We start from the raw sequence: 134908 nt of genomic DNA, 5'->3' as shown, positions 1-134908 counted from the left end.
AGTTGAAAATAGAACTACTGTACAACCCAGCAATTGCACTACTGGGTATTTACCCCAAAGATACAAATGTAGGGATCCGAAGGGGTACGTGCACCCCAATGTTTATAGCAGCAATGTCCACAATAGCCAAACTATGGACAGAGCCAAGATGTCCATCGACAGATGACTGGATAAAGAAGATGTGGTATATATATACAATGGAATATTATGCAGCAATCAAAAGGAATGAGATCTTGCCATTTGCAACAACGTGGATGGAACTGGAGGGTATTATGCTAAGCGATATAAGTCAATCAGAGAAAGACATGCATCATATGATCTCACTAATATTAGGAATTCTTAATCTCAGGAAACTGAGGGTTGCTGGAGTGGTGGGGTGTGAGAGGGATGGGGTGGCTGGGTGACGGACATTGGGGAGGGTATGTGCTATGGCGAGCGCTGTGAATTGTGTAAGACTGTTGAATCACAGACCTGTACCTCTGAAACAAATCATACATTATATGTTAAAAAAAAAAAAAAAGAGGATAGTAGGATGGGAAAAATGAAGGGGAAATCGGAGGGGGAGACAAACCATGAGAGACTATGAACTCTGAGAAACAAACTGAGGGTTCTAGAGGGGAGGGGGGTGGGGGGATGGGTTAGCCTGGTGATGGGTATTAAGGAGGGCATGTATTGGGTGGAGCACTGGGTGTTATACGCGAACAATGAATCATGGAACACTACATTAAAACTAATGATGTAATGTATGGTGATTAACATAAGATAATTAAATTAAATTAAAAAACATAGGAAGAAAATTGCATTTCTACTCCCCAAAGAAAGTTGTAGAAATTAATCTCTATTAAATGGAGAGCTACTAAATAAGCCAATAGATTAAATGCACACTATTTGTTAGTAAAGAAACAAATACCTTCTGGAACTGTTAGTATTTTCATTTTCACAGGTAAATTCACTACCAGTTTATAAAAAATAAATGAATGAATAAATAAAGCAAAATCTTTTCAAGTTTAATGAAGGTACTAAATAAAATTGGTAACATTTGGGATGCCAATCACATATTCAGAAGCAAATGTTATACTTTAATAATAATTTTTTAAAACACAGAAATGAACTGTGCTTTTCTCCAACTGTGTTAGATAATACACAAAGGGTGATTTAAAAATGTATTTTACTTCAAACTCAGTAATTATGATCATTCTATTGTTTCATTTTCCTACAACAGATATTACGTATGTATATTTTGTGCTCTACCTTATTCCAGAAACAGTGTAAGGAATCTTTTAGGAATATATTCAATTTAGAAAAAGAAAATAATTTTAGGGCGCCTGGGTGGCTCAGTTGGTCAAGCAACTACCTTTGGCTCAGGTCGTGATCATGGAGTCCCGGGATCGAGTCCCGCATCGGGCTCCCTGCTCGGCGGGGGGTCTGCTTCTCCCTCTGACCCTCCCCCCCTCATGTGCTCTCTCTCATTCTCTCTCTCTCAAATAAATAAATAAAATCTAAAAAAAAAAAAGAAAGAAAGAAAAAAAGAAAAGAATTTTAAAGGATGTAAATATAACTGAGGCACTATGAAATGGGTTAACTATTTCAAAAACACATCCCCTAGTCCTCTTGCTGAAGCCGGCACAAGACAACCTATAGTGAAAAGATAACTCTCCTCAAATTACACGCTTTCTTGGAGGGAGTGTCTTACCAGACACTACACTCGATCTTAGCTAAAAGGCTGAGAAGTGATGGGGAGCGATGGGGCGTGTCTTGTCATTTTTTCCCCTATGACACAGAGTGAAATGCAGGAACTAGGAATACCCTGGTTGGAGCCAAACTGGCAAATCAAAAGCAGGTGATAAAGACACTGTATGTGTGTCCACAGCCAGAAAGAGAACCGCTGGACTCTCTCTGTCACACCTCGTGGTGGCCCAGCAGTAGACGATGCACAGAACAGTCTAGGTGCAAACCAACACTGCTCTTCGCACCCACTTTTTACACACTGCTCTACAGGACTGGCACTGAGAAACGAAAACAACGGCGTAACGTCCACCCAGATTCTTCAGAGATGATGCTCAATTGAATCATTTTCCAAATACCCCGGGCGCTTCCTCTGTGTGAAACCATCAAGCAAAGTGACAACACAGTGGGAAAACAGTCCGCCTCTTGCTCGCCTGTTGATGGGAAAACCTACAAACACCTGACAAATGCTGAATGAATCAACAAAGGGAAATCTCTACCGGGGATATACGTGGCATGGGGCGGAATTTTGGGTGCCTCGTCGCTGCTCCAGCCTAAGGACAGACTAACAGTGCCCCCAATTCAAAGGCTAGTTCTTACCTCAACAGTGCGTGGAGAACCTGGTTTTCTCTGGAGCTGCGCTGTGCCTGCTTACAGATTTGTCAGACACACAGCTGGTACTCTCTCTGTGTAAACCAAATGTATTCATAAACCAGGTTTTCATTCCAGGTCTAGAATTCACCCCATTTATTTGTTCATCTGCTTAATAAACATTTATTAAATGACTCCTTTGTGCCAAGCACTGGTGATACAAAGTTTAAAACCATAGTTTCCTCTCTCCAGGGAAAAAGAGAGCATGACACAACAATGAGGTAAGTGCAGTGATTGGAAGTAGTACAGGGAGCACCCAAAAGAGACCACCTGTCCCAGCCCAGGATCTAGGTGTCATGAGGGGTGGAGGGCACAAAGGTGAGCGAATCAACTGTTCGATCTCAGAATAATCACAGTATTTTCTCCCAGAAGCAACAAGTAATCCCTTAGTAGGTCAACTGGATGCAGGAATCACCGGTGATTCAAATGATGCCCACAAAGTCACCACTACCCAGACGATGAGTAAATGAATTATTCTCAGAGCCTTGAGGAGTCTTCCACACAATCAGTTAGCAAGAAAGGGCCAGAGGTGAGTCAGGCAAACCTCATCCTTTACTAAACACTTATGGAAGCAATAACGACCTCCAGAAAGATGGTGGGAGTCAGCAGTTCTGGGGATTGCAAGTAGAGGGGGCGGTGGCCTGACTTCAGTCCAAAGAAGAAGGTTCAACTGTGCACAGAGTCAATGCATGAGATCTTGGGACATCTCAGAAGGAAACAGATAGCACTAGACAGGGTGTCTGTATAGGATACCATCAGGGTCCTCCACATTCACCCTAATCTATACATACACCAGTGATCAGAAAAATGCTGGGACAGTGAATGTGGGAGAAGTGATAGGAAGGGGTAACAAGTCACCAAGTAGAGAAGGCATCAATGTGTACATTTTCACTCAATAAAAATTTGGCACATGTCAGGCATTGTATGTGGTCCTCATAGAGTTTATATTCCATTGAGAGAAACAAAGTAAATAATTTCAAATTCTGATAAATACAGTGAAAAAAAAAAAAAAAACCCCCAGTAATGTGAATTATATTATGTGTTCAGAGAAGGCCTCTCCAAGGGGCTGATATACAAAGGTTGAGAAGAAGCCAGTCATGCTGGGCAACTCAGTTGGTTAAGCGACTGCCTTCGGCTCAGGTCATGATCCTGGAGTCCTGGGATCGAGTCCCGCATCGGGCTCCCTGCTCAGCAGGGGGTCTGCTTCTCCCTCTGACCCTCCCCCCTCTCATGCTCTCTCTCTCTCATTCTCTCTCTCAAATAAATAAATAAAATCTTAAAAAAAAAAAAACAAACTGGTCATGCAATGAGCTGGGAGGAGAATGTCAGGCAGAGAGAGCATCCGGCTCTGAGGTGGGAATGAGTTTGCCTGCATGTTCCCGTCACAGAAAGAAGGCCACCCAGAATGAGGTGAGGCTGGAGAGGTTGATCAGGCAAGGCAGGGCCGTGTGTGCCATGGCAAGGAGTTTGGATTTTATTCCACAGACACTTGTCCTTTTCTTTAAGGGGCTCCAATTTCTAGTCTTTGGAGTTGACCCTGCACTTTTTCTCTGTCTTATCCAGTAATGACAGGGGGAGCAAGGATGAAAAGCCACGGGGACACCCAGGTACCTTTGGAGAAAATATAAACTGGCAGCATCACTTTGGCCCGCAATCTACACTAATAAAGCTGAGGATGTGTATACCCAACACAAGGAGACAAAAACAAGCTTGTGCACTGCAGCAGTTTATAATAGCAAAACAAATTGTCCATCGACAGAAGAACAGGTAAATTGTGGTGTGTTATGGACTGAATGTTTGTGTTCCTCCAAAACTCATATGTTAAAATCTAATCCCCAATGTGGTGGTCTTTGGAAGTGGGGGCCTTTGGGAGATTATTAGGTCATAAAGACCAGGCCCTTTAGAATGAGGATAGTGCCTTTATAAGAAGAACCCAGAGAGTTAGCTCATGCTCTTTCCTCCACGTAAGAATAAGAGGAGAAATCAGTTTGCAACCCAGAGGAGGACTTTCACCAGAACCCAACCATCCTGACACCCTGATCTCAGACTTCTGGCTTCCAGAACTGTGAGAAATAAATTCATGTTGTTTATAAGCTATCAAGTCCGTGGTGCTTTGTTACAGCAGCCCAAACTAAGACATGGTGTCTCCATACAGTGGAATTTCATACAACAGTGAAAATGAATAAACTAGAACTATCTGAGTCAAAATAAACAACCCTCAAAAACATTCTCATTTTGAAGGAAAATATCAAAAGGGAAGAGGAATACTTTCAGTATTATTCTATTTATATAAAGTCTTAAAACATGCAAAGCAATCCCACATACCACTTAGGTAGACACACCTATGTAGAAAAAGTATGAAGAAAGGCATGGGAGTGATAAACGTCAGGGTTTGGGCTAGTGCTTCCCGCTGGAGGCTTACACGATGGGGAGAGGGATGCAGGGCTTTGGCTATCTCTCAAGCAAGGTGGTAAGTTCGTGGGCCTTCATTAATTATTCTTTATATGTATTTTTAATATCCAAAATTGGTCTTTTTTTCTCTTTTAAAAGGCTAGCCAGAAGCAGGCGAGCAAACAATAGAAGGCACTTGAAGAATTTTTTAGGAGAAGCAACAATCTTTGACTCAGCAGAAGCTTTAACTGGATTCTTGAAATCAGAGTAGGGAATCAGACCATGTAAGCCAGAACTTAGAAATTTCTTCTCTCCTCAGCCAAAGAATAAGTGATGTTCCTTTAATACATGACAGTCTTGTTTTTTAACTCTACCCTTACATAATTCACCAGAGACAGAGACCAGATTCAGAGCTTAACATGAACCATTTAGACATTCTTTACTCAGGTTCACTCAATTCACGGATTATCTGGAATGCTCACAGGTGATATTTTTCTATCTAAAAAGATGTGCTACATTTTCCTGTGTCCACACTACCTGACCCCTTTCCCCAGTGCCAGAATTATGCTCTTGACAATCCATTCACTGCAGCATTCAACAGAGATGGGGAAAAAAATCTCATTCCTAATTCCATAAAATCAAATGATGTTTTATGAACTCCTCTGTGGTCAAAAGGTAGATATGATGGTTTTTGACTAATTCTACAACAAAATAAGAGTGGGAGACAGGGTAAACTAATCCTCTGTCACACACCTCCATTGATTATAGTTTAAATCTCACATAATCCTGCAAATTTCCAACAACACCACAGACTGAAAGATGCTAAGTGACTTACTTAGGTCTCACAGCTGACCAGACAGTGCAACTAGAAAGTGAGCCCTGGTCTTCAGATCTGATCCAATGTTCTTCCTTCTGTTCCTCGCCTGGATGCTCTTTGCCCGGAGCCAGAGCCCCGAGAGCCATGGGCTGAAGTGGAAATCATCCGTTAGACCATCCAGGGGCGAGTCCCACTTCTCCACCAACTAGCTTTGTGCCCTTGGGCTGGTTACTTAACCTCTGTGAGCCTCAGTTCTCTCAGCTGTAAAACGAAAAAGATAAAATCAAAGTCCCACAGCTATAGTGACCATGAGAGAGAATAGAGGTAGGGTGCCCAGCCCGCGGCCAGCTGTGCTCAGCCATTAGGGCACTGTGATTGCTACGGAGACCCGGCAAAGCCGTGCCAGGATCTCAGCAGCCCATTCACACAGTCCTTCCCAAACCAGGAAAGGACCTCACCTCTCTTCTGAGGACCAACAGAATTAGAAATCGATCACAGAATAGCTTAAAAGTACTAATAGGAATGGAAAGCTGATTTCAGAAGAGAATGATTTCATTATTACTATTAAGTTATATTAATAAGTATTAAAAATAGTGGAAGTAACTTTGTATCATACAAACACATTGGCTTCTCTGTTACCCACAGATTAGATAGAAAGTACTAGATCAAACATACGCACACAATTCTGTAAGGGCACATTTAAGTTTCTGCCACGTTTATTGTTTATCAGTCCTAAAACAGATGAAATTTTAGGGTATGGATCCATTTCTGCTTCATTGAACTACAAAGACAAGGTTTAAAATAAATTATATCCTAGTGAATGGCCATAGGCCCTCCAGAAGGAAAAAAGCAATCCATCCAGACCAGTGATGTCAAACTTTTCCCTTCTCATGCCCTTAAAAAAATGTTTTTAATGCATGTTTTCCCTTGCATATCTTTCATTTGATGTCCATAAGGAAGGATTCATAATAAGTTTAAGAGGTTGTGAGGAACGTAATTTCTAATGTACTGTGCATCTTGACATTTTGAAATAAAACATTACTTTCTAAGATGAATTCAGTGGAATCTAAATGCCACCAACCTTAATGTAATATGGCACCCATGCTTATCCATTTAAAAAATATATGAACTAGCTCTTCTTCAACATACCACCAGTTTGAAGATCACTATTCTTTCCACTTTGGTATATATTTTAAAAGTTCCACATAATAAGTAAACAAATGAACAAACACCACACACAACATACAAATATATATACATACATTTTATATTATATATATGTATGTTTTTATACTTATACACACATACATATATATATGCACAAAATCAGATGGCCTGGATTCTAAATTTAAATTGGTCTGGTATATCATATGACCTCACTAATATGAAGAATTCTTAATCTCATTATTTTTTTTTAAAGCTTCCCAGCTGATTCTCCAGAGCAGCCAAGGTTGATAATGACTGGATTAGGGCTAACATCAGGGAGAAAATCCATTTTCCTAAAAGCATCCTAATCAGCACAGACTCCTGCCGACACTGGGACCAGCACAGTAGGTAGGGGCAGCAGGGCCTACTCCTTGTGTTCTTTCCCTTTGTGCTGGAAAGAAAAATCACCACCTCTACTCTGAAGAACTCTGGGACACAGTGGTTGTCCAGGAATTCAGGGACAGCGAAGGGTTCTGTCTCGTAAAGCATACGGCCTCATGCAGAGATCAAGCTGACAACCTCAGACTCAAAGGAAATGTGCTTTTTTTTGTTTAATCTGCTTCTCTGAAGAATCACTGCATCAGTTTCAAGTGTAGGGCTATTCCATCATCTGCTGTGTTGCAGGGCTTCGTCTACCTCTATAAGCAATGTGTCTGGTGTTCTACTGGCTACTTTAAAGATTTTTCTCTTTATTATTGGTTTCCAGAAGGTAGAAAAGCAATAGGAAAAAAAAAATCAATGAAACCAAAATTTGGTTCTTTGAAAAGATCAACAGAATTGACAAACCTTTAGCTAGACCAGCCAAAGGAAGAGAGAAGACTCAAATTACTTCAAACAGGAATGAAAGAGGGGACATTTACCAAACTTACAGAAATAAAAAGGATTATAAGGGAAAACTAGGAGCAGCTGTATGCTAACACATCAGATAATTTAAATGAAATGGAAAAATTGCCAGGATACACAAAATACTGAAACTGACATAAAATGAAATGGAAAATGTGACTTGGTCTATAATAAGTAAAGAGATTAAATTAGTAATTTTTAAGTTTCTACAAAGAAAAGCTCAGGCCCAAAGAAAAGATAGTGTCACTGGTGAATTTCACCAAATAGTCAGAGAAGAATTAAGATGAGTTCTTCACAAGTTCCAGAAAACAGAAGAGGAATAGACACTTCCTAACCCATTCATTGTATGAGGGCAGTATTACCCTGATAGCAAATCAGACAAAAATTGCCCAAGAAAAGAAACTACAGATCTACATTGCTTGTGAAAAGAGATGTAAAAATTCTCAACAAACGCTAGTAAACCAAATCCAGCAACATATAAAAAAGATTATACACTGTGACCAAGTGAAATTTATCCCAGAAATATAAGGCTGGTTTAACACCTGAAAATTAATGAATGTAACAGACAATAATACAGCATAAAAGGGAAAAAATATGATCATTTCAATAAATGCAGAAAAAGCAGGGGACTTCCTCACCCTGACAGAGGACATCTCTGGAAACTTCACAGTTAGCATCAGGCTTAAAGGTGAAAGACTGGGTGCTTTCCACCAAGATCAGAAAAGGCAAGGATGTCTGCTCTAGTTACTTCTAATTATCATTGTACTGGAGGTTCTGGTCAGGGCAAGAAAAAGAAATAAAAAGCATCCAGATCAAAAAAGAAAAAAAGTAAAATTATCTCTATTTGCAGATGGAATCATCTTATATATAAAAAACCCTAAGTAATCCACACATACACACAAATATTAGAACAAATACACAACTTCAGCCAAGTGACAAAACACAGGATTACTATACAAAAATAAATTGTATTTCTACACACTAGCAATGAACATTCTGAAATGAAATTAAGAAAACAGTTCCATTTATGATACCATCAAAAAATAAAATACCTAATTATAATTTTAACAAAAGAAGCCAAGACTTATACACTGAAATTTACAAAATATTGTGTAAAGAAATTAAAACCTAAGTAAATGGAATAACGCCCATGGTCATGGATCAGAAGACTTAATATTGTTAGGATGGCAATACTCTCCGAACTGAACTACAAATTAACATAATTTCTATCCAAATCCTGGCTTTCGTGCAGAAATTGTCAAGCTAATCCTAAAATTCACGTGGAAATGCAAGGGACCCAGAATACCCCAAACAATTTTGAAAAGGCAGAAGAAAGTTGAAGGACTCATACACCCCTAATTTAAAACTCACTACAGGGGTGCTTGGGTAGCTCAGTTGGTTAAGCCTCCAATTCTTGATTTCAGCTCAGGTCATGATCTCAGTGTTGTGAGATCAAGCCCTGCACTGAGCCCTGCATTGGGCTCCATGCTCAGTGCGGAGTCTGCTAAGATTCTCTCTCTCTCTCTCTCTCCCTCTGCCCCTCCCCTTGCTCTTTCTCTCTCAAAATAAAAAAATAAATCTTAAAAAAAAACCTACTACAAAACTACAGTGATCAAGATAGTGTCATCCTGGCATAAGGCTAGACATACAGATCAATGGAACAGAATTGAGAATCCATATATAAATTCTCGCATTTATAATCAATTGGGGGATTTTTGACAAGGTGATGGCACAATTCAACAAGAAAACAATAGTCTTTTCAACAAATGGTCTGGGATAACTGGATATTCACATGCAAAAACCAAAATTGGGCCCCCTCTTCATACAATATACAAAAATTAATGCAAAATGGATCAGAGACCTGACTTTAAGAACTAAAACTATAAAACATTAAAAGAAAACATAAGCATAAATCTCAATGACCTTGAATTAGGCAATGGTTTTCAGACATGACACCAAAAGAAAATACATCAGTTCATCAATATTAAAATTTTTTGTGCTTCAAAAGACACAATTAAGAAAGCAAAAAGACAGGGCGCCTGGGTGGCTCAGTTGGTAAAGCAACTGCCTTCGGCTCAGGTCATGATCCTGGAGTCCCGGGATCGAGTTCCGCATCCGGCTCCCTGCTCGTCAGGGAGTCTGCTTCTCCCTCTGACCCTCCCCCCTCTCATGTGCTCTCTCTCTCTCTCTCAAATAAATAAATAAAATCTTTAAAAAAAGAAAAAAAGAAAGAAAAAAGACAACTGCAGAATGGGAGAAAATATTTGCAAATCATATATCTAATAAAAATCTAGTATGCAGAATATATAAAGAACTCTTACAACTCATAAATAAGACAAATAACCCAATTAAAAATGGGCAAAAGATCTGAATAGAGATTTCTCCAAGGAAGATATACAAATGGCCAATAACACATGAGAAGGTCAACATCATCTGCTATCAAGAAAAAAATGCAAATAAAACCTCAATGAAATACTACATCATAACCACAAGGATGGCTGTAATCAAATAGTGAGATAAGATTTCAAGTGTTGGCCAAGGATGTAGAGAAATTATAATACTCATACAATGCTGGTGGGAATGTAAAACAGTACAGTCACTTTGGAAAGACCTTCTGTTCATTCCTCAAAATACTAAACATAAAGTTACCAAATGACCTGGTAACTCCACTCCTAGGTATATACCCAAGAGAACTGAAAACATATTTCCATACAAAAACTTTCACACAAATGTTTATAGCAGCATTATTCTTACCAGGCAAAAGAAACAACCCGAATGTCCATCAACTGATGCAATAGAATATGGTATATCCATACAAGGGAATATTATTCAGCAATAAAAAATACTGACCACATGCCACAACATAGATGAAACTTGAAAATATTATGCTAGGGGGGCCTGGGTGGCTCAGTCGTTAGGCGTCTGCCTTCGGCTCAGGTCATGATCTCAGGGTTGTGGGATCGAGCCCCGCATCGGGCTCCCTGCTCCGCGGGAAGCCTGCTTCTCCCTCTCCCACTCCCCCTGCTTGTGTTCCCTCTCTAGCTGTCTCTCTCTCTCTGTCAAATAAATAAATAAAATCTTAAAAAAAAAATTTTTTTTAAAAGAAAATATTATGCTAAGTGAAAGAAACTAGTCATGCAAGACCACAAATTATATGATGACTTCATTCATATGGATTGTCCAGAATTAGCGTATCTGTAGAGACAGAACATAGATTAGGGTTGCCTAGGGGTGGAGGGTTCCAGAATAGGGGGAGGATGGCTAACGGGCATAGGCTTTCTCTTTGAGGTGATTAAAATACTCTAAAACTGACTGTGATTGCAGGGGTTTGTTTTAGGGAGGACAAAAATGATCTAAAATTAGGTTGTAGTGATAGTTGCACAAGCCTATAAATATCCTAAACCTCAAATTGTATAGTTTAAATGAGTGAATTGTATGGCATGTGAATCATATTTCAATAAAACTTTAAAAATTTTTGGAACATTTTTCACCATTATTTTTCAAATACTTTCCTCTCCCTGCCCCTTTGAGATTCTAATTACACAAAAACTATATCTCATCATATTGTCCCACAGGTCACTGATGCTCTGTTAATTTTTCCAGTCTTTGGTCTCTTCATTCAGTTTAGTTTCTTTTGCCATGTCTTCAAGTTCACCAATCTTTTCATCAGTGTTTAATCTTCTTTTAAGCTCCTCCAGTGAATTATTCATACAAGATATTGCATTGTTTCACTACTAGAAATTCCATTTGGTTTTTTTATACATCCAATTTCTCTCATCATTGTATTCATGTTTTTAAATACTTGAACATATGTATAAAAAATTATATTAAAATCTTTGTCTGCTAATTCCATCATTTTAGTCATTTCTGGGTGGTTTCTACTTATTGGTTTTTCAACTGGCTACGACTCACATTTTCCTGCTTCTTCCCATGTGCGGTAATTTCTTATTAAATCAACATTGCAAACTCTATACTGGGGAGTGTTAAATTTTGTTGTTTCTTTTATAGGGTGTAAGAATGTCCTGTGAGGCAGTTAGTTTAATTTTGAATCATGTTGAGCCTTTCAAGGCTTGTTATTAAGCTCAAGGCTTGTTATTAAGCTCAGAGGTGTGAGTTGAGGGCAGTCTTTACTCTGGGCTAGTTTAGCCCTATTGCCAAGGTGTGACCCTTCCAGAATCTCATTTGAATGCTCTATATGTATAACTCCATCCTGGCAGCTCAGAACATGAATGTTTCCCAGTGCTTTTGAGCTCTGGGAATTGTTCGGCCTACAACTCCCTGTTTTTTGCAGCCTCCTGGAGTTTCAGCAATACTAAGGAAACTCCTACAGAGACTTCTGGGGGTCTTTCTTCACATAGCTTCCACCTCTGTGGTTTCTGCCCTAAAATTCTAGCTACCACCTTGAACTCCAATCTGCATCCTTAGCTTGGTAAAATAACTGTGTTCTGCTTGGGATCTCTGTACCTTGGACTGGGAAGTGCCCCTGTTATGGACTGAATTGTGTTCCCTTCAATATGTTGAAGCCCTAACCCTCAATGTGACTGCATTCAGAGATAGGGCCTTTAGTAAGGTAATTAAAGTAAATAAGCTCATAAGAATGGGGCCCTAATCCTATAGGACTGGTGTCCTTATAAGAAGAGACACCAGGGTTCTCTTTCTCTCTCTCTCTCCATGTAGGCACAGAAGAATAGTGAGGACACAGTGAGAAGACAGTCATCCATAAGCTAGAAGGCAGGTCTTACCAGGAACCAACCCTGATCTCACCTTGACTTTGGCCTTCTAGTTTTCAGAACATAAATTTCTTTTGTTTAAGCCACCCACTCTATGATATTTTGTTACAGCACTCTGAGCCAATACAGCCTCCAAGAGAAAGCCTGGACTATATGTGGTTCCTTGCTATTTTCCTCTTACGGATCAAGGTCCTGCACTTCCTGCTGTCCAATTTCTGAAAATAGTCATTTTACATATTTCATCTACTTGAAGGCTAGTTTAGTCCCAGTTAATCCATCATGGCCAGAAGCATGAGTCTCTCTGCAACATGTTTTGTATCTTTTAACTAAATGATTTTCAGAAATTACTGAGAAGAGGAAAAGATGGAGAGTCACAACCCCACATTGAGGGACACTTGAGAAATCTTCAGTCACCACCCACTATTCGCCAGGAAAAAAACAAGTACGTTACGCCACCTTGATTGGGGTGGGAGTGAGGATCCTGTATATATATATCAGGCAGCCCAGCATAGTCCTAGCAAGATTTCAGATTTCAGCACGGTAACCCTTCCAGTCCTATTCATACTTGTACTGCCATGGAGTTCTCATTCAGTCCAAGAGGGTAATCAATTTACTTTCCATCATACAATTTTCCTTGGGATGAATAAGAAAAATTAATCCCTCAAGTGAATGTCTAGGCTCAGTGTCCTTCCTGAAATCAGTACTCACAGGACATGGATTGTCCCTAGAGATTAAAACCAAGATTATATCCTGTGCTGGGCCACAAAGGGCAAGAATGACTTCTCAGAAAAACATGAAAGAACAATCACACTAAACCACAGGCACTTTAATTACAGTGAATTTCATGCTCTCAGGGCAAGAAGGGAAGCTCCTTAGCCATGGAGCAGAAAATAGATACCAAGAGGAATGTAAATGATACCCAAGGGTTAAAAGCTAGATTGTAAACACGAAACTTTAGATTTAAGGAGGAGAATTCTGAGGGAGTCTAGTTTCAGCATGACACTGAACCCTAAAGTAAAAGAAAACTCTGGAATACAAAGGGACTGTGACCACAAGAGTTGACAGTGATTTTTTAATTGAATAAATTATTGTATATATTTCCAAGGTCAAAGATGTCTAAAGGGATACTAAGAGAATGCCAGAATAATGTTTTTGTTAGAGCCTCTGGTTACTTCTTTTCCCTCTGCTGCCTCCCCTCTATTCCCACCCCCATATAGGCAGAATCACTTAAAACCCAGATATGATCGTAATGCTCATCTGCACAAAAACCTTCTGTGGCTATCATCCATAGAATGCAGCCCAGTTCCTCAGCTCTTAATGCCCTCAATCATCTTTCCCCAACCTCCCTTTCCAGCGTACTTCCCACCGTATCACCCATCCCTCCTCCCTTGCCCCTCCCCAATATGCTATGCTCCAGCCACCTTCCCCTACAGGAATTAACCACAAAGACCCTGTGCCTCTGTGCTTTCTTACCTCTAAAATGCTGTTCCTTCTGTGCCTTCCCCCCTCACACCCATTTATTGAAAATTCTATCTTCAAGGGTTTAAATCCAATGCCGCATCCCTCTCTGTTCTCGTAGCCCTCTTGTGAGGATTTAACATGTTTTGCTGTGTTTGGTATTTTTGTGTGGTTGGCTCTTCTGCTAGAAGCTCCTTGAATGCAGAAATTGTGTTACACATTTTCACAACTTTTATCTTCCACGTTACCAAACACATAGGAACCCCTCCAAAAAAAGCTTTTAAGAAACCAAATGGAAATGTTATTCTGAAGGTGGAAAATTCTAAAAATAGGGTTCACTTACAAGTGTGGATTTGCTTGGCTCTCAGTGCAGATGCCAAAGCTAGTTTCCCCCCCTCAGTCAGCCTAAGGAAAGGTAGAAGCCCAGAGGATTAAAATACAGGTTATTTTATTTGTTGGAAAACATGTCTGGACTCCAGTGGTCCAGAATGTTATCACTTCTTATCATCCAACTCATTCATACAAAAGCTGAGGGGGTGGGGGAGTGGAGAAGGGCTCTACACCAAAGTCAGTCTTTTTTTTCCCCCTTAAGTTATAGATTTCAAAGCTGCTTCTGATCACAGGTTCACTTTCGCACACGTTCCAAGGAAAGAAGCACTTCCTTAGAAAGCACTGTGAACCCTCTTCTTTCTGTACCCCCTTCTGTCCTCTAGGTGGCCCACTACCACCTTTAAGGCCTCGAAGTTCTCTGGCATGTTCCCCCATTCAAAAAGAAAAAGGATTTAATCAGAGCCATTTCTCTTTGTTGGCTTGTTACACTTGACAGTCTTCCCCACGAACATGTTTGTCCCCTTCAATTTAGCCTTTATTTCATTATTGGAATGAAAGACGTCCTCTGTTAAAGTGATTTTAAACATGAACACAGAAAACCTTCTCCAAGAGGTGAAGGAGCAGCTTTGGAACCACACTAGGCCTCTCTGGTGGCAAATCCCTTTCGGGCTTGGCCGAAACAGAAGGGCTGCCCTCTCCTACCCCCCTGGGCAGATCCGGCTGAGGCGTCTCCCCGCCTAGGTTCCAACTGGAGGCTGTGGTTGTGAGGCTCCATTCCAGGACCCCAAGAGGCCACTCTGCACAAGCACGGCTCCGAGCATGTGTCCCCTGACCCGTGTCTCTTTGTCTTCTCCTTTCCCAGCCCCTTCCTCCAACTCTCCTAACCTTAACCCAGAGTTCTCAACACCAGCCCTATTGACATTTTGGACCAGATTATTCGTTGTGGTGAGTTGTCTTGGGCATTGCAGGTTATTTTGCAGCATCTCTGGCTCTACTCACAGCTGCCAGGAACAACGCAGCCCTGCCTGCCAGCCATGACAGTCAGAAGTATCCCATCACCAATGTCCCCTAGAGAGTAAAACTCCCAGTTGAGAGCCAATGCCTTAACAAAACCCATTCCTTCATCTACCCTTTCACTCACAGGTGGCATTTATCGGACTACCATTTTTGCCCTCCTTAAGACTTTCAGAGGCTTATGTTCTCAGCATGTTTGTCACTACTTTACTCTGTACAGTATTTCATTAGCTTTTCGGTATTGTAACTCCCTTTATGTAACATTTTGTAACTCACAGTTGTGCTTCTCATATGATCTTTCCACATGCATCTTCTGGAAACAAATTTCCTGGAACATCTTCCTTCAGCTACTATAGTAATTCTTAAGCATAGTCCTTTACTGCAGATTATACAGAAAGTTCATGTACGTTTAAAAGAAGTGAGTCTATAATGTAGATCACTTGGTTTCCTAGGATGATGTGTACACACAAGCACACTCCCCCAATACCCCAAGAGAAATAAGATGCAATGGAACAGAAGTTACACACAGCCTCAGGAGAAACACGATTTTTTAAGAGTATGAATTTTGCTTGAAGCTTTAGAAAGTTATTAAGAATAAAACAAAATTTTTATGTTAAAACCAGTATAAACAATCTGGAGTGAAATGAATTTTTTTTTTTTTTTTTGGCATGGATTTTAAACTAAAGGAGGTCAACGAAGTTTTTTTGCAATGGGTCACATCGAGCCACAGTTTTAGGCAGACCTGTGCTTCAGGAGGAACATTGAGAAACCCTAGTTTGGTGGCATGAAGAATCTTCATTGCATTAAAAATCCAAGAACCTAAAGAGAACATATGATCCAAACTCCAGCTGAGAGGCAGGTGTGGTGTTTTTAAACTCATCTTATGGATGAGGTAACTTCCCTTCCTAGGACAAGAAAATGGAAATCTCTCCACAGGCTTTGCAATTGTCACACAAGCAGTGAAGAGGATAAGTGGTCAGGAAAACCGCAATTCGTAAATCCGATTTTAGGGCTTTCTAGGTGGGGAAACAGGCTGAGTCCATATGTAGCTTGCATTTGCTTGTGTTAGGATAAGAATTTGTCCTGTCAACTTGCCTTCTCTCCAGGTGTCTCCTGCACTCCCTCGCCTTTTTTAGTTTGGTTGATTTGGAAAATTCCAGTCCACCTTAGCTAAAGTAAAAGTAAAATAAACAGTTGTAAAGTGAAGCTGAGATTAAAATTTTACGTCTGCTTTGTTACTGTCTCTTCTCTTCCTACCGGGAGTAATTTCTAACAAAGCCCTCTTTACTGTTACTCCTTCTTCCCCAAGCCGCACCAAGGATGGAGTTGTTTTTCTTTTTGTTGTAGCACTGCACAAACTATAGAATCATGGCAAGATACTTAACCTCTCCTGCCCTTTCCTTCAAGTATTGAAGTAGATCTCAAAATCTTTTACAACACCAAATTTCTGTATATTATAGAATTTTACGGGGAGAATCACATTTATAGGTAACCTATTGTTTAAACATGTATTTTAATGCTTTAAAAAAAGGTGTCTCATCTCTAGATTCCATCTCTAGAAAATGTCATCAGCACACTTACCTGCAAACATATGTGCTCCTAGCAACTCAACAGGAACAATAAACAAAGGAGCAGTAATTGTTTTTTTCTTTAGTAAGAGTTGCTAGTACACAAAGTAAAGGAGCATAGCCAGTGGCCCGAGGGAACCTGGGAACCCGCTGCCCAGATTCTAATGCCTGTATTAACCAGGCCAAGTGACCCAATGCTGGCTCTATCCATTCCAGATTAATTCCCAAATAGCTAAGCACTTAATCTGAGCAGCTTATAACCACAAAGCCATAAACTTGTCTTAAAGAATTATAATCCTCAATAGGAAGGAGGTTGGGTGAGGGAGTGAAGTCACTAATTAGAGGAAAGGAAGGGTTAACAGAGCACAGTATTTGCAGAGTGGCTATCAAGTGAAAAATAGGACTCAAAGATAGGAACGTGACCCAAGTTGCACCAGAATAGTTTTCTGAGACTTTATCCATGCTCCTTCCTCCCCCATCCTCCCCAGCCCCATGCAGTCTTCTCCCACTTTGGTGAAGGCTCATGGAGAAGTGAGACCAACTTAAATGGAGAGTTCGGACGATCACATTTGAATCCCTGAGGACAACTCTACAATGGATTTTTCAGTTACACGAACTAGTAAGTCCTTTGCTTTGGTGGGGCGACTGAATTAAGTTCAGAATTAGTTTCCCTACTAATTTTATGGGTTCTTTTATGGTTACTACAATGAAAGTAAAAGTATGCATTTTCCCGACTCAGAATTATAAGCACTTAAAAAGATTTGTTTTGGGGTGCCTGGGTGGCTCAGTCAGTTAAGCGTCTGCCTTTGGCTCAGGTCATGATCCCAGGGCCCAGAGATCGAGCCCCACGAGCCCCACAACAGGCTCTCTGCTCAGCAGACAGCCTACTTCTCCCTTTCCCTCTGCCTGTCGCTGCCCCTGCTTGTGCTCTTTCTCTTTGTCAAATAAACAAAATCTTAAAAAAAAATAAAAATAGATTTGTTTTACGTAAAAATCAACATTGGTTGTGACTATTAAATATAAGCATAATGTAGCCTCTGGAAAAATCTACAATTAAAATCAATTTGATATCCAAAGATTTAACATTTCCTTTTAAAACATCCATCTAAAAAGTTTCAAAATATAAACTCAACAAAGTTTAATAGGCCATACTGATAAAACAGATTACTTGGGACAAGTCCTCAATGTTTTCTAGAAACACAATCTCCCTCTCATTGTTTCTCTCGAGTTCCCACTTTACTGAATTCTTACTAAGTCATTTTTCTTTTTAAAGATTTTATTTATTTGAGAGAGAGAGCACACGCACAAGCAGGGGGAGAGGCAGAGGGAGAGGGAGAGGGAGAAGCAGGCTCCCCACTGCGCAGGGAGCCCGATGCGGGGCTTGATCCCAGGACGCTAGGATCATGACTTGAGCCGGAGGCAGATGCTTAACCGACTGAGCCACCCAGGCGCCTCTCTTATTAAGTCATTCTATAAATGTGAAGCAAATAGACAAAATTTTCTTCTGTTCCATGAATTACATTTTCTTCCAGGATGAGTCGTTGAGTCTTTTGCATTGTGCTGTAGGTACGGGGCTCCTCAGAACCACAGACTGACAGCGTCAGCGTTGCCTGGAAGCTTGTTTGAAATGCAAATTATTTGGTCCCATCTCAGACCAACTGAATCAGAATCTCTACGGAGGGAATCCTGGATTTTGTCCCAATGATTCTTAGGCACATGGAAGTTTTAAAACTAATGCTGCTGTATGTTTACATAGTTACGTTTCTTTTTATTTTGCTCGAGCTTAACATAGGCAACAGAAGACATTCCATAAGCTCTGATAGTGTAGGTGACTTAACACTTCCCACTCTGAGACCAGTTTATTTTCTTCTTCAAGATACAGTTCGGAGCTGAGTCTGTATCTATTTGCTTTTCTGAAGCCTAGTGAAAAAGAGCCAAGGACTGTGAAGGGAAAGGCTCACCTGGATTATCAAAAGATATTTGAACTTTGTTTTCTCTTCTGAGATTAAGTTGTCCCTATTAGTCAAGAGGGAAGGTCCTCATACTATTTTATTTGGGAGTGTCAGTATTACTTCCTCAGGAATTCTGGAGGTTGGGGGTAATGATGGACAATGACGTAAACTGCTGCTTTCTGCTCCAACCCAGCACAGAGTTACACCACAGAGCTGTTGTTAGCTCGGCAACACTGAAACACAAGTGGACCGTAAGGCTTGAGAGGTGGGTTGAAGGTCCAAGAGCAGTAGGACTTCAGGGCCGGGCTGAGAGGGAGGCGTGCAGTGTTAGCACTGGTTGGGTTAAGAAGTCATTAGAAAGTGAACATACTTTTTGATGCCGACAGTTTTTACAAAACAAAATTTCCTAAATACAGTTACCATGTGAAATGTTCTAGCACAGATTTAATTCCACAAAAGAGGGGTTCCTTTTACATCAGCTTAATAGAAGTTTATTTTCACACTGCTATGGTAGTAAGCCCCTAAACTTTACAAACCCTCATGTTTCTCTCAAGAGATATTTTTTAAAGCCTTAGTGTTGAATATCATCAAATCATGCTTAAAAATTCTGCAGGCTGGTTTTAAAATCTGAATTAACTAAAATGATGACAATGATAAAATGCCAACCGATCAAGGTCCCAAACTAACAATATTCAAAATAAGAAAGAATTATTATTGGAATCCTGTTGTATTTTGACAATGGTAAAGGCTGACCAACTGCTGTCATTAATGTTAATGCCATTAAAAAATGTATTTATATTCTGAAAGCGTATCTGTCTTGCACATCTTGACACTGAGGTATAAAGCCATGTTTTGTCAACATTTTTTATTAATCTAACAAGTATTTTCTTCCATAACAGCAACTGTGGTAAAAACCCCAATAACATTAGCCAACCTGCCATAATGTTCTATGGTCTTCTACTTAATATAGTACATAAACATTTATAAACTACACAGCCACACCAATTTGTAAGCAATAAATTCTGAAATGTTAGAAATATAATAAAACTAATTCTAAATAGTTTCTAACTTTCCCCTTTTCCTTGTTTATATTCATGCTTCCCACTAATTTTTTCACTAGACTCTATTAAATCCTAGATTTAAATAGGGTCAAAGGTAAAACAGTATTGAGATGCGTGTCAAAAGAACACACTGAGTTTTATCAGTGTCTAAGCCACTTAAAGCTATTCTCCAAAAGACAAGTTATTCACCCAAGACAAACATGAAAAAGGAATTTAATCTTAAGTTTTTCAGGGTTGACCTGTCACATACATGGGAACATCCAAAGGCTCGAGTTTGGAAGGTCTAAATGCCAAAAGGTTAATTTGTCACTAGTGGAATGGCCATCCACTGAAGAAGGGCCCTACACACACTGAGCACTGTGTTCAACGTGCAGAAGACAGACATTTGGGCTGCTACAAATGAAGGTAACGAGGCTTTAAGCCTTTATCATAAGTAAGATAAAACATTACACCTGAATGATAACCTCTAAGAAACTTCCAGCTTAATCTCTTTTGACTCTTGCCACTGTATCGACTTAGGTTAACAGTTCTGCAGTCTTAATTAAAAGGAGAAGTCATTAAATCAATTTTCTGCAGTGAATTATCAGACTACCTTCCTGTTAGCTAGAAATTACAGTATGTTCCAGCTTGAGGCTGTAAAATCATGATGATTACCAGACATTAATTCAACAAATATTCACTGATAAATGAAGTATATGGTTGTGCTAAGTGTTTGGTAGACCAAATGTTGAATTATCTCATAATTTTTCCTCAAATCCCTTTATTTCTAGCAACAAATCTAGACCTACCCCTTCTATTCCCATATGGAAGCTAAAATATGTTAAGACTGCTGATATATGACTATTTTTCTACATTATGATCCTATTTCTGCTAAATTACCTTTATAGTCCAGCAGTTTTAAGTTTTTTGCTTAAAAAAACTATCTTTTTAGAACTCTGAAAAGATATTAAATTCACTGAATAAAAAACTTTTTGATTTTGTTCCTTAAATATAATAAAATTCTGATATATGATGTTAAACAAGTTAAATTATTAGACAAGTAAGCTCTATTCACCTAAAATTAATGGTGTAAAGAGGTTTACCTGAACTTTCAAGGGAACTAAGTTTCAGTTACCCTAAAAATGGTAAATGACTTATTATTTGTGTGTGAAACTAAAGTATGTTCCTTATGAAATTACCTGTAAGTCAAAAACAAAAATTGAGGAAGACAACTTTTAAAGATAATGTTAATAGGTACGCTGGGCAATAAATTCAAACTTTTTATTTAACTTACATCTGCTTAGTTTTTTATTAAGTATAAAGGCCCAGTTAATCAACTCATTTAGATTGGTCAAGGCAAGACACTTGAACTACATAACAATATTTAAAAAGCAGTTGGTCTTTTAGTAATTCTCTGGTAATCACACACACACACACACGCACATACACACAAATTGGTAGAGTACTCTGGATATAGGATTTCCCCCCATAATCTCGTATAATGCACTGTTCACAATCTGCAGTATTTTGAAAACTATGTAAATTGGACATGACCAAATTAAAGATGCCTGATAACCTCTTATAAAGTATTGGGGAATTTCAGCTGTATTCCCAAAAGATCAATTTTAAACTATAAAAAAGGAAAATTCATATAAAATCACAACAGATTTAACAGACATCTTTGAAAAGAAAGTCAAATCGTAACTCAATTTTCTACTTTTCCAAATATGACTAAGGAAAAAAGGTACAAGTGGTAATGTCTACATTTTTTAAAAACTGTTAACTGAGTAGATTTGGGGAAGAAAAAAAAGCTATACAGTATTATTGCACTCCACGAATGTGCAGAATTCCAAAATGTGCCAGCACTGAAAAACTGTCTTGCATTGAGGTTTTTCAAGAGGTACAACGAGCCTGCCAAGAAAGCATCTGGTCTGTACTAACAGCTTGCTGTCTTCAGTACAGGCCTTCATAATGTCAGTCACGCTGCTCTTGCAAAAAATCCCTTAATGTCTGAAAGAGAAAAAAGAATATTTTATTTCAAAATTCACTCTTATAAAATCAACCCATTGATAAGAAAAGAACTGAGAACATCTCTGCTATGCAAAAGTTAACTAACATTCACCTCTCTGTGTTCACACACATTTGCTTACAAATTTTCTATCTCGAGCATGTTAAAAGAATCTGCATACTCTTAGGAACTAGTTATTTGCAGGTAGAGAGAAGATATGTATATAAATATTCTAGCATAATATACCAACTCTGACTATTAGGAGTTCCAGCCAAAAAAGTGATGTTATATAAAGGCCCAGTTATTAAGCCTTGAAGATAAAATTAGTAGCACAACCCTACCTTGTTTTGGCAGGTCCAAACGCTCTTGATCACTTACTAAATTTTAATAAAGAAAACACCCATCTATTAAATCTTAAACTGGGAACTCAAGTGGTATGGAATATCTAGTATCTTTTGTGATGAGAATGGTATCTGTAAATGGTTACTGTATTCTTAAACTACTTACAAAAGAGTTTTCAGTGCTGATAGGTGGGGCTATGATCGATGATGTGGGATTGAATCCATATGCACATTGAGCTTCATTTCATTGTCAAGAATTTGAACAAGCTGTTGCATGGATGGGAGGTGACCAGATTCCAGCTTAGACCACACAGGCACATCTATAATAAAAATAAACAGTACCACCCCTTAAAATTAAAGATGAGTCTATAATAAATGCTCGTTCCACAAATATTTATTGCCTATATATACAGCTGGGGATACAGGAGTGAACCAGAGAATGACCCTTCTTGCTGCTATGGAGTTTACATTCCAGTAGGGGAGATACTAAAAGCACTACACAAATAGCTACAAATCACAATTGTGTGCTAAGAATTAAAACTAGAAGATGCTGAGGGACGTAGGAGGCTAGAAAGGAGCCTTTGTACTTATTAAGTGAGAGGTATCACTAAAATGGAAAAATACTGTCATTAAAAGCGAGAGCTGAAATACAAGAGATGAGGGGCACAAGGGAAGCTGGAGAGGCAAGGAGGGACTAGATCAGGATCAGCAAACTATAAAGCGCCAGACAGTAAGCATTTTCAGCTTGGGAAGACATACAGTCCATCACAGCTGCTCAACTCTAATTGTAGTCTGAAAGAAACAAAAGGCAATACATAAATGAGTAGGCACGGTTGTGTTCCAATAAAATTTTATTTAAAAAAAAAGGCAGCTGGACATAGGGTCCACGTGGCCATGGTTTGCCAATTCTGAGGCTACATCAAGCAAGGCCTTTTGGGTGTTATTAAATGTTCTGGTCTTTATCTTGAAGACAAAATAAAGCCACTTAATGAACTTAAGGCAGTGAAGCAACGAGATGAAAATGATGTGCATTAAAAAAAAAGAAAAAGAAAAATCACTCTACTGTTTAGAGCTGGTATCAGCAGATTTTTCTGTAAGAAGCCAGGTAATAAATATTTTAGGCTTTATGGCTCAAGAGAAAATAAAAAATATCTCATAGGTACTTACATAACCAGAGAAATAAATTTCCACAAATTTTTCATTGACGAAACTCAAAACTTTAGGTATAAACACTAAAATTTGAATTTTATATAACTTCCATGTGCCATAAAATAGTCTTGATTTTTTTGTAACCACTAAAAAAATTTTAAAAATACTGTTAACTCATAGGCTATATCTGACAACCTCTAGTTTAGAGAATGTATTAGAGGGTAAGAAAATAATCGTGATAAAGATAATCAGAAGTAGGGCGCCTGGGTGGCTCAGTTGGTTAAGCGGCTGCCTTCGGCTCAGGTCATGATCCTGGAGTCCCAGGATCGAGTCCCACATCGGGCTCCCTGCTCGGCGGGGAGCCTGCTTCTCCCTCTGACCCTCCCCCCTCTCATGTGCTCTCTCTCTCTCATTCTCTCTGTCTCAAATAAATAAATAAAAATCTTTAAAAAAAAAAAAAAGATAATCAGAAGTAGAACTCTGAGAAATGCAGAAGGTAGAATTAAGAATCAGACTTGGTAATCCATTAGATATGGAGACTAAGGGAGAAACTGAGGTTATCCTAGCTTTCTGACATGGGAAACTCTAGGTAGAATGATAACAGTGCCATTATAAATAAATGAGCAATGCCAGGGAAGGTGCAAACTGGAGTACCCAAGAATTGCAGGAAGCAGAGGTAATCAACAGTTTGGGAGGAGTTTAAGATTCCCGGGTATACCAATGTTTATAGCAGCAATGTCCACAATAGCCAAACTATGGACAGAGCCTAGAGGTCCATCAGCAGATGAATGGATAAAGAAGATGTGGTGTGTGTGTGTGTGTGTGTGTGTGTGTATATATATATACACATACACAATGGAATATTATGCAGTCATCAAAAAAATGAAATCTTGCCATTTGCAATGACATGGATGGAACTAGAGGGTATGATGCTAAGCAAAATAAGTCAATCAGAGAAACACAATTATCATATGATCTCACTGATATGAGGAATTTGAGAAACAAGACAGGGGACCATAGGGGAAGGGAGGGAAAAATGAAACAAGATGAAACCAGAGAGGGAGACAAACTATAAGAGACTCTTAATCTTAGGAAACAAACTGAGGGTTGCTGGAGGGGAGGCGGTGGGAGGGATGGGGTGGCTGGGTGATGGACATTGGGAAGGGTATGTCCTATGGTAAGCACTGTGAATTGTGTAAGACTGATGAATCACAGATCTGTACCCCTGAAACAAATAATACATTATGTGTTTAAAAAAAAAAAAAAAAAGATTCCCGGGTATAGCATCTAGAAGAGAGATCTAGAGCTCTCTAGAGTTATACATTCAGGGGTCATCATATGGACATAATTCTCAAGCTAGGGGAGTTGAGGACCATATAAAGTGATAGTTTTGCATATTATGAAAAACAGAAAAGCCCAATGGTCATTATAAATCATTTAAAATGTGTTACAGAATGCAAACTATTCAGAACCCACCATTCAAAGTTATCTCAAATGCACCTGTTGACATACACTGGTTCTCAATCATGTTGCTCAAGAAGAAAACCATCATACATGCATAGACCTAAAAGAAAATATAATTAAGTACAGCAGGCAAAGTTATTTTAAAGGCAAAACATTACAACTGAAGACAGTAATCTTTTAAATACAGAGTCTCATTTTTATTTGGTAACAGCTGTTTTTAAATCTACTTTAAAAGTTTCTATACAGGGGCAGGGAAGCCTGGGTGGCTCAGTCAGTCAACCGTGCGACTCTTGGTTTCGGCTCAGGTCATGATCTCAGGGTTCTGGGTTGTGGTATCAAGCGTCATGTCGGGCTCTGCGCTCAGCACAGAACCTGTCTGAGATTCTTTCCCCTCCCTCTTCCTCCCGCTCTGCTCCTCCCCCTGCTCTTTCACTCTCTCTCTCTCTCTCTCTCTCTCTAAAATAAATAAATAAATAAATTCTTTAAAAAAGTTTCTATACAGACTATTATTGCTATTCTGTATATTCAGATAACATACATGGAATAAGGAAAATGAAACATTAATTCACAGCTTTACACACACTGAATATATATTCATAATGTAGAGACAGAAATTCTAGAGATTTCATAATAGCCTTAATAAGTTAAACAAACGAATACCAGCATAAGAAGGGTTTATTTCACCATTTTTATAATATAAGGTATGAATTCACAAGAGACTAGTGATGCAATAATCAGCAACTCCATGTATTCAATACAACCTGTCCATGTTCCAAACAAATCATTTTAAGTCAAATAAGAAAAAAGTAGATTAGAAAGCACTAGCATATTAAATTATATTCGCTTCCCTTTTGAAGGCAAATCTATACCCTTTCAAAAGAGGCTAGAAGTTCCTTGGTAGACAGAAAGGTTTTAATTTAACAAAATCACCTGACTAAAAACAGGATGTAATGAGGATGTCAATTCACAGCAAGTTATTTCAAAAAAGTAAATAAAAATGCCCATAGTGAGAAAAAGCTCTCCTCCCATCCCACTTGAACTAGGTGGGCTTTGATTTCATAGGGGTTACCCTCGCATTTGGAAACAGTATGTCTGTTTTCATGGGAACAATACACAAGGAAGTGTCAGGAAAGCTAGAGCTTTCAAGTACATTCCTCTTCCCCAGCAGATTAACAATGTTATATGTCTTCAGAAGTAAAATGCACTGAAGTTGGAATCAATAGAATTAATAAATATAACACAAAACATCATCAGTACTTAACTTTCAATTCTTAATCTTATGCATATCAATCTTACTAATAACAGGGAGAGACACAGTTCAATAAGAGGAAGCACCTAAGGATGTTTATAAGAAGCCTTGCCTGTTACTGGAAATCAATGGTTCCCTAAGAAAAAGAAGCATAGATATGTAGGAGTCCACTAAAGGTAGTTTCAGCCTAGAACTAAAGAACAAGACCAGAGAGAGGACTCCAAAACAGAATACTCCTTAGAAGGAAACCTAAGTAAGCAATCCCACCCAAGAGAGAAATATAATTAGTCCCATTCCTCAGAGCAAAAAGATAAACCCTCTAGAAAAGATGATTTTAAGTAAAACAAATGAAAGAAATCTAAAAAGAATATATGCCACAGCAAGACCCTACAAAGGAAAAAAGAAATAGCACCAAAGATTCATATAAATATATATATATATATATATATATATATATATAAGGACAAATAAAAACAGACAAAATTTTAGTAAGAACAGGGCACCTGGGTGGCTCAGTTGGTTAAGCGACTGCCTTCGGCTCAGGTCATGATCCTGGAGTCCCGGGATCGAGTCCCGCATTGGGCTCCCTGCTCGGCGGGGAGTCTGCTTCTCCCTCTGACCCTCCTCCCTCTCATGCTCTCTCTCATTCTCTCTCTCTCAAATAAATAAATAAAATCTTAAAAAAAAAAAAAATTTTTAGTAAGAACAAATCCATAATGGATTTATTCTTGGAAATGTCATTTTCAATGTAAATAAACCCATTAATACCTATAAAGTTAGTATAAAAGGCCTACATTATGTGTATATTATGTTTCGTTGGATATGATTTGACCTAATCTATATAATCAATATCAGGTATTAAATTATTTTGTGCCCAGTTTCTACTAAAGTCACACCTCCCTATCCTTCAAATAGTAAAAAGATAAAACCCACTCATTCTTTTTTTTTTAAAGATTTTATTTATTTATTTAATTGACAGAGAGAGCGAGAGAGGGAACACAAGCAGGGGGAGGGGGAGAGGGAGAAGCAGGCTTCTCACCAAGCAGGGAGCCTGATGTGGGGGCTTGATCCCAGGACCCTGGAACCATGACCTGAGCCAAAGGCAGTCGCTTAACTAACTGAGCCACCCAGGTGCCCCAAAACCCAATCATTCTTAATACATAGTTAAGACTAAGGCCGAGAAAAAACAATCACAAACAAAAAACTAAGGCCATGAAAGGTTAAGTGCCATGCCCAAAGATTAAAAAGTGATCGAAGCTGAAATAATACAAGTGAACAGGTGAATCAGCAACAAGTACTTAAAAAAACAAACAATCCATTATAATATTTTCATTTACAACCTAAAAATCTACAACTATCAAAACTATTAGGTTACATACCTTATTTTCTTGGCCCCACTGCCAGATGCTAGGAGCTTGCATGCCAAAGAAAGCAAAAGGATCCTTGCCAACAATTATTAAGCCTATTAATACTAGTTTGAAGACTGACAGGAAAGATGCTATGTGTCTATCAAAAGAAAAAAAAAATTCATGAGAAGCCACAATTTCTCACCTAATTCAAAACTTCATAACTCAAGTATATGTGTATAGACAATTTCTAGACACCAAATCTAAAAGTTACTAATTACAAGTAGTGAAAACGATACTAACTAAAGCTTACTGTGGAGTTTTAAAACAAAAATGTTTAATATCTTTTAAATCAATCAAAAATCAACTTGTAAAAATATATAGTATTAGCCTTTAAAAATATTATTTTAACAGTACAGACTTCATATAAAAATTTGGGAGTTCTTGATCTATTTCCACAGTAAAAATTATATAAGAAAACACATCCTTAGAAGGTTACCATCTCTGAAATAATCCTCTTTTCCTTCTTACAGAAAAATTCTTCCATATTTGGATCAAATAAACTTGCTATTTATAAAACAGTGTTCTCTGTTTATTGTAACCAATTAAAAAATTGTAATAACCAAGAAAAGTTAATTGAACTAGTTCACAAAAGTTTACTCACAAAAGTGAAAAAAATTCACTTTAAAAATTCCTTTTAAGTTACTGAAATTTACTTACCTATATATGGGTTGAGGGAGGTAATTTTCTCCTTCAATGCGGATGTCTGGGTACCGCTGGCTTATAACCCGCATGTACTCCTCAAACACCCGCCTATAACCTCAGGAAACACTGCAGAAAAATAAAAGTGCTTCTGTTAAGCGATTTGGAATATGCCTACACTTACTTTGCATTTAGACAAAGCCTAAAAATTGCCAAGATTAAAAAAGCATTTCTCACAAACAGTGACAAAGTAGTAACAACTGATGCTCTCCACCATGTATATCCATCTGTTAGAACATTAAACTTTATAGATTTGGGTTATTGTTGGGCAGCAGCAAATACCTATTCATACATGTCGGCATATTTTGAGCTCTCAAATCAAGTTGCTTTTTGTGGGGGTATCAATGAGGATAAATACTGAAACGACAACAATTCTTATACATCTGAAATAGGGACTTTCAAAACTGGGGCACAGAAAGCTTAAAAAATACCAAGGCATGAGACATGAAAACTTTGGTTCTTATTCCACTCTGCCCCTAACTGGGCAAACATGCCTGCTCAATCACAATAAAAGGAACTTAAAGAACTCTTAAATCCCTTCTGACTCTAAAATTTGCTTCTACTTTGCAAAGGAAAACAAAGATTGGGAAGGTAATTTTCAGCAGTATGACAGCAATCCATAACATTACTCCAGAAATTAAGTCAACAGCATCAAATATCTCCATTAAAATTTCTGAACAACTATACTGTGGATATAATATTTCCCCAACAAGAAAAGGGGAAAAGGCCACCAGAGTGCATCTATAAGGGGAGGATACACTGAAAACTTTAAGACACTGATGAAAAAAATTGAAGACACAAATAAATGAAAAGATATCTTGTGCTCATGGATCAGAATTTATATTGTAAAAATGTCCACACTACCAAAAGCAATTTACAGATTCAATGCAATCCCTATCAAAATTCCAATGGCATTTTTCACAGAAATGGAACAAAGAATCCTACAATTTGTATGGAACCACAAAAAAACCAGAATAGCCAAAGCAATCTTGAGAAGGAAGAACAAAGCTGGAGGCACCATGCTTCCTTACGTCAAAGCTATATTACCAAGCTACAGCAATCAAAATTGTATAGTAGGAGCACAAAACAGACACATAGATCAATGGGACAGAATCAAGAGCCCAGTAATAAACCCACAGAAATATGGCCAATTAATTTACAACAAAGGAGCCAAGACTGCAGAAAGGATAGTCTCTTTAACAAATGGTGTTGGGAAACTGTCAGCAACGTGAAAAGAATGAAAATGGACCAACTATCTCCCATCACACACAAAAATCAACTCAAAATGGATTAAAGACTTAAACATAAGACCTGAAACCATAAGCATCCTAGAAGAAAACACAGTGGGTAAACACCTTGACATTAGTCTTGGCAACGATTTTGTGGATTTGACCATAAAAGCAAAGGTATCAAAAGCAAAATAAACAAGTGGGACTACATCAAACTAAAAAGCCTCTGCAGGGCAAAGGAAGCCATCAACAAAACGAAGAGGCAACCTACAGAACGGGAGAAAAGTATCTTCAAATCAGATATCTGATAAAGGGGGTTAATATCCAAAATGTATAAGGAACTCATACAACTCAATAGCCAAAAGTCAATAATCTAACTAAAAATGGGCAAAAAGACCTGAACACTTTTCCAAAGATGACATAAAGATGGCCAACAGATACATGAAAAGGTGCTCCATATCACTAATCAACAGGGAAATGCAAATCAAAATCACAGAGAGATATATCCCCATACCCGTTAGGATGCCTATCATCCAAAAGACAAGAGATAGTAAGTGTTGGCAGTGATGTAGACAAGAGAGAATACTTGTGCACTGTTGGTGGGAATGTAAATGGTACAGCCACTATGAAAACATTTTGGAAGTTCCACAAAAAATTAAACATAGAACTACCATATGATCTAGCAATCCCATTTCTAGATATACCCGAAGGAAATGAAATCACTCTAAGAGGTATCTGCACCCCCATGTTCATTTTAGCATTACTTAAAATAGTTAAGACATGGAAACAACTTAAATGTCCATCGATAGATGAATGGATAAAGAAAATGTGGTATAAATACACGCAGGAATATTATTCAGCAAAAAAAAATCCTACCATTTGCAACAATATGGATGAAACTGAAAGGCATTATGCTAAGTGAAATAAGTCAGACAGAGAAACACAAATTGTATAATATCATTTTACATGGAATCTAAGAAAGCCAAGCTCAGAGACATGGAGAGTAGACTGGTGGTTGCCAGGGGCTGTGGAATAGGCAAAATGGGGAGATGGTGGAAGGATACAAACCTCCAGATGCAAAACAAATTTTAGGGATCTAATTTACAGCAAGGTGACTGTAGCTAACTATACTGTATTACTTGAAAGTTGTCAAGAGAATAAACATTAAATGTTCTCACCCGATAAAAAAAGGTAATTATATGAGGTGATGGATGTGTTAACTAACCTTACTGTGGTAATCATTTCACAATATACATGTAAATGAAATCATCACCTTAACTATACATAATTTCTATTTGTCAATCATAATTCAATAATGTTGAGAGAAAAAAAGGAGGTGGTACCACCAAATCAACAAAAGAGCTTACAAATTCAGGTAAGATTGTTAAACACATAACCACATTAAGTTCTAAGTTAATGAATATAAAAAGCAAGGAAAGTACAGAGGAAGCAGAATCAATAACTAAGGTGCCAACTTCGTTGATCACACTGTCATCAAGGAAAAAGAAACCAACCACCAGCATCAGGTTTGTATCTGGCAGGGTATAACAGTCCAAATATTAGTAGATCTCAATTTAAGAAAACGCACTTGGGGGGGAGGGGGAAGTAAGAGAGAGAGAGAAAGAGAGAGTCACCAGTTTTCTTTACAATTAATACTTCCTCTACATTTAGAATAAAAATTTCACAAGAGACTAAGTCCCTAAAAAGTATGAAATTTTTGCAAAAGGAGACAAATTTCTACAGCTAAATACTTAACTTACGAATCTCCACATACTTTGTTTAGTAAACATTCACCTTAGCTAATGTTATTACTGTGTTAGAGTCACCAAATTGTAGTATTTTATCAATTGCTTTCTCTATAAGAAAATTTTTAATGTTGCTTTTGTTTTGAGGATATTACAAAAAATAATACCTATATGCCTACCTACCTTGAAACCAAGAAATGGCAACTGATTTCAATGTCCTCAAGTTTGCATCAGTGTTTACAACGGAGTTAATTATCTAAAATGATATTCACTAACTTTTAATGAAACACTGTGAGAGCTAGAGACCAAGTTAATTGAGTTGAAACTTTTTTTTTTTTATAGATGGAGAAAATATGAAGCCCAAAGAGATGAAGTGACTTTCCACGGTTATACATCCATATATACTATTTATTTATTCACTCACTCAAATACTTATTGAATGTCTACTACATGTCAAGCACTATATTAGACACTGGGCATGTAGTAATGAGTGACACAGATGTGGTCCCTGCCTTAGTCAGGGGCTGAGAGACCAGAACATGGACTTTGTGATTTGACATCCTAGCCCTTTCCACTAGACCCCAATAAAACAGTTAGATGGTACAAGAGCTATTCTTCCCTTTGTCCAGGAAATAAGTTCCCTTTGGCCAAAATGCCACAAGCAAGTACCTATATAGTTGACTTCTTGATGGCAGAGATCTTTGAAGTTTTTCCATGATGAAGACCTAGAGATTCTCCCTCTGTAAAAACCTGTGGGCCCCCATAAGTCCCTCATATTTGTTCTGGGAGTTCCAATCCTTTGCCAAGGGGAGCCCTAAGAGGCCCAGCTAGAGAGGTGTATTTATGTGCAGGCAACACCTGTGGTCAGATTCCTCCTAGTCACCTACTTTTCTGGCTACTGTGCTCAGAAGCCTAGCTCTATCCTCCGTTCTCCCAGTCCCAAGTCTTCAGTATGGTCTCAGACCTTTGCATCAAACTCCAAATGGCATTAGTCCATAATCTTGAAATCCAAAAAGGACTTTAAAACTGTACCTTTTTTCAAATTTTCAGTTATAAAACGTGTTAAGTCATGAGGATAGAATGTACAGCATAGTAACTATAGTTAGTAATAGTGTATGGGATATTTGAAAGTAGCTAGGAGAATGGATCTTAAAAGTTCTCATCACAAGAAAAAAAATTTGTGACTGTATGGTGATTGCTGTTAACTGGACTTACGGTAGTAATCATTTTGCACAACATACAAATATTGAAATCTTCATGTTGTACAACTGAAACTAATATGTCACTTATACCTCAACAAAAAAACAAAAACAAAACAAAAAAACTGCACCTATTTTATTTCTGAAAGATGAAGCAGTTTACAAAACTGACACAACATATTTTTAGACAAGTTTACTTACATATAAGTAAACTTTCCTCCCTATCATTGCCTCCAGAATTGTGAAGAAAACCTAAGGAACTTTTTTCCTAAATAACTGTTTTCCCAAAATCAATTTTCCTGTTTTGAAGTAGCAATCTCTACTGCTTACAGATGTTTTCCAAAACAAAACATACCTGGGGTTTACTGAGGTGGACAAAATGTGAAATTCAAGGCATACATAGTGAGGAGCCAGTCATTTCCACTTCTACTACCACACCCAGCTCTTCCAACTTACTTCATTCTTTCTGGGTCCATGAGTAAAACTATGACTTCCAGTATACCCCCAACACATAAATATGGGAACATGCTAAAAATATGCTGCAGCAGCTGCCTCTTCTTCCTACAGTGGGACCAAAGGTCCTTAAGAAGTAGATTTAAACTCTGAAATCTTAACGTTAAGTCCTAATCACTTTGCAAATCCCTAGTAATATAGAAATATCTTACTATATGGAGTCAACTTTTGCAATTGCTCACTTTAAAATATTTTTCACAGTACTTTTCTCAAAGAAAAAACCTGGATACAAATGAGATGATCTATGTGAAAGGAAATTTAAGAAATAAAGAAAATGCCTTGTCTGTGCTATTTCAAATAGATTCTGTGCTTTTTTGAGTCCATCATGTATTCAGTGTCCTGATTCACGATGCCAACCACTCTCCCTTTTCCCCTTTCTATATTATGTCTGCCCCAATTGTAGTCAAATACTTATATCAAACTTGAGCCCATCACAAACTCCAATCTCTCAGATCTTTTTATATCAAACTTGAGCCCATCACAAACCCCAATCTCTCAGATCTTCTTACTAAAACAAAACAGGGTATGAAACAAACTGAGAAAGACACAAAGAAATGGAAAAACGTTCCATGTTCATGGATTGGAAGAATAAATATTGTGAAAATGTCTATGCTACCTAGAGCAATCTACACATTTAATGCAATCCCTATCAAAATACTATCAACTGTTTTCAAAGAAATGGAACAAATAATCCTAAAATTGATATGGAACCAGAAAAGACCCCGAATCGCCAGGGGAATGTTGAAAAAGAAAACCAAAGCTGGTGGCATCACAATTCCAGACTTCAAGCTCTATTACAAAGCTGTAATCATCAAGACAGTATGGTACTGGCACAAAAAACAGGCACATAGATCAATGGAACAGAATAGAGAGCCCAGAAATGGACCCTCAACTCAATGGTCAACTAATCTTCAACAAAGCAGGAAAGAATATCCAATGGAAAAAAGACAGTCTCTTCAACAAATGGTGTTGAGAAAACTGGACGGCTACAGGCAGAAGAATGAAACTAGACCATTTCCTTACATCACACACAAAAACAGACTCAAAATGGATGAAAGACCTCAATGTGAGACAGGAATCCATCAAAATCCTTGAGAACACTGGCAGCAACCTCTTTGACCTCAGCTGCAGCAACTAAGAAGTTGCTAGACACATCTCCAAAGGCAAGGGAAGCAAGGGCAAAAATGAACTATTGGGACTTCATCGAGATAAAAAACTTCTGCACAGCAAAGAAAACAGTCAACAAAGACAAAAGACAACCGACAGAATGGGAGAAGATATTTGCAAATGACGTATCACATAAAGGGCTAGTATCCAAAATCTATAAAGAACTTATCAAACTCAACACCCAAAGAACAAATAATCCAATCAAGAAATGGGCAGAAGACATGAACAGACATTTCAGCAAAGAAGACATCCAAATGGCCAACAGACACATGAAAAAGTGCTCAACATTACTTGGCATCAGGGAAATACAAATCAAAACCACAATGAGATACCACCTCACACCAATCAGAATGGCTAAAACTAACAAGTCAGGAAAGGACAGATGTTGGCGAGGATGCAGAGAAAGGGGAACCCTCCTACACTGTTGGTGGGAGTGCAAGCTGGTGCAGCCACTCTAGAAAACAGTATGGAGGTTCCTCAGAAAGTTGAAAATAGAGTTACCCTATGATCCAGCAATTGCACTACTGGTTATTTACCCCAAAGATAAAAATGTAGTGATCCAAAGGGGCACCTGAACCCCAATATTTATAGCAGCAATGTCCACAATAGCCAAACTATGGAAAGAGCCCAGATGTCCACTGACAGATGAATAAAGAAGAAGTGGTATTATATACACAATGGAATATTACACAGCCATCAAAAAATTGAAATCTTGACATTTGCAACCATGTGTACAGAACTAGAAGGTATTATGCTAAGTGAAATAAGTCAATCAGAGAAAGACAATTAATTATCATATGACCTCACTGATACGTGGAATTTAAGAAACAAGGCAGAGGATCACAGGGGAAGAGAGGCAAAAATGAAACAAGATGAAACCTGAGAGGGAGACAAACCATAAGAGAGTCTTAATCTTAGGAAACAAACTGAAGGTTGCTGGAGTGGAGGGGGGTCGGGGGATGGGGTGGCTGGGTGATGGGCATTGAGGAGGGTACGTGCTATGGTGAGCGCCGTGTGTTGTGTAAGACTGATGAATCACAGACCTGTACCCCTGAAACAAGTAACACATTATATGTTAATAATAATTAAAAAAAAAAAGAAAAGAAAACAGGACAAAATCTCAGGTATTTATGAAGGCCTGAACTCCCTCTCTAAAAGGGAAGAAATGGGATTTTAAAACGTGGCTATCTCCACAAAGGTGAACGTTTAACATGTTTAATTTTTCAAAGGACTGAGAAGATAAGTGAATCTTCAGAGAAACAGAAAGATAAAGTACCTTTTACTGAGAAAAAAAGTACAGACGTGAACCAGGGAAAAGTGAATGACGTCTTCTCCGACTTCCCAGTTTTCTATTTTAGCTCATCTCCGACTTCCCCAGTTTTCTATTTTAGCTCGTCTTAAAGCCCGGCTGCATCCCTGCCTTTGGGTTCTAAGACTATTCTCTCAACAATTTTAAAATGCATTTCCAAATGTACTGTTCAAAGCAGTTCAAAAAGGTTTCTGCTACTTGCATCCCAAGAATTTCAACTAGTATTTCTCCCACACTGTACCAAGAAAATCAGGAAGGTATTTGGTAAATACTGTGCTTTCTAATTGTCTACAGCATTGCTCAGTCCAACAGCTCACTGATCACTGAAAGCTGTGTTTTTAGATATAATCTTTACTTTTCCTTGTTCTATTTAGTAGATGAAATACAATAATAAACATTTGTCTGGTGCATCACCTGCTCTAAGTGCTTTAAGGAATGAAATCTGCAAGATGTTCTCTAAGTCACACAAGAAACAAGGTATTCAGGGAGTGAAAAATAGACTAAACTGATAAATGTTCTTAAAATTGCAAACAGGAGTGCTCACACACTTTGAAGATTAAAATGTGGCCCAGAATTTGCTCAGTTTTTTAAGAAGCTGCAAGAGCAGCACTAAAAAGGTATCAGCTTGTCAGATTAAGCAACAGTATTATACGAAATCAAGTGACTTCCCTTCTAGCTACCTCAAATCTTGAAACACTACAGTGGCCACCGCAGTAAAAACACATACACGAAATATGCCTAAAGTGGCTTCTAAGATTCCTGGCTTCTTTACTAAGTGTATTCCAAAGACGTAACAAACCTAAAATTTGATTAGTAATCTGTTTTTATTCTCTTCATACTTTTGTCTTCTTCTGGAGGCCACTAGCTTCTAGTTTCTCTATACCTTTGGCATAACATTTCAGGAATTCTTTTGCTAAAGACTATTCCACCACGAATTTATAAATTACTTAGTTCCTTCAGCTCTTCCTGGGGAAGGAATTTTATCTGTTTACTCTGGAAAACACTTATTAACAGATTTATAAGGTATGCAGTCACTCAATAAATGGTGACAACTGCATTTTGTAGAATTCTTTGTTTCATCTTAAAATACTTCATATACGATGCCAAGCTTTTATTCTTTTCAATACATTTTTTAATTACATGCCACAGAACTCACCCTCAGTGCATTTTTATAAGTTGTTAAAGAGTCTGATAAAAAAATATATTGTGTTCTTTGCTAAGTCAATGGCCAAACTGAAGAAGTCTCTGGGTTGCTTTATTGCTTTCCTATTTGACCTGTATATTTATTTACCTGTTGGCTGTAGACTGATTTCACATGACATTAGAATAAACTCAATAAAGAAGCCAGGAATCGTAGAAAGAAAACCACCAACAGGATAATGCAGTTATAATAATAAGTAAGGGTGTGTCTGATATCACAGCAGCAGAAAGAAGACTGGCAGTAGCACAATGAATTCTGGAAGCTTAGCCCCACCAGTAGAGGCATGGAGGCCAGGCCAAGAGTGTTACTGATAAGAGTTATGTTCAAAACGGAAGTTTTGCATGTATTACATTCTATGCCTAACAGCTACCAAACTAGAACAGAAGCCAACCAGGTAAAAACCTACCAGAAATGAACAGTATTAAGTGATATCTATCTATACTCCAGTTAGGAATATAAGGGGGGGGGCGGGCAGGAGGGCAGTTAGGTTATTTCAGGACAAACCACAGTGGACTACAACAGGTTGTACTCACTTATTCAATAAATATTGACTGATGACAGTCAAAAGAGATAGAACCTAGAACAAGAGGAAGCCAAACAGACAAAAATCTATGCCTTTTTGGTGCTGGCAATATTCTAATGAAGAAGAGAGAGTAGTAAACTGGTAATAATCTACTGAAGAGGATACAGTTCATCAACTGATAATATCTGAAGCAGTTTCTCTTGTTTTGAGAAAAAGGGAGGAGAAACAGAAAAAAAAAAAAAACCACCTGAGGGACTATGGAAAAAATGTCGTAAAACGAAAATGCAGAAACAGCAAATAGAAAGAAGTCAAAATAGAGCCTACATCCAAAAATATTCTACAAGCAGCAGAAGGATAATAAGAGGTAAGGCAGCACTACAAGAATCTTAAAACCAAAAAGCAGAATCAAAAAATATTTTGAGGCAAAAAAATATATATGTATGTATTTTGAGGCCCTAAAAAAATTGATGGTTAGAAAACAGAGTAAGTGATAGAAGATGAACAATAAAAACTGCAGAAGATCTGAATACTATCATTAGCAGATTTCATAGATCCATCAGGTTTTATTTTAGTAAGAGAAACCCCCGATAGCCCAAAGAACATTTGCAACAATTGACCATGTTACATCACAAAGAAAGCCCAGTAAGTAAAAATAGCCAATGTCGTATTCTGATTACAGTGCAATAAACTAGTAATCTTTAAAAACCCAACTACTTCTCTAAGATCTTCCAGTAGGAGTATTAACTAGTTGAACAATATCAAAATTTTAAATGTAATACCCTTTGACATAATCATAATATTGTGCTTCTGTGGATTTAGTTTACAAAAATTGTAAGTATACAGCATATTTGAGGATATTCACCTTAAAAATAATTTTGTGAAAAATCAGGATCAACCTAAGAGTTAACCAATAAGGCACTGGTTAGATAAATTAAGGAACACTCATCTTATGTAATATTATGCCTGCTGATGCGTATCTGTAATTACTGACACTGAACAGTAAGTGATGGAGGGGAAGGAGAATTTCAAAAAAAAAAAAAAAGCATACAACTATGAACATGATCACTTCTGTAAAATTACATAATACAGTATGTGTGTAGAGTTGTCTTGAAGGATGTTCTTCAAAATGTTAATAGAGGGCTACAAGGATTTTCTACTTTTTTGTGTACTTCTGAGGGGAGAGCAAAATATGTGACCCCAAAATATGCCACTTTGGCAGGTGGCTTATTTTGAGCTGAAGGCAATTTAGACCAAACAGACTCCAAACAAAAACAAAAACAAAAAAACTCACTGCTCCCTTAACTACTTAAAAGAATTTAGATAGGCCCAAATAGAAAGCTATTATCAGGGGTAACTTTTTATCTGAAAGACTTCTGTGGCAGAGCAAACATCTATTTAACCAAACATCTGCTCTTCTTATTGTCCTGTGAATTACCCTCCTCCCCTTTGAAGCCCCAGGCCCCTATCCTATTCTTTAGCTCAGGATATTATATAAGCCTCAATTGCCCAACTTGTTCTTGCCTCTCATATTTTTTATAGGGCTCTCATAAGTATGTAATTAAATGTTTTTCTCCTGTTCATCTATCTTATGTCATTTTGATTAACAGACCAGGCTAAAGAACCTAGAAGGGTAGGAAAAAAATGTCTCCTCCCCTACACTTTTTTATTATTTTTACAAGAAACCTGTATTATTTTTATAGCCAGAAAACTAATTTAATTTTTTTAAAAGATGAAAGTCTCAGACTAAAGTTTTCAAAAGTTTATTTACCAAAGTTCTCATCACAACATTAAAGACAATAAAAATAACACATTACAATAAAACTTGATAAATGAAAGCATTTATGCTGTGCTAGTTTTTAATCGATTATCTACCTCCAGCTTTATTTCCTGTCCCCTCTCCCTTCTCTGTGCTGAGTCAGGTTTCATTTACATATGATCTTCCCTTTTTATAAAGCTCTTTCTCTACATCTCCTGGTGCTTTCCCCATACCCTTCAAGATTTAATTTCCTCCTCTCAAAGCCTTCCAACCCTCCCTGAATAACCTTTCTTTCCACTAGGTTTTTAAAGCCCTCCATTACGATCTTTTAGAACACTCTGAACAGAATGCTTTACTACAATATTGTTTAACATGTTTCTGTTTCTCCCACCAGACAATCGGTTTTCAAACATTACTATAAAAAACTAATATTTATCTTCCTAATATCGGACAAAAGGGGAAAACAAATAGCATGTAAAAAAGCATAAAAAACAAGGACTTGATTTCATCAGCAGTTCTTGCTAAAACCCACATGGCAAGATTTCTTCCTCACCAATTCTAGGCTGCACCCCAATCAAGGTAGATATGTGAAAACATGACTTGATTTCCCCTTTTGGAAAGCAGAAAAGGTGACAGAAATGAAACACGTATGTATGCTTTCATTTTTTGCCTTGAAGCTTCCTAACAGTATAAAACAGTAAGAGAATATTAGAGGTAATTGGAATGCAACCAACATCATCATGTTACAGATGAACAAGTTGAGAGCTAAAGAGATTCGATAATTTCCGGAAAGTCATTCAGAAGATAAGAGGCAGATCAAATAAGAACCTGGGCCTCTGAACTGTTAGTCCAGCAAATGCAGTTTTCCAGTAACTATACTATTCAAAATTTATGAGGTTATCTTGGTATTTCCAAATGATTCATTCAATTTGATTTCCACCACTTACCTTAATGGCAAATGGTAAAGAAAGAATGTTTCAATTTTTCTGTAAGAGGAGATAAAACCTTTAAAACCATTCATATTTTACCTACCTCTAAAAGCTTTGGACTAAAGTACTTTGTTCATTATTAAGTACAAACCACTATTATGTGTACATTACTCAGTTAAGATACTGCAGTTTTTTGTTTAAATAGTAAAAAACAAAACAAAATGGTGACTAAGTTCTACATAATTACAGAAAACTTTAAAAATCTAACATAGGGCACCTGGGTGGCTCAGATGGTTAAGCGTCTGCCTTCAGCTCAGGTCATGATCCCAGAATCCTGGGATCGAGTCCCGCATCAGGCTCCCTGCTCCTTGGGAGCCTGCTTCTCCCTCTGCCTCTCTCTCTCTCTCTGCCTGTCATGAATAAATAAATAAAATCTTAAAAATAAATAAATACATAAATAATAAAAATCTAACATAGTGGTAGGTGTAGCAGCCAGCATTTTATTTGTTCTCTAGTTAACACTCCATTAGTACTCTTCTACCTGGATCAACTTACTAGTCCTTTATTTCAATGATTCTAAGAAGTACATTTTTTCTATGTAGCATCTTTTTGAAAAATCAGTATTTATCTTATAATCATTTCTGTGTCACAGTTTAAACGGCAGTATTTCTCTCCCTCTGAGTGGTATATAAAATAATGGTGTATCTTATAATCCATCATATCTTAGGTTTGGTGAAATACAGTAACTGGTATTTAAGTTTTTAGTTTTAGGGACGCCTGGGTGGCTTAGTGGGTCAGGTGTCTGCCTTTGGCTCAGGTCATGATCCCAGGGTCCTGGGACAGAGTCAGGATCGGACTCCTTGCTCAGCAGGGAGCCTGCTTCTCCCTCTGCCTAACACTCCCCCTGCTTTGCTCTCTTTCTTTCCCCGACAAATAAACAAATAAATAAAATAAGTTTTTAGTTTTAGTTATTATGGCTATTTTGGGGAGATGAAAATTTCTTTGTAGGATATTCCCCTGTTATCATTTTAAAAACTCAGGATTCCTCCCACTCCTTCCCACCAAAAAGAAAAAAAAAATCCACAGGGGCGCCTGAGTGGCCCAGTTGGTTAAGCGTTTGCCTTTGGGTCAGGTCATAATCCCAGGGTCCTGGGATAGAGCCCCACATCGGGCTCTCTGCTCAGAGAGGAGCCTGCTTCTCCCTCTCCCTGCCGCTCTGCCTACTTGTGCTCTCCCTCTCTATCAAATAAATAAATAAAATCTTTAAAAAAAAATCCAACCCTCTACTTTAAAAAAAAAAAAGAAAGAAAGAAAGAAAGATCCATAAAATTTGTCTCCTTTATCATTCTAGTGAATGGCATAGCACCACTCCAGAACTCAGGAGCCATCTTTGACACCTCTCACTCCACACCTCCTCTCCTTCCCCACAAAGATGTAACCCATCACCAAAACCACAAAATTTATCTCCTAAAGATCTGTTAAATCTGTCCCTTTACATTCTACTTCTACCACCACCACTGTATTCCAAGCTCCATCATCTCTCACCTGGGCAGCTCCCAATGGTCCCCCTAAATGGTTTCCCCATATCTATTCTTTGTCCCCTCTAATGTCTTTTCCACAGTGAGGCTAACTGATCTTTCCTTATAGTCTGCCAGACCTTCCAGGATCTGTGCCACCTTCTCTTTGGTCTTTGAGGTCAGTAGCCCTGGCCTTCTTAAGCAATTATGTTCTCTTTACTACAAGGCCACTGACCGTGTTATTCCCATAGCTTGAAAGCTCTCTAGCAATTAAATCTCATCCTTTAGATCTCAGTTCAAAGTTGATTTCCTCATGGAAACCCTCCCTAATCCCCTTTATTTTCTTGCCTCCATATCATGAAAGCAAAGGCTGAGTTTGTATAAATAAAAATCTGTTCTTGGAGTAGTTGTTTCATTTACCTCTTAAAAATACTTTTAGAAGTTGGTTGCCCTAAAATTACAGCAGTGGATTCTTAAATTAACAAAAATTGGAAAATTCTGTATTCTGACTATGTTTTGAAATCTTAACATTAATCTACTATTCTTAGTGAATCAATTGTTAAATATCCAAATAAGGATTAACTGTAAAGAGCTGTAGCCAGTAAGCTCTTTATTTTTGTTTTTAATTATTTTTTTTATTTTTTATTTTTGCCAGTAAGCTCTTTAAACTACAACAACTGATTAAATGCTGTAGGTCTGACTACATGTTAAATCTCATATATGGGGAAAATAAAACATGAATACAAACATCATGCCAAACAGAATCTGTCAGTATACATTTACACATAAAATGCATTTATTCATAAAAATCACAAGGAAGGAAAATGTTATAAGGAAACTATTTTAAGCTCCGATTAGCAAACTTCCTTTTTTTTTTATGTTCAATGTTTAAACATCCAAATAAGCAGGGTAAGTTTTTCCCCCAAATATGAAATCAGTGTCATCAAATTCATCTAATTATATTGCTCCATCAATTGACATAAACCAAAGACTTAGGGGGGCGCCTGGGTGGCTCAGTCAGTTAACTGTCTGCCTTCGGCTCAGGTCATGATCCCAGGGTCCTGGGATCGAGCCCCACATCGGGCTCCCTGCTCAGCCAGGAGCCTGCTTCTCCTTCTCCCTCTGCCTCTGCCACTCCCCCTGCTTGTGATCTCTCTCTCTGTGCCAAATAAATAAATAAAATCTTAAAAAAAAAAAAAAAACAACCCAAAGACTTAGGTGTATAATGTAGTATTGTGCACCTCTGGAAGCTTCATGGGGAACCATATCTATATTGTTCACCATGGTATCTTTAGTCCCTGGCACAAGCAGGTACTGAATGAATTTTTATTGAAAAGATACATCAATATAGAAAAGGAAGTTTGTTTTAAGTTGTTTTGCACACTCTCTCCCTTTAATTCCATCTGTGTGTTGTGCTGCTGTCTTGTTCTATTAGCAATTATAAAAGTGGTACAACTAATAGATGATATATTGAGCTACAGTTAAAGAAAGAGCACTCATAAAATAATAAAGGACAAAAGTGATTGAAAAGGTAAAAATAGTTCTCTCCGTTGTTCACAGTGGTAATTAATGAAAACCTGCATTTTATAGCACTCAGATTTCAAATAGAATTAAAAGCATTTTCACGTATTTATCCTCAATTGTTTTAGCTTCCTCTTCTTTCCCAAACTCGCAAATGAATGTCCAAGAGATTCTACCAAAACCAGAAACCCAATATTCAATTCACTATATACAGATTAATCTCTGGGGGAAGAAGTAACAAACAACAAGCTCAATTTACCTGTATATGGAGGGCATACTAATAAAATTATTTCCCATCTACGATTAAAAAACAAAACAAAACTGAATAACTTTTGTATGTACTATGCTCCAGGTGCTATAAAAGAAAACTCTCATTAGATTTTTGGGACAAGTTTGTACTTAAAGGGGAAAAAAAAAAGAAGGAAAGGAAAAATGAAAGAGAAACTATGTATCAGAAACTCAACTGAAGTTCTTAAGACTTTTTAAAAAGTTTAATTGAAGAACTAAATGCCCTTCCCTGTATTTATGAACAACCTCAGTGGAAGGTACACTTTTTAAATTATTGTGACAAGTATTCCAATAGAAGAATTGTAAAAGAAGAGTATTTTGGAAAAGTACAAGTGAACCCAAGAGGTGCAAAAGTAGGAAACAAAAATTGTGTAACTTGGAAAATGCAGTCTTTTTTTTCTAACTACTTACATCCAAAGTATCACAATCCTTACCAATAGCTATAGGCTGAAAAAAAATGACAGCCACTTTCTAATTAAAAAAAAAAAAATTATGGAAAAAAAAGGAATGGTCAAGTCATAACCCCCATTTACAGTATTATATGAAAATGATATATGCTGGCCACATAGTAAACAGTACAGGGAGTTGTTCTGTTTTTTTTTTTTTTTAATCAGGAGGAAAGTGCAAAGTTTTTATAGTTTTCACTCCAAAAATAAAGCCTCACCATCTCACTTCCTGACTCTAAGGGTAACTTAAATTGATTTTTTAAATTTTAAATATTTGCTTACTCTTTAAAAGATAAGCAAAAAAACAGCTGGGCACACAGGAAATCTAACCTTTAGAACACTTAAATTAACACTTAAAATTTTAAAAAGCCGATTTTAACTGCATTACGGCCAACACTAATACTCCAAAGTATCAGGACTCTGAAAAATTACTAACCTGACCATCCGATCTTGAAAAAAGTCATCTCTTGCAATACAGTATTCTAACTTCTACAATTTTACAATTTTAGTTTGCCTTTCAAATCTTCCCCCAACCCCACCTACCTTATTACATGCATCACTGCTCAGGTTCTAATACTTAACCAGGTAACGACAAAATCACTTACAGAATAACGTCGAAAACTGCTGGGGTTTTTTTTCTGGTTTAGGGTTTTTTCTTTTTTTCTGTTTCTCTGAATGCACAAGAGATTCGAAAGGTAGAAAGACAGACATGCCAGTACAGGCAACTTCTGGGAGGCGGGTGTAAGGGGGGTTGGGGGAAAAGATAAGAGAGTCGTCTGGGAGTGAACCACTGTCAGAAGAGCAACGTGCTCCTTCGTAAAGACATTTTGGAAACTGCAAACTGAGAATCAGCCTCCCTGGACCTCTCCTCGCCCTCCAGCTGTCGGAATCCCCGCTCCCTCACTCAACAGTCACCCCGGCAGGTCCTGGAGAAAAGGCGTCTGTCACTCGCGGGTCTCCTCCAACGACCCGAATTAACCTTCGCCCAGGAGGGCGGCGGGGGTGCCCGGCACAACCCTGGGAAAGGGGCAGGAAAGGGGCACTGGGTGGCAAACGCTCCAGCTTCTCCGCCGACGCTGCGCCAACTCATGCCCACCTCCGCAGGCAGCCGGGGTGGCCATGGCGTGACGCCGCCGACCGGTCCTCCGTACTGACAAGTGTCCCCACGTCTTCGCCTTTCGGTATTTAACCTTCTCGTGCCCTCCCTCCCCACTCCCACCATTCGAGGAGGCAAAAAAAGAATTGAGCCAAGTGAGCGGTTCTGCCTGGAGGCAGAAGGGCGGCCTGGCAGTCCCGGGAAGGACCCCAGAGAAGGCAAGCTGCGGACGGCTGCTGGCGCCGTGCTTCCGGGCCAGGGGAGGTTCAGCCCACTAGGCCGCGGAGCCGGGGCCTCACATCGCGACAGAGGCCTCGCAGAGGCGCGGCGGCGCTGCCGGGGCCCCGCACACACACTCACCAAATCTGGAACTTGAGCAGCGGCCCCGTGGCGTACTGCATCTTTAATCTTTTGCTAGGCACGCCGCCCAGGTTGGCCGAGGCATCGCTCCGGATCACCGCCGACGCCGCCACCAGGAGAACTAGCAGAAACCTCATCTTAATCAAACCAGCCACTTTCGGCCGCCCTCAAACGGAGACTGCAGCCAGCCCAAGGCCGAGCGGGAGCTGCGAGCAGCTCCCCACCGCGCAGGCGCGGTCCGCCAAGGTCGGGCAGGGAAGCAGAAATGCGCCTGCGCGGGCCGGCGCCAACGCACGCTCTGGGAGGCAGAGCTGACCCGTTTCGCTGTCCTGACCCACCATCTTGGATGTGCGCGGAGGCTGGGATGGGGTGAGTTGAGCAGGGAGGCGACGAAGTAGCGGGTGGGATGTCAGGGGACCCTTAATCGTAGCACATGTGGTTCCACATACAATTTCACTTACTTCAGACATTGCTCTGCCTGGGACACTTAGGAGCACCCATCTAGCAGCCTTGATGCAGGTGTGCGAGATAAGAGAGAAAGCCCCAGCCTTCTGAAAGGTTAATGCTTCGCTCTTTGAGTGCCATACTATGGCTTTTTCTTTGATCTTACAATATTGCTCTCTCCTAAAAGAATGAATTTTAAAAAAAAAAAAAAGACCTTTGGAAAATTTCGATCACGTAGAGGAGTAGAATAATTACCTTACTCATTAACAGCCTTTAACAATTACGGGCATTTTGACAGTCTTGATGGTCTATAGCTCTAACCTGTTCTTCCCCGCCCCCCCCCCCGCCCGGGGATGCAAATATCAGACATCCTATAATTTCACTTGTAGGTATTTAAACATGTATCTCTAGAAAATAACTAGTCTTTGGGGAAGAAAAGAAAAATCTGACCACAAGACCGTTATCCCACCTTAAAAAAAACACAGTAATTCTTTAATACCACATATCTAGTGTTCAAATATCTTGTCTTCATAGATATTTTCTAAAATCAGGACCAAAATAAAATCCATTGCCATTGGTTGATAGGTCTTTTAGTTTCTGTCAGAGCATTTAAAACCAAGAATATACCAGAAGTTTCGTTTATCATTTATTGCAGCAAAGGGGAACACACACCACTGGGAACCAAGGGGAGTCTCAGAAAGATGGTATTAGAAAGACCCTTATAGTATATGGGCTTCAATTGGATGATTTGGGGAAGTGTGTTCGGGGTAGCAATGGAAAATTTGATCATACTTTTTTAAAGTTTCAGTATTAATAAATATAGGTCATTCTGGATCATTTATCCCAGGTATTTCAATTATGAAATACATCAAATGCGAGTTTGAGAAACAGTGGAATAGGAAATTCTCAGTAAGTGTGTGCCCGTAGTTTCTTATATCTAATAGCTCAAATGTAGCACATGATCAAATATTTTTTTCTAATTTAAGGATGCAGTGAGAGTCTGAAAACATTTTACACAGCTGTTAATTTCAGTTCACTTAGACATTAAGTGATTAATATAAATTTTATATATCTTAGGACAAAAGGAACTGCAAAACCAAAATCAAACTTTTTTCAGTAATCACACTGATGGTGATACTATTTTGTTTGTATTATTATTCTAAGACTGCTGCATGTAATGTGGGATAAAGCAAGTGAGTGATTATATTGGTGTCAATCGGAATGGAACCTTGCAGTAGGAGAAAGGAAATAGATTTAAATTAATGTGTTAGGAAATACATCATGAGAAAGTGGATAAGAATACAAGAATTTTTTCAATTAAGAAGTCTATTGGAGGGGCGCCTGGGTGGCTCAGTTGTTAAGCATCTGCCTTCAGCTCAGGTCATGGTCCCAGGGTCCTGGGATCAAGCCCCACATTGGGCTCCCTGCTCCGCGGGAAGCCTGCTTCTCCCTCTCCCACTCCCCCTGCTTGTGTTCCCTCTCTCGCTGTGTCTCTCTCTGTCAAATAAATAAATAAAATCTTTCTTTAAAAAAAGAAATCTATTGGAATCTTTGCAATAATGGATTAGAGAAGATACATCATATGAACATTTCCATAGGATTTGCTAAAATTAAACTCATTTATTGTAAAAATTCTCAATGACTTAGAAGGAAATTTCCTTAACCTGATAAAAGTTATCTAACAAAAAATGCAGATATCATACTTAATTTGAGACATTAGAATCCCAAGAAATTCTCAGTTCAGTCAGAAACAGGTCAAGTATACCCACATTCACTTCTCCCGTTCAGCATTGTGCTGAATTGTACAATTGTGCACTACCTAGCAAATCTAATAAGAAAAAGAATTAGAAAATGTAAGGACTGAAAAGAAACAAAACTGCCACTGTTTATAAACGATATAGTTATATACATAAAAAAAACAAAAAGAACCTACAAACTTGGTGTCCAGAAAGCTTGCTACATACAAGTTCAATTCACAAAAATCAATAGTTATCTTTCATCAATAGTTAGAAAATGTGGTTTTTAAAAAAGGGTATCTCTTAACAATATTTTCTAGAATAAATCTACATGAAATGGGCAAACCTCTACAAAGAAAAGTATAAACCTTTCTACTAATTCTTCAAGGCAAATTCACTCAGCCTTCCTTGCGCTCTGGCCCTTAAGCACTGAGAAATCACCTCCCTACTTAGTCATCATATTTCATTGTAATCAGTTATTACTGTGTTGGTCTCTTCTGCTCTTAGCTGAGTTTGGTAAGGTCAGGGACTGTCATTTCTCCTGGTAGCCCAGGTGACCATGGAGTTTTTGTAATAGTAACAATAAGAATAAAATGAAAACAAACACTATCAAGCTACTGTTTATCAAGTGTCTACTATATACAAGGTGCTGTTAAGGGCTTTACCTATAGTATTTTTATATCCTCTAAGAAATGAATGGGAAGCCAGAATAGGAATGTAGGTAGGGCAGATTGTGGAAGGTCTTAAATGCCAGGCTAAGCAGTTTGAATTTTTTTCCTATAAAAAATGGGAGCCATTAGAGATTGGTGGCATTATCAAAGCACTATCTTCAGAAGACAGATGTGGTAACTGTATCGGTAAAGATTGAAGTAAACAAATATCTAAAGGAAAGGAGTCATATACAACAGGGAGAAAGTTAACACAGAACAGTTATTGTAAACCACCGGGCATAGTGCAAAACTAGGGCACAAGGACTAATTAGACTTGGTGGGTTCTTGGTCTTAAAGAAGGTCATGATTGGGTAAGAAAATATTTGAAGTGAGACCAATAAGATGCACAAAAGTAGGGGCACCTGGCTGGTTCAGTGAGTAGAACACATGACTCTTGATCTCAGGATTGTAAGTTCAAGCCCTACATTGGGTGTAGAGAGTACTTAAAAATAAAATCTTAGGGCGCCTGGATGGTGCAGTTGAGTGTCCAACTCTTGGTTTTGATTCAGGTCGTGCTCTCAGGGTGGTGAGATTGAGCCCCACATTGGGCTCTGTGCTCACTGTGGAGTCTGCTTGAGACTCACTCTCCCTCTCCCTCTGTCCCTCCCCCCATGCTCCCTCTCTCTCTAAAATAAATAAATAAATCTTAAAAAAAAAAAAGATGTACGAAAGTAGGTAAGTGGGGAATCTCATTAAGCCTGGAAGGTTTCCACAGCTGGAGCTCAGATTGTGTGGGGTGTGGCTGGCAAACAGACAGATGTATACTTAGGTGGGGTTTGGGGGAACATGGAATTAATGCTCCTGGGAAATAATGCATTTTAAGAGAAGAGGCCAAAGAACAAGAGCCCAGTCAGCAACAGAGCACGAGTATCTGGAGGAAATATGAGTCCAACCCTAACACAGTGACTGGCACTCAAATTCCTCCTCATCCCAACTAGATTCCAAAAATTGACAGATCTAAAAGTCCAAAAATGAGGCACAACATTGGAACCCCAGAAGCGCAGCTTTCAACAACGGTCCTCCAACAAAATGCAAAGAGAAGAGAGACATTCTCCATCTTATCCAGAGACACAAACTATGCACATTAAGGGCTCTAACCTATTTGGGTTGTGATATGCTAAATGTGCCCAGATATTGACGGAGACCCCAGTGTTCAGTGAAGTAGCAGAGGTGTGCCAGCAGAGGGCGCGGTGTCCAGCAGAGCAGAGGTAGCATTCGTCAGAAGACCTGTGGTGTGTGGGGGGGGGAGGGGGATAATGGCGACACCTGGTAAGAGTGAATTCATTTACCAAACATAAGTCAGACATCGCTTGGAGCCTCCCAGGCCATACATGAAATGCGAGGTAGGCGTTAAATGGATCATCATGTAGGACCGAGTCAGTAACCTATTAGTTGGTAATAATAACTAATAATTAGTTGGTATTAATAATAGTTGTACAAATTAATAATCCAAAAGTAATAATGTACTCCATTTGTTCTCAGAGGCTGCTATTTTGGTCCAAAATTCAAGTTATGAATTTTCTTAATCTTCTAATTCCGAGAAATAGCCTACACCCATAGATAAGGTCAGCAGAGCTGGCCTGAGGGAGTTTCCTCGAAGAATGAAATTAGTACAATTAGCAGTATGAGGAAGGGTCTGAAGATTGATGGCCTTGAAAGCCACACTGAAAAACAACAAATTCAGCAGATGGTCACAGGTACTACAGATTCTTGAGCAGAGAAGAAAAGCCCTACAGGTTTCTGAGGAAGGTCATTTGGGGGATTTAGCGCAAGACGGACTGGAAAAAAGAAAGAATGGAGAAAGAGCATAAGGGTGATGATCACTGGTTTTGAAGTCTGATCCTCCTCTCTCTTGCTAGCTGTGTGGCTGTGAGTTTCCCTGCAGTTTTAATAAGGATTAGAGCAAATAAAATGATATATGTAAAATCTATAGCCTAGTTCCTCAGGTAGTGATAGTTATTACTGCTTGTTTAAAGTAGTAAGAGCTTTGCATAGGGGATAATAAATGTAAAGAAAAAGGAAGAGATTTTTCCAGAGGAAATACTGGCTAATTTGGTGATTGCCAATGGGTGCTCTGGAGAGTGAATATTATGGGCTGAATGTTTGTGTTCCTCCTCAAATTTATATACGGAAGCCCTAACTCCCAATATAATGGTATTTGGAGGTGAAGTCTTTCGAGGTAACTGGGTTTAGATTTGCTCATCAGAGTGGGACTCCCCACATGCACACACAAAAAGAGATGAGTGAGCACACAGTACAAGGACTGCTGTCTGCTAGCCCAGAAGAGGGTCCTCACCAAGAACCAAGTCTGCTGGCACCTTGATCTTGAACTTCCCACCTTCTAGAACTGTGAGAAATAAAGGTCAGTTGTTTAACCGAGTCTAGGGTATTTTGTTATAGGAACCCAAGTTGACTAAGACAGTGAGGATTCAGTAATCACATCTCTAACTCAGGTGTTATTCTGATTTAGTTGGTCTAGGATGGGGCCTGGGCTTCCATATCATCAAGTTTCTTCAGGCAATTCTACTATGCAGCCAAGTCTAGTGAATTAGACTTGAGGTCTCTTAGGAGTTCAGACTGTGGTCTTATATGTCTTCAAATCCCCAGAGAACCCAGCAATTTCTCTGAGCATAGAAGTTACTTGAACTTGTATTGCAGTGAATAGTAATGGGGAAATTGGCAAGCAGTAAAAGGAGATCATTTAATTGTCAACATGTTAAATTTCAACTTTTGACTGGGTATCCACGAAAACTTATGCTGGAGATGACTGGTAATATGGGACAAGAAAGAGAGAATGTACACATATGTATTTGGGAATCATTTAAATGCATGTGGTAGCTAAAATTATGAAAGAACATCCAAACATGGTTAATACATCAAATTCCTGAGGCCTCAACTAAAAGCATTAGATGGAAGGTAAATTAATATAACCAGGTAAAATTGAATTTAAAAACAATATTTAGAGGGCGCCTGGGTGGCTCAGTCGGTTAAGCGTCTGCCTTCAGCTCAGGTCATGATCCCAGGGTACTGAGATTGAGTCCCACATCAGGCTCCCTGCTCAGTGGAGAGTCTGCTTCTCCCTCTGCCCTCCCCTCCCCTCCTCATGCTTGCTCTCTCTCTCTCTCTTGCAAAACTAAATAAAATCTTTTTAAAAATTAAAAAAAAAAACAATATCTAGAGAACATAGCTTGTATAAAAAAACTATATTTGAACAAAATGTATCCATTTCAAGATCAAAAGTAAGAAAGAAATAAAGAACCCTGTACAAAATTTAATTGATCAGCAAGTTATCTTGTGGGAGCCTCTTCATAATATTAATAAAGTAGATATATGTTGTTGAAATGCTCCCCAACATTGACTTCTCTTCTTCTGGCAAAAGTACTTCAGTTTCTCTTCGGGGGACTAGCTTCACCCCAATGCATACAGTCTTGTCAATTAAAATGCCCAAAAGCCTTCCCAGCCAGAGCTGTGCCAATGTCCAAAGCCAAAAATTACTGAAGTTGATTAATTCTGACAAAGAACCCCGAGGACACTTCTAGACCCCAAACTACTCAGGTTCCTCTCATCTCTAGGGCCTTGTTCTGTGTCTTTTCATTTGAATCTGTGAGTTGTAACAACATATTTTGCCTCTAGAGGGTCCATTTCTCTTGCTTTCAAATCAAGCGCTCTTCAAGCCATGTATCTTATCTTTCCTTCAGCCTGGCTTAGATTTTCTAACTGCTGTCATTCCCACCTTCAAGTCTTAAACCTAGAAATATAGACAAACATTACGTGGAAGTTCAGATGGTAGACTATCAATGTCTGAGAGGCCATTTGAAAGATGGAATAACCCTGGCCAGTAAGCTCAGGATCAAGGCCAGACCTCAGACTTCCTGAAGGGGTGACATCAAGAGGCCTAGGATGAAAGGCCTAGGATCAAACTTCTGTCCATATGAAAACCTGCACATTAATGTTTATAGCAACTTTATTCACATTTGCCAAAACTTGGAGACAACCAAGATGTCCTTCAGGAGGTGAATGGATAAATAAACTGGTACATCCAGACAGCGGAATATTATTCAGCACTATCAAGTCATGAAAGACATGGAGGAATGTTAAATGCATATTACTGAGGGAATGAAGCCAATCTGAAAAGACTGCATACTGTATGATTCCAACTATATGACATTCTGGAAAAGGCAAAAGTATGGAGACAGTAAGATCAGCAACTGTCAGTAGTGGGAGTGGGGAGATGAATAGGTAGAGCAGAGGACTTTTAGGACAGTGAAATTGCTCTGTATGATACTATGATGGATACCTGTCATTAAGCATTTGTCCAAACCCGTAGAATGTATGTCAAGAGTGTTGTACATGATGAAGCCTCATGTAAACTATGGACTTTGGGGGGTGATGTGTCAATGTGTTCATCAATTGTAACAAACGTACCACTCTGGTGGGGATGTTGACAATGGAGGAGGCTCTGCATGTGTGGGGGCAGGGGTTATATGGGAAATCTCTGTACCTTCAGCTCAATTTTGCTGTGAACCTAAAACTGCTCTAATAAAGTTAAAAAAATATCTTCCTTTCCCCAGCAGCTGCCAACCCAAATATCATAACAGTCTTGTTAGGGTCAGACACTACCTCTTCCTCCTCCGGGGAGCAGGAGGATGTCTATAGACAAAGTAGACTCTTTAGATCAGATGGAATTCCAGTAGCTTCTGTGCAAGGCTGGCTTCATGGGTGTGAGTCCATTTCACAGGACTCAGTGCTTAGAAGGGCCTGCCCACAGGGCACCTGGCTGCCTCAGTCGGTAGAGCACGTGATTCTTGATCTTGGAGTCATGAGTTTGTCCCACCTTGGGGATAGAGTTTACTTAAACAGGGAAGGGGCCTGTACTCTGCTTATTAACACTTTGCTGTCACCATCTTGAAACTCTTCTTTTTGAACAAGGAACTCCACATTTTTATTTTGCACTGGGGCCATTACTTCTATGCCCAAGGTGTATCACTTCTCTACCATCATCATTACCAAACTCTATTTAAATTCCTTGAGAAAGTCTTTCATTGCCAGGGTTTAAAATGCAACGTCTGCTTGGGTTTTATGGTCCAAATATATGATTTCAATCAATTGGGGGTTTGGGGGAGGAAGCACAAGCCAGGGACTTCAGGTTCCTTAAGTGAGTGCCAGATGTCCAAGGAGGTGGGGAGGGATGCAAAAACAAAACAGGCTGGGCACAATAAAAGATCCTCTCTGGTGATATCACAATTCTAGGATTTGACCTGTTTAGCTTCAACTGAACATAGAAAAATAAACAAAACTGTGCGTAGGAGTAATTTTGCCTCAGGGTGGAAATGTAAGCAGCTCTGCTTTGCTAGGTCTTTTAGGACTCTAAAAATACAGCTCCCTTTTCTTCCAAAAGGAACTAAATTGCTAAGAGATTTCTGAAGGTATTCCCAAGTCACATAGTGCCTGATCTGCAACTATGTCGGGGTTACAGAGTACCTATTTCCTCTTTCAAGTGTGCTCACCATCCTTCCATCCCTCCCCAGATCAAATAAGCAACTGAGGGGTTGCCTGGGTGTGATAGATCTGACCCAATTCCAATGTCTTTCCTTCACTTCCTCTGTGCATCTCCTGTATACCTTTTTGTCTGTATCACCTTTTTCTTTCTCTACTGCTTCCATTTTTTGCTTAGTGATCTATTTTAGGAAATCTCTCTTCTTTCTTTCCTTCATTTCATTTGTAAACACCAAATTACTTCAGTTGTAATTAAATTCAAGAATAGTGAAAGTTTGTATCAAGGAGAAGAGAAGATATGTTTGTATGTATATAGTAAAGAATAAGTATCTAAAGCACACAAAAATGACCAAAATCATACTTAGTAATATCCTAAAAGTTATTTTCTTCTTTTTTCTTCATTTAAATCTGCTTTTTTAAAAAAGTAGCATTCAAACTTTCTAAAGGAATTCTCATTCTATTTTTATATATTTCTTATTCTGGCACTAGTTTTTAAAATTTTTCAAACTGCATTAAAAAAAAATGTAGGGTGCCTAGGTGGCTCAGTCAGTTAAGTATCTGCCTTCAGCTCAGGTCATGATCTCAGGGTCCTGGGATTGAGTTCCACATTGGGCTCCCTGCTCAGCAGGGAGTCTGCTTCTGCCTCTCCCTCTGCTCCTCCCCCCAGCTTATTCTCTCTCTCTCTCAAACAAATAAATAAAATCTTAAAAAAAAAATGTATACACAGTTCTTCCATTTAATTCTTCATGGGCTCACCTCAGCACCAATAATTAGTTACATTATTACCTCTCTGGGAAAACACATTCTATTTTGTGAACATTTGACCTACAAATAAACTCTTGGGACATGATTCATTTGCAGCCAATAGATAACTGACAGAATCAGGAGAAAGGTAAAAATAAGTCTGATGGCAAGGGGCTAAAGAGGGTTAATTCAAGGAACCTGGCAATGAAAAAAAGAAAGAACAACAAACCAGCCTATTAGACTGGCAACTTTTAAGTGAGTGAACGTATTTTCCGGATTATGTTGTAAAATCTGTTAATTTTCATCTACAATGCTCTGATTTTTGGAACCCTCTAGTGGCCCTATCAGGAATTGTTTAGGCAAAACAAAAGGCTTTTAATTTTCAAATTCACTTAAAATATGATTGTATATATTATAAACACTTTTCGAAGTGCACTTTTCTGACTCCTAATTTAAGACAGCAAAATAAGCACATGCATTTGGCTCTCTCTTGTCTAAGGATCTCAGAAAAATGCCAGGAAAGTGGTAGTACATCGATGGTAACACTGGCATGAAGGCAGTGGTCTAGAAGATGTAAGAACTCTAGAAGACAGAAAGTAGATGGAATCATCCTAGTTGGCTCACGTATCATCTCCACAACATACCAAGAAAAAGGTGAAGTAAAGATAGGAGCTGGTCAAGCCCCAGAGAGGTTCCATTAATAAGCCTTCACTGTAAACACGTCCCCACAACTGCAGCAGCGTTTCCATGCCTGACACCTAACCTCACCAACTCCAGTTGCCCCTGAGTGGTCCCTGTAGATGGGTAACATTGCGGGGGCCTGTGGCTGAGCCCTCATGTGATGGAGGGGTTACACACAGTCTCAGCCGACTGTGGCTGTCAATGGATTGTGTTTTTAGGGAAACAGCTAAGGAGCCAAGATTAAAATGTTTACCTTACGATTTACTTTTGGAAAACTCAACAGCCTACTTTTTCACATTTCACAGACTTTCTGATATGAAATTTCTTTTGGAATTTAAGCACAGTAACTTTTACTTGCCAAGGGGTATAAATTCTGGAAGTATTTAGTTCAAAAAAGGAATGTAATAGTTTATCTGAAGCAGGTTGGTGGCTCATTAATCTTTTGAACAATAAAGGTTTAAATGGTTCAATCCTTATCAAAATCAATCTGGCCCATTGCCTTATTTCTTAAAAAATAAAAGTTTAGGTGTTAAGATGCCAATTTGCAGTCATTCATGAGATTCACTCAAGTAACTCGATCATACTTCCATTAAGTAAACACAATGGTCTCAGAGTGATAGCAGTACCCAATATCAAAACAAATTGATTAAAAACCCCAAATGGTGAGGTTGATGAAGGAAAACACAATAAAGGGAACATTTAAATTTTTTTAAAAGATTTTATTTATTTGAGAGAGCGCGAGAGTGAGGGGGGAAGAGAGAGAGAGAGAGAGAGGAGAAGCAGACTCCCCGATGAGTAGGGAGCTTGACACAGGGCTTGATCCCAGGATTCTGGGATCATGACCTGAGCCGAAGGCAGATGCTTAATGACTGAGCCACCCAGGTGCCCCAGGAACATTTAAATTTTTAAATATGATATGACCAGCAATTCCACTTCTGGGCATTTATATAGTGGAGAATATAAGAAGCAAAATAACTATATACTGTATTATGATTATTTTCATGTTATTTTGTATTCTTGTAGAGTGGAAGTTAGCAAACTTTTTCATTTTTCTTTTTTGGCAAACCTTTTCTGTAAAGGGCCAGAGAAGAAATGTTTTAGACTTTTCAAGCTACATAGTCTTTTGCAACTACTCAACTGCAGCTGTAGCATGAAAGCAGGTATGGCTGTATTCCAATAAAACTTTAAAGACACAGAAAGCTGAATTTCATATAATTTTCATGTGTCACCAAATAATCTTTTGATTTCTCAAACATTTAAAAATGCAAAAGCTAGGGGCGCCTGGGTGGCTCAGTTGGTTAAGTGACTGCCTTCGGCTCAGGTCATGATCCTGGAGTCCCGGGATCGAGTCCCACATCGGGCTCCCTGCTCGGCAGGGAGCCTGCTTCTCCCTCTGCCCCTCCCCCCTCTCATGTCTCTCTGATTCTCTCTGTCCCAAATAAATAAATAAAATCTTTAAAAAAAAAAAATGCAAAAACTAGGGCCCCCTGGGTGGCTCAGTTGGTTAAGCATCTGCCTTCGACTCAGGTCATGATCCCGGGGTCCTGGGATCGAGTTCCGCATTGGGCTCCCTGCTCAGCGGGGAGCCTGCTTCTCCCTCTCCCTCTGCCCCTGCTTGTGTTCTTTCTCTGACAAATAAATAAGTAAAATCTTTTTTAAAAAAATGCAAAAACTCCACTGTGCTGCACAGGATTCAGCCCAAGGGCTGTCGCTGCTAAGCCATGGTCTACAGCATCATTTTTTTTTAAGGCTGCACGGTATTCCATCCTACTATTAAAAATTTTCACTGTTATAAACATCACATATTTTTGCAGACATTTACTTCCCTTTCATGCTACCTCAAACATCAGGAGATATACTCTGAAGAGTAAATGAATTCCACCCGATCTCCATAACACTGAGTCCTTATCTTAGAAATGAAAGGCATATGGTAGTCATATATTGAACTGCAAGAAGACAATTTCTTATTCTGAAGTCTAGTCTCAGTTGATTATGATTTTTAAACTTTATAAAACTATAATCTTCCTTATATAAAAAATTAAACATAACAAATAAGGCTAACATTCCTTTTGACCACCCTCCACCTTAGTCAATGTCATCCATTTAGTATATACCCTCACCAAACTTTTTCTATTAAGTTTGCATACTTAAATGTACCCATAGAGGGGCGCCTGGGTCAGTTGGTTAAGTGACTGCCTTTGGCTCAGGTCATGATCCCGGGGTCCTGGGATCAAGCCCTGCATCAGGCTCCCTGCTCGGCTGGAAGCCTGCTTCTCCCTCTCCCACTCCCCCCTGCTTCTGTTCCCTCTCTCGCTGTGTGTGTTTCTCTCTCTGTCAATTAAATAAATAAATAAATAAATAAAATCTTTTAAAAAAATGTACCCATAGAAACTATAGTGTTAATTGAAAATATTCAGTATTTTATATTTTTGGCAACATACATAGCATTTTTTGACACAAATGATCTCTATTTCTTTTCCAAGAAAACAATTCCTTTTTTTCAAATGATAGAATTGGGTTTTGGTCTTTTTCTCTTCCCTCACTGGGAAACTTGCCTAACTCATGAAAGGAGAGCCTTTGTGTCCACTGAAGTGCCTCTCCTCAAGACTATAATGCCCTTCAGAGATGCTTATGGTAAATACCAAAAACATTTTTGGGATAATTGAGCAAGGGAGATTTTTATGAAAATCCAGGATTTATAGATTTTCCTTTATAATGAATACAGCAATGTATTTAAAATTTCATCCTCAAGCATACCTTCATCACCTTACCCTCTTTCTTCTATCACCTTACTCTCAGAGGATAATGTTTAAAATAAAAATCAAACAAAATATGTAGTCAAAGAATACATCAGTGGGGGGCGCCTGGGTGGCTCAGATGGTTAAGCGTCTGCCTTCGGCTCAGGTCATGATCCCAGGGTCCTGGGATCGAGTCCCGCATCGGGCTTCCCGCTCCTTGGGAGCCTGCTTCTCCCTCTGTTTCTCTCTGTCTCTCATGAATAAATAAATAAAATCTTTTTAAAAAAAAAAAAAAGAATACATCAGTGGGGCGCCTGGGTGGCTCAGATGGTTAAGCGTCTGCCTTCGGCTGAGGTCATGATCCCAAGGTCCTGGGATCGAGTCCCGCATCGGGCTCCCTGCTCCTTGGGAGCCTGCTTCTCTCTCTCTCTCTCTGTCTCTCATGAATAAATAAATAAAATCTTAAAAAAAAAAAAGAATACATCAGTGATTTTTATATTGACATGTGCTCAGAAATGAAACATTTTTTTTTAAGAGTTGAATGGATTAAATGATTACAGAAATAAAGACAATTCTGAAAATATGAGCCTAAGAATTTTGGTAGGAACAGTTAGCCTGGAACAATTTAAATGCATCTGACTAAAACAAAAGTCAATGATACTATCTTTGAGATAAACATTTTGAAGATAATTAATGTTTACTGTAAATTCTGCTATAAATGAGTAATTAATTTTTTAAAAATCGTTAGGCTGCCAGGCCAAAAAACATTACATTATCTTAGGACGCATTATTTAATATTTTATTAAAAAAACAATTTTTTTAAAAGATTTTATTTATTTATTTGAGAGAAAGAGTGAGAGAGCACAAGTCAGGGGGAGAGACAGAGGGAGAAGCAGACTCCCCGCTGAGCAGGGAGCCCGATGCCAGGCTCGATCCCAGGACTCTGGGATCACGACCTGAGCTGAAGGCAGATGCTTAACCAACTGAGTCATCCAGGTGCCCCAGAAAAACAATTTTTAAGGTAATACATTGTAAAAGTAATCTATCTGTTTAAGTTTCTATTATCAGAAATAAATTAATATTGAAAGCAATTATATATGTGCAAGCACACACACACACACTTCCACCCACCCCGACCCTCTACACACAAAACATTTAAAATACAATTGTTTTTTTAAATTTATTTTTTTAATTTAAATTCAATTAGTTAACATATAATGTATTATTAGTTCCAGGGGTAGAGGTCAGTGACTCATCAGTCCTATATAATACCTAGTGCTCCTTACATCACATGTCCTCCTTAATGTCCATCACCCAGTTACCCCATCCCCAACTCCCTCCCCTCCTGCAATCCTCAGTATGTTTCCTATGATTAAGAGTCTCTTATGGTTTGTCTCCCTCTCTGATTTTGCCTTTTCTTTTTTTCTCTCGTCCCCTATGATTCCGTTTTGTTTCTTAAATTCCACATATGAGATCATAAGATAATAGTCTTTCTCTGATCGACTCATTTTGCTTAGCATAATACCCTCTAGTTCCATCCATGTAGTTACAAGTGGCAAGATTTCTTTTTTTTTTTTTTTAATGTCTCAGTAGTATTCCATTGTGTGTATATATATATACCACATCTTTATCCATTCATCTGTCGGTGGACGTCTGGGCTCTTTCCATAGTTTGGCTATTGTGGACACTGCTGCTACAAACACTGGGGTGTAGGTGCCCCTTTGGATCACGTTTATATCTTTGGGGTAAATCCCTAGTAGTGCAATTGCTGGGTCATAGGCAGCTCTATTTTCAACTTTTTGAGGAACCTCCATACTGTTTTCCAGAGTGGCTGCACCAGCTTGCATTCCCACCAACAGTGTAGGAGGGCTCCCCTTTCTCCACATCCTCACCAACATCTGTCCTTTCCTGACTTGTTAATTTTAGCCATTCTGACTGGTGTGAGGTGGTATCTCATTGTGGTTTTGATTTGTATTTCCCTGATGCCAAGTAATGTTGAGCACTTTTTCATGTGTCTGTTGGCTAGTGGCATGTCTTCTTTGGAGAAATGTCTGTTCATGTCTTCTGCCCATTTCTTGATTGGATTATTCTTTGGGTGTTGGGTTTGATAAGTTCTTTATAGATTTTGGATATTAACCCTTTATCTGATAAGGCACTTGCATATATCTTTTCCCATTCTATTGGTTGTCTTTCGGCTTTGTTGACTGTTTCCTTTGCTGTGCAAAAGCTTTTTATCCTGATGAAGTCCCAATAGTTCATTTTTGCCTTTGTTTCCCTTGCCTTTGGGGATGTGTCTAGCAAGAAGTTACTGCAACCAAGGTCACAGAGGTTGCTGCCTGTGTTCTCTAGGATTTAATGGATTCCTATTTCACATTTAGGTCTTTCATCCATTTTGAGTCTATTTTTATGTATGGTGTAAGGAAATGGTCCAGTTTCATTCTTCTGCATGTGGCTGTCCAATTTTCCCAACAGCATTTGTAGAAGAGACTGTCTTTTTTCCATTGGATATTCTTTCCTGCTTTGTCGAAGATTGGTTGACCACAGGTTGAGGGTCCATTTCTGGGCTCTCTATTCTGTTCCATTGATCTATGTGTCTGTTTTTGTGCCAGTACCATACTGCCTTGATGATTACAGCTTTGTCATAGAGCTTGAAGTCCGGAATTGTGATGCCACCGGCTTTGGTTTTCTTTTTCAACATTCCTTTGGCTATTTGGGGTCTTTTCTGGTTCCATATCAATTTTAGGATTATTTGTTCCAGCTCTGTGAAAAAAGTTGATAGTATTTTGATAAGGATTGCATTTGAATGTGTAGATTGCTTCGGGTAGCATAGATATTTAAACAATATTTGTTCTGCACATCCACGAGCATGGGACGTTTTTCCATTTCTTTGTGTCTTCCTCAAATTCTTTCATGAGTGTTCTATAGTTTTCTGAGTACAGATTCTTTGCCTCTTTGGTTAGATTTATTCCTAGGTATCTTACGGTTTTGGGTGCAATTGTAAATGGGATCAACTCCTTAATTTCTCTTTCTTCTGTCTTGTTGTTGGTGTATATAAACGCAACTGATTTCTGTGCATTGATTTTATATACTGCCACTTTACTGAATTCCTGTGAGTTCTAGCAGTTTTGGGGTGGAGTCTTTTGGGTTTTCCACATAGAGTATCATGTGATCTGAGAAGAGTGAGAGTTTGACTTCTTTGCCAATTTGGATGCCTTTTATTTCTTTTTGTTGTCTGATTGCTGAGGCTAGGACTTCTAGTACTATGTTGAACAACAGTGGTGATAGTGGACATCCCTGCCATGTTCCTGACCTTGAGGAAAAGCTCTCAGTTTTTCCCCATTGAGAATGATATTCGCTGTGGGCTTTTTGTGTATGGTTTTTATGATATTGAGGCATGTTCCCTCTATCCCTATACTGAGAAGAGTTTTAATCAAGAAAGGATGCCATACTTTGTCAAATGCTTTTTCTGCATCTATTGAGAGGATTATATGGTTCTTGTCCCTTATTAATGTAGTGTACCACATTGATTGATTTGCAGATGTTGAACCACCCTTGCAGCCCAGGAATAAATCCCACTTGGTTGTGGTGAATAATCCTTTTAATGTATTGTTGGATCCTATTGGCTAGTATCTTGGTGAGAATTTTTGTATCCATGTTTATCAGGGATGTTGGTCTGTAATTCTTTTTTGGTCAGGTCTTTGTCTGGTTTTGGGATCAAGGTAATGCTGGCCTCATAGAAAGAGTTTGGAAGTTTTCCTTCCATTTCTATTTTTTGAAACAGTTTCATAAGAATAGGTATTAATTCTTCTTTAAATGTTTGGTAGAATTCCCCTGGGAAGCCATCCAGCCTGGACTCTATAGTTTTTTGGGAGATTTTTGATTACTGCATCAATTTCCTTGCTAGTTATATGTCTGTTCAGGTTTTCTATTTCTTCCTGGTTCAATTTTGGTAGCTTATATGTCTCTAGGAATGCATCCATTTCTTCCAGATTGCCTAATTTGTTGGCATATCAGTTGCTCATATGTTCTTGTAATTGTGATCTCTCCTCTGTTATTCCTGATTTTATTTGGGTCCTTTCTCTTTTCTTTTTGTTAAGTCTGGCCAGGGGTTTATCAATCTTATTAATTCTTTCAAAGAACTAACTCCTAGTTTCATTGATCTGTTCTACTGTTCTTTTGGTTTCTATTCCATTGATTTCTGCTCTAATCTTTATTAATGCTCTTTTCCTGCTGGGTTTTGGCTTTATTTGTTCTTTCTCCAGCTCCTTTAGGTGTAAGGTTAGATTGTGTATTTGAGACCTTTCTTGTTTCTTGAGAAAGGCTTGTATTGCTATATACTACTTCCCTCTTAGGACTGACTTTGCTGCATCCCAAAGGTTTTGAAGAGTTATGTTTTCATTTTCATTTGTTTCCATGAATTTTTTAAAATTCATCTTTAATTTCCTGGTTGACCCATTCATTTAGTAAGATGTTCCTTAGCCTCCATATATTTGATTTTTTCCAAATTTCCTCTTGTGAATGAGTTCAGTTTTCAAAGCATTGTGGTCTGAAAATATGCAGGGAATGATCCCAATCTTTTGGTACCAGTTGAGATCTGATTTATGAACCAGGATGTGATCTATTCTGGAGAATGTTCCATGTGCACTCGAGAAGGTGTATTCTGTTACTTTAGGTTGGAATGCTCTGAATATATTTTGAAGCCCATATTGTCCAGTGTGTCATTCAAAGCCCTTGTTTCCTTGTTGATCTTCTGTTTAGATGATTTGTCCATTGCAGTGAGTGGGGTGTTAAAGTCCCCTGTTATTTTTGTATTATTATCAATGTGTTTCTTTAATTTTGTTACTAATTGGTTTATATAATTGGCTGCTCCCATGTTAGGGGCATATTTACAATTGTTAGATCTTCTTGTTGGATAGACCCTTTAATTTTGATATACTGTCCTTTCTTATATTTTATTACAGTTTTTGGTTTAAAATCTAATTTGTCTGATATAAGGATGGCTACCCCAGCTTTCTTTTGATGTCCATTAGCATGACATGGTTTTCCACCCCCTCACTTTAAATCTGGAGGTGTCTTTGGGTCTGAGTCTCTTGCAGACATCATATTGATGGGTCTTGCTTTTTTATCCAATCTGATACCCTGTGTCTTTTCATTAGGGGCATTTAGCCCATTTACATGCAGAGTAACTATTGAAAGATATGATTTAGTGCCATATTATTACCTGTAAAGTGACTATTTCTGTATACTGTCTCTGTTCCCTTCTGATCTGTTACTTTTGGGTTCTCTCTTCGCTTAAAGGATCCCTTTTAATATTTCTTACACGGCTGGTTTGGTGATCTAATTCTTTTAGTTTCTGTTTGTGCTGGAAGCTTTCTCTCTCCTTCTATTTTGAATGACATCCTAGTTGGATAAAGTATTCTTGGCTGCATATTTTTCTGATTTAGCACCCTGAATGTATCATGCCAGTCCTTTCTGGCCTGCCAGGTTTCTGTGGATAAGTCTGCTGCCAGTCTAATGTTTTTATTCTTGTAGGTTACAGACTCCTTGTCCTGAGCTGCTTTCAGGATTTTCTGTCTCTGAGATTTCCAAGTTTCACTATTATATGTCGGGGTGTGATCTATTTTTATTGATTTTGAGAGGGATTCTCTGGACTTGGATGCCTGTTTCCTTCCCCAGATTAGGTTAATTCTCTGCTATAATTCACTCTGGTATACCTTCTGCCCACCCACCCTTTCCTCTTCTTCTGGGATCTCAATTATTCTAACACTGTTTCACTTTATGGATCACTTATCTCTCGAATTCTCCTCTGTGGTCCAGTTGTTGTCTTTTTCTCAGCTTTATTCTCCATCATTTTGTCTTCTATATCACTAATTCTCTCTTCTGCCTCATTTATCCTAGCAGTTAGAGCCTCCATTTTTTATTGCATCTCATTAATAGCCTTTATTTCAACTTGATTAGATTTTAGTTCATTTCTCCAGAAAGGGATTCTCGTGTCTTCTATGCTTTTTTCAAGCCCAGCTAGTATCTTTAAAATTGTTATTCTGAACTCTAGTTCTGACATCTTACTTATATCCATACTGATTAGGTCCCATACTGTCTCTTGTTCTCTTTTTTGAGGTGAGGTTTTCCATCTTGTCATTCTGTCCAGAGAAGAATAGATGAACAAGAGAACAAAACAACAACGACCCCAGAGAAATATACACTAAACAAATCAGAAGGGACCTGAAACTGGGGGGGGGGAATATAATCAGACAGGTGAACAGAAGAGAGCAATAGACTGGATCCTGTGTGTATTTTGGTCTGTTAGAAAACTAGATCCCAAAATCCTAAAGAAAAACTTCTCCCTGGTCTCCATCCACAGTGTGCTCACCCAGCCTGTGTCCAAGAGTTTCTATCTCAGGCACGTGACCATGTTCCAAACCCTGTAGGCTCCTTTGGTGTGCACCCACGCAACTCCTCCCAGGGGAGGAAGAGCGATGGTTTTGCCACGGTTCTGCGGCTTGCTGGGCCCCTGCTTGGAGAGTGGTCACCCAACTGTGCCAAAGTTCCTGGTTTATGGCAACCCTGAGCTGAGAACCCACTCCTGGGATTGCTGGTTGCAGCCAGCTTCCCTGCTCCAATGCCTGGGAACTTTGCCACACGCAGGCAACCCCCCTCTTCCTGTGACCCCAAGGATCCTGAGACCACAATGTCCCACCTAGGATTCCGCCCCACCTGAGCACCTTTCAGGCAGGGACATTCCTCTCCAGAGCAGACTTTTTATTTTATTTATTTGACAGAGAAAGAGAGAGAGAGCACGAGCTGGGGGTTGGGGGGCTGACACGACGGGCAGAGGGAGAAGCAGACTCCCAACTGAGCAGAGAGCCCAATGTGGGGCTTGATCCCAGGACCCTGGATCATGACCTGAGCCGAGGGCAGACACTTAACCAACTGTGCCACCCAGGTGTCCCTGGAGCAGACTTTTAAAAAGTTCTGATTTTGCACTCTGCTATATCACTTTCCGGGACTGCTGACAGAGGCTCCCTCCTCTCACAGTTTATCTTCCCATTTATTGCCTCACATTCACTTCTCTGCACCTTCTACCTTGTAGAAAGTGGTCACTTTTCTATTTGTAGAGTTGCAGCTATTCCTTTAGATCTTTGGTTGCGTTCGCAGGTATTCAGAATGATTTGATAGCTATGTAGCTGAATTCCTGGGACCAGACGAAACTAAGGTCTCCTATTCCTCCTCCATTTTGGACTATCCCTCTGTGTCAAAACACCACTCAACTGTAATGAATTACCAAATCTTAGTAGAAGCTTTGGGATGTCAGTAAACTCAGTTATCTATTTTTATCTCTCAAGCTGTTTCTGTATTCTTTTACCTATCAGTTTAAAGATTACCTCTGAAAAATGAAAACCTGTATTAATGCAAATGAAATAAAAGCAGTTTCAAATGTTAGGGTGCCTGGTTGGCTCAGTCAGGAGAGCGTGTGACTCTTGATCTCAGGGTTGTGATTTCAAGCCCCAAGCTGGGTGTAGAGATTACTTAAATTAATCAAACTTTTAAAGTGACTTTAAATGTAAACCTGATAAAAAAAAAAAAATTATAACAGACTCTAAAACTATATATAAATTAGTTTTCATAGGTGAGTGTCTTGCATTATCATTACAACTTTTTTTCATCATATGAATAAACAATCAAAATAATCGAGACTCAACTATAGCAAAATAATCATAGTTCATGTTTCGAAAATATTTACTTCATCCTTAAATCACTAGATTATTTGAAATATCAAAATAAAATGTTTTACTATTTTCTATTTTTAAAGTATATTTACTTTAGAACTAAGCAGAAAAACTATTTCAAATACTACAAAAAATATAATCAATTTAGTACATTCAGATTTTTAAGGCTTTTCTTTAAAATTTGGACAATATAATAATTCTTTAGGATAAAAAAAAAGCCGTATTATATATTCAAAGGAAAAATTTCCCAAGCTTGTCTGATTAATTAATAAAGGACATGTTAACTTAGGAACTTATAACAAAGCGAACAATGATTAAATTTAAATGTTTTTATTCACATGTATGGTAAATACTGTCTCCTAATAAAAAAACCAATGACACTGTCTTTCAATCTGTCAAACTTACTAAAAAGTTCATGTGTTTCTTTTCTTTATCATGTGTTGACATGGTATAGGATGCAGGATGTAAAAATCAATTTAACAGACATTATTAAGTAACTTCACACATATGCAGAATCTTGGATAAATGGTTAAAATTATAGATGAAAATTAAATGTGGGCACATGGATATTTCATGTCCACCAATGGGTTTAACAGAAAATGTGTTTGCACTGATTTCTGGTAACAACTTGCTCTCTGTGAATCTTTAAATACCCAATTCCAAATCTTCCAGCTCCTGGAGAAGGGCTTTCTCTTTTTGAATTTTCTCCAACTAGAAATAAGTTTAAAACAACAAAGTTATTAAATAGGAAATGAAATAAAATAATTATTGGATCTACAGCCAAAACAGCAAAGGATAAAAAATTTATAAAAAGAGTATTTACACTTTAACAGATCTACTGGAAAATACAGATTTAAAAATACAAAGAAACAAGCTCTAATTTGTTTCTTGGTATGAATCAAGGGGGCAAAGGACAGATGCTGTCTTATTGCAACACTGAGGGTCCAAGAAATTTCTCATTCTACAATTGGGCTTCCCTCAGAAGGAGAGAAAGGAGCAAACAGGGCAGTGCAACCTGAAATATAGGAAGGAAGAGAATCTTATGTTTATTTTAATAAGTTGCCTTTATTTTTAACAGCAATGGCTTCAGTATGCCTCTCGGAAATAGCGATTCTCTCATTCACCATGATCTACATCTTATCTTCCCCTATCCTTTCTGTTTAAGTGTAAAAACATTTTATCAAATATATGGCATGTTTTCAAAATAAGTTTTTAAATTTATATGCTCTCCCACTTGATTAAAAAATTGTTTATAATAAAAAGGGGGAAGAGTGGTAGTGACTACATGCACAAATGAAACATGTAAAAATGACCTGATTTTTTTCGAGCTGTTTTCCAGCTGCTGCTTGTTCTTTCAGTTGTTCGATTGCTTTCAGTTTCTGCGAACATCAAATATAATGAGTCAAGAGAAGGAAGAATAAGTAATTTCAGTATTTCAGAATGCAAATTTTCTTAGTAACAACTCAATCACATGAATGGGAAAAATGAATAAGGAGAATCAGTTATTTTACCTTTGGGTCAAGGCTAGTCTATTAAAATGCCAAGGTAAAATTTTTTGTTTTTTAACTTAGATGTAAAATTAAGTACATTAAGAAAATGGGATTTGGCAAAAAAATTTTCAAGCTTTCAAGTAATGGTATACATGTACACGTATAAGTATGTAACTATATCACCAACTTTACCACTTATTCCAGCACTTCATTGTATCCAGACAATGTCTTTGGCTTTAAGAGATACTTTGTCATGCAGCCTGGGAAGACTCTAGAAACCTGGTTTTACCCCAGGGCCATCATCACAAACTGGTTGGAATATGACAAATTAATAAATTTCTTTTTCTCTCTGTTTCTTCATCTTCAAAACTGGGATAAATATCTGTTCCTACCTATCTCACAAATGTCTGATGAAATACTGAGTATAAAAGTGTTCAGCATATTTCTGTACAAAGGTACATTTCTTATTACTCCAAAAATCAATAATAAAGACTAATAACAGCCATTAGACATCTGGGAATAGAACTAAAATCAGTGCCATTCCCAAATTATAGTATTTCATAGTGAGAAAGCAATAATCAGAACTGACACAAACTTCTTAGATGCCATCTTTATACATTTCTCATGGATTTCTTTCAATAAGCACATCTGGCTTTTATTTAAGTGTCTCACCTTCTTTAGGTTCTTGATTTTTTTGTCTATTTCAGGGTCTCCAGAGGTTGACTGCGAGATAGTATTTCGTGGTGTGCTCTGTGGGGCAGGAGTAGGTGCCAAATCTGGACTCTTCTCATTTCTTGCTTCCTGCAGGAAATATTTTCAAAAATTCAATTTTCTAAAATGAAAACACTAAAGTATTTCAACCAACATAGCCTTGGTATATAAAATGCAGAAACCAAAATGCGATTTTATCTTTTATACTACATTTTATATAAATGATCTGAATTGAAGGTCTCATGAAGTAGCCACATTGTCCCATAACAGAAAGATACAACTTAAAAAAAAAAAAAGAAAATCACAGTATAAGGAGACACCCAACAGGTTTTTACTATGTCATCGTCATAGGGAACACTTTGCTAGATCTAAAATTTAGAGTTAAAGTAGAATAATAAAATAAAAAATAATACTATATTAGTAATAAAAGGACAAATGAAAATAAATGAAATGACTTTAGCAGAAAAAACCAGGAGGTTTCTGTATCAGCCAACAAGCATTCCAAATTTTCAGATATTTTGGGATGTGCCACTATATGAATGGTTTATAAATGTGAGAGGGCTCTTCTAATTTAAGGTGTCTGAAGTTTCACTTTCACGATGTCCTCCAAAACTCTAATGAGTATGTATGATCAAGTACATGTAATGGATAATGTTACCGGATTAAGTCCTACAGAGATTTATTTATAATCAGATCAGTGCAGCTCTGCCAAGGAAAACTCAAAGGGAGGCTGCTCTCAGTGTGATCAGACCTCTGATTCTGAACCACTTCGATTTCCCCTCAGGTGCCATATACTTGTTTCCTGGCCTTTGTGTGTGCTAGAACAACTTCAGGTTACCTGGCTGACCCCATTTATCCTTTAGGCCTTTTGGAAAATTCTCTCCCAACCCAAAAGACTGGATTAGTTGCACAATACGTGGTATGTATTCCTACTGTAACAGTGTATTGTACTATCCCCCATTAGACGACTATACCAGAGGTTTCTTTGTTCATTGTTGTTTGTGCCCCCAGCATAAGACCTGCTTTACTGCACATGCTAAATAAATGAAGTAGTCAAAGAACTACTCTCCTTTTGTAATTATGACAAGACATACATTTTGACAAGAGGGGGGGAAAAAAGTTATATAAGGCTTTATTGGCCCTAAGATAGGACTTCTATTTCTTCCTTATAGAGTTCCCAGCGGAATACATAAAGCCCCAAGGCCAAAACTTACTCAGAGTTCTGGGTAAAATGCTCTGAATACCAAAGCATCCCAGGGGGACACGAAACACAGTATCACTCCTTTATCTTCATATCTAGGAATGTCTGCCTGAGAGTTTTTGGAGAGTATAGAATTGGAGTCACTTTTTCTTTTTAAAGTCATGTTAGTTGTACTTTTTGTACATTCCAATTCAACAAATATTAATTTCTAACCTTCTATGTAAAAACGCATTACTGAGCAAAGCACTTAACAAAGTAGTCAGAAAGAAACTGTTTAGATTCTACTCTTAAGAAGCCTGGAAGTTGTGGCCCCGCCCCTGCCCCGCCCCTGCCCCGCCCCTGCCGGCTGGGGTGCCCGAGCCGCTTGCACTGCGACCCCCGCACCTCTGTGAACATGGTGCTGCGAGTGGTGCGGAGCGTGCGGGCTGCGGCCTGAAGTCTGCGGGTCGCCTCCGCGCCCACCGCGCGCTGCCTGCCGCGGCTCTGGGGGCTGAGGGCGGGCGCCGTCCAGACACTGCGCACGGGCTCTGCTGTGCTCTCCGTGCGTAAATTCACAGACAAACATGAATGGATAACAACAGAAAATGGTATTGGAACAGTGGGAGTCAGTAATTTTGCACAGGAAGCTTTGGGAGATGTTGTTTACCGTAGTCTGTGTGAAGCTGGGACAAAACTGAACAAACAAGATGAGTTCGGTGCTTTGGAACGTGTGAAAGCTGCTAGTGAACTCTATTCTCTATCAGGATTAGTAACTGAAATTAATGAAGCTCTTGCAGAAAATCCAGGACTTGTCAACAAATCTTGTTATGAAGATGGTTGGCTGATCAAGATAGCACTCAGTAATCCTTCAGAGCTGGATGAATTAATGAGTGAAGAAGCATATGAGAAATCTATTGAGGAGTGAAAATGGAACCCCTAAATAAACTAGTATGAAACAACTTAAAAAAAAAAAAAGAAGCCTACAAGTTCTAATATGTAGTTCGGTATTTTCATAATAGAAAACTAAAGGTTCATCTAAAACTAATGATGTAATGTATGGGGATTAACATAAGAATAAAAAAAAAAAGAAAACTAAAGGAGAAGAGTGGGTAAAAGGAGAAGAGAGATACTTTGCCTATCAAAATTCACTTTTGATATCAAGTAAGAATTTTAAAAATTTAGTTTGCAAACAGCTGAGAAAATTTTCTTCTAGGAAAGAAGGTTAATGTCAGTACATTTGAAAATCTATTAAAGTGAAATATGAAATTTAACTTTCTACCATATTTTAAATAACCAAGAGTAAGTTAAAATGTCTTATTATACTTAAATTCCGGTCATTCTCTGAAAATGATGCATATATGGTAAGATTAAATTCTTAGTTTAAATTCCTTTTGGTAAAGTTCATAAGCTTATAAAGTCATCACCAGTTTATAAAAGTACTTGTTTAGATTATATACCTCTGACTCCTTCATCTTTGATTACTTAACTCAGAGGGCTGAGAAAGTGGATCTTGTCATGGACCATTTTCCTTTGTTCTATCACACGACCATAACTAACTCCAACCAGTCATCTCAATAGACATTTTTCCAGAAACACACAGATGGTCAACAGACATGTGAAAAGATGCTCAACATCACTCATCATCAGGGAAACAAATCAAAACCACAATGAGGTATCACCTCACACCTGTCAGAATGGCTAAAATCAACAACACAAGAAACAACAGGTGTTGGTGAGGATGTGGATAAAGGGGAACAGTCTTGCATTATTGGTGGGAGTGTAAACTAGTGTAGCCACTCTGGAAAACAGTATGGAGGTTCCTCAAAAAATTAAAAATAGAACTTCCCTACGATCCAGCAATCACACTACTAGGTATTTACCCAAGAATACAAAAATACTAATACAAAGGGATACATACACCCCAATGCTTATAGCACCATTATCTACAAGAGCCAAATTATGGAAATAGATTGTGTCCATCGACTGATGAATGGATAAAGAAGATGTGGTATATACATACAATGGAATTATTAGCCATAAAAAAGAATGAATCTTGCCATTTGCAATGACATGGAAGGAGCCAGAGAGTATTATGCTAAGCAAGATAAGTCAGAGAGAGATAAATACCGTATGATTTCACTCAGATGTGGAATTTAAGAAACAAAACAAACAAGCAAAGGGAAAAAGAGAGAGAGAGAGGCAAACCAAGAAACAGACTCTTAACAACTATAGAGAACAAACTGATGGTTACCAGAGGGGAGGTGGGGGGCGGGGGATGGGTTAAATAGGTGATGGGGGTTAAGGTGTGCACTTGCTGTGATGAGCACTGGGTGTTGTAAGGAAGTGTTGAATCACTGTACTGTACACCTGAAACTAATATTACACTGTATGTTAACTAACTGGAATTCAAATAAAAACTTTTAAAAAATCTTCTAAAATAAATAAATAATCTTCTAATAAAGAGGAAGAAACATCATTTATAAAAATAGGATTCTTAAGTTGAGTGGGTTTCAAAGGCCCTTAAATCTCAATGAGAAGGAATCTTATACTGCCACTATGGAAAACAGTATGGAGGTTCCTCAGAAAACTAAAAATAGAGCTACCATATGATCCAGTAATCCCACTTCTGGAGATATACCAAAGGAAACAAAATCATTATCTCAAAGAGATACCTATATTCTTGTGTTCATTGCAGCATTACTCACAATAGCCAAGGTGGAAATAACCTGAAGTGTTCATCAATGGATGAATGGATAAAGAAAATGTGGAATATATATATAAAATGGACTATTATTCAGGGGCGCCTGGGTGGCTCAGTTGGTTAAGCATCTGCCTTCAGCTCAGGTCATGATCCTGGGTCCTGGGATCGAGCCCCACATTGGGCTCCTTGCTCAGTGGGGAGCCTGCTTCTCCCTCTCCCTCTGCTACTCCCCCTGCTCGTATTCTCTAGAGTGCACTCTCTCTCTCTCTCTCAAATAAATAATAAATATTTGAGGAAGAAAAAAAAAAAGGGAAATCTTACCATTTGCAACAACATGAATGAACCTGGGGGGATTATGCTAAGTGAAATAAGCCAGACTGTGAAAGAAAACACTGGATGGTATCACTTATATGTGGAATCTATTCAAAATAAAGTCAGGGTGCCTGGGTGGCTCAGTTGGTTAAGCGACTGCCTTCGGCTCAGGTCATGATCCTGGAGTCCCAGGATCGAGTCCCGCATCGGGCTCCCTGCTCAGCAGGGAGTCTGCTTTTCCCTCTGACCCTCCCCCCTCTCATGTGCTCTCTCTCATTCTCTCTCTCTCTCTCTCTCTCAAATAAATAAATAAAATCTTTAAAAAAATAAAAAATAAAAATAAATAAAGTCAAACTCTTAGAAACAAAGATTAGAATGGTGGTTGCCAGGGGCTATGGAGTGGGGGGGATGGGGACAGACTGGTAAAAGGGTACAAACTTCCAGTTATAAGATGAATAAAGTCTGAGGACCTAACATGTAACATGGTGACCACAGCTGATAATACTGTACTGTATAACTGAAGTTTGCTAAAGAGTAGAACTTCAGTGTCCTCACCTCTCAAAAAGTAAATGTGTAAAGTGATGGATGTGTTAATTAACTCAACTGTGGGCATCTTTTCACAATGTTTACCTATAACAACTTATTACGTTGTACACTTAACAATTTTTGTCAATTATGCCTGAAAATATTAGCTAGGAAAAAAAAAAGAAGAAATCTTATCTACCAGTACTTAAAAGGATACTACTAACTTGTAATATTCAGGGCCAGTAAGAGATCTCTACTCACATGATGAAAGGACAATTCCTGCTTTTATACAAGTCAAATACATGGAATAGATCATTATGCTTAGAATGATCTAAACCTGACCTATTTAAAGATATTTCTGGAGGGGCTCCTGGGTGGCTCAGTCATTAAGTGTCTGCTGTCCGCTCAGGTCATGATCCCAGGGTCCTGGGATCAAGTCCCGCATCGGGCTCCCTTCTCTGCGGGAAGCCTGCTTCTCCCTCTCCCCCTGCTTGTGTTCCCTCTCTCGCTGTGTTTCTGTCAAATAGATAAATAAAATCTTAAAAAAAAAAGATATTTCTGGAGATGAAATATATTAACTACAAAAGAGCACACTGATTTTTTTTTAAAGCTCAGATTTCAGCAGACTATGGTTGCATAATGCAATTCTATGCCTTAAAATAGTAATTGCCTACCAAAACACATAAACAATCTAGAATTGTCAAAATTCAACCATTACCAGCAAGTCTGCATTATCTGAATCTTAAAAATGTGGTCATGATGATTTCACTAACCAGATACTCCTAGCCTAGCTGATTGCACTATCACCATAAGCCATACACAATAATTTATCAGTTATTACACTGGTATGGTTTTTCAACTATAAAATCACATAAAAAATTATTTTAGAACAATTCCATTGTTTTGGGTACTTCTGGTGTTTAGACTCCCAGTTGAACAATTTCCTATAGTAATGTTATACTGAGTAACAAAATGGCTTTATGGTCATGCAATTTCTGATCTCTCTTAACAAACATACGCTTTCAGAGAGCAAACCATACCACTTCACACTGGCTTCAAGAGAAGGGTCTATAACAAGTAACACACTACACAATCCCATTAGGGTTTAAGGTTTTAAGGCCAGATCCACTTTCCTCACTTCCTCATTATACAAACAGAACTACTCAGAAATTCATAGGCAAACACAAAAGAAAAGGCATTCTGGCTATTTAAGTCTAACTCCAACTACATTTTATAACACAGTAGTCAAGTGTTGGGGTGCCTGGGCAGTTCAGCTGGTTAAGCAGCCGGCCGACTCCTGATTTGGACTCAGAGCATGATCTCAGGGTCCTGGGATTAAGCTCCACGTTGTCCGCATTGTCAGGCTCTGTGCTCAGCATGGGAGTCTGCTTGAGGATTCTCTCTCCCCCTCTCCCTCTGCCCTTGCCCCTACTCGTGTGCACGTGCATGCATTCTCTTTCAAATAAATAAATCTTTTTTTCACACAATTTTTTTTTAAGGATTTTATTTATTTATTTGAGACCGAAAGATACAGAGAGAGACCATGAGCAGGGGAAGAGGCAGAGGGAGTGGGAGAAGCAAACTCCCCACTGAGCCAGATCCCAGGACACTGGGATCATCACCTGAGCCGAGGGCTTAACCATCTGAGCCACCCAGGTGCCCCTAAATAAATAAATCTTAAAAAAAAACACAAAAAACCAAAAAACCCATAATAGTCAAATCTTTAGGACTATAATCTTTAAACTTTGAGGCTTAAATTAAGCTAATTTAACCAATTTTGCTTATTTTGTTTCAAAAAGATTAGTGTCCCAAATACCTGTTTTGCAGCTTTCTTAGCCTCATGCTTCCTTTGATTTTTAAGGGCTGTTTTTGATAATGGCTTATCATTTCCTGCTTGTGGTTTCATATTCTGAGGTGGTTCCTCCTCATGCTGTGGAAAATGTGAAACAAACGATTGTGAAATGGAATCCATGCTTTTAAAAACATGTATCACAAATTATACAATTTTGTTGGTGTGGGATAAACATTTTATTAAATTTCAGATCACTGGTAAAGAATATTTCAAAACTCGTATCAGTAGTAGACACACTCCAACTGTCAAGGATGGATTTAATGAGTATCTTCCTATTAGTTGATATATGATGTCTTTCAGTTATACAAGTGCTGGCAAAATACTGTATAGCTTTGTTAAACAATGGGACTTTTCTTAGTACTATTACTGACACATGCTTCATATGAAATTAGATACTAACAACAGCTTCTTCCGGGATCTTTTGGGAACTGACTACTGCCAACAGAAACCCAATTGCCTCATTTGCTTTCTTTGCACAAAGAATTACTTCTAGGTCTTTACATGCAAAATCAGAGATTAGAAGCTTAAAAATAAAAGCAAATTAAAAACTAAAACAGACCAGGAGAAAAAATACCAAATAGGAAGTGGTAACTGCATATTTGTAAATCCAGGATTAACATAATGAAGAGGCCCACAAAAAACTTCAGACTATAATAAAAAAAACAGATAATCATGTCCATCATGAGATATTTATATAACCACCCATCAACTATATTCCACAACAGAAAGGGTGAATTAAGGATAGGATCAAGGAGGAGCTGGTATAAAACATGGTGACTATGGTGGATAACACTATCGTGTAATTGAAATTTGCTGAGAACTCAAATATTTTCACCGCCAAAAAAAAAAAAAAAAAAAAAAGCGAGGTGATAGATTCATTAACTGACTAGATGGGAGGAATCCTCTCATAATGTAAACCTATATCAAAACACCATGATGTACACTTTAAATATCTTGCAATTTTACATATCAGTTATATTTCAATAAAAAAAATACACATACACAGGTTTAAGTCATCTCCACAGTTGCCTGAGGCAACAGGGAGCATGTGTGATGGAACTACAGCTTCTTAACAGGTTCACGTTTACTTACTGATTTCCCTCCAAACTGCTGCTATCTCAGTGTTAACTGTCTCTTAGACTCTATCATACTCAGCACATCAAAAGAACCAGATCTCCATGAAGCTTCTTAAGTATTAGATCTCAGATCCACGTGGTACTTATAAGTGCTATGAGGAAATGGGCAGGGCTCAAACACTGAAGATACAGAGGAAGAAATAAGAAACCATACTGTGACTATCTTAGCTGCATCAACTACTTCAGGTCATCAAAGTTCTGTGTGTGTACATGCTCTACCTGCAGTAACTGAGTATTTGAGAACCCACACTTGTAGAACAGACAATTTGATGGCAAGTCTCTTTCACTTTGTTATCCACACTGCATACAACATTAGTTAAGACACAGCAGTACTTGCTGAACATTTGTTTTACACATCAAAATTCTTTCCATAGCGGGCTCTCCTACAGTACCTTGCTTTGGGTGAGAAGTTTCTAGTCATAAGAACCTCAAAAAAATGACAAAGCAATTAAAAATGAAGTAAAGAAGGACGCATTATAAGGTCTTCTACACTATGAACATGATGTAGTCACTGACAGACTTTCATTTCAGACACACACAAAAAATCCACACGGCTACTAGGGATCATGAGCTTTTCTGGCTTTAGTACTGTGCCCACTGTACATAATTTCATCCCTATTTATAAAATTTGTTTTTTCATTTATATCAATTATTGTGGGTCTGTTTTGATGAATACATTATAAAAGTGAAGGGGTTTTGGGCGCCTGGGTGGCTCAGTTGGTTAAGCGACTGCCTTCGGCTCAGGTCATGATCCTGGAGTCCCTGGATCGAGTCCCGCATCGGGCTCCCTGCTCAGCGGGGGGTCTGCTTCTCCCTCTGACCCTCCCCCCTCTCATGCTCTCTCTATCTCAGTCTCTCTCTCAAATAAATAAATAAAATCTTAAAAAAAAAAAGTGAAGGGGTTTTTCTGGAAAGCCAAGAAATACCTCAGTGTAATTCATATGTGAATTTTTATTTATTAAAAAAGTAAGTTTTTTGAGAGAGAATCCCATCTTTTTTTTTTTTCCCCTTTTACTAATTAACCCTCCTCCTTTGTGAAGTTATTTACTAGAATGTCTTTGTTTCGGGTAATTTCTTGACAGTATTTTTTGCCATTTAGCTCATTTCTGGAATTTGACACAAAAATTTCTCACTGGGCATGTGGTTCCTTCAACTAAAATGATTTGATAGGATCACATAATCACCATGTCACATACAAAAACAAAAATTTAGTGGAAATCTTAAATCTTAAAACAATGTTGGCTTTAAGACTTTCTTAGCAAGTTTTATCACTATTTTCAAAGTATATTTCTCTTTCTCTCCCTATCAAGACAAATTAGTTTTATGAATCAGAGAATAAAAATATACACTGATTCAGAATTTATTCCTCTTGTGCTACCATATAGATATTTAGAAAGCAGGATATGTTGAGGTTACTTCTGTTTTTATCTTAGGTAAGGAAAACTTTAATATAGAGAGAAGACAAATTTTAACCTAAATGCCAAATATCATAAATGGGGCTTAATTTGTTCATAACTTTTATATGTTTTTAGTAAATAATACAACAAAAATGTTTAAACAGAACATTTCAGTGAAGTTAAGAAGTTATAGACCGCTGCTAGATTTTGTGGAGGAAGAAGGGTTATTGTTTTGTTTTTGTTTTTGAGAAGGTTAGGAGTGGCATGAGGGAGGCATAGGAATATTTATCCTCTGAAAAAGTATCTACTTCCCTGAGTGCCTAATATTTAAGTGACTATATATCCCTGTTTACTTGGTTCCAGTTTACACCTATTGTATGTCCACCTTTATAATACCAGTAATATTGTTGTTCATTCTTACAGAGCAACTTTATTCCTTAACATCATCCCAGAGACTCAGGTCATTAATAAATGCTTCCCCTGAGCTCCGAAATGCTAACATTTTAAAGCAGATGAGAATCTGACCAATGCTCTGGTCCTAACTTTACGATACCGATGGGAACTGACAGCCTAAGGAAAACAAGTATGTTTTGTTTGACCAACAGTGTTTCAAAAATTGAGAAATTTTACATAAGCATCCAGACTTGTTTTGTCTTGGAAAATCAAACATTTTGGCAAACTGGGCCTAAATCTCCTATGGAAACAATCGGCTGCTGCTGTGCAGTTGCTATGGCCTTTAAAGAGGGCATGGTCTCTCCCTTTCACCATTCTCTCCCAGTCACCAAGCCTTGCATGGCCAGCCTAGCCTGACAGGCATCTGAATTTGAGTCCATGATCTCTATAAAGCCAGTATGTCATACTCTGTTCTCTTCCCCACAGATGTAAAACGTAAACTGTTTTAAATTGACTACTTTGTCAACTTGACAATGTTAGGTGTTCACCATCTTCAGCAGTAGGTCCTCCATGGTTTCTACTCTAGAGTTTATATTCTAATCAGGTGCTAAGTAACGCAAGAACATGCATGAGAAAAAGGTCTAGAGAACTCCATACACTGAAGTCTTTTCCCACCAAAGTAGTAAAACTTTACTTACCAGTTTGGAATTGGTGATGGGCTTATTTCTTAAAGCTGGGGGTCTATAAGCTGTTGCAACTTTAGGTTCTTCACTGGGTACATCACTTGGAACCGCTTGGTAAGTTATTGTTTTTACTGGAAATATTCCATCTAAAAATGGCTGCCAAGAAACCTGCCATAATTCTCCATTTGACGGCACATCATACTTGTGTAAGACAGAGCCAGTATAATGCCAAATCTTGTACCCATTATTAACACGTAACCTGGGAGCACACGTGGCTGTTAAAATATGCTCACCGTCAGGGCACCAAGCAAAATAGGTAGAATCAGAGGCCACTGGTTTAGAAATAAGTTTGTAGTTTTTAACATCCCACACTTCCATTTGTCCCCTCAGATTTCCAAATCCAGCTAGTACTAATATATGTCCATGTGGGCTATAGTAGGCTGCATTACGAGGACCAGTTCCAAAGTCAAACACAGGATCACATTTCAAGTTGAAAATCGTCGCTTTGGCAGGCATAAAACCATAAACAGCACAAAACTCAGTAGAACTAGAATTCCAAACGACATCATAAATGGGACCATTTTTTGCTAGAAGAATATAAAACCCAAATTAGCAATAAATCATTACATGAATATAATAGTAGCCAAGTTATAAGCATATAATACTCATAAACATGTCAAACAGTAAAAAAAAAAAAAATCCAAAAATTAGAAGATACGTTACAATTAAAATATTTTTATATGATATACTATGGAGATAAATGCTTTATCTTAATTTCTTTTAAACATTTTGGCAATGTAGGCTCATAGAAACATACATTATTAGTCCTATTAATAAACTAGTTTTCATTAGAAGAGGTAATGTAGGCACACAGGAACAAAATGATATGCCACTAATTAAGACCCTCTACAAAAAGGCAATCCTCTATTATATTCCTTGTATATGCTTTCAGAATATTTTTGTTTAAATTAAGCATCTCTCTTAAACACACATACACACTCACACTAAAGTTCTTTGCTGTTTCATTTAGTACCCTATCTTGGAGATTTTTCCACATAAGCACATTAAGATCTGCCTCACTCTTCCACTGGTACTGTATTCCTGTATATTCTCAACGGTGAGTGTACACAGACACATCTGTGGGAGTGAACCTGGCTGCTCAAAGGTGTGTACATTTACTCGATAGGCCATAATGCCCCTCAGAGAAGTTGTACCATTTTATACTATCAAAAGGTGGTTTTTTTTTAAGATTCTTTTTTTTTTTTTTAAAGCAATCTCTACCCCCAACGTGGGGTTTGAACTCACAACCCAAGATCAAGAGTCACATGCTCCTCTGACTGAGCCACCTAGGCGCCCCATCAGCAGTTCTTGAGAGTACATATTTTCCCCTCACTCTCCCTCACGCCTTATTTGTGCCAAGCTACTAAGAGAAAAACTGTTCACTTGTCTTCCTATTCTTTTATTATAAACTAAGCACCTTTTAATATATTTATACATAATCTTGTTTCTGTTTCTGCGGACTTTTACTGTCCCATGCTTATTTTTCTCTCCAGTTATTGGTCTTTTACTTATTTACTTAATAGATTAATAAAATTCACCTTTCTCATATTCATCCCTTGTCCATCTAAAAAATTTATTCCCCAATTTTTTGTTTGTCTTGCTTAATTTATGGGCTTTTCTTCCCACCAATGTAGAAATCTATATATTTTTTTTAAGAATATTTATTTATTTATTTATTCGAGAAAGAGAGAGAGTGAGCAAGTGCGCACAAGCAGGAGGAAAGGGAGAAGCAGACTCCTCACTCAGCAGGGAGCCCGATGCAAGACTTGATCCCAGGACCCTGGGATCATGACCTGAGCCAAACGCAGAGGCTTAACTGACTGAGCCACCCAGGTGCCCCTAGAAATCTATATTTTATATATTCACTTTTCCTTTATTATTCCACCTTGTTAGAAAATCTTTTTTTCACTTTTAAGATTAGAAAAAAAGGTTGGGGTGCCTGAGTGGCTCAGTCAGTTAAGCATCTGACTTTAGGTCACGTCATGTCAGGGTCCTGGGATTGAGCCCTGTGTTGGGACTCCCCGCTCAGCGGGGCATCTGCTTGTCCCTCTCCCTCTGCCCCTCCCCCTGCTCATGCTTGCTCATTCTCTCTCTCTCTCAAATAAATTAAAGAGAAAAGATTAGGAAAAAAGGGGAAAAAAAATCAACTTTAGAATCAGTTTATCTAGTTCAAAAAAAAACACCTAACGGCATTTTAATTTTTAGGTTAATTTGGAGAGAAATGACATCTTTATAAAAGTCTTTTTTTTTTTTTTTTTTTTTAAGATTTTACTTATTTATTTGATAGAGAGAGAGTACAAGCAGAGGGAGAAGCAGACTGCCCGCTGAGCAGGGAGCCCAATGTGGGACTCGATCCCAGGACCCTGGGATCATGACCTGACCTGAAGGCAGACGCTTAATCAACTGAGCCACTCAGGCGCCCCTATAAAACTCTTCTTAATAAAGGTCACACTGGGGACGCCTGGGTGGCTCAGTCGGTTAAGCAGCTGCCTTCAGCCCGGGTCATGATCCCAGGGTCCTGGGATCGAGTCCCACATCAGGCTCCTTGCTCAGCGGGGAGCCTGCTTCTCCCTCTCTCTCCTTCTGCTTGTGCTCTGTCAAATAAATAAAATCTTAAAAAAAAATAAAATAAAAATAAAGGTCACACTCTGTCCCTTAAAATTTTGAAGTTTTCTTCCCATTAGTCCTATTTATTTCTTGCCTTTATGTTAGTCTATATGGGATCTTTCCTTCCATTATGTTTTTTAAGTGGCTGTTTATACTGTGACTTCATGTACATGCACAGATATGATTCTGTTTTCTCCTTTCAAAATTGTGTATTTATTCTTTTGATCAGTTACACTGACTAGGTCTTTCAGAATGTTAAATTATAGTAGAAAGAGGAGTCATCCTTGTTTCCTTTCAGACTTCAAAGGGAATACATAGTTTTTTTATAATGAAGTTTCTTACTTTTACATATTCAGTTCAAAATGAAAAATCAAGAAGTTGCCAGAATTTTAGAACTGTATTATTCTATAGCAATTTATATCATCAAAACAAAAGATGAAATGGTAACATTCCTCAGTTCTGAAGACAATGCTAAACCCACTAGACCAACTTACTGTCATAATAAATAAGTCCCCAAAGAGTTGCTACAATGAAATTATTTCACTTATCAAGTTCCCCAGAACTAAATTAACTGGATTTTGTCAAAATAATCTATGTGTGGGGATGACAGTAAGTTTATTAACTAAGAGAAATTTCACCTTAAAGGCTATTAAAATATTTGAGTTTTATCATGTGATCAAGAATTTGGATTAGATTCTCTTTATGGCATAGTGCTCTATTGTTTTATCACAAGAAGATGACTGGGATACTCACGCAATTGCACAACAGCACTTTCTCCATTTGCTGCAATGTAGTGCAGTGTTTGTTCTCCATAGTAGGATGCTCCTGTCTTGTCGACATCTGTGCTAGCTATTACTAACACAGCAGTAGCTGTAACAGTAAAAACTTTAGTTAAGATTTAAAACACAAATTAACCTAATGGTGATAAGAAAAAAAAATTAAAAAATGTAACAGAGCACATTTTCATTAAATAAGCATTGATACTCTTTTTTTCTAAACATACAGGAGTATGCCTCAATACTTGATAAATGAGATAAAATATAATCATCATACCTTTTTTATTCCATAGCATTGTAACCTTATCAGCTTTAAAGAAACTTTTATTAGCTAAAGCTGCATGAGGTCCATCAAAATTGGGGTACTGATACAATCTAACAAATGAAGGTGCACCCTTACTTCCTGGAACATAGACAGCCACCTGAAATACACACATATAAATCATCACTTCGTTTTTTGAGGCATATAAACTAAGATGGACATGCTTTTACAGTCACTAAGAACCAGGAAAAGGTTTAATCTAATAACATTCCACATGAACAAAAACACAGAAATTACCTTGTATGGTTGGGGTCCAGGTGATAACACAAAATCATTAATTTTTTGCAAATGCAATTTATTTGCAATTGTGTCTAAAAAAAAAAAGGAAATAGTGTTAGATGAAAGAGAGAAGCTAATAGGAACATGATCAATTCTGAATGCATTATAAAAGATTAATGTAACTATACATGGATACTACTCATTGTAGTCTCATGTAGGTAAGGCAGCATGGTGGAGACAAGGTGGAGTGGGGACAACACAGACCTACACTTGAATTCCTACCCAGTCACTTACAAACGGGGAGACCTTGGTAAGTAACAAGACTGCACATCTAACTCCCACTGACTGATTTTAAGAGAACAGTGCTCTTTCCTATATAAATGGTACCACTAGGTAACCAAGTAGTACGTGGGGGAATTTCTCTATAGAAGTAATATAGCTTATAAGTGATAGGGGAGGTGGGGAGACTTGGAAAATCACCAATTTGTAACCACTCATGAAATAATGGACCTAGGCAATGAACATTAATGTCAGCTAATCCTACGAAATTAAAGACCATAAGATGTTATGTGCTTCTTGATGAAAGAATTGAGCACCACTTATGAGGTAGACTTGCCTTCATCTCCCCAAAAAAGAAGAATCTGAAGCTGAGCAGTTCTAGATCCAAGTAGCTATTTAGGGGACAGATGAACATGTTAAACTATAGGACAGGATACAGTAGCAAAATTTAACTATGAGAAGATATATGAAAAATAACCTTGTTTCTTTAATAATAAATCTCAAGGGGGGGCACTCCCACTGATAAAAATCAATCAGTGAGAGTTAGATGTGCAGTCCCATTACTCACCAAGGTCACCCAGCTAGTAAGTGACCGGATAGGAATTCAAGTGTAGGTCTGTGTTGTTCCCACACAGTGTGGAAGAGATGGAAAGGGAACCTATAGTTTAAAAGAAGCTTAAAAGATATATGTATCAATTTGCAATGTGAGGAACCTTATTTGGAGCCCACGTTTTAAAAAAAATTATAACATTTGCAATTATCAGAATTTGAACACTGACCAGATATTTTATAATCTGTGATAATGGTATTGTGGCTACGTTTTAAAAAATTAAAGAGCCCTAATCTTCAAAGATACATACTGAGATATTTATAGGAAAAATCATGTTATGTCTAGGATCTGCTTTAGAGTAAGAGAGGTGTTAGGTAGAGAGATGTATGGATGAGGTAGGACTGGGTTGAAGGTTATTGGGACTAGGTGTCTACTTTTATGTTTCAAATTCTACATAATAAAACATTTAAAAAATTTGTATCACAGAATTTCAATAGCAACTAAACTCAGAAAGAGTTAATGCAATGTCTTTATGCAAATGTCTTAATTTAATAGCAATTATTAGATAATAAAAGCTTATTTTAAAAGAAAATCTTTGTTATAGAATTTCTTTAGTTAGCACTTAGACTTATAAAAGTTATTCAAATGAATTAATATAACCGCAATTATTAAAATATTAACAGTATTTAGGAGAACCCTATGATACCATATAAGGCAATAAAACTATATACATTTATAGTACATAATAAATTTATTTCATATATATTTTCATACTAAAATTGTTGTTTTCAAAGAAGTGAACTTCGTTGTTAACATTTCGGGCACAGATAGTTTCATCTTCTGACCAAGATGGACACCTATGTTGAAAAGAAAGAATGTGAACAAAATTTAGACAGGTATAACCTCACATGTTAACATGTTGAAGTTTGTGATAATTCTATTTAAGGAAAAATACTTATAAATTGATGTCAAGTCAGATCCTAGTAGAATTTGTACTAGAAAGATATTCTTTTTCATTCAAATACTAAACAAAAGAAAGGTCAAGTTTTTCCTCTATTAAATTCCCACATACAAAATCCCTAAAGATCTAGATTTTGGTCTGACAAGTTATTTTCTATATGAATACCTGAGAAGAAATATTATACAATGAAGATATTTAAAATATTTTGTAAATAATCAGTATTTTAAAACATTTATTTACCAATTTTGCATTTTTTTCTGGATGAAAGACTTCAAACATGTACCAGTTTTCACATCATAAAGTTGCAGGTTGGGTATTCCAGCTGTGCCATCTTTAGAAGCTAAAATAAAAACAAAAATTTTTTGCAGTAATTGTCTCCTAACACTAGTAAAAAGAATTCATTCTTAGAACAACTTTGAACAAGATTATAAAGATCAAGTAAAAGAGTTGCTTTAAATCAACTTTCCCTTTTAGCTTTAATTATGGATTTAATCATCCATCCCTAAAGCTATGGACAACATGACAGCTGTTTGAGCAAAAGGTCAGCATTTCTGAAATGAGTTAATTACTATAGATTTTAAGAATACTTAAGAGACTTGTTTACTAAGTTTGACATGGTTTGCAGTTAAATGGATTAAATTCTCTTATTATGAAATCTCATGTCTGTAAGTCAAACACACAAACACACGAAGTTACATACACTACTCATGATTCTCAATTTCCCTTTTATTTACTTGGAAGTGAAGATTCATTCAAGTCTATGCCTCTTGGAAGAATAAACCTAGAGGGTTTATAACCCAACAATGGACTATTATATATTTAACTCAACAATGCCCACATTATTAAAACATGTTTAAAAAGCCCCTATACCAGTTCTAAAGTATTATTCATCCATGAAGCACAGCCATATAACATACTATCTTGTCTTTAAATATATTAAAAAATGGCACACCATTCCCTACTCTTTGTCACATCATACACATTTCTTACATGTTGTGTCTATTATACTTCCTCTTTGATTGAAAATGATTATTTAAAACATTTTTCATTTAAGGGTCATTATTATCCTTAATTTTTGAGATCTTCTCCATTCAGTGATTATTCATTTGAGCTTTTTCTTTTTCTCTATCCCATGATGAATCTTTCCACTAATTTGAAATTACTTAAAGTACATTATATTGGGGCAATACAAGATTCACTGCTCAGTAAAGATACAAACACTATTTACTATCTAATGATTAATTACTTTTGTATAAGGTTATAAACCTTCTCTTTTTTTCCCACTGAATTGAATTGGTCCTGTCAATATTTTTACAATTGGAAAATACTTACTAGTATAAGGCTGCCACGTTGCCAGGACAGTGTTTTTTGGTGAAAACTCAAGGCAAACTGCCTTTGGGAGGTCGAAGGAGTGCAGCAATCCCTTGTTAGTGACATTGATAACATTTATTCTGGTTTCAAAAGAAATTACTTCAGCAATGAAATACTGTTTTAAAATAGCCAGCACTATCCAAAACATTCATGTCTCTTCTCAAATACAGATTGCTATAAAGTGGTCATTTTCATAAAAATCAATTTTCAGTTAATTCTAGAAAATATCCAATAAACACCTTAACAACAACAAAAACTAAGTGTACCTTTTACCAAAATGCCCCTATATAAGGTTGGTATTAGGAAATACAGACTTAGCAGAAGTATATAATAGATGATTCCATTTTTAGCTGAAAAGAAAACAACAGGCCTTTAAGTGGACACAGAACTAACCTACAGATAAGCTGAGGTATATCAAACCAAGGGAAAACAGAGGTGCTAAACCAAAAGTATATTTTTTAATTTGACTAAATGGAAGTTGTAGCAGCCGTGAAATCAAGGAGACTTTTGCTGTCTCAGAACAGCAAAATCTTAAAATCTCAGAAGCAATCTCCAAAAGATAAGACTTACTATGATATGATAATGATAAAAATTATAATAATTGTATAATAAAAGCAGTTCCATTTTTGGGATGCTTTCTGTGAACCATGTTCTGATCTAACCACTTTATGTACAAACGTTTTCACATTTAATCCTCACAGAGACTTACAAGATAGGTATTATCATCTCTATTTTACAAATGGTAAAAGTGAGGCTTAGAAAAATAAATGATTTGATGATTTCTCCAAGATCATACTACTGATAAATACCAGAGTCAAGTTTTAAAACCAGTTTGGCTTGACTTCTCTTATGTACTCTTTGGGGTAAAAAAAAAAAAGATACTCCATCTTACTTTAGAAATTGCTTAAAGTTACTTTGGCCTATTCAAGTTTGTGCCACTGGTTTAGGATAAGCAGAAATTGGTAAAAGATTTCCATTACAGAAAGATTACTGCATACTGTTTAAACACACACACACACACAAATACACAGGATTCTTTACAAGTTACTATAAATTACAAATTTTAGAATTACATGAAACTTTTGTTGTTGTTGTTGATAGCTTTTAATAGCTATTCTTAGTTTAATAAAGAGTATTTATTTATACTAAAAAACCCCAGATATTTAAGGAAAAATCAGTTATAGTTTCTGATTAATTAACTATGACCTCAGCAAAGACCACAATCAATACACTACATCTGTTTCTCTTGGCCCCAGGAACATTATATGTTGTTGTGGCCACAGCACTTTAAGGAAGTAAATGCTAGAACCAGGAATAGAAAATATCTATTAAAAAGATGGACATAACAAATGGGCACATATTAAAAGGGTTCAAAGTTGAATCCAAAAGAAAGCCAATGGGGATATGAAATATATAAAATAATTGTGAAGGTGAAAACAGACTTATTCAACGAACTCTAAGCTAGTAGAATAAGGGATACCTCAAAAAGATAATAGACAATGAGAGGAAGTATGGTATGTCCCATTAGAGTTGAGAGTAAATTTCTATTAACTTATTACTCATAAACTAAAATATAGATTTTAAAAAATAAAACTCAAACACCGACAATAGGTTACACCAAAAATAAGAAAATTTGAGAGTACATTCTTTGAGACTGAGATTAAGACTGTCTGTTAACATTGTGGATAAGGCCCAATATGATTATATTCTTTTTTTTTTTTTTAAAGACTGCATTCAGGGGCGCCTGGGTGGCTCAGTTGGTTGGGCGACTGCCTTCGGCTCAGGTCATGATCCTGGAGTCCCAGGATCGAGTCCCGCATCGGGCTCCCTGCTCGGCAGGGAGTCTGCTTCTCCCTCTGACCCTCCTCCCTCTCATGCTCTCTGTCTCTCATTCTCTCTCTCGCAAATAAATCTTTAAAAATAAATAAATAAAAGACTGCATTCATTCTTTGAGAGACGGAGAGCAAACGGGGAAGGGAGGATTAGAGGGAGAGGGATAAGCACACTCTGCGTCACGTGCAGACCCCAACACAGGGCTTTATCCCAGGACCCTGAGATGACTTGAGCCAAAATCAAGAGCCAAATGCTCAACTGACTGACCCACCTAGGCACCCCCAATATGATTATATTCTTAATAATTTATGAGTAGTGGTGTACTGACTGGATTCAATAACTTAAAAAAATATTGAAGTGATTAACATTTTTAATTACAATAACTAATTCTGCCAGCTACTCATAGTCATAAAAAGTGAATCATCTAAAAAAAAAGTGAGGGGTTCCTGTGTGGCTCAGTCAGTTAAGCGTCAGCCTTCGGCTCAGGTCATGATCCCAGGGTCCTGGGATCGAGCCCCACATCAGGCTCCCTGCTCGGGGGGAAGCCTGCTTCTCCCTCTCCCACTCCCCCTGCTTGTGTTCCCTCTCTTGCTGTGTCTCTCTCTGTCAAAAAAATAAATAAAATCTTAAAAATAAATAAATAAATAAATAAATAAATAAATAAATAAATAAAGTGAATCATCTAATTCAACACAATCTTTTTAGCATTAATTTTTAAAAATCATGTGTTTAATCCAATCTGATTTCAGAATCCATCACCACTATGTAAGAAACAACATTTAAAATGTACTTTTCATACAAATGCATACATTTTCTCCTTTTTAAAAAACCTAAGGTAGGGACACCTGGGTGGCTTAGTCGGTTAAGTATCTGCCTTCGGCTCAGGTCATGATCCCCGGGTCCTGGGATTGAGCCCCACATCGGGCTCTCTGCTCAGCAGAAAGCCTGCTTACCCCTCTCCCACTCCCCCTGCTTGTGTTCCCTCTCTTGCTGTCTCTCTCAAATAAATAAATAAATAAATAAAATCTTTTTAAAAAATCTAAAAAAGAAAAAACAAAAACCCTAAGGTATTACATCTGGTTAACAACAACAAAAATAACTTTAAATCAAGCAACAAATATTTAGGCATTTTCCTGGTTCTTTGAAATGAAATGTTGTAGTGACTATGGAAAAATTAAGAGTGATTTTCTTAGCAAAATTATGAGTATTTAATCAGAACTTTTTCTTTTGCAAAACCAATTTTGTAATCTGATTATTTTATATAATACAGACTATACTAATATACTTTTGAATAATTTATAAAATACTAAAATGACATACTTTCATATATAATAAACTCATAGAAATAATTGTAGACAGTTGTTACTAATTTAATAGCAAAGATATACGTATCTAAGTCTAAGGTAAGCAAGCAAAGAGAATTACTCTCTAAGTGTTAGTACAGAACTTAAGAAACCCTAACCACTAACTAGAGCACTATTTAAAACTTCTCAGCTTCTCCAGCATTAAATTAATTGCCCCCTTTCATATATTACTTTTTAATCCTAAGAAACAAGGTAAGTCAAGTCATGGCACATAAATAGAAGCTAATAACTTTAGAGTTCTATGGGAGTTGCGTCGGAGATAATACCTAAGTACATCATGACATTAAAAGATGGACTTTATTAACGACACCCAAACACATGTAATTCAAATAATGCCACTTATGTTTTACACTGATGATACACACATAAAATATGTTATATAAAGAAACACTAACTTTTCTCCGTTGCCCCAGGCAAACAAGGTGCCATCCTTACTAAAGGTATAGACTTTGCAATTTTTCCCAGATTCCCTGAAAATGACAAGAAAGAAAGTTTAATAAGCATTAATACTTTTCAAAAAACTGTGATTAAAAATTTACACTTACTACTAATTTAATGATTATGAACTTACATAAATTTAAGAAGTAATTCCAAAATGCTTTAGTCTACCAAATGCCTTATCTCTTACAATGCAGTGCCAACAACCACTGTAAAGTAAGGTGGAAATTGATCAACAGATCAATCTTAAGAAGAAAACAGAGCTCTTTTGGGTGAATAACTAGTTTGTATGAAAACTCAAAAATGTAAGTGAACGTGGAAGTCACTAACTGTCAGGCCTAACCTTGAGAGGGCTGAAGGATTTCAATATGGAGACTTTGTGAGGAATTCTCCAGATCACCTGCGTAACAACATAACTGGATAGACTATCCTCAAGTTGCCAAGAAGTGCCCCTGGATTTGAAGGACAAAGATCTTCCATCAATTTCTGATGTATAGAGACAGGAAGTGTAACAACAATAAGAGGATCTTCACACTAAATAAGTGTGGACGTCAGATTCTCTATAAAAACAGACCTAGGAAATCAGACTTCTTGGCAATATTCTATCCAGTGATCAAACTTTGGGGCGCCTGGGTGGCTCAGTCATTAAGCGCTGCCTTCAGCTCAGGTCATGATCCCTGGGTCCCAGGATCAAGCCCCACATTGGGCTCCCTGCTCAGCGAGAAACCTGCTTCTCCCTCTCCCACTCCCCCTGCTTGTGTTCCCTCTCTCGTTGTGTCTCTCTGTCAGATAAATAAATAAAATCTTAAAAAAAAACCCACAAAACTCTTAAGTACTCTATCTCTCAACTGGAGATGGCTACTAGGAGTACATCTCCCAGTGCTAAGGAACACACAAACAGAAATGTGTATGTGGGCACATGTAGAAGTCCACAGCCATTTGAATTATTAAATAACAAGCACTGAGAACTGAGCAGTACATCCCCCTTAAACTGGATACTATATTTACATTATTAATTCATCTGAAGATGACACTCGTGTTTCTGCAATCACATAATAATGGTAGTTTAGCCTCAGCTTGTAGTTACTGACCCATTTTTTGTCCTCTTCTCACATAAACAACTATCATCAAGAGGTCCTCCATTCTACACTTGTGCTGCAACTTATTTCATTTAATACCCAATCCTTGGATACCCAGGTTTTTAAAAGCTCCCCATGTCATTCTAGCATGCAGCCAAATTTGAGAACCACTCATCTAAAAGCTTGACTAGAATCAGGTTGTTTTTTATTTCAACCTGCATAGAAGGTAAGTGTCACGGAGTTCCCATTACTACCCACCAGGAGATACGTGCTGTCTCCTCGTTCTACTCTTAGTGATGCTGAGACTGTCCTGGACTCATTATGTGTGTGCCTCCTCAGATTCACCTTACCTTTCCTGCTTCCAGGCCTCAGTTATTCAATGAAGAGACCTGGCCACCTCATCTCCTAACACCACTGGTTGTCTCAGACTCTCTAGGAGTGAGGGCTGCATTTTAGCAGGGTTTCCACTACGCCTATTGCAGCAGCAGGAAGAGGAGCTCCGACACTCAAATTCAACCTGAATAGACCAAAAGAGGCTCCGGCTGCAGATAACATTTCTTATGCTTCCTCTCCACAACTGAATGTTCTGAGGCACTGTGGTGCCTTATAGCCTCTCCAGAGACATTTTGCATCACCAAGCAGCCTGGCTATATTTTGTGCATTTGTGGTCAGCTCAGTGCACCTCACATTATATTTGCTTTCACTTCTTCCTTGACTTATTCCCTTCTCTTGGTTCCACCACCCCCCGCCCACATTCCTGCTGCCTTGGGATTATACGCCCCAGTGAAGTGCATGTAGCACAAAAGCTTTGACACAGACTTGTTTACTAGAGCAGTGCTTTTCAAATATCAATATGCATACAAATCACCTGAGGATCTGGTTAAAACACAGATTCTGATTCAGTAAGCTGGATCAGGGACTGAGATGTTATATTTCTGCACTGGCTCAAGGTGAAGCCAATATAATATAGCTGTTCTTAAGCTCATACTTCCTGTATCATGGTTCTAGAGAACTGGGGTCTAGTAAAAAACTGGGCAATAGATTCAGGTGATGTCAGCCTGATTATAAAGTTCCCCACTGATAGTTCTTCTAACAGTTTCAGCATCTTTTGATGATCATTTGCCCAGATCAATAGTTCTGAAAGCAGGCTCCCCAGACTTAGAGCTTTGGCATTACTGGGGAACTTGTTAAAAATTCCAATTCTTGGGCCCCACCCCAGATCCAATGAATCAGAAAATCTGGGGAGGGAGCAGCAATCTGTGTTTTAACAAGCTCTTCAGAGAGTTCTGATGCATGTTAAAGTTTGAGAACCACTGACAGATGATTTCTTTAAGATTACAATGATTATCTAATCTCATCATTCCTTTTGTATTAACTGGAATTCTCCTATAAATAAGTTTTCCTCATCAATAATTTGTTTACTCTGAAAAACTGTACAGGAAAGGCAAAATAAATGCTTGACTCCTTCTCTTGATTTATCAGTTTTCAAAGTAATGAGCGAGGACCCCATCAACCTCCAAAGCTGACCAATAAAGATCTGGAGAGAGAGGAATTTTGGGTAGAGTGTTTATATCCTTGAATGTCTTAATCCTTTCAGTCATGATTCTTTCCAATTCTCAAAGTGCCCCATCTTAAGTTAGTGAGAACCCCCTAAAGTTGACTCCTGTGACCCTTTAACAAAGCCCTGTTAGTCTTTTATAGCTTCCTTGCTTTCTGGCCCAAGACGTCTCTAGCTCAATTCTTATATCTTCTTTCTAGACCTGCAGTCAGTCACTTCTGCAAGGAACTAGTTCCTGTTAGTAAGGAATGATGTTTAAAGATCACAATCTGTGAGGCAGGGGTATTCACTGCTACTAGCTTATCACTGCTTCTCAACCTTTTTCAGCGGACAGAACTAGAAAATACAAATGTTTTTATGAAAAGAAATCATGAGTTCATATCGATATATGCGTCTATCCTTTCATTCTTAATGCTGAAAAATCTTGGTTTCTAATGATGTTAATATAATTATTTGTTTTATCATACAATGGATTTAAAATGACAATTATCAATTTTCACTGATGATTGTTACCAATAAAATGACTGAATGCATTTCAGAATTTTGCATGTCATCATACGGTTATGCCACCAACTTAATACTTTTATTATAATTTTCTGTTTACCCATTCATTGTTTCTTTTTAGAAAAAAATTTATCTGTATCTATCTAGTTATATATATATTTTCTATTTCCTTCCTTTCCTCTATCTTTTTCATTGTCCGATTTCATGACGACTATAGGCAGTGGTTTGGCTACCACATTTGCAAGTTTTTCTTCATCCCCCAAGATAAGATTCTTCGAAGCTTAAGGCTTGAACTCAAATATACTAAGGTCTACACTTTTTCTTTTAAACATGCTGAAGCTATTATTTTCAAATCTAAAGATCAATCATTTTTCTTGATAAAGAATATGCATTCTTTCCATCTTCTGTTAATATTATGTAACACACCCCAAGAAACCAGCCTATCCTTTCTTGTTCAGAATATAACAACAAAAATAATTTAGGATGTATTATACAGTTCCCTATTACATCAGTCAACAATATAAACCATACCTTGAAAACAAAGTGCTTTCTGTAAAATGTGGTGGTCCATTTACCATGTACAGTCCTTCTGATCCTCGGACTAAAGAAACAAAGTGGAAAGAACCACCTTTAGTTTGTTAATAAACACTCAGTAATCACAAATATTTTAAAAAACAAAAAGCTTTCAGGGGTGCTTGGGTGGCTCAGTTGGTTAAGTGTCTGCCTTTGGTTCAGGTCATGATCCCAAGGTCCTGGGATCAAGTGCTGCATCGGGCTCCCTGCTCAGCAGGGAGCCTGCTTCTCCTGCCCCTACCCCCACCCGCTCATGCACTATCACTCTTTCTCTCTCTCTCTCAAATAAATAAAATCTTAAAAAGAAAAAGCTTTCAAAGTATCAATGAAATTACTAAACATTTCATAGAACTACAGAATGTTAGCATTAAATGAGTACATTTTTCATTAAATAAATAAGAGTGCATTTTTCTTAACCCTATTGCATGAAATCATGCAACTGCTGGGAAATTAATACATAATGCAATGGAATGAATGTTTATGTCCCCCCCACCCCCACCCAATTCTCATGTTGAAACCTTAATCCCAATGTGATGGTATTTGGAATTGGGTCCTTTTGGAAGTAATTTGATCATAAGGGTAGAGACCTTATGAATGGGATTAGTGCCCTTCTAAGAAGAGCCCCAGAGAGCTAGCTAGCTCTCTTTCTGCCATATAAGGATACAATAAAAAGTTGGCAGTCTGCAACCTGGAAGAAGAGGAAATATTAGAAAACAGGGTGGCTGTGTGCTTTATACAAAAAAATAACAGGAAAATACAGAATATATCCAAAGTTCTTAAAAAATGTAAGGCATTAGTAATATATTTACAATTTCTCAAACTAAGAGAACAAGTAGGATGAGACACATTCATTTACTAAGTTCCAAATAACAGTAATACCCTAAAAAATAAAGTGGGAACAGAGTTCAAGATTAAGCAAAACCATCAATAGAATTAATTATATATATTTATATTTTTTTTAAAGATTATTTATTTATTTGACAGAGAGCGAGCACAAGCAGGGAGAGCGGCAGGCAGAGGAAGAGGGAGAAGCAGGCTCCTCACTGAGTGGGGAGCCTGATGTGGGGCTCCATCCCAGGACCCTGGGATCACGACCTGAGCCAAAGGCAGACACTTAATGACTGAGCCACTCAGGTGCCCCAGATTACTTATATATTTTTAAATGGCTGAATTAGAAGTTTCTAAAGCTGGGGGCGCCTGGGTGGCTCAGTCGGTTGAGCAGCTGCCTTCGGCTCAGGTCGTGATCCTGGAGTCCCGGGATCGAGTCCCGCATCGGGCTCCCTGCTCGGCGGGGGGTCTGCTTCTCCCTCTGACCCTCCCCCTTCTCATGTGCTTTCTCTCTCATTCTCTCTCTCAAATAAATAAATAAAATCTTTAAAAAAAAAAAAGTTTCTAAAGCTGAATCAAAGAAAGTGATTCGTTCATTTGAAAAAAGCTTACTGAGTAAAAAATAAAAACTACCTCCCAGACCCTATCTTGAGTACTGGAGATACAACAGGGAGGAAAATCAGTCTTGTCCTGACCTCATTAATCACATAATTAGTCAAATACATGGAATTCTGTAAGTGTGCTTAGTGCTACAAAGTAAAGATCTATGGGGCCAATCCAGTGAATAGGGAGTTTTGATCTAAAAATGGAAGATTAGGGAAAGTGCCATTGAGTACAGGATTTGTGTACTGAGATCTGGAGGATGGGTACAGTTAACAAGCAAAGAGAACAGGAACAAGTGCCAAAATTCCATGGCAAGAGAGATGAGAGAGCATCAGAGGCCTTTATGGAAATAACTGGAGGTGGCCGAAGTCAGGCAACATTGGTCTGTGGCCTAAGGTGGGAAACTTCAAAAGGGTTTTAGGTGAAGTTCTAGAACCAGATTTGCATTTTGAAAAGGTCAATCTGGTCCAGTGTAGAGAATAAACTGGAAGAGATTAAGAGTGGATAAGACTATTCAAGACAGTTCTGCAGTGGTCCCACAGGAGAGTATGGAAACTTGGACGGATGGGGGGCAGGGGAAATGGTGAATGAGTGTTCAATATTTAGGAGATAAAACTGGCAGAACTTGTTGATGAGTTACTATTTTATCAGCTAAAATTCTTGCTAGCCACAAAAGTTTAAGTGCTGAATAGAAGAAAAACTTATGCTAAAGTTCATGGTTATATTTTGATCTGCTTCCTTTTCTGCCAACTGTTCACAAATCTTCTACTCTTCCCTTTACTAAGAAAGCAGCAGAACTGACAAATAGGGGCCGCTCTTGGCTCCATTTCCTTTCTCAAGGGACAGTTCTCATAATACTGATCTTCTATCTGAGAATTAACTAGCTCAATTTTCAGATATTGAAAGTAATATAACTTACAGTCCCAAAGTAAGTAATTTAAAGTTAGAAAGTTATTAAGGAAAAGAACCACTGATGAATAAGACAAAAATCTATGCCCTCATGGAGCTTCCATTCTAGTGGAGGGACGGAAGATAAACACATAACTAAATGATGAGTTTCTTGTTAGATATCCACAAGTACACAAGTCAATACCATGTTTCCTCATATGCAGAGCACGAGACTGAACTGTCAAACTGTTACAGGTCATTTGGCCTTGAAAAGAATGAAGCCTAGCAAAGTGTTCTGCATATATCAAGATCTAAACTCCTAACACTACATGGCTTACAAGGCTCTATTTGATCTGGTCCCTGCACAGCTCTATGTCTAGGCATTAATGAATCCATAACTGCACTCAAGGCAATAATTTCAAAGGAGCTCAGTCTATTGCTATGTCTTGAATGAAACACTGAAGTTATCTATTTTAAGAATCTCTAATGACATTAGAAAACATTTTGTGCCAAAAAATGTTTTCCTACAAGATTTTAAAACTATGAACTATAATTCTCTAGCATCAAAATTCTCAACTGTTTTTCAGTTTTTTGGCTAAGATCAAGCATAGCATCAAAATTCTCTTACTACACAGGCAAAACAGTGCTATTTCTCATCACCAAATCATTTGCTGTAATATCATGTACGACACATTAGCATTTAGAATAGGCCATTCATTTCTTAATACTGTAATAATGGTTTTCACAAACATTTATTTGAGAGATTAATAAAAAGTGAATTTACCAAAGTAGGGATTTTAGTTACCAGATTACACTTTATTACTAGGTTACATAAAATTGTGTCAGCCTAATGAGGTCCCTCCCACAAGCTGCTATTGCAATTTAACACATTAAGGGCTCTCTTACAGAATTTATATACAGGCCTAGGAAAATAAATCAGCATTTTGTCAGTGAAGCCCCAATGAAACTGCAGTGTAATTAGAAAATGTGCCATAAGATGATGTAATCAAGCCACATTCTGTTGTCTTAACTGTTGGCCCTGAGAACATATGCCTAAAGTGACTGGCAAAAAAGAAAAAACAAGCTTGGGCGCTTGGGTGGCTCAGTTGGTTAAGCAACTGGCTTCGGCTCAGGTCATGATCCTGGAGTCCCAGGATCCAGTCAGCATCAGGCTCCCTGCTCAGCAGGGAGTCTGCTTCTCCCTCTGACCCTCCTCCTTCTCATGCTCTCTCTCTCATTCTCTCTCAAATAAATAAAATCTTTAAAAAAACAAGACAAAACAAGCTTTATCGAACTGATCTCAGCTTCTTATGTTCTCATGAACTTGTAACTAGTGACCTTGGTCCTCTATATTTGTTCATTTTGCTGTTATCACCAACCACAATGTTTACTTGAGGTGAAATTCAAAGTTTTTGTACATTATACAGCTGACTCTTGAACAACACAGAGGTTAGGGGTGCTGAATCCTGTGCAACCGGAAATGCGTGAATAACATGACTCCCCCAAACATTTAACTACTAATAGCCTACAGCTGACCAGAAGCTGTATCGATAACATAAATGGTCAATTAACACATATTTTGTATATGTATTATATATTATATTCTTACAATTAGCTACAGAAAAGAGTTATTAAGAAAATCACAAGGAAAACACATTTACAGTGTTGTACTGTATTTATTTAAAAAAAAACAAAAAACGTGTAAGTGGACCTGCGTATTTCAAACCCATGTTGTTCAAGGGTCAACTGGACTAAAGTGGCAGCTACACTGCAGAACCCACGAAGGTAGCCTTCTGACCACAGCAGTGGGAACTTTCAGACTATTCAGGGCAACCAGCACAAGGTTGTCCTTTTCTAAAATTTCTATTTCATACCTACATACCAAACTAAGACAGGTGGAAAACTCCAAAGGATCTACTATAGACTGTTTACCACCCCCCTCATTCATATGTTTAAACTTAATCCCTAATGTGATGGTATTTGAAGATAGGCCTTTGGGAGGTAATTAGATCAGGAAAGCAGAGCCCTCAGGAATGGGATTAGCACCTTTATGAAAGAGATTCCAGGAAGCTCCCTTGCCCCTCTGCCCTATGAAGACACAGCAGACAATGGCTGTCTTTGAACAGGAAGCAGGCCCCCACCAGACACCAAATCTGCCAGTACCTTGAAGTAGACTTTCCAAGACTCCAGAAGTATGGGAAATAAATGTTGTTTAAGCCACCCACTCAATGATATTTTTGTTACTGGAGACTGAATGGACTAAAACAGAACAGGAGTGAGGAATGATAACTACTTAACCCACACTCTTTCATACAGATTGTTAACTCAAAATCTTAAAAGGCAACACTTGACAGAAAAGTCAGTGTGAAGTGTCACTCTTGAGTGTCACTCAAGTAGCATTCAATCTCATGTGGTTCTCACTTCCTGGTTTTAGTATGTTTCTGGAGAAGCAAAATCTTGGATCAAATTGATCAACTGCTTTTCAACATGCACATGTTCACATTCTAAATAAAGAACAGTTTTAAAACAAAAATCCAAAAGTTGTATGTTCTGATTCCATTTATATAACACTCTTAAAATGACAAAATTATTGAGGACAGATCAGTGGCCGCCCATGGTTAGAGTAGGAAGGAGGGTCTGACTATAAAAGGGAAGCATCTTTTTCTTCTTTTCTGAGAGAGAGAGAGAGAGAGAGCGCGCGCGCACATACAGTGGGGATGGGGTGGGGTGGGTGCAGAGAGAGAATCTTAAGGAGGCTCCACACCCAGGGCAGAGCCTGACACAGGGCTTGACCTCACCACCCTGAGATCATGACCTGAGCCGAAATCAAGAGTTGGACGCTTAACTGGATGAGCCACCCAGGCACCCCAGGGTAGCATCTTCTTTGTGATGATGGAGAAGTTCTATATTCTGACAATGGTGGTTACATGAATCTACATATGTGATAAAATTTCATAGTACCATATATACACGCAAACTGGTGAAATCCAAACAAGGATTACAGTTCAGTAAATACTACAGTACAAGTATCAATTTCCTAGTTTTAATAATGTACTATGGTTATATATTATCATTGGAGAAAGCTAAGTGAAGGGTACATAGGAAACTCCCTTTATTGTTTTTGCAACTTCTTATAAGTCTTAAATTGTATCAAAATATAAGCCTTTTTTCTTTTTCTTTTTAAAGACTTTATTTATTTGACAGAGAGAGAGAGAGACAGTGAGAGCAGGAACACAAGCAGGGCGGGTGGGAAAGGGAGAAGCAGGCCTCCTGCCAAGCAGGGAGCCCAATGCGAGGCTCGATCCCAGGACACTGGGATCATGACCTGAGCCGAAGGCAGACACTTAACGACTGAGCCACCCAGGCACCCCTATAAGGCTTTTTTAAAAGACCATCATTGGGATGCCTGGGTGGCTCAGTCAGTTAAACGTCTGCCTTTGGCTCAGGTCATGATCCCAGGATCCTGCGATTGAGTCCCGCATTGGGGAGCCTGTTTCTCCCTTTGCCTGCCGCTCCCCCTGCTTGTGCTGCTCACTCTTGCTCCCTTGCTCTGACAAATAAGTAAATAAAATCTTAAAAAAAAACAAAAAACATTTTTGATAATGATTGTTCACAATATGGCAAGAAATTAAACCAATCAAAAGTTTGGGAAAAAGTTTTTTTTTTTCCTTTTTTTTTTTATTTAAAGATTTTATTTATTTGAGAGAGACACACAGAGGGAGACTGAGAGGGAAAAGAAGACTGCCCGCTGAGCAGGGAGCCCGACACGGGGCTTGATCCCAGGACCCTGAGAGTATGACCCAAGCCGAAAGCAGATGCTTAATAAACTGAGCCACTCAAGCGTCCCTGGAAAAAAATTTTTCAACATTTCTCAAGAATAGATTTGCTTGGGAATACCGAACAAAAGTGCTTCATTAAAATAAAAAATTGAATAGATCAAGATTTTTGTACTAAGGTAAAAACGAAGTCCATGAGACAAAAGTATAAACCAGAGCTACTTTAAAACTGGTGATACTGTTGGTTATATTCTTTATAACAGATATGTCTATTTTACGGGAACTAATTATCAATTGAATTCATCATAAAAATCATACTGCGTCACTAGTCTTGTTCATACATATAAATCACTATTTAAAGCAAATATTTTACTTCACATCTCCTTACACAGAAGCATAACTATGAAAAAGTGCTGTTAAGACATTTTGGAACCACTAAGATACTTCACTGGATTTAATCAGTTTGAGTAACTTATACAAGAATAAGTGGATATACAAAGTGTATTAGAAGACACACAAAATCAGATTCATAACAGAACATAAACTGTATTACAAGTTAATAAAAACAAAAATAAATATGGATTCAAAAGTTCTTTTCAATAACAAAAACAATTTTTGTATATATGACTTTCTAATGAGGAATTCATTTTAATTAGAAGTATGACTGAATGTGAAACATTGAATAGAATGTAGATAGTTTAATATAGTGTACTGAGAGTTGATATGATCCCTTGTTTTTAATGATTTTCCCCTTTAATTAAAGGGGATCTGGAAACATGCTCTATTAGGAAGAAAAACCTAAAATGTGAACAGCTCTTTTCAGTAAAGCAACAAATAAATGCCAGAGTTTCACAGAGAAAAACTGTTTAAAAACAAGAATATTAAATATTGTACTTAAATAATATCTTTCTAAAAATCAGTAGCCTTTCTGGATACTCATATACCATTTATTGCTCTAGGCCTGAGTTAGTATGAGAAAACTACTAGGCTTCAACAAATGAGGGTTCTATGCCAGGGATATGGTGATCACTATAATGGGATACTTTTTCCAACCCTTACACCCAGTGCAGTACCTATCAATGTAGGACAATGACTCCATTTTGAATAAATTATCTCAGTGGCCTCAACCAGGCAAGCTAATTAGAAATATGGGTTTCACGTAAAGGCCACTGTTTTACATGCCTGGAATCTAGGCCCCACCTTTTAGAAGACTCTTGATTCTCCAAGGGAAACTATCCAAGGGTGAGAATGTAATTTGGTCCTGGTGATTTGATTAAAAATTGACTGATTCAAAGATGAGCAAGATCCAGCCAAGCCAAGCCAAGCCAAGCCAAGCCAAGCCAAGCCAAAGACAGCTAGCATTGAGACTGGCAAAAAATGTGCTTTCCTTTGGGGTGCTAAGCTGGTTGAATGTAAACATGGAGAATGTTAGCCTGAGAATGAATTTTGTTTTAAACATTTATTTATTTTAGAGAGAGAGGGCACACATGCAAGCAGGAAGAGTGGCAGAGGGAGAGAGGGACAGAAAGAACCCCAAGCAGATCCCCCCCAGGGTGCAGAGCCCAACTCGAGAGGCTTAATCTTGCGACCCTGACCCCAAGACCATGACCTGAGCTGAAATCGAGTCGGATGCTCAATGGATTGAGCCACCCAGGTGTGCTTTGGCTTTTTGTCATTTCCAATTAAAAGCTGTGACTAACACAATTTACTGGGCAATGTCCAAATTATTTTAAACTCCAAAATTCCATGAGTCTAAGTTTTAAAAAAAGATTTTGGAAGTAAAGGAATCTATTATTGGCTGAAATATCTATACTAACAATGTTTAAAAAATTAATGAATGCGTTCAAGTAAAAGCAAAATGGACAATGAGGTTGAATGACTGATAATAATCCTGATTCTGCCAACTTGCAATGTGAATCTCTCTGGGCCTCTATAAATATGAGAATATGAGAAATTAAATGATTAGCTAACCCTGAAGCTCTTACAAAGTCCTGGATTTTAAGCATTGTAAGAAAATTATCATTCTTAGTTAATTTGACTATAAATGATTATCCTTCATTAATTTATTCCTCCATCAAACATTTAGAGTGTCTATTGTTTAACATGCACCGTAACTGGTACTGAGAAGACAGGGACGAGTAAAACTCTGCCCCCGCCACCAAGGAGTTCACGGTCTAGCAAGGCAGAAAAGCATCTAAACAATCAGATAATTAACCTACGTGAAAAAGGAAAAAAAAAAAATTCAAGTATATATGAAATACAAAAATAGCCTGGGACTGACTGATCATCTGGGAAGAGTGAAGAAAAGCTTCAAAAAGCAATGATGTCTGAAATGAATTTTAAACGATGAAAAGAAGTAAGCCAAATTAAGAGGAACAGGATAGTCCTAGACTGAAGAAGTAGATTTTTCGAGGGTTTTATAAGCAGTTCAATACTGACGGAGCACAAAATGGGGGGGAGGGGGCAAGGAAATGCAAAGAGCTTTTCACAGATTATGAAGGATTTCACATGCTATGCTAAACAGGATGGAATTTACTCTGTAAGCATTGAGACGACCCTGTAAGGATTTTTTTTTTTTTTAAAGATTTTATTTATTTATTTGAGACAGAGAATGAGAGACAGAGAGCATGAGAGGGAGGAGGGTCAGAGGGAGAAGCAGACTCCCTGCCGAGCAGGGAGCCTGATGCGGGACTCGATCCCAGGACTCCAGGATCACGACCTGAGCCGAAGGCAGTCGCTTAACCAACTGAGCCACCCAGGCGCCCAAGGATTTTTTTTTTTAACGTGAGAAAATTTATCAGATAATTTTAATGTACTATTTTTTATAAGAGTTCAAATAAGCATTTAGTATTCCAAAATTGTGAATAACATACTAGTTATCTTTATGAAGCCAGAGAAAAAAATTCATTTAGTTATGTAATTATGCCTTTTAAACTGTAATGTGCCTGGCATAATCATCTAACAAGTTATAGTCAGTATTTGATAAATATCTGATGAAGGAACTGTGGTACCCAGATTAATATGAGAGGAAGTGGGGCTTAACAATAAAGATTTTAAAATGCAGAACGGGAGGGGCACCTGGGTGGCTCAGTTGGTTAAGCGCCTGCCTTCGGCTCAGGTCATGATCCTGGAGTCCTGGGATCGAGTCCCACATCGGGCTCCCTGCTCGGCAGGGAGTCTGCTTCTCCCTCTGACCCTCCCCCTCTCATGCTCTCTGTCTCCCATTCTCTCTCTCAGATAAATAAATAAAACCTTAAAAAAAAAAAAAGATTTTAAAATGCAGAACGGGAAAAAGTGCAAAAGTTTTTTAAGGATCCTTTCAAGTCTCCAGGGACATAACCCCCTTCCTCAAAAGTAGACAACCTTGGGGCGCCTGGGTGGCTCAGTCGTTACGTGTCTGCCTTCGGCTCACGTCATGATCCCAGGGTCCTGGGATCGAGGCCCGCATCGGGCTCCCTGCTCCGCGGGAAGCCTGCTTCTCCCTCTCCCCCTCCCCCTGCTTGTGTTCCCTCTCTCGCTGTGTGTGTCTCTCTCTGTCAAATAAATAAATAAAATCTTAAAAAAAAAAAAGACAACCTTTTTGTTAATGATTTTTTCCCTTCTATATAAGCTATTCATGACTTTAAAAAGGCCTCTATTCTTTTCTCTCCCAACTCCCCTCTCTTTATTTGATACTGGTAAGAGAATCCCAGCCGTTACCGTAGTCCAGTCTTCCCGGACACAGTCCAAGACTAATTATCTTTTCCAAAATTATAAACTCTGCCTCCGCTTCAAAATCTCAGGAATCCCCTCATGTTCAAATTCGAAAATGCTCATAACCATTTCAATATCAGACGTTGCTAGATCATTTCTATAATGCTCACTGCTACAACCCCAGAGCACACTTTCATCACTTTAAATCCACACTACCACAGCTCTACTCTCTCTATTCGGCGCTACGAATCTCATTAAAGCGAGGAGCACAGAATTTGGTATGTATATATTTATATATATATATATAATCAGGTGTATTTAATATGTGTGTTCATTCTAGGGACTTAGTTATTTATATTTGTTCCTTATTAGAGAAATAAATGATTTCTCACTGTCAACAAGGTCTGTCACCAGATAAGGGTTCGTATAAAACCAGTGTTGTACACCCGGGGTAACAAATTCAACTTGCACTTTCTGATCCTATCTCCCTTCCTCAATTCCAGTGGAACCTAAAGCGACAGGGAGGAATGATGGATGGGCCAAAAGGGAGGGGAACGCTGGAGCCCAGAGGCGGGGGCCTCACTTCCGATTGCCACGCTACACCAAGAAACCCAAAGGCCCTCTAGCTCTTCCACAACTCACAAAGAAAGGTGGATAAGACACCAGTGCTTCTCGGGTTATCCCCAAGAGCAAAGACACAAAAAGAAACTGCTCTGAAAAACAACCCCTTGCTCGTTCAGGACTCACCTGTCAGGAGCGGCGTGGACGGCGCCATCTTGTCCCGGAAAAAGAAACCCATGCGCTTGGGTCAGAGTTCACGAGAGCCAAACCCGGCCCCTACACGTCTCCTCAGGCGTGGAAACCGCGCAAAGCTGTTTCCGGTATCAAAAACTTCGGGGCCAATTCACTTCCGGTTGGAGAGAGCAGCGGAAAAGGAGCCCGAACGCGCACGCGCAGCTCCGGGGCAACACTTTAAAGAGCGTCGCGGGGCTGGACGAGGGCCCGTGCGCCCGCCTTCGTCCTCCCTCTCCGTCTGCTTCAGCAGGCGGAGCCCGCACTTCCGCGGGGCGGAGCCCGTCCAGTGCTGACGTTGGCAGCCGAACCCGAAGTAGTTCGAGGCTACGGACAGCGCTGCCCGGTTGTTGCGTTGCATTTCCTTCCTCTTTCACTCCACGCTCCCGGCGGCGGCCAGAGCGGCGGTGCAAGACTATCCCGGCGGCCCGCTGTCGTCCCGCGCGCCCGCCTCCCGGCCGGCCAGTCCGGCGTCGTCAGTCGGCGCCCCGCGCCCGGCTAGCGTTCGTCTAGCCCAGGCCCAGCGGCCGGAGCTAGCGCCCCGCCTGAGAGCCTCCAAGCTCCGGCGGCGCAGGCACCAGGAGCAGAGCGTCGCGGCGGCCCAAGGAGAGGCGAGCGAGCGCGTCCAAGGGGTGGCTGGGGCAGGTGGTGGCGCCGCGAAGATGGTCGCCAAGCAGCGAATCCGTATGGCCAACGAGAAGCACAGCAAGAACATCACCCAGCGCGGCAACGTCGCCAAGACCTCGGTAAGGAATGAGCAGGCGCCCCTCGGTCCGGCAGCCCGGGCTCAGGCCTGGGTCGTAGGGCCGCGTCGAGTTCTCCCCGAGACCCGAGGCTAGCGGACCAAGGCCGCAAGCTGGACGCTAAGTTGGCGGGGGCAGGCTGGGGGGAGGGGGTTCGGGAAGGTGGGTGCTGGAGCTTGGCGGTTCGGGAACAGAGAGGAAACCTGTGAGGTGAGAGGACCCGGCCACCTGACCCAAGGTGTAGGCTGCAGGAGCCCGGGGTCGGAGCGGGGTTTTGCATTTGAAAAGGGAATTTTCATTTTTGCAGAGAAATGCTCCCGAAGAGAAGGCGTCTGTAGGACCCTGGTTATTGGCTCTCTTCATTTTTGTTGTTTGTGGTTCTGGTAAGTGTTTTGGGGCTACCATTGGGTAAGGGCGTTGGATGTAGGGCTTGGGATGACGTGGTGACCCATCAGTGGTGAATCCTACCAGCGTAGTTCTCAACTCACCTGCCGGGAGCCCCACAAAAGTCACTTTCATCTGAACCGAATTGCTTGTCCCACATATGCACAGAGGGTGGTGCTCCAGAAACTTCTCACAGCTTGATCTGTGCTCACAGGAGATCAGAAAAGGAGGTCAGGTCCTTAGTAATGATCAAGTTGGAAGAAATTTAGACCAAAACAAAAAACCCTTACGGAATGAGAATTCAGAATGTTTTGCAGCCTCATTATCGATACATTGCAAAACAAGCTTAGGAACATGATGTATGTATGGACGTTGAACTTAATTTAACGTGTCCCTGAATCTAATGTCTTTATGTCAAAATTGGGTATATTTTATAGAGTAAAGCTCTTGCAAAGAATTGATTCTTTATAAAGGAAACGGACCTGATTGGCAACTTAATGTATGAGATAAATGTTTTTAGATTAAAGAAACGTTTGCCATATGGTAGGAAAAATAAGTTAGTAGATTATCCTGCTGTTAAATTAATAGATTGTTGCCTCTGCATATTACAGAATACCTTTCCTCTCTTCATTTATTATCTTAATATGCAGGTTGTTGATATTGAAGTACATGTTTCTGTTTTTTACATTCTGACATTCTAAAGTTACTGAGGTTTCTCTTAAACATTTCACTTTGCCTGCCTCCTAAACTTACGAGTTAGAAGCTTTTTTGATAAATGGCCAAGAGCCAAGCAATTTATATAACCTAAAGATTATCAAATTTCAGCTTTGTGAGAATGAGGAAACCTGGTTATATTACAGGCCAGGCCTTAGAAGGACACTTAATATTTTGGGGATAAATCAAAAATAATTCTATGCTAGAAAAACCTCTTTGCTTTGGCACTTTAAGTTCTTTCTAAAATGATTGCATATTGCGAAATCTCTTGGACGTTTAGAAATAAAATTCAGAGAAACTGAAATTTAAAAATTAATTTAGACATTGAATTGTTAGAGTAGGCTTGTCTTCATTTTTTATTTCAGTGAAGTTACATAGCATTTGCAGGTAAGTTTAAGGGTGCGCTTGGATTCTTGTGAACTACCTTAATAAGTATCAGTTGCCAGACCTATTTTATTCAAAGCATGCATACTAAAACATTTGCTCTTTCTCTTTACAGCAATTTTCCAGATTATTCAAAGTATCAGGATGGGCATGTGAAGTGACTGACCTTAAGGTGTTTCCATTCTCCTGTGAATTTTAACTTGAACTCATTCCTGATGTTTGATACCCTGGTTAAAAACAATTCAGTAAAGCATCCTGCCTCAGAATGACTTTCCATATCATCCTTCATTTGTCATTCCAAGGTTTCTTCACGAGTCATTCCAAGTTTTCTAGTCCATACCACAGTGCCTTGCAAAAGCACCACATGAATAAAGCAATAAAATTCTATTGTTAAGCTACAGTAGTGGACCCTACTTATTCAGTCAGTAAAGAGTAAATTTTTTTTAATGTGGTTATTAAAACAGTATCCAGTATAGATAATTAGATTAAGTCTATGTAGACAGGGTCTAGATTTTGTTAACCCTAATGTGTAAATGCAATTAGCTTAATTTAAAATTTGGAGTTTGGTTTTTATATAGCTAGGCACTTTGTTACTGTATCTTGAATTGAAAGCACACTCCCATATAAGGTCATGTTAACTGTCCTGTAATAAAGTGCTTTTAATGGAACAACTACACAGCCTAGTTTATTTCCCATAATCTTTAGCACCTAAATTTTTTAAAAGCTTCTAAATGCTTAATACAAAGGGAGATGCTTATAGCTGCAACATCTATTTTAACAATGTTATTTCTGTTACACTACCTTGGATTTTGCATGAGTAATTATACTAACCTGAAATGCCATAACAAAACAACTTGATTGAGCATTTTGTAACTTAATGAGTTTCATTTTCCCTAAAAGCTACCATGGTGGAGTAAAATCAGGGAATGTTTATGTCACCATTGATTTCACCAGAATTACTTTAATATATCAAAGGGGTCTACTGTGCTAGACAACATTTTAGGGAAAAATACTACTAAAACTGGGTGTCTCATCAGGACATACTGATGAGTCCCATGTGCCATAAGACATCTTAGCACATTAATAGCACTTTTAATACCAAAAAAGGCACATCAACTAAAAAGTTACTTAGTGTTTGGAAATAATTTTCTAGATTTATGATTAAAATTTTGTTAGGGTACTAGATACATCAGACTGAAGTGCCCTCTGGAAGTAAATGGATTTACTGATAAGGATGTCTTTATAGTCTTCCCTTTGTTGTATAATTTTATAGGTTATGATTGATCAAAGTTTCTTTTTACTAATGGTAAGGGTGAGAAGGCAGGTTTTGGGTTTTCTGGTACTGTTGAAAATTGTTAAGTTTTGGCTATTTAAATACTTAGTCATAACTTGATTTAAAAAAAAAATAAAGCCTGAGAGGTGTCTCTGTATCAGTGAATTGGAAAGAAAGCTGCTCGTTTGCTTTGTTAATTGCCTCAGGATATCTCTTTTAAAATAAGCTGTTTTAAAAGGAACAGAAGGGAAGTCTGCTACCTAATACACAGTGTGAACCTCAGAGCTTCTGATACCCCTAAATGTAGGGGGAGAATGAGGGAGAGGAGCAGTTAAGAATGTTTAGGAATTTAACTACTCAAGAATAGGAAAGGAATCAGCCGACCTTGGACCAGCAGGTTTTTATCTGCACTGTTACCTGCCTTTCTCACCCAGGAAATCAAACCTGTACTTGTTTCCTTCTTTGAAGCCAGTGTCTTGGTTGACTAATTCTATTTTATTGTAACTTTAAAAATGAAAGTTACTGTTCTAAATTTATAGCAGGTGCCTTATTCTTTGCTTTGAGTCAAACCATTCCATATTAGAATTTCCCCTGGTTTACTTTAGATAATTGGCTTTAAGATGTTAGGGTTTGGGTTTTTTTTAATTGTACAATGTATTAATTTGACTGTTAAATTGCTATAGCTAGCAATCATTTTACATATGTAAAGTTGCATTCCCTTTGTATTTCATGTGTAATTTCCTAATTGAGAACATTTTATATTAAGGATGGATTATGCATGTTTGGGTCAATGAAAGCTATGTCTTATTTGATTTATCCTTTAAAAATAAAGTTCCCTGAATATTTGATGCCTTCTAAAAGGAAATGATTTTACAGATGTCTTACCGGAGTGTACTTTTTGTAGTTAATAGAAAATTATTTTAAAGAATGCCTAGTATTATGTTGTACTTGAGTTAAAATAAATAGTACCCAGAGACACATTAAAAGTTCATAACTGGGAATAAGTAGCAAGAAATACATTAAAAGCACAGTGAATTAAATACTTCCTTTCCTAGGATTTACCCTCATCTCATTATCCAAGTCTCATTCAAGGAAAAATAGTTCTTTCAAATCTCCCTTTCCCAGTTGAATTTTATGTCATCCAATGTTGAACACAGTATGATAATATTGAGGGGTTGTCTGCATTATCCAATTACTCTTTGTCATTTACCTTTAACATTTCAAGGAGTTGTCAATGATTTCATTGTATCTTTTGGGTTGTATATAATGTTACTCAAAATAATTGGGCTTCCAAAATAAGGAAAGCTTTTCACTGTAACAGGATGTATTGTAATGGGCTTTGACTTACATCAAAGAAGTGTGTATCTTCAGCTGTGGGGCCACAGCTCTTCTCACTGAGGTTACTGGGGTTTTGCTGGCACAAAGGAATATCATGGAGATCTGGATTGTGTTCTTGGGAGGTTCATCATCAACAAAATTTTATTGCTCATAAAGCATCTGTAAAATTTAGAGCATCAAATTTTCCACTAGAAATTGTTTTGACATTTGATTTGTCATTACCTACCTTTTTAGTTTTTTAACTTACTGTTTTAGGTGCAAACCAGAACTTCAAGAAGCAGGAGTTGGGTTCAACAGCAAATTCTGTGTCACTCCCTTAGAGAATTATTTCCTGTCAGAACTTTATCCCACTCTAGCTACTTGTACTGCTTTATCTTCAAGTTGAATTAGGACACAAATGTCCTAATTTGAAAACAGTACTAATGAGCAATAAAAGGCTAGAAGCCAAGCTGAAGGGGAAAACTCAACCGTCTGGACTTAGTTAATTCAAAGTAAATTCATGTATAGCACAGAATCCTAAAGATAGAAAGGACATGGGCAGTTTAGTCCAACTGCCCCAATTTACAGATAGAAAATTCATTTATTCAGTGAATATTGAGTTGTGTGCCAGATATGGAGTTACAGCTGTGAATACAGAGTCCCAGCACTCAAGTATCTTTCAGTCCAGTAGTAGGGGAAAAGACCATAAAATGAAGACCATAATTGTGGTCAGTTATTTCAAAAGGAAAGTAAAACCAGATAAATGGTGTCCACTCTCACAGAGCTAGTTGAGGTAGAGCAGAAACTAGAACCAAGATTTCCAGACTCAACTATACCCTAGAGAAACCATAGGAATGATTGCAGAACGTCCACACAGAACACTTCTGTTTTCATGAACTCATTACTTCTGCTTTTAGAAAAACTCGTAATTTTCAAAATTTTTGCATGTTGCCAATTAAAAAAAAAAAGTCCTTTATATTTAGCAGTCTGCCCTCTGGCCCATTGCAATTAAGTTTGAAAATGAATTTAAGTGACAAATTTACTATTGATATTTCCTGTACAGCACAAAAATAGATCAAATCAGTAATGTTATCCACTGTAACATATTCAAGAGTACATTTTTAAAAAGTATTTTGTTATATAATCTTACTGTATTTTGTTTTAAAATTTTTCATCTGTGATGTTGAAAAGTCTTATAGTCTGGTAGCCAAAAAAAAAAAAATGCAGTCATGTGCCCTCCATAGATTCTTTTTATTACAAAATTTCAGTGAATAAATCATGTGTGACTTTTTTTCACAGTGTGAACTTCTTTGGGGTGCAGATAGAACAAATCTGCAAATTTAAATATTTAAACTATGATTTCAGTGTCATTAAAAGCATTAGTAACAGGTTTTTCTTCTTTTCTCATTGTTTTGAAGTTTGAACAAGGGGAATGAAAATAATTGATTTTAGAGCCAGAAGGAACTTTAGAAATTATCTTGATTAGCCCCTTTATTTTACATCTGAGGAAATTATGGCCTAGAAATGTGATCTTTCCCATCGCCAATGAACCAGTAGCAGAACAGGATTAGAAAACTAGTCTTGGGGTGAGCAAACTGGCTCTTTAATATGTCGAGTGCCAAGGAATTCTGATTCTTTTGGAATGTCTCCCCCCTGCCTTTTTTTTTAGATTATAAATCTCATGAAACCCCGTAAGAGTTCTGTGAAGGTAAAATCAATATTTACTAAACTTCAGTGGCTTCCTGCTGCCATGGGGATGAAATACCTCTTTAGCTTTGATTTTTCAGGGGACTTCACAGCATGTCCCAACCTAGGTTTTCAGCTTTGTCCCCCACTGCTTCTCTCCACAGCCAAGTTAGCCCAAAGTTTAACTTTTCAAATACTTTGTGCTCTAAGTGTTTTTGCTCATTTTCCCTACATTACAATACTAATTCTTCAAAGCCTAGCTTAAATTTCACCTCTGTGAAGTCTTACCATGTCATGGGAATTAGCAACACTCTCTTTGGGATTGATGACTCTGGACCAGTTAGCATTTATTATGTTGCCATGTTTATTAGTTTTGTTTCTGAGTTTCTCAGCTAGAATATGGAATACTTAAGAACAAATGCCATATTTTTCATTCTTTTTCCATCTACTTTCACCATCCTTGAGGCTAGTATGAAACTTTTTTAAGATTTTATTTATGTATTAGCACAAGCAGGGTGGGAGGAGAGGGAGAAGCAGGCTCCCCATTGAGCAGGGAGCCTGATAATGGGGCTTCATCCCAGGACCCCAAGATCATGACCCAAGCCGAAGGCAGGCGCTTAACCAACTGAGCCATCCAAGGCCCCTGAGGCTAGCATGAAACTTTACACACATAAGGGGAGCTCAACATTTTAGGTGAGTGATAAAGAGAGCACCAAATGCCCTATCATATCAGAATAATCATTAAAGTAAGAACATGTCTTGTAAAATAATCCAGCTCTGGGGCGCCTGGGTGGCTCAGTCGTTAAGCGTCTGCCTTCGGCTCAGGTCATGATCCCAGGGTCCTGGGATTGAGACCCGCATCGGGCTCCCTGCTCAGCGGGAAGCCTGCTTCTCCTTCTCCTTCTGCCCCTCCCCTCCACCCACACTCTTGCTCTCTCACACTTTCTCTCTCTCAAATAAATAAATAAAATCTTTAAAAAATAATAATAAAAATAATAATAATAATAATCCATCCCTGATACAACAGCCATCCCAACTACTTCCAATCTTGGCAACCTCTGCTTGATGGCTGGGCTCAGCACCATAATCCAAGTCTACCCTTGAAATGAACTCTCTCGGGATAGGCTTGATATTTTGAAATACATCAACAGTGGTATTTGTCCTTCAGGCGTATTTGAGAACTGTTCATTATAAGTGTCATTGAGAAAACTATAAAAAGTGCTTTATAAAGAAAGCTGACACCTCACCACACCAGTCTGTCCAGTTATGAGGAAAGAGTCCAACAACCACACTGTTAGAGCAGGTGCCTGTGGGCTGTTAGCTGCCCTCTGGCCCAGACCCCATCCTAGAGCATAGGAAGGGACAAGGATATCACAGGGGTGCACCTTTCTCCAAACAAGACCGCAAACCCAGATGGCTCTGTTCCTCCCAAACCAGATCCAGTCCCTGAAAGGGACAGCTTGTTCTCTTCACAAAGAAATTCCCTACCGCAAGGCTACACCACACTGACTAGCATTTATCATGTCATGTGGTTACCAAACCAGATCTCATACTTTGGGCAAAGGAAACTCTCAGGGCCCACCTGGGAAAATGCCATCCAGGTAGCATGTGGAGCTCTGGAAAATCACTTAACTCCTGACACCCAGGAGCGCCATGGGACTAAGATTAATCACCAAGGTTTATGAGTTTGTGTCCTGACACTTGAGGCACCAATTAATGAACAACTGTAGATGCCAAGGTCCAAAGGCATCTGGGATTGAGACAGATCTGACAAAGCCCAAATCATAAAGATAAATAAACACTGGCAATATCCAAGCGTATTTCTACCTAGCTCTGCCCTCTGCTTGTGCACAACTTCCTGTTAATTACAGATGGATTACATGAAGAAGGAAGGTCTAACAGTCATTTCTGCTTGATTGAGAACAGCATCAGAATGCTTTTCAAGGGGCGCCTGGCTGGCTCAGTCAGTAGAGCATGCGACTTGATCACGGGGTCGTGGGTTCCAGCCCCACATTGGGTGTAGAGATTACTTAAAACCTTTAGGGACCCTGGGTGGCTCAGTCCGTTAAGCATCTGACTTTGGCTCAGGTTATGATCCCGGAGTCCTGGAATCAAGTCCTGCATCGGGCTCCTTGCTCAGCAGGGAGCCTGCTTCTCCCTCTCCCTCTCTGCTGCTCCCCCTGCTTGTGCTTGCTCGCTCGCTCTCTGTCAAATAAATAAATAAATAAAACAAAGTAAAACCTTTAAAAAAAAAAAAGAATGCTTTCCAAGGCCAGATCCCTCTCTTTGCTAAACATTATATGAAAGCCCACCTTCCCTGACAAGTACACCCAGGGAATGTGGTCCAACAGAGTTTAATACTCAACCTATGTCAATGGTCTTATCCATTACTCAGAGTGTGGCCAGGGGACCCACAGTAACGTGGAGGCCTGTTAGGAATACAGAATCTTGGGCCTCACCCAAGGCCCACTGAATCAGAATTTTCATTTTTACAGGATCCTTAGGTAATTCATACACAAATTAAGCTTTGAGAAGTGTTGAAGAGATCTCAGAGTTCTGGTTCCTAAACAAATACCTAAGGTCCTTGGGCCTTGTTCTCTTTGTCTACAGAAAAGAAAGCACTTTCCCTCCTGTTTCATGCAACTGTTATGAAATCTTGAGAGCAAAAGCACTTTGAAAAGCTAAAATGCTCTACATAAATAAGATCCACTAACTTTATGAACTGCAAAAACAAGACATCTCTGGTAGGGTGAGGGGCTTTCCTCATTGAAAACAGAAAGTAACAGTAGCCTCTGTATTTGACTTGGCAGGAAGTTGCTCACATATTTCTTAGGGTCACTTGCTATTCATATATCTTGAACTATAATTTTACTTTCCCAAAGTTCTGCCTTCTGAATGGCTTTTCAAAACTTGTAGGACGGTGAATCCTACCCAGCTAATTAGGATTGCAATAAGAAGATGTATTGCATTTAGAAAGCTAAAGAGAAACAAGAGGATACATTGGTCTCAAAGACTGCTTGTCCACACAGTTATCCCTGCTTTAGAGGCTCTTGTGACATCCCTTTTATCACCTAACATCAAAATTGCCATTGCTCGGAAAGGGCAGCGGTCACAACTATAGGTAATGCTACCTCAGACCTGAAAAGGGCACTTGGTAAATATACAGGCTCATGAAATTTGTCCTTAGAAAACACCCGAATCCCTGTTAAAAGAAAACAGAAAAAACATTTAGAGAAAATATATGGAATTTGATTTGATACCTTCACTTGTTTTAAAAATAAACTCAGGTGATGGGCACTAAGGACGGCAGGTGATGTGATGAGCACCAGGTGTTATACGAAACTGATGAATTATTGAACACTACATCTGAAACTAATGATGTACTAGATGTTGGCTAACTGAATTTAAACTAAAAAAAATAAACTTAGATTTACAGAAAAGTTGCAAAGATAGTACAGAGAGTGCTTTTGTACCTTCACTCAGCTTCCCCTAATATAAATGTCTTACATAACCACGGTACACTTGTCAAAATTAAGACTTTAACACTGGAATGATACTATTAACTAGATTAGGACTCTATTTGGATTTCACCAGTTTTTCCACTAATGTCCTTTCTCTGTTTTAGAATCCAGTCCAAGCTACCACATTGCAATTTAGCTTTCACTCCTTTTTTTTTTTATGAGCAAACTGTGCCTAATATAGAGTATTGTGCTTTGGATTTTTAAATATTATAATTATAAAAAATGTCGAATATACACAAAATAACATGAGATGTCTACATGCCATCAATAATGCCACAGTTGTTAAAATTTTGCCATATTTGCTTTAAATCTTTTTTAAGTATAAATAAAATGTTAAAGATATGACAAAAACACCCCTTCTTTGCCTTATGAAGTCAGTGTAGGCCATTCCTATGCATTTTTGTACTTTTACTACACATATATAAATTCATAAACAATACATACTCTTGTGAACTTTTAAGATTTACACAGGCGGGGGCGCCTGAGTGGCTCAGTCGTTAAGCGTCTGCCTTCGGCTCAGGTCACCATCCCAGGGTTCCGGGATCAAGCCCCGCATCGGGCTCCCTGCTCAGCGAGAAGCCTGCTTCTCCCTCTCCCACTCCCCCTGCTTGTGTTCCCTCTCTCGCTGTGTCTCTGTCAAATAAATAAATAAAATATCAAAAAAAGAAAAAAGATTCACATAGGCAGTGTCAAACTGTACACTTTATATGCAATTTTACTTTTTAGTCAACATAATTTTGAGGTTTCTCCAGTGGATCTGATTCATTCATTTTAATCGCCACATAGAGTATACCTATTATGAATAAGCCACACTTATGTATCCAGACTCCTGACAGATGCTGAGGCTGTTTCTATTTGTTCACTGTTGTACTCTGGGCTGCAATGAATGTGAAGGTTTATACATTGTTTCCTTGTATAAATATATAATTTCTCTAGTCTAGAAGTGGAACTTCTTTTTTAAAAGATTTTATTTATTTATTTATTTGAGGGGGGGGGAGGGGCAGAGGGAGAGAAAGAATCCCAAGCAGACTCCCCATTGAGTGTGGAGCTGAATGCAGGGCTCTATCCCACAACCCTGAGATCATGACCTGAGCCAAAATCAAGAGTCAGATGCTCAACTGACCAAGCCACCTAGGCGCCCCTAGAAGGGGAATTTCTGAGCACGAGGTATGTGCATCTTCAAATGTATTAGGTATGGTAAATTAACTACCCAAAAAAAATTCCGAAAAATTAAGTTTGCATCAGCAATATGTAAGAGTTTTTATTTCCTTGAGAGCTCACTAAAATTTTATTTCAACAGACATTAACTTTTGCCTTTCTAATAAGAGGGTAAAGTTGGCTCAGAATTGTTTTAATATGCATTTCTCTAATTACTAGCAAGGTTGAGCAACTTTTCAAGTGCCGGCTCTGAAGCCTGATTTTTATCTGTTTTTCTTTTTTTTTCTTTTTCCCTTTGTTCCTTTGTGACCTTGGGCAATCTTTTTAATTCTATTTTTTCAATTACAAATGAATTAAATGAGCAAATACAGGTAAAGCACATAGAAAAGAGACTGGCATAACAAGATGCCCCAAACTCACCTGAGATATTTCCTTCCCTGGACTTGGAACCATCAGTCATGGTTCTTTTTACCATGATACGGTATTTAGAGATTACAATCTAAACTCCAGGGAATCTTATTGCAACTGTGTTCTCACTGTTACTAAGACTTTTAGTGAACGAAACTAAAAAATCGGTATTTTTAAGGGAAAGTACATCATGATTTTATATTGGTATTTCCAATTCAAATTTAAGATGACATGCTTTCACTTATTTCTTGAATTTTATATTTTATTCTTTTTTTTCTTAATTTGAAAATTAAGAAAAAAATTGTTTTTTTTTTCTTGGTTCCTAACAACAACAATGCGATTACTTAGTTGCTTTATCCCACTAAATATGCAATAGTTTCAAAATACAACACTTTTATTAACAATATGACTATTGAAAGCAGTTTTCTAAAAAAAAAAAAATGTCTTTGAAGTTCTTTTTGTCCTTAGGCAATATTTTGTGAGGGATATAAAGCCAAATTATTAGCTTTTAAATCATCTGAAATTTCTCTGTGTGATTATGCCACTAACTTGATTATCCAGTTAGGGTCATTTGATCCATTTGACTTTGCTTTTCAGGATTTGTGTGGTTTTTTTTTAAACAGCTTTATTGAGATATAATTCACATATTATACAATTCACCCATTTAAAGTATACCCTTACATGATTTTTAACATATTCAGAGCTGTGCAATGATCACCATGGTCAGATTTTCATAACCTCAAAAGGAAATCTTCTATGTCAGTTATATCTCAATAAAACTGGGGGAGAAAAAGGGAATTCACCAATGAAATCATCTTGGTCTGGACCTTTCTTTGTGGATAGTTTTAAAATGACAAATTCAATCTATTTTCTATTCAAATTTTCTTATTTCTTCTTGACTCAGTTTTTGTCTTCTTAGGAATTTGTTCATTTTATCTAAGTTATCTAATTTATTAGCATACAAGTGTTCATAATATTCCTTTATAATCCTTTTTATTTCTGGAAGGTGAGTTGTAATGTTCCCTCTTTTATCAGAGCCTTTTCTCTCCTTTTCTTGATCAATCTGGCTAAAGGTTTGTCAACTTTGTTGAGCTTTTCAAAGAACCAACTTTTTGGTTTATTAATTTTCTCTATTATTTCTCTATTCTCTACTTCTTTCATTTCTGCTCTGTAGCCACTGATATTCTTGGCTTGCTTGCCTGTGCACGAAAATTCTGCTTTATGAAATGAGCTGGGGCAAGGGAAATCAGACCCAAACCCAACTTTCGGGGTGCCAAACCCAACATAGAGTCTCTGTCTTGTGAGTGGGGGCTGGGGGGAAGAAGGGAACCCTGTGTTTTTGGCTATATCCACCTAGAGTGGAGTTTTCATTCTGAGTTGTGAAGGAGAGGGAGAAGGTCATAGTTCAAGATTCTTACTGTTCTGGGCGCCTGGGTGGCTCAGTCAGTTAAGCGACTGCCTTCGGCTCAGGTCATGATCCTGGAGTCCCAGGATCGAGTCCCGCATCGGGCTCCCTGCTCGGCAGGGAGTCTGCTTCTCCCTCTGACCCTTCCCCCTCTCATGCTCTCTATCTCATTCTCTCTCAAATAAATAAATAAAATCTTTAAAAAAAAAGATTCTTACTGTTCTTACTAAGCTTTAGTAGGTTTTCTTGAATAGATGTTTCTTCATTTGCTAAGTGGCCTCAAAACCATTTCTAGAGAACAAATTTTCGAAAGTGATTTCCACCAATTTCACTGTGGAGAGGGACCACAGAGGTCTTAATATTGTCATGCCAGAAGTACACCCTTAAGGGTTGCTTTTTAATTTTTAAATTTAATATGATTGTACAACTATGTAACATATTTGCACAATTCTAAACTTAAATCTATTGAACAAGATATATTCAGAGAAATCCATTCCTATTCCTGCCCTTTCCACTCTGTTGCCTCTGCCTACTGATAAAACAAATTTTTTTTGAGATATAATTAATGTATTTTAACATTCACCCTTTTAAAGAGTACAAATTCAGTGGGTTTTAGTATTTTTTTGAAAGTTGTGCAGCAGTTACTATCTAATTTCAGAATACTTCATTTGCCCCAAAAGAAACCCCTTTTAGCAGTCACCCCAAATCACCATCTCCCCCCAGCCACTGGCAACAACTAATCTACTTTGTTTCTTTGTGATTTTGTCTATTCTGGACCTTTCATATCAATGGAGTAATACAGTATGTGGCCTTTTGTGACTTACTTATTTCACTTAGCATAATGTATTCAGAGTTCCCTTTTCATGGCTGAATAATATTCCATTGTATGGCCATAACACAATTTGTTTACTCATTCAAAAATTGATGGACAGGGCGCCTGGGTGGCTCAGTCGTTAAGCGTCTGCCTTCGGCTCAGGTCATGATCCCAGGGTCCTGGGATGGAGTCCCACATCGGGCTCCCTGCTCGGCAGGAAGCCTGCTTCTCACTCTCCCACTCCCCCTGCTTGTGTTCCTGCTCTCACTATCTCTCTCTCTGTCAAATAAATAAATAAAATCTTTTTAAAAAAATTGATGGACATTTGGGTTGTTTCCATTTTTTGGCTATTATGAATAATTCTGCTATGAACATTCATATTCAAGTTTCTGTGTCGACATATGTGTGTTCTTTTCTCTTGGGTATATGTCTGGAAGTGGGAATTGCTGGTTATAAATAACCTTTTTTTTTTTTAAGATTTTATTTATTTATTTGACAGAGAGAGAGAGAGATCACAGGTAGGCAGACAGGCAGACAGAGGGAGAGGGAGAAGCAGGCTCCCTGCTGAGCACAGAGCCCAATGTGGGGCTCGATCCCAGGACCCTGGGATCATGACCTGAGCCGCAGGCAGATGCTTAACCATCTGAGCCACCCAGGCCTCCCTATAAACAACTTTTTAAAAAGAGTTTTTGTTTTATTCCATAATTCTACCTACCTATCTTTCTATTTATCATCTACCTATCTAGATATGTATCACATCCACTTTCCTAGGTAAATGGTAGCATTGTAGACATACACTTTGTTTCACTTACCTTTTTTCTTAAAGTATATCCAGGAATGTGGCACCTGGGTGGCTCAGTCAGTTAAGCATCTGCCTTCAGGTCATGATTCCAGGGTCCTGGGATTGAGTTCCACATTGGCTCCCTGCTCATCAGGGGAGTCTGCTTCTCCCACTACCTCTGCCCCTGTTTGTGTGTTTTCTCTCTCACTCACTCTCTCTCTCTCAAATAAATAAAGTCTTAAAAAAATAAATAAAATATATCCAGGAAAACAAAATTAAAAGTATATATGCTAGACATCAGGCCATATCAGTATATAGAGATATTCTTCAGGATGTGCCATGATTTATTCAACTTCAACCAATAACCTATTCATAGATATTTGTTTTATAGTCTCTTACTATTAAAAATTGAACTGGAATAAATTGCCTTATAGTATATGCCTTTTGCAAATATATATTTTTATTCAGTTTTTAATTTTAATTCCAGTATAGTTAACATACAGTTTTATATTAGTTTCAGACGTACAACAATTCTATACATTACTCAGTGCTCATCATAAGAGTACTCTTTAATCTCCACCCCTATTTCACCCATCCCCTCCTCTCCCCTCCCCTCTGGCAACCATCAGTTTGTTCTGTACAGTTAAGAGTGTGGTTCTTGGTTTGCCTCTCTTTTTTTTCCCTTTGCTTGTTTGTTTTGTTTCTTAAATTCTACATATGAATGACATCATATGGTATTTGTCTTTCTCTGACTGACTTATTTTGCTTAGCTTTATACTTTCTAGCTCTATCCGTGTTGTTGCAAATGGGGATATTTCATTCTTTTTTATGACTGAATAATATTTCATTGTATCTATATGCCACATCTTCTTTATCCATTCATCTATCAGTGGACACTTGGGCTGCTTCCATAATTTGGCTATTGTAGATAATGCTGCTAACAACATCAGGTGCATGTATCCCTTTGAATCTGTATTTTTGTATTCTTTCGGGAAATATGTAGTAGTGCAAATGCTGGATCGTAAGGTAGGTAGTTCTATTTTTAACTTTTTGAGGAACCTCCATACTGTTTTCCACAGTGGCTTTATCAGTTTGCATTCCCACCAACAGTGTAAGAAGATTCCTTTTTCTCCATATCCTTGCCAACACTTGTTGTTTCTTGTGTCTTGATTTTAGCCCCCTTCTGACAGGTATGAGGTGATATCTCATTGTACTTTTGATTTGCATTTCCCTGATGATAGATGATGTCAAGCATCTTTTCATGTGTTGGTTGGCCATGTCTTCTTTGGAAAAATGTCTTCTTTGGAGAAATGCCTATTCATGGCTTCTGCCCATTTTTTAATTGGATCATTCATATTTTGGGTGTTGAATTTTATAAGTTCTTTATATATTTTGTGTACTAACCCTTTATTGGATATGTTATTTGCAAATATCTTCTCCCATTCAGTAGGTTGCCTTTAAGTTTTGTTGATTGTTTCCTTCATTGCTCAGAAGCTTTTTATTTTGATGTTTATTTTTGCTTTTATTTCCCTTGCCTCAGGAGACATATCTAGAAAATGTTGCTATAGCCAATGTCAGAGAAATTACAAAATTAATCCATTTTGAGTTTATTTTTGTGTACAGTGTAAGAAAGTAGTCCACTTTTATTCTGCATGTGGCTGTCCAGTTTCCCAACACCATTTGTTGAAGAGAGTTTTTCCCATCATATATTCTTTCCTCCTCTGTTGAAGATTAATTGACCATATAATTGTGGGTTTATTTCTGGGATTTATTTATTTTTTAAAGATTTTATTTATTTATTTGACACAGAGAGAGAACACAAGCAGGGGGAGTGAGAGAGGGAGAAGCAGACTCCCCACTGAGCCGGGAGCCCAATGCGGGGCTTGATCACAGGACCCTGGGATCATGACCTGAGCTGAAGGCAGACGCTTAACTGACTGAGCCACCCAGTCACCCCTCTTAGGTGTATTTTAGTTTGGGAATATCTTTTTTGATGGTTGTTTTTCATTATGTGGTATCCATCCTAATAATGCTTCTTGACTTAGTCCATTATATTTTATTTTATGTGTAAATAGATATTCACCTTTCTTTTGGATGTTGTTTCTGTGGTATCTTTTTCTATCCCTTTAAGTTCAGTCTTTCTATGGCATTTATGTTTTGTGTCTAGTTTTAAATAACATATACTTGGATTTTGATTATGTTTTAACTTTTGTGATCACCACCATCGTTGTCTTATTTTGCTTACTTTTAACTTCCACTCCTACCTTCTGTTGGATTGATTGGGACTTCAGATTTCTGGGGCTTTTTAAGGGTAAAATATACCTTAGCAGCATAATGTTTTCTTTATTATAATTTTTACCTGTGACTCTTTTATTTTTGAAATTGGAGACCTCTTACCACTAAGCTCTAGTTCCTTCTTCCTCCTCCAGCTTAAGGAAATTTGAGAAAAACTTACTTTGTAGAAGTTAATTTGAAATTATTTTCCTTTCCAAGTCATAATTTAAGTGTACATAAAGCACACAAACCTACATCTTACAGTGTATAAGGCTTTTGGAAAAAAATAACATTTTTATTTTAGTCTTTTATACTCTATAAATATTCTATAACTACCATCAAAACAGACTCTTTTGAGTATTCCTGTTATAGGAAATACACACCAAAATACTTATGGGTAAGATTTAGGACGTATGTAACATATCTGCAAATGGTTCAAGAAAATAACTACACATACATAGATAGATTTATTAGGAAGAAAGGGAGAGAGGGAATGATAAAAGTGAATGGTATACAAGAAACAACAAATGTTGGCGAGAATGTGGAAAGAAAGGAACCCCCTTGTACTGTTGGTGGGAATGCAAAACTTGTGTAGCCACTGTGGAAAACAGTATGGAGGTTCCTCAAAAAGTTAAAAATAGAACTACCTACCTTACGATCCAGCATTTGCACTACTACATATTTCCCGAAAGAATACAAAAATACAGATTCAAAGGGATACATGCACCTGATGTTGTTAGCAGCATTATCTACAATAGCCAAATTATGGAAGCAGCCCAAGTGTCCACTGATAGATGAATGGATAAAGAAGATGTGGCATATAGATACAATGAAATATTATTCAGTCATAAAAAAGAATGAAATATCCCCATTTGCAACAACACGGATAGAGCTAGAAAATATAATGCTAAGCAAAATAAGTCAGTCAGAGAAAGACAAATACCATATGATGTCATTCATATGTAGAATTTAAGAAACAAAACAAACAAGCAAAGGGAAAAAAAGAGAGGCAAACCAAGAACCACACTCTTAATTGTACAGAACAAACTGATGGTTGCCAGAGGGGAGGTGGGGGGGTTTGGTGGGTGAAATAGGGGTGGAGTTTAAAGAGTACACTCAGCATGATGAGCATCGGGTAATGTATAGAATTGTTGAATCACTATATTGTACACCTGAAACTAATATAACACTGTATGTTAACTATACTGGAATTAAAATAATAATGAGTTTTTTTAATTTAAAAAAAATTTTAAAGTGTTACTTTAAAAAGAAACAAAGTGAATGGTATAAAATGCTAACAATAGGTAAATCAGGGTAGAGGATGTATGTATGTTTTGGGTACTATTTTTATTTTTGCAATATTTTATAACTTTGACATTATTTCTAAAGGAGGAGTTTTAAAACTTCATATTTAATAAAAGGTTAAAAAGGTAGTTCCTTTTGTGAAATTTTTCACTCATAACAAGTAAAAAAAAAAAAAAACAAAAACTAATACATTAACACTTTTGATGATTGGTTGCCACCCAGTGTTCAATTTCTGCAACTACAAAACTAACAAATTCAAACCCAATTTCTTAAAACTGTTTTTGGAAATAGCTTTTGTTGATTTCTTTACGATGGCAACGTAAGATTATGCAAAGAATGTGTGTGATATCAAAATTATTAGAAAAAAGAAAAAGCTCAAAGTGCTAAACTATGAAGGAAAGAGCCATGGATTGTGATATCAAACGCAGATTTCTGCCTCCTTTAAATTTTAACAAAGTCTCAAGAAGACATCAAAGTAAATATTCAGAAGGACTCTGATCAGCGCACAGACTAGTCAAAACTAGAGGTTTACACATAATCCATGATAATTACATGGTATAGAATTTCTTCAAAACATCCATATACTCGAGGTGAGGTGGCCACAGCAGGGAAACTGATAATATATGTTTTCTTCTTTTTCTAAATGACAGATGTTGTGGGTTATTGGCCCAAGTAAATTCCATTACAGTAAAAGAACCAAGTGGGTTTCACATTTGATTGAAGTTAATTTAGTATCAATTTTTAAAGACACAGAATACTTCAAAACAAACATGGAAAATCAATCTGTTGAACAAACTTCACTCACGCTAGCAATATTTTAGGCTTCCTCATGGATTGTGGCTATGATCCAAATTCTGACTCTCAGAAAGACCAGAATGTAAAATGTTGAGTTCAATTTGCATATGCTCAGTGTCTTCATCATCATCCCCGTAGGATCTTGACACCATCTCCAGGAACAAATGTAACCTGCCTTCGACTGTAGCTTGTCCTGGAAGTTCATCTCTCCAACTTTATTAGCAATACAATGTAACATATGTAACTTTGCCGTCTAGGAGTCTTGTAAACTCACCAATAACATGTCTGAAGTTCTTATCCTAACCTTTCTTTCTCAATTTCTTCTGACTGTCAAAATGTATTGCTTCCAATTGCCCATTTCCCAACATTTAGGTCACGTGGGCCTACTGGTCCACTATCCTTAAACACTAGTTACCTTATTTCAGGTTCATTCTCATTCTTACTGCTGCACCTCTTTGCACCTTTATTCTTGGGCATGGTTGCAATGGAGGTCTGGATCTCTGTCTCTCCCTGGTGCATGAGGAACCCTAGCCTAGGGAGGACGGGGTGCCTCGTGTGGGAGAGCATCTGATTAGGGGTTCCTATTTCCCTTTTGCGCCACTCCACATTTCTCAGAATTAAACATTCCTTTTCTATTGTCTAAGCGAACCCTTTAAAAACCTAACCTGGTATATTTTATGAAGTCTAAAATTCATCTTTAATTAATCTTCCTTCTTGAAGGAAGACCTTAAAATGCTTTGATTTCAATCATCTCCCTCTTCCATATTGTATGCTAATGTTGTATAGTGGGGTTCTTTTTTTTTTTGCCCAAATTAGCCATTATTGTTTTTTTATGAGCATGTTTTTACATTGCTCCATGTTTATCAATTTCTTTGTTCACCGTTCTTTCTTGCATCTCATTTTTTCTGAGTTCCATTTCCTGAAGATCCCTCAGTAATTTTTTTTTTTTTTAAAGATTTTATTTATTCATAAGAGACAGAGAGAGAGAGGCAGAGGGAGAAGCAGGCTCTCCGCTGAGCAGGGAGCCCGATGTGGGACTTGATCCCAGGACCCTGGGATCATGACCTGAGCCGAAGGCAGACGCTTAACCATCTGAGCCATCCAGGCGCCCAACCCCTCAGTAATTCTTTCAGCAACTAATGGTGAGTGATAAATTCTCTTTTTGTTTATATGAAAATGTTTTTAATTTTTTCTTCTCTCTTGAATGAGTTGGGTATTGATTGTCCACAGTGGGAATCAGAGGACAGTATTTTGTCATCTCCTGGCCATTCTAATATTGCTGTTGTAAAGTCAGCTATCAGTTTATTGCTCTTTCTTTGTGAGTTACAGGTATTTTCTCTCAGGGACCTTAAGTCTCAAAAGACTTTCTTTGTGTGTTTGGTGTTTTTCAGTTTCACTAAGATGTTTGTGACAGTGGGTCTATTTTTATTTTTCCCGATTTCCACATCATAATGATCCTTGAATCTGGATTCATGTCTTTTACCAAGGCTAGACATTTTTCTGCCATCTATTTCTTCACATTTCTCTCTCTTCATTCTTTCCTCCTAGAATTCCTATCCCAACTATGTTTAGCCTTCTCACACTGTCTTCTATGTCTCCTCATTTTTTGGTCATAATCTCTTCTCTTTATCTCTCTGTATTTATCTTTATCTCTCTTTATCTCTCTGTAGTATTTTGGATCATTTTTTCCACATCTGTCTTTTAGCCTGATAATTATCTCTTTAGTTTTGTTTAATGTTTTTTTTTCACTTATCAGTTGTGTGAATTACTTTAATTTCAATAACTCTTTTTCACTTCTAAAATTTCTATTTAATTATTTCTCAAATTTTCTCAATCTCCCTGTTTTTTAAAAATAGGGTATTATTTTATTTAGTTTTGGATTATTTAATAATATTTTAAATAATTTCAAAGATAATTATTTTCCTCTGCTTCAGTTTGTCTTTTTAGTTATTTCAACTTCTGGTACTTGTGTTCACTGACTGTCACTTATGGTGGAATGATTTCTCATGCTTTAACAATTTTTTACAGTAAACTCATCTTTAGCTGGGACTGCGTCTTCTGAGTCCAGAACAGACAAACTTCCTTGACATCTTCCTGACTTGGTGGACACATTTCATTCTGATCCCCTCTTTCACTGAGGGTGTAGACCTTTAAAGGGCTCAATTTACTTACCTCCACCTCCTTAACCCGTGTGGGACCAGGTCCCTTTTGGCTGTGAATTTATTCTCTTGAGGGGATTATTTTTATATTTTATTTAGCAATTCTTTGAATGGAAGTGTAGATTTTTCTAGTCCTCTTCATTGGAATTGGGAGGCTTGACCTTGTTACAGGGTGATTTTTTAAACAAGGTTAAAATCAGAACTTTCATGCTGATATAATATGAACATGTATTAAAGATTTATTCAACTCATTGTTAATAAAGGAGTCGGTAGGATGTTAACTAGTTCAAAGGAGAAGTCAAAGGAGCACAAATTTATATGGAATAAAGAAATGCTGAAACGAATTTACAAATGAACAGGAAAACTGGCTTTTTCCCTGGGAGGGAAGTCAATCCCAAACATCCACCGACAGAATACATTTGCACATCTATAGACAAGACACACTTGGCCTGGTTATCACTTCTCCACAAGTACAGAGTTGTAACATAGCTGACAGGCAGTGAAAGGCTGGAATCAGAGTACCTGCAAAAGTGGGCTCTAAATAGGGCTTAGTTTTGCCAAGAAGAATCCCAAGAATCTTTTCAGCTATTTCCAAATAGTCTTACAACTGCCAGTCTCTCTTTGACCAAGCTTTAATCGGTCTCCTCTCAAGTCTCTTGTTGTGGGCTAAATGTTGCGTCCTCTGCAATTCATATGTTGAAATTCCATCCCCCAGGGTGATGATATTAGGAGGTGGGTCCTTTGGGAGGTGATTAGGGAAAGGAGGGTAGAGCTCTTGTGAATGGGATTAGTGCCCTTATAAAAGAGGCCCCAGAGAGTCCCCTCACCTCTTCCACCACGTGAGGCCATCTATGAACCAGATGGCCATCTATGAACCAGAAAATGAGCTCTCATCAGACACCAAATATGTTGGCACTTTTATCTTGGACTTTCCAGACCCCAGAACCTAGTCTGTGATATTGATGAAGGATAATTGGAAGCCAAGTAGGCAGGGACAAGGGGCCCCTGCCCTAAGAGGAAACCGCCCTTAAAAGGATTTTACATCGCCCTGGAAGGAGTCCTCCACCCTTTCCCCTGCAGTAGATAGATGACAAGAACCTGATTGGATGACAGGCACAGGGAGGGTTAATCAGATTAAAACAGCCTGTCAACAAGCCCATAATACCCATTAGATTTAGAAACTCCGGGGGCAAGCCTCTCAGTCCCCTCCCTCGGGAGCTTTGTACTATCACTTTGCTGTTGCTCAATAAACCTTGCTTTGCTGCCGACCACTGCTGGTCTACCTCTTCATTCTTCTAAGATGCCTGACCAAGAATCTCAGGCACCAACAGAGAAAACATCCTGTAACAGTATTTTTGTTGTAGCAGCTCAGACTAAGGCATCTCTTTTCAACTAAGACCTGAGTTTTGGGCTTCTGTTTGCCTTTTCATTGTTTAATTTTAGCAAGAATCCTGCTGAGTTAGTTTGGTCAGAGTCCCCTGTCCTTGATGTGGGGTTGGGTTCCTCAGCTTCCACCATCCCTTAGGTGATGTCTGATTCCCCTGCTGGTCTTCAGCAAGAATCCTGTCAAGTCAGCTTAGCCAGAGTCCCCCTGACCGCTGATGTTTCTTCTTAGTAATTTTCCATTCACTGACTCCCCGCCCCATCCATGGCTATAAATTCCCACTTTTCCTTATTGTTTTGTTTTGTTTTTTAAAGATTTTATTTTTTTATTTATTTGAGAGAGAGAGAATGAGAAACAGAGAGCATGAGAGGGAGGAGGGTCAGAGGGAGAAGCAGACTCCCCGCCGAGCAGGGAGCCCGATGTGGGACTCGATCCCGGGACTCCAGGATCATGACCTGAGCCGAAGGCAGTCGCTCAACCAACTGAGCCACCCAGGCACCCTCCCACTTTTCCTTATTGTATTTGGAGTTGAGCCTGATCTCTCTCTCCCACTGCGAAACCCCATTTCAGTGGTCCCTACACCTATAGAAATGGTCCTGAATGAAGTGTGCCTTATTGTTCTTTAACGAGTGTCATGAATACATTTTAAACACAACCCTGGATTTTAAAGTAATTTTGCAGGGAAGACCCTACCTTCACAACGATTTCTTTATCTTCATAATAAAAAAACCCAGCATTTTCTCTTCAATCTTTTGCTCAGTTGATGGCGTCTAACTTGGGCATGGGAGTCAGGAAGAAAGAAAGAAAAGAAATTACTTTAATATTTCCTCCATGTTCTCTCCTGAGTTTGCAGAGCAGATATAAGGGGCCATAAATAAACACTGGATTGTAGTCAACCTTGGGACCTTAATGTATTGAGTTCTTTATTTGTAGAAGAGTGGGTGATAGGTAGCAGGGGGGCAGTTGTTGATTTATAGAATATGCACAGGGTACAAATACTTTAGGATTACAAGCCATTCTCCATCTACCTACTACTCTAAACCATTCCTCGTGGAGCATATTTTGAAAACCACAACAGGAGTTTGAGAGATGAAATCACATTCAGGATTTTCCTTTAGATTCCAGGGTTGGCTTCTGGTTTCTGTTTCTAGGAAGGAAGATGAAGCAGATTTGGCTCATGGATGATTACCAGAGGGCTGAGAGCACTTTGGGGGCAATCCTTCCTGCCCAGCGCTGGGAACACTAAAGAAGTTGGAGGGATGAAAAGTCCTTGTGGGCTGGGGTAAAAGTCGGGAAAGATGACCTCTTCCTCCAGCAATGGCAGGCAACTGGTACTGCTTTGCTCTGATTTTATGCCTTTGTCCATGAGGCAACAGCCGTGTCCTGCACAGAGAGGCGCTTGACAGAGGCAGTTGGGGTTTCAAGTAGAAGAGATTAAGGGGTTGGGGGAAAAGGTGGAAGCATCCTGTTTTCTTAAATGTGGGGAGCGGTGGAAAATTTACAAGGAAGGAAAGACTGTTACGTTTGCTTGGAACACTTGTGTGAAGTAGAATTCCGAGGAACGGAATTAAGAGGTTGAAGGATCTGTGTAGAATTTCATCAGTTTCATGCAGACCCTGTAAATCAATGTAACAACATTTATATGGTAACATGGAAATCATAAGTGCGAACAGCAGGATGTAAAATAACACGTGGACTGATAGATCTATACTAAAATGGGAAAGAAATATGGATACTATTAACTGGGTTTTTTAAAAAGATTTTTATTTATTCATTTGAGAGAGAGAGCGCGCGCATGAGTGATGGGGGAGGGGCAAAGGGAGAAGCAGACTCCCTGAGGAACAGGGAACCTGATGTGGGGCTTCATCCCAGGATCCTGGGATCGTGACCTGGGCTGAAAGCAGATGCTTAACTGACTGAGCCACCCATGCACCCCACTTGTTTTTTTGTTTGTTTGTTTTCAACCAGAATAAGGTCATTTGTGTATTTTTAAAAATTGTTTATATTTTGATCAATGTGACCATAATAATAATTGGATAATTTTAAAAAGCAAAAGTAAAGCATGAGAAAAAAATATGCATTTGCTTATTATTGTAATTATGACTTAGAGTGCAATCTTTCACATTTTGCCCTTATATATAACCTTGAAGTCTAGTGAATAATACATATCAGGTTATTTAAGGGAGAGTGAGAAATACCTATGGCAAGATAACGGAATTTTAAAGTTGTGTTTGTTCTCTCTAAATTTTGGGTCTTTAGGGCTTTGAGGCTTCAGGGACTCTTGCAGGATAATGCAGAAGCAACCAGAAGTCAAACGTTCTTCTGTTCTTTTGTAAAAGCCTAGCGAAGCAATAGAGCCAGGGGTTAAGGAGGATAGGAGAGGCCAGAGGCACAGCTCTCTGGGTTCCCTGGGGCTAGAAGGGACCCTCTGGAGGAGATTGCCCAACGCCTTGCAAGGGGTGGAGGCTGAGACTGCCCCCCCTCCCCGCCCCAGGGCCACTGCAAGTGACAGTCTGAGAGTCTGTGTCCAGTGTTTTCGAGCTGAAACCAGATGTTTGAAATGTTGGATCACCTATAAAGGCCTTGCCTACACAAAGAGGTAACTGGGTACAGCAGTGGTTTTAACTGACATTTCCCTGCTGGCTAATATTATTGAGCATCCTTTTATGTGCTGGTTTGTCATTACTGTATCTTCCTTGGAGAAGTGTCTATTCAGAGTCTTTGCCTATTTAAAAAAAATAGTGGTTTGCCTTTTTATCACAGAGCTGTAATAGTTTCTTGTGTGTTCTGCATAGAAGTCTCTTATCAGATAGGTGATTTGCCAAAATTTTGTCCCACTCTGTGGTTTTTCTTTTCACTTCCTTGCTAATGTCCTTTGCAGCACAAAAGTTTTTCATTTTGTGTCCACCTTGTTTATTTTTTCCCTTTGCTACTTATGCATTTGGGGTCATGTCTAAGAAACCAGCCAGAAAGATTTATGCCTATGTTTCATTTGAAGAGTTTTACAGTTTCAGCTCTTACATTTAGATCTTTGATCCATTTTTGAGTTAAGTTTTGTTGATGTTGTGAGGTAGGGGGTGAGACTTCACTCTTTTGTATGTGGGTACCAACATGCCCTGGCATCATTTACTGAAGATTATCCTTTTCCTACTTAGTCTTTTTGGCACCCTTGTCCAACGCCAATTGACTATAATCGTGAGGGTTTATTTCTGGACTCCAATTCTGTTCCATTGGTCCAACATGTCTCATTTACGCCAGGACCCCGCTGTCTTGATTACTGTCGCTTTGTTGTAAGGTTTGAAATCTAGAAGTTTTGAGGTGTCCAACTTTGTTCTTTTTTAAGATTGCTTTGGCTATTGTTGGTCCCTTGCAATTCCATATGAATTTTTAAATATTTGAAAAGAAGTCACTTAGTATTTTGAATTTTTTGCATTTAATCTGTAGATCAATTTGGAGAACACTGCCATTTTAACAGTATTAAGTCTTCTGACCCATGAAAACATAACGTCTTTAGATAGGTTTAATGAGGTTTTCTTTCATTTCTTTCTATAGTGTTTTGCAGCTTTCAGAGTATAAGTCTTGCATTTTTGTTAAATTTATTCATAAGCATTTTATTCTTTTTGATGCTATTGTAAATAAAATTGTTCATTTTCTGTTGGCTCATTGCAGCTGTATGGAAATATAATTACTTTTTGTATATTGATTTTTGTATCCTGCACCTTATTGAACTCATTTATTAATTCTTACAGGTTAGTAGAGTCCCTAGGATTTTCCACATACAAGATCATGTCATCTGCAAATAGAGATAATTCTACTTCTTTCCAACCTGTATCCCTTTTATTTCATTTTCTTGCTTAACTGCTCTGGCTAGAGCGGTCCAGTCAATAAAGCGTTGAATGGAAGTGTTGTGAGTGGACATCTTTGTCCTCTTCTTGGTCTTAGGAGAAAAGCATTCAGTTTTTCACCTTAAGAATACAGCTGTGAATTTTTTGTAGATGTCCTTAATCAGGTAGAGAAAGTTGCCTTCCATTCCTAGTGTGAGTGTTTCTATCATGAAGGGCTGTTGAAATTATGAACATTCTTGCACAATTCTTGTGCTGGATCTGGGTACAGATTAAGCGCTCACTTCTGTGGTGTAAATACCAAGAAGTGGAAATGCTGAGTCATAGGGTATGCATAAGTTTAGCTTTCATAGACACTGTCAAACAGTTTTTGAAAGTGCTTCTATTAATAAACTCCCACCAACATTATATGAGGATTCCAACTGCTCTGTGGGATGGTGCTTCATTAAACCACTGGCTGAGAGAAACACTTCTTCACTTTTGCCATCAAAACCCGCTCCTTCCTGGTCTCCCTGCATGCCCATCCAGGGGCAATGGCGGTGGGCAATGGTAACCAATGACAAATGCAGGAATTGCCCTGATTCACCACTCCCATGTCGGCTTTGGTGGGAATTCAATTCATAGGATGGAAGAAAAGGATTTAATATCTGCCAACACAAGGTGTGAAAAATGTCATCATAATTTTCTGGTTTTTACTAGTACTAATGTTAAGACAAATTTTCATAGTTTTGTCATTTGTATTGTGTGATTTTTCTGTTCAATTCCTTTTACTTTTTAATTTTTTTCAAACAAAAATTTGGTTTTTAAATTCATTTTAAGCCCTCTTTTTTCAAAAGACATTGTCCCATTATCTGTTTTTAAATATTTTTCCAGAATCACTGTCTATCTTGGTAGCTTTTCATTTTTACGAGAATAGATGTGTCAGTCATTTCCTTAGGACTTTTGACATTGGTGCCATGTTAAAAAAGACCTTTCTCATCCACAGTTACACAAATATTACAGTATTTTTCTCAGTGTTCTTTACCTGTGTTTTTAAACATCTGTTCTATAATGTAACTGAAATTTATTTTCATGCATGGTGTGAAGTAGAGATTTAGTTTTATGTTTCTTTAATCTGGTGTCAAAACTTTGACAATGGAAAGAATCCACAACAGTCCATGACTTTTCATCACCTTTGACAGGGGCCAGATGACTCTCTGCTCGCTTATTAATTATAAGAGAGCATTGCTGCAGATCAGGAAGGAGGTCTTTCTTCCTGAGCAGAGTGATCATTTGGAATCATGGATGTACCTAAAACCTAAGTCAAAATGGGGAAATTACACTCACCTTTACTCCAGCCTCATCTCAGGCCTGGCTCCACTCCTGTGTGTCACTGCAGTTGTGTTCCGTGACCCTGATTTCAACTCTTCTTCCCTGGTCTCAGGTGGATTGGTAACCACAGTGGCTCCTGCTGACCTCAGCTTAAGTCCCTGAGGATGAGAGTCATCTTAGTTAACAGAAGAATTACAGAGTTAAAATTTGAGACTTGATGAGAACTTTTTCCCTTTTGACCTGGCAGAGGATTGCATGAACACTGCAGAAAATCTCTGTTCCAGAGAATTCCACCACCTCCCTCCAGAACCCTTCACTGGTTAATTCTGGAGACAGAAGTTTCTTGCAAACATTCACCCCAAAGCTGTCCATGAAATTCCAGCTCACCCCTTCTAGTTCCTGTCTCAGATCAAACAGGCAGCAGCTGCTCACCATCCCTCCCAGGGTATTCGGGCACGCACGTCCAGACGGTAGCTTCACTCAGGGTCAGAGGCACAGTCATCCCTCTCTGCAGGGCAGCCGTGGCGTGTCTGGATTGACAAGGAGTTTTGTTCTTTTTAAACTTGTCTCTTTTTCCGTTGCAAGAGCCTTGGTTAGTTCAGCATTTATGAAAGCAGATGCTGAGGCAGACCGCCTAGGTTATATTTTGGGGGGACTCCAGTCAGGTTAACCATTCTTTCTCGGCTTCAGTTTTTTTCTCCTTATTTCATTAAAAGCCACTGTCAAATAGGACTCTCTTGGGATCCAGGTATAAAGAAAAAGTACAGGGTTCTTATGTGGCACTTTGGCCTTTTGAATTATTTCTATTTTTTTTCCTTTTGTTTTTATTTTTAATTGTGGTAAAATACACATAGTTTACCATTTTAGCCATTTTACAAGGGAAGCCTGATTTTCTTTTTATTGTAGTAAAGAACACATGACATAAATTCACCATCTGAGCCACTTATTTATTTATTTATTTTATTTAAAAGATTTTATTTATTTTTATTTGAGAGAGAGAGAATGAGAGAGAGCACATGAGAGTGGGGAGGGTCAGAGGGAGAAGCAGACTCCCCGCCGAGCAGGGAGCCTGATGCGGGACTCGATCCCGGGACTCCAGGATCATGACCTGAGCCGAAGGCAGTCGCTTAACCGACTGAGCCACCCAGGCGCCCCTATCTGAGCCACTTTTAAGTGTATGGTTTAGTAGTGCTGAGGACATTTGCACTGCTGTGAAACAGATCTCCAGAATTTTTTCATCTTGCCAAACGGAAACTCTATATTAAGCAATAACTCCCCATCTTCCCCTCCTCTCAGACCTTGGCAACCACCATTCTACTTTGTTTCTATGAATTAGACAATTTTAGTTTCCTCACATAAGTGGAATCATATAGTATTTGTCTTTTTGTGATGGGCTTATTTTATTTAGCATATGTCCTCCAGGTTCATCCCTGCTGTAAGCATGTGTCAGAATCTCCTTCCTTTTTAAGGCTGAATAATATTCCATTGTATGTCTATATCACATTCTGTTTATCCATTTATCCACTGATTGGCACTTGAGGTACTTCCACCTTTTGACTTTTGGGATTTATTTTTGCCATAAGGAATATTTTTGTGTTTGGGGACAAGATATATTTGAAGAAAAAGTGAGCAGAAAAGGGATGATAGGCCACTAAAGTTATTTATGTATTTATTCTAAGCAGCTCTACAGTCTTAGAAGAAAGTCTTTCCATACTAGTACACTGGGTTAGACTTTGTGGCCCTCTGATAATTTGTGTTACCAACCTTGTATAGTCCCCAGTTCTTCTGTGCTTACTGTTTAACTAAACATGAGTCACTTGGCTAATTTGGGACAGTTCAGCAGATTACTGAATAAAGCGTTACCCAACAGCACCAGATATGGACACTTACTGAGGTACTATTTCTTTCTAGTTGAGATTTTATATAATACCACATGCTTGCAAAGTGTTGTGGGGTCAATTTGGCCAGGCAAGCATCTTAAAAATCCTCTGAGAATGTATATTTTAATCAGTTCAATGCCCTGCCAAGGACAGTGAAATTTCTAGATCTAACAGGAGATGAAGAGATAGGGTTATTCCTGGCCTGGCAGCAGGGCGGGAGGGGGGTGGGGGTGGGGGTGGGGGGGTGGGCGGGAAGAGAGAATAGGATGGAGAGGGCCTTCTTGATGCCCTTTTGTGAAATTCACATGCTACAAAGCAACATTTTCTCCAAGGCTGCAAAAAAATGAAAAAGTAGCATTTGGACTTCGCGTCTCTAATCAACTCCTCAGCTAAAGTTCAGTAAACAATACTTTGCTACTTTAAAGCGCTTCCAGTGGCCATCCTTCATCATTGCCAAGGGAAGCAAATAAAAATCACAGGCATCAACAGAATGGCAGCCAATGCCCAAGCAACCATGGTCAAATAACCAAGGAAACGAAGTACAAATTTCCAGGAAGGAATTCACCCCCAGGGCCCAGAAGGTAACAAGCCTAGCGGCCTTAGTACTTAGCCACAGACCTTGTCAAGATCTTGATCCTCAGTAACTTAGATATTAAAGGCACCTGTCCCCAAAGAATTAACAAAATTCACAGTAGGGCTCCGTGTCTCACTGGGAACTAGGGAAGTGTGGTATTACACAGTTTAGCTGCTTTGACATCTCTGGCCATTTTGTCCTTTCTCTGGCTCCTTTTGCCTTCTTACCTGATCATTCACTGTGGTAGCGGCCCTCTAATCACACGTTATTATTACAATCTTACTGTCCAATCTTCTCTCCTAGCTGTGCTTTAAGTACTTCGGGGACTTTGGCTTCCTGTTGACTTGGCTTCTCTTCTTCATGCAGCCAGATCTTGATTACACTCTGCTTTTCAATCCCTTGCTCATTCTAACTGAAGTGCCATGTTTGTATCAAGCTTTCAAAGTAGGCCTGCACAAGATTGTACATTGACTCCGTGTCTCCGCTGGCTCTTTCCATCGTGCTGAATAGCGTAAGAGCAGGAAGCTGAAGAGTTAAGGAACCTAACCTTCAGATCACCACTCCCAAAGGGCTAGTCCCCTAGGGCAGCCATTCTCAAACTGTAGTCTGCATCAAACCACTGAAGGGCATGTTGAAGCAAAGGAATGCCAGGCCCCACTCCCAGAGATTCTGATTGAGTTGGTCTGGGTTGGACTCAGAATCTGCATGTCTAACAAATTCCCGGAGGATGCTAATGCTGCTAGTCTGGGGACCATGCACTGAGAACTAATGCTCAAGGCTAAAAATATTCATATCAGAAAGAACCACATCTCATAGTTATTGGCCACTTATTATATACAAGACACTATTCTAAGTGCTTTGCTCATTTGTCTTTACAACAGCTTTTTATTTTTTCTGTTTTCCGGTGACGGAACTGAATCACAGAGAGCTTAACTAGCTTTCCCAAAGTCACACAGTGAGTGCTAGTGCAGGGCTATGAACTTTGGTAGTCAGTTTAAATTAACCTCCATGATACCAAGTAAAGTCTCTGAGGGCTTGAAATGAATATATTTGTATACATTTTGTATTTACTTATGTATGAACCTGTAAACACTCAGAAATGATTAAGAAAAGCAATCATTGTTAATATTAAGCCCCCCAATTCTGTTCATTTTACTTACCACCCCCCCCCCATTGTGAACCAGAATGAAGAATGAAAGAGGAAAATTGTAAAATTTCCTAATTATAAATTTTAAAAAGAGTCACCTCTCAAAATGAAGAGTGTTTGTGCATATTTCTTCTCCTTTTCTTTCAAATCCCCCATCAATCTTTAGGCCTGGAAGCATTTCTTGCATGGACTTCGATCATTTGTGAAGATGTGCCTTATTACTCTGCTTCTTTCCAGAGAAGGGCCCTTTGTCTCTCTCTCTCTCTCTCTGTTCTACTGATGCTCTAATCTGGACCTTTCCAGGAGCTGAAACTGAAAAACATTATTGATTTGAGAGTTTACTGCTTGAGTGACTGTAAATTGTGACAAATGAGCGCCTCTTGAGTCTCCTCACTTGTGACCATGATAATTTAGAGCAAAAGGAAGGTCTTGAACCAATAACCCTGTAGTCCCTCAAATCGCAGATGCCACTGATTGTCGGAAGGACCCTTATTTCGTGAATCACTAGGAACGAAGAAGAATGCTGCCAATTAAACTGAGGCACGGCTGCAGTCCTTTTGCAATAATTGGGCACACAAACCTCTCATTACTCTGACAGTTCTTTCATCTAGTCCGAGGGACTTGGCAAGATCTCCAAATTCATTCAGGTGCATATGTTGGCATGTGATATGTCAGTGCTTCTCAAACTTGACCGGGCACATGAATCACCTGGGAGTCTTGTTAAAAAGCAGGTTCTGATTCCATAGTTCTGGGACGGAGCTGAAATGTTGTATTTCTAATAAGCTCCCAGATGCTGCTGGTTGTATGCCAATTTTGGGGTAGCAAGGTGACAAGCAATCTTGACACGGACCTCCTTAACAGAATGTCACTCCTCTTCATCTGCTCATGGATATCTTCCTTTCTTAGGCCTCCTAAAGCACTTGCTTGTTGCTTTGCAAGAAAATATAGAGCCACAGTAACTCCTCCAACAACAAATATTTGCTTCACAAATATCAGACTTAAGTCCCACACCTTCACCACGGGGCCTTCCTTTGTATACAGTGACTTTTTGTTTCAGTGTGGGATCGTAGTGTAAA

At 38.3% G+C, this 134908-nt stretch overlaps 3 protein-coding genes and 1 pseudogene across 4 annotated transcripts; 2 read left to right on the top strand and 2 right to left on the bottom strand.

Annotated features, from left to right (window-relative positions):
- Positions 1 to 19104: 19104 nt before the first annotated feature.
- Positions 19105 to 45088, bottom strand: SELENOT (selenoprotein T). The gene is made up of 6 exons (XM_034997034.1): positions 44844 to 45088; positions 28003 to 28113; positions 27316 to 27442; positions 24700 to 24787; positions 22241 to 22394; positions 19105 to 21735 (listed from the first exon to the last, which is right to left on the bottom strand). Exons 1-5 carry the CDS (start codon positions 44978 to 44980, stop codon positions 22270 to 22272), a joined length of 588 nt encoding a protein of 195 aa, XP_034852925.1. The 5' UTR covers positions 44981 to 45088; the 3' UTR covers positions 19105 to 21735; positions 22241 to 22269.
- A 20345-nt stretch (positions 45089 to 65433) lies between these two features.
- EIF2A (eukaryotic translation initiation factor 2A) lies at positions 65434 to 102626 on the bottom strand. 2 transcript variants are annotated; one of them, XM_034996989.1, is made up of 14 exons: positions 102529 to 102574; positions 91952 to 92021; positions 88237 to 88311; positions 84606 to 84724; positions 83514 to 83613; positions 83087 to 83169; positions 81502 to 81575; positions 81220 to 81364; positions 80920 to 81036; positions 77515 to 78086; positions 73855 to 73968; positions 67282 to 67410; positions 66433 to 66498; positions 65434 to 65830 (listed from the first exon to the last, which is right to left on the bottom strand). In XM_034996989.1, exons 1-14 carry the CDS (start codon positions 102554 to 102556, stop codon positions 65765 to 65767), a joined length of 1758 nt encoding a protein of 585 aa, XP_034852880.1. In that variant the 5' UTR covers positions 102557 to 102574; the 3' UTR covers positions 65434 to 65764. The 2 variants fall into 2 exon arrangements, with proteins under 2 accessions (XP_034852880.1, XP_034852890.1); XM_034996999.1 differs by lacking the exon at positions 84606 to 84724 and having other exon boundaries at positions 102529 to 102626.
- LOC118005200 lies at positions 68916 to 69457 on the top strand (annotated as a pseudogene).
- A 172-nt stretch (positions 102627 to 102798) lies between the features above and the next one.
- SERP1 (stress associated endoplasmic reticulum protein 1) lies at positions 102799 to 106944 on the top strand. Its single transcript, XM_034997022.1, has 3 exons — positions 102799 to 103319; positions 103624 to 103699; positions 104914 to 106944. The coding sequence occupies exons 1-3, from the start codon at positions 103236 to 103238 to the stop codon at positions 104952 to 104954; spliced, it is 201 nt and encodes a 66-aa protein (XP_034852913.1). The 5' UTR covers positions 102799 to 103235; the 3' UTR covers positions 104955 to 106944.
- Positions 106945 to 134908: the final 27964 nt, after the last annotated feature.

Source organism: Mirounga leonina, unplaced genomic scaffold (genome assembly GCF_011800145.1).
Source record: "Mirounga leonina isolate KUSES-001 unplaced genomic scaffold, KU_Mleo_1.0 Mir_115, whole genome shotgun sequence".
NCBI lineage: Eukaryota > Metazoa > Chordata > Mammalia > Carnivora > Phocidae > Mirounga > Mirounga leonina.
This window is presented reverse-complemented; position numbering and strand designations above follow the sequence as displayed.

Excerpts from the sequence above, each read along its gene's own strand:
- EIF2A (XM_034996989.1), bottom strand. The coding sequence starts at position 102,556 with ATGGCGCCGTCCACGCCGCTCCTGACAG. Across the intron at positions 78,087-80,919 it reads AAGTGCTGTTGTGCAATTGC|CAAAAAATGGTCCCATTTAT; the intron begins GTGAGTATCCCA and ends ATATTCTTCTAG. Across the intron at positions 67,411-73,854 it reads CTAAGAAAGCTGCAAAACAG|GAAGCAAGAAATGAGAAGAG; the intron begins GTATTTGGGACA and ends TATTTCCTGCAG.
- SERP1 (XM_034997022.1), top strand. The coding sequence starts at position 103,236 with ATGGTCGCCAAGCAGCGAATCCGTATGGCCAACGAGAAGCACAGCAAG. Across the intron at positions 103,320-103,623 it reads GCAACGTCGCCAAGACCTCG|AGAAATGCTCCCGAAGAGAA; the intron begins GTAAGGAATGAG and ends TCATTTTTGCAG. Across the intron at positions 103,700-104,913 it reads TTTTGTTGTTTGTGGTTCTG|CAATTTTCCAGATTATTCAA; the intron begins GTAAGTGTTTTG and ends TTCTCTTTACAG.